The sequence below is a fragment of the Convolutriloba macropyga genome, chromosome 1, assembly GCF_964194025.1.
Source record: "Convolutriloba macropyga chromosome 1, txConMacr16.3, whole genome shotgun sequence".
NCBI classification, from domain to species: domain Eukaryota; kingdom Metazoa; phylum Xenacoelomorpha; order Acoela; family Convolutidae; genus Convolutriloba; species Convolutriloba macropyga.
The window spans coordinates 38,591,963-38,724,740 of NC_134468.1; the positions used below are offsets into that span (position 1 = coordinate 38,591,963).

Here is a 132,778-nt window from a genome sequence, read left to right on the forward strand (position 1 = left end):
ACAAATCTTAATAAAAAAGTCAAAATAGCTTAAGATAAAACTGAACCTAAACAAAAATAATTTGTAATTCGGCAGAAAAGATATGGGACAAGTCCATAATAAGGCTTTGTAGCAATTAGACAATAATGAACAAAAACAGTAAAATAGAAAAATTCTTTTTTTAAAAAGAAAACAATTAGTTTCAAAGTAATGAAAAAAATAGAAATCAAGTAAAATATCCGTAGTTTTATGACTACCAGTGTTTTTAAAGATGGGAATGAAGAACTCTCGGTATTCAGTTTTTATGCGGTTACAAAAAGAACAACGAATTGACAACAAACAAAAAATCAGTCATTTCCGCCAGAAAACGCTTTTGAAGCGGTGAAACCTTACTTTGGCCCTCAACACGTGTTCAATTGCACCTTCTTCGAACAGTGATAATGTATAATTTGACTCTTATTAACGATAACAAATAAACAGAAAGAGGCAAAATTGAATAAAACTTTTTTTCGAGAAAAAACACATTTTGAAAGATATGAAAGTCATTAATTTTGAAGTGAAATAATTAAATAGGTTCGTTTTTTTCAAAAGGAAGTCTTTGAGACCTGCAACTATTCACATTATATCTTACGTCTACAAAAAGGACGTAAAAAATGACAAAAATGAAAAATTTTCTTATTTGGCCTTTTTTGCCTTTTATTAACGAGACTAGGTAACAATTAGACAGTAAAAGGAACAAAATTGCGAATAAAAAATGTATCCTTTTTTTTCATTTTTTTTTGGAAAACAATTGTTTTTAAAGTCATAAAATTCATCAGATATCTGCTAATATCAGAACATGCGCCAATCTATTCTTCCATTAAAAGCCAATTAAACCAAGTCATTGTACAGGATATTTCATACGATTAAAAAAAAAAACAAAGTAAAGAAGACCAATAAAGACAAAATTAAAAATTTCAATTCAATTTTTCCAGAAACTATTGTCGATGTCGTTAATCATATTGTCGAAGCAGAGTTATCTTAGTTCAAACCTCGATAACTCCCTGTAAAAAACAAGAATCAAAAGAATCGTTTGAAATCCATACTCTACGCTGGACAAGCTTTCTAATAATACCAGTCTCAACTCTCTACGGTAAATATATCAGTAGGCCATAATCTTTGAACTTAAACCATTTGAGTAAATAGTTCCTCCCCCCTCAAGAAGGGTCGGAATAAAGAAGGAGATTAATTGAGAACAAAATTGCTCTGGGAAAAATGTAATGTTAAAATTAAATACCGCAAATGTGACCTGGTGACCATCCATTTGTTTTTTGCTATACTTAGATGCTTTGATGAGTGTTTGCTTGTTTTGTCAAATTCTGATGGATGCGGAGACAGAGTGTAATTTTTTGCGGGCCAATCTTCGGGGAAAGAATTGAACATGAGATTTGGAATAATATTTAAGCTTCTCATATGAACATAATTTTGTTCAGACTGGCCAGAAACGGCTGCCGTCAAGTCCGAATTTGCTAGTCTGAGTGGTATCAGTGGTCTTTACCACATTCGGCTGGGCTGTTGTGGCAAAAATTTGTTTGCATAGTTTGTGTGATCTTATTTGCATAGTTTGGTCTCTTACCAGAGAACAGTTCCGTTATGTCCTGACCGAGTTTGAGATCACCAAAGGTGAAGACGGTGGGTCTTCCGTGGAGTTTTGGCCATTCTTCGTTATTGGTTGCGCAGTAATAATAGATTTTAGGGTTTCTTAGTTAGTTTGTTATTAAAAGGCAAGGCGTGATATCCGGACTGTAATGTAACTAGACTCAGGCCATGCTGTTAACCCTGCTCCCACAGTGCTGTTCCATGGCATCGGAAAAATTGCCAATCAGAATATGGACAATAATGCAGACCCATTTCGACTTTCCTGAAATATTGTTTACCTCCTTTTCATGTCTTTATTTTGTAGTCATTTTTTAAAATAAATTTTACAATTTGGGCTATTTTTATGCAGAGTGGATGGAATTGATCAGTATCTAATTCGTTCAATTAAATCTTGGGGTCACGCGTGTTAGATTGTGATTGCAAGTGTTATCGTAGAAGAAGGATATACCAAGGATATTTGATTAGTCTCAGCACATTCTTCTCCACCATTTAGAGTATCAATTTTGAGTGAATATTATCTGGTTTTAGTTCTGAAGCTCTGCATTGCAGTACACAGATGTTCTCATAAATCACAGTGTGGAACAGATCATTGCTGAAGCAATCTAGATCGGTGAGAGATCATCTACTCTGATTGACCATATAATATGAACAGAAATATGTTTCTGAGAAGTGAAGTTATTCCAATTACTAAAACCGATCATTCGCTACATCCATCATCACGCCCTATGAAGTTTGCAACTACCAACACAGATTCCGAAAGCAACGGAGCAGTTTTCTCCTCAATGAAGCTGATCATGGCAGAACAAGATTTGATTGCGAAAAGCAGTTTTCTATTGTAGAGTTTAAGGATCCGCCGAATGCTGACAAAGAATCTCTCAATAAAGTTCTCCTGTCATCCAGAATTATACAACAATAAACACATTAGTTTCTCAAATGAGAAAATTACCCTGGTTTGATCAGGAAGTTCTTCGCCGAGCAATAGTAAAAAAAATAGTGAAATCAAAATGTCAAAAATACAATCAAATATCTTTCTGGAATTCAAAATTGCAGAAACTGGTCGACCAACTAATATTCAATAAACAATTATTACAAAAATCCTGTATACATTTTCCACAAAAGACGAAATCTTCAGAGACATCAACGAAATAACATTTAACCTGGTAGACAGCAAACAAGTTTCAATTCGATTAAAAGGTGGCGCTAATGTTTATGGAGGTTGGAGCGTAGCTGATTTGTTCAATGAGTATTTCACAACTATTGCTGGCAATAAACTGCAACAACCTAATCAAACTTGGAGAAAATTAAATTTTTCACAAAATACCTGATCAAATTTGGAGAAAATTAAATTTTTCACAAAATAGTCTCAACGTTTGGGATGAGCAAATATCGACCACTATCAATCTTGCCTGTTGTTAACAAAGTTTTCGAACGAGCTATTTACACCAAATTGTGCGGCTTTCTAAACTTAAGATTTAATGAAAAAGTATTTCGGCTTTTGAGCTAGGTGTAGTACGGTACTGGCAACTGCAGAGATAGTTGAAAAACTAGATTTAACATGCCAGCCGAACAGTTCGTGTATTTTTATTGACTTTAGTAAAGCATTCGATACTATTGATCATGATTTGAAATTGAGAAATTGAGAAAATAAAGCGTGAGAAGAGTCATTTTGAGTTGGTTTTGCAAGTAATTCGTGAACTGGCAACAGATTGTGTTCAACAATGAAGCGTTCTCAGACTTCAAAATAATTAGTAGCGGTGTGCCACAAGGGTCAATTCTCGACCCTCCATCTTTTCATTGTATATACGAGCAATTTTTTAATAGTTGCAAATTTTTTGACATGTATTTCTTTGCGGAAGATACAACACCTATGTTTTTGGAGAAACTCTGGATGAGAGATGCATTTGTTTTGACAACGTTTGAATGCAAAAATTGATCACTTGTAATTATCTATAATAGAATGTAAGGAAATCTGAACTGTTATGGCTTATTGAACCGCTGACAGATATCAGGCTTCGCAACGAAAGGTTGAAAAACTCAGATTCTGAGAAGAACTTAGGCATTCATTTAGACAGAAGCCTTTCTTTCGACAATCATGTTGATAAAAAAGTAAAACGTTTGTCAAAACATGTGTATGTTGTCGCAAGAATCCGGAAGTTCGTGAGTAGAAGAGTTCCCATCCTTCTTTTTAGCGTTCTCATATCAAACCGATAAATCCATATGGTCTTTCAATCTATAGATGACAACATTTTCTAAGTTATGTCGTATCTATTTGGTGCAGAGAAAACTGCTTAGATTGATTGACAATTTTTGCATATGGTATCAAAAACCATCAGATACTGGAACTATCGTAGCTGTGCAACCCTTAAACATAAAAAAAGCGTAATACAGGGAAAAATACACCGCTTGTTTCAAGCCACCAGCAATTGGGAAGCGTTCCATGACGCATTGACAAAAAAAGAAGTAATTTGTGAACGTAATCAATCTCCTAGGCATTGGGTAGGGAATATTGTCAAGGATACAATTAACCAGCAGTGAATGAATGAACAAAGAAATAGATATAATGCAGGTGTAGCAGTAAAACAGCATAAAATACTGAGAAACAACAATTTGCATTACAGTACATAGGCAACATCTCTGATGAATTTGTTAAGAAGCTGAACAAAATTCATCCTGTACAGGCAATTTTCACCCCACGGAAACTTAAGAGGCTTGGGTCTAGCTTTGATAAAGACCTCAAATCCCACTTAGTTTATGAACTTACTTTTAACGGATGCAAATCCATCCATGTAGGGCTGACACGCCGACATATTACCACAAGGGTTGCAGAGCATGCCAAGGCGGACTCACCGATGGGTATAAATCTAATTGAGTGCAACGGTGATAAAACAGCTTTCCAGAGGAAGACATTAGACCAGTGCCGCAACCAATCTTAGTTAATGACACTAGAAGCGCTCTATACAAGAAGACTGAAACCAGCCATCAACACGCGCGACGAATACCGAACACAAGAACTGACACTGGAAGCTTAGTTGGGCGAAAAAAATTTAAGGTAATTTATGCAGGTTTTTTAATGAAAAGTTGTTGTTATGCATCTGCTACATCAAATCGGAAACTTACGTTTACTCAGATGTAAAACTACGTAGATACAACTATAGATATGTAAAAATTCGTTTCCTTGATTGAGTGATTTTAGTGATCAGAATTTTTGTCCGGCTTTTCATTTTGAGCATTTTTTATTTTTATAACCTGACGATGACTCAGAGTTCGAAAACGTTCGTCAGAAAGTTTTAAATTGACTATCTTTTTTTAAAGCTTAAGTTGATATTTTTCAAAAAACAGAGAGAATGTATCTCCTGCCTTTTCTCAGATTCTACTATCTTAAGTGTATACGTTTCACATATTCTGGAACTATTTATTTTTTTTAAATCGGTCAGCGCTAAATTGCCTACTCGGTATCTGAACAGCCTTTATCAGCGAGACGTGAGAGATTGCCCTACTGCAAGGAGCGTCTCATCTGGCCTCTTCAAGAAGCCACGAGCCTTAGATAAGGCTACGTTGGCCTGAAAAGGCTGTTTTATATTGAATTACTTGATTGGTAATGCCTTCATTGTTGATTGTGTTAGGGGAGACGAAACATCATTAAAATTTTCGATAGATCATCTCACGGTTTTGCTAAAAATAAATAAAGATGCTTCATGATTATTATTATTATTGTTATTATTATTATTATTATTATTATTATTATTATTATTATTATTATTATTATTATTATTATTATAATTATTATTATTTTTATTATTATTATGATTATTATTTTTATTATTATTATTATTATTAATATGATTATTATGGCTTCCACAAATAATAATAACAATAATGCTCCCGCAAAATTTATATACATATAGACGAATCATACTAGTTTGTTTGTTAAATTTATTTCATTTGAGCACCAACATCTTTCGCAGAGATAGACAAATGTTATGGAACACAAATTCTCGATGCTGAAATGAATATTGAAACACTTTCACATCTAGTTTAAAATTCGATTTTAGAGTCCAACAGGTTGAAGGAATTTAAAATTTGATTCAATGATATTTGCTCTATATGTGGTTCAATAGAAAAAGTTTGACCGCTGAACTTTTTTAATTTCAGGCAGCACAAACCGCAAACTTGACCGTCTTTGCACAATATTAATATGCTCGCTGATGTTGTAAGCATAATAATTTTTCACAAATTTTGATAGCAAGAGATGATCTGTTAGCACAATGTAATATTTGAGAGGTAATAAATTCGGGGATCGTATTCATTTGCAATAAATAAGGTTTTGTAGGGTCCTTTTCAAATATTTTTCTCGAAATTTTTCTAAGAGCCGCATGTCAAATTTTGAAGGCATATAAAAATTTGATCCATAGGTTAAGACTGGAATAAGCTTATTTAGTTTTGCTGTAACCGTCAGGAGATATGATGTGTTTCTTTTAAATTGATGGAAGAATTTATTGGCTTTAGGAGTCCGCAACTCTACCAGCTCCTTCCAAGTGAGGCTGTTGTTCATAGTGATTCCAATGTTCTCCACAGTTCTCGATTGTTCTTGCAACCATTGATTTAACACCGGACTTAATCTTTACTTGATAGTGACATTTATGTACTGTCATTTCAATAAATTGAAGTTGATGTTTCCGTAACTCCAACGTAATATTGAATCTAGAACTTGTTTGACTCCGTGTGCTATTTCAAAATTTTCATTATATAATAATTTGAGATCGTCAGCAAAAAGAAAGACATTGGAGTGAAAACAATTTTAGGTAAGACATTGATAAAAATTGTACATTTTTTGTTAAACAAGGAAATCAATTAAATTATCAAATTGATCCTGCTCCGCGTTGAGCAGTTCTTCAATTGAATTGCCGTTTATTGAGGAATACCGCTGAAGCAAATTTGTTTTAAAATGACTTGATCTGGCGCTCTCTTAGTAAAACTCAGTTTTTCGAGCGCACATGAGTTCTCTGTATAAGTTTCCTTATTGCCTTCAGTTACAAATTTTTTCAGCTGCTCATTCATTTTGGAGCAATTAGCTAAGTTTTCTTTGACTAATTCATGTAGGGTTTCCTTGATGTCATCAGTGTTTCGCAGTTCGTTGCCTAGCTTACGTGTGGTTTTGAGTTGGGCTCTTAAATCACGGAAAAGGGAAATGACCCAATCTTTTTGCATTTTATGTAGATGTTTACTGACAGTGCTTACATCTTCTCCCATCAATTCATCAATCGTCGGATAATAGTCCTTTTATGTGATTCAAGTCTTTTTCTTGCAGCGTGATCTACGTTTGACATACAAATTTTCCTTGCCAGAAATCACGTGAGTATTTAGCTTAACGACAGAGATTTCCCTACAAGTAAAATAAGGTTGTTAAACGTTATGTCGATATGAATTAGAACGATGGAGCTTAATCTGTTTTAGGCGAGAAAGTATTCGGAAGGCGGGTAAAGGAGGTTGTTTTTCGCCAGGACCTACGAGACAACAAATTATCTACTTTAGGCGCGCTGAAAAACAAACAACTGTAAAGATTCCTCAGACACGAGACAACAAAGTATCTACCTCAGGCAATTTAGAAGAAAACAGTTTATATAAAACTTACGGTATCCATTCTCGTCGAGTTTTTCTTTACTCATTTTTTGTCGCCTTCTCTGTCTGATGCCCTTCTAATTCTTCTTCGATCTTTTTCGCTGAATGAGCTTCCGTAAGCTGTCACGGTGATCGTGCACTTGTTTGAGATCAGATTTCGTGCACTTGTTTGAGTTCGTGCACTTTGTTCTAGTTTGAATTCAGATTTCTTTGTAGAAGAAACCAATTTGTCAAATAAAAATTAATCTGATATTTTAAACAAACGTTTTCGAACTCTACGTTCTTCGTCAGCTTAAAACTGTTTCACAAATCGCCAGGTTAAAACTGTTTTTCTTTCTGTTTTTTTTATACTAGCCTTTTCTGTAACTATTATGGGGCTTCTAGCTTCTGTGTGACTATTGCCCAGAGGAGGTCCCTTTCTGGTGCTTTGGTATTTCTTTTAGAATATTCAAGGTAATATATATCAGCAGAATAAATATAATTTCTATTTGTTGGTTACTTGGGTGGTGTAACCAACGAATTTCAGAACGGCTGTCAGAAGAGTAAAGTGTTAAAATATAATACGCGAAGTGTGACCAAGTGACTACCTCTTCTCTAGATGAAGGTAAAATTATATTTGGTGAACAGAAAATTATTTCAAATATAAAGTCAAGTTTATTGCTGGCAATTATTGTTGAAATTATCGGGATCTCTAAAAACTTTTTGTCGTTTTTCCTGGCGTGTTTGTTTTCAACTGGTTCATCAGTGTTGCTAATTTATCTATACGTTGGTAACAGTAAAATTCTGCCGCACGCCGGGCCGGGCGTTCACCCGTTTACATTGATGATCTAGCCACCGCAGTAGATTGTTCTTCCTGTTTCGTTGTCGCGGAAATGCAGTTCTGAATATTTTTTGGTTTCGTTGGCTTACGGGCTGACTCTTATATTGCACTGGTAAAGATTGCAGAGGAGGAAGCGTCCGTTTGGTTTTTTATTTCGTTCGGTGGATCTTTTCCCTTTGTGCCCCCCCCCCCCCCAGCTTAGTGGGTGCATATTATTTGCACCTCACAGAAGCACGTGCCATATTTTCACATAATGATTTCCTGTGTAATGACACATGCTCTTTTAAGGGAGGGGTGGCATAACGTACTGGGGGGCACAAATGGAAAAGATCAATAATCTGCCTTTCAAAAATTATTCTGATACACGCTAATTTTACACGCTGAATTTTGTCAACCTCATCAACTAAATTGAAATTTGTTCGTTTTTCAAACAACGATCTTTTTTCTAATGTTTTTGATTTGGTGGAGTTCAATTTGAAGATTTGTTTTCACGACTCTTCGGTTCGCTTTCAGTATTCTGTCAGCTTTATCTTTAATGCAAAATATGAAATATTTGCTGGACAGTTTTGCGCTATTCATTTATAACATTTTTTCTATTTCAAATTTCTTCATATTTACTGTGACTTGTTTGTTTTTGAGTGATCCAATCTGCACTTTGTCAGAAATTAACTCCTTTGTTTAACGGTTTGGATCATTATACGCAAACTTTTGGATCATTATACGCGGAGAGCCGTACGCCGACACTATAAGCTACATCCGAACGAAAATCAGCTTCGCACTTCTGAGGAGCTGTGTTCTCTGCTTGAGGGGATGTCGTGCCCTCAAGCCTCGTGTTCTCAGTGAGACTTCGATTAGCGCCGTCGTGGAGGAGGGAAGGCTGCACTGAGTGTTTGGCTGCTTATCTTTATTCATTTGCTTATTCCTTGATGTTCCAATATCTTATGGCCGAGTTAAAGCAGGGGAGTCGCCAGTGCTCAACAATTTGAACATGAGTGTCGAATGTGGCACTATTTATGGACTACTGGGGCCGTCAGGATGTGGTAAAACGACTCTTTTGAAATGCATATTGGGAAATTTACGTCTTCACTCAGGAAAGATACTCGTATTTGGTGCTTCAACTCCAAGTTCAAACTACGATTTTGTAGCTGTACCTGGAAAAGATGTGGGATACATGCCTCAAGACATAGCCCTTCACCCTAATTTCAAAATTAGGGAAATATTTTATTTATACGCAAACTTACATTACCGATCCTCCTTGTTACAGTAAAGGTCTTTTTTGGAACATAATGCAGCTATGGAGTGTAGGGTACGTGACTCTGCTCGTCGTCACTGAAAACTTCTGGCGTTTATCGATAACAATGTCAGGGTTTCGTAATAAATCAGATGAAAGATAGTGACCTTGTTTAAATCACGTAGTTTTCAAATTTGAAATTGAAGATTCATGAAAGTTAACTTTTGGCTGTCTATGAGAACTTCTGGCAGTGCGGACTTTTGTCATTTTAAAACTTGCAGCTGCTGGTTTTATCTGTCAAATTGAATTTAAGCAATTATTTCGATAATTTTGGTAAAGCTTTTATTAATTGCTCTCAAACAAAGATTTTAGCAGTTATATTAGTCCTGCGGTCTTTTTAAATGCGATTTGCTGCTTGACTGATTTGTTGTCGGACGCTTTCAACTTTTCGTCATCAAAAACGGGATAAACAGGTAAAGCGCAGAGGACATTAAGTGGCTGAGAAGCTCTTAGAGCATTTCACCTTGCCAGTCTACGAATGCGATTCACCGAAAGTGTTTTGATGAGACAATTTTATGGTGTGAAGGGTGGTTATTGAGCTTAAGAGGTTGACCCCCCCCCCCCCCCCAACACGACACCCACCCGTAAATCTAGCATCCATAAGCCCCAACTGGTTACAACCGAAGCCAACATCCCGCTGTGTGAGAGCTCCGACGTTAGTTGGTTATGTCAGTAAGTTTCACACCACTAATCGAAGGTTTACTTAATTTGGGTAGCATTGGGTACATTGGGTATCTACATTGCAGAGATTTCTAGATAAGCTATGCTAAATGTAACACTTTTCTGTGTACGGCTACGTTTCAGTTGGTTATGAATACTGATGATATTCCACCGTCTATTGCCAAGCAGGTCTTGTGCAGGTTTGTATGTTCTTTTTTTTACTGTGCTACGTAGAAATTGCAATCCATGATTTGAAATAGCGGTGTTGGAGAAACTGATTGAGAGCTGTTAAGTGCTCGAAATCCGAAGTATTTAATTTAATTTTTAAATTAATTTTTTTTAAAACGGGAATATGGCTTATCTGTTTAGGTACAATGCCGATGGTGTATGCATGTATGGAGATTCGTGCTATTTCTCACATGATCGATCGACTTCAAAATATCACAATGTGTGCAATTTCTTCTTGAAAGGGTATTGTCGCTATGGTGAGAAATGTCGGTAAGTACTTCTTGAGCGATGTCGGTATCCTATCCATTCAGTAATGCTAAGAATGCTATTTATCTCGGACTCACCAATGTATAAAATTGGGATGCCTCTTGATGTCCAATAAAGTCATCTTGTTTCAAGTTTTTGAAAATTATTCAACTTTAAAACCTTGTAAAGTTGAATTTGAGATGTGGATTGGAAGGATGGAGATGGTCACAGATGCAACGCCTGTCAACCAGAAAAACCTGACCTGAGCTGTAAACGAGTAATGCCCCAGTTTTTTCGTTGCTTTCAAACAAAGTTCTCGGCGAGTCTTTTTACTACTCATAGGAATATTGGAGAAACGTCTTTTTAATTGCTCTCTCGACCGAAGTTTAAAGCAAGTATTGTAAACCTGTTTTGTTTTTTGCTTGACCGCTTTCACTTTTCGGATGACTTTTACGCTCTTTAAAACTTATTCCATTTTGTTTGATCTCAATTTCTCATTCACAATTTTAAGCAGTTGCTAAAAGTCAAATGAAAAGTGCGCCGAAAGTGGTATCCTTGTCTCACTTTTAATCTCAATAGTGGTATACAACCTGTAATGATATTTGAAGGCCCTCAGCGAACTTCTTAGTCCCCTCCTCCAGGCTACCTCACCATCCCCTACTCCTCCTCTCACCTGACTGAATAGATTAGTGCTCCCACTGTTGTTCGAGAGAAATTCGTTAGTCGGTTTTCCTTTGTTAATAAATTTTATTGGAGTGGTTATGAAGCAAGAAATGAATTGCGTGCACTTATATTTTATACAAAGAATTAGTTGAGTTATTCTGATTTTCTTGTCAAGTTGAGTCTTAGTGCTTTTTTTATTATTTAACTTTCATTTTATGGGTGGTTTAAGTAGGTAATGATCCATTGAAAGTGTACTTTTCTTGGCAGAACTCTATTTCATAGTTTTTTTTTACTACGATCCGGAAAACTCTAACTGAAAGATCAACAGTCTTGGGAGAAGTTCTAACATGGGAGTGAAATTTGAATATCATGTTCTTAATGGCAATTAATGAAAGAGAATTTTCACTAACAATAGACTCATTGAAAAACAAGTACAGCACTGACTATGTTGGATTATTTTTTTTGTACTTGAGAAATTGAAGAATGCCGTAGTTCCGACATTACTCTTTTAGTTAACAAATGTTTCGAAAACAGAGTTTTTGCCAAGTGCCTAATGAGAGCTATTATCAGGCCAATTCATAGGGCCCGACGTTGAATTTTATAGATAGACCTATTTAGTCTACTGCCAGCATTGAGTAAAGTTCTAGAAAAGTTTATCACAAATGTTTGACATCTTTCTGACATACTCTAAGTCAATTTCGTTTTTGGCAGAGAAAAGGAACTATTAAGCACTCCTAACTTTGAAAAGTATCCGAGAGTGTTTGGAAAGCAGTACCAAGGAGACTACGCCAATGTTTGTTGATGTAAAGAAAACTTTTGATGCATATTACTAGAGAAACTGAGTGTTTGACTTGAGAATATGTAGGAATGAGAGATCACATGGAGGAGCTTTTAAAATCTTATTTGACTGACAGGCAGAAATGGGTGAAGTCCAGAGATCTTTGCTCCATATTTCAGAAGCAGAATACGGTGCACCAAAAGGGTCATTGCTTGGGCCACTTTTCTTTTCCTGATTAACATTAAAGATATTAAGGAGTTCTGTGTTCACAGCACCTCAACGTATTAGGCCAATGACAACCTTCTAATACAGAAAGCAGGTAGAGTTATTGGCTTTTTGAATACTTCCCTTGATTCAACTGGAAACTACTTCGTTGACAAGAAATTGACACTCAACTGGGAAAAAAACAAATTTAAACCTGAAGTGGAGTGGACAAATCTCTCAACGTGAATTGTCAATCAGTGGCATTATTATAAATCAGGAGGAAATTGTAACATATCTTGGCGTTCAATAGACGAAAAATTGAATTACAATAATCATGTAAAAGTCCTTTATGAGGACTGTTTTGAGGACTGTTTTATTAACTCATATCTGTACTAACAACCGAGCAACTTCTGAGTTTTTCTGAAGCTATATTTCAAACTACGGTGTCTTAGTGTATGGTGCAGGCAGCAAAAATACACTAAAACGTCTAAAATCAAAAAGAAAGCAAATAAGCAGGATAATCCTCATGAAAAGAAATCAGAGTCTACATCGGTACTAAGGGAGGGAAAATCTGTCCCCTACAAACATTAATTATTTTATGTTTTCCATTTTTTTCATGTTTTATTTTTTTTATTTTTGCATCTAATCACAAAACAAATTGAAGTACTAAAAAATAATTTTTTTCGTTGAAATAGATTTTTTGATGGCCTGCCTTATAATGGAAAAAAGTGCAAACTATTCAGACAAAAAGAAAAAAATCGCGACATATAAAAGTAACCAACACGGTGAGTTGTGAACTGGTGTTGAAATTCGAAATCTACTAAACTTACTAAAATTCGAACCTGCCTTTCAGAAAGCAAAAACTTAAGCAAAACGATGTAAAATTTTCAAATGTTTGGATACTATTATTTTGTCTGTTACGAAGATATCTTCACTCTATTTTAGCGATCTACCATAATGTTTTCTCCCCCTTTTCACGCTTTAGTTGTCTCATAAACCTTCTGCTACTTGGCATCATTTGACTAGGATCGTAAGTACCTTGCAAGTGGGCTGTGTTTTGCTGTAGCTAGGTTAATTACGGTAATGATTATAGCCTACTTGGAAACTATTTATTATTGTTTTATCAATATTTGAGTCCTTTCCGGAGTTCTTCCGGCTATGTTCTTTTGCGATTTTTCAGGCTCCTGACTTTCGTCTGATAGTTTTTTTCGTTTGACCATTTGACTTTTTGTCCTCAAAAACGGTATGGACAGGTAAAAGACCCATATGGCAAGTCGCGGAGCAGTTTTTCTAGAGCCTTCCTAGTCTGTACAGTTAATCCCCACTAAAACAATAAGACATAAATTATGGCGTGAAGGGGTGTTCTTAGAGTTTAATACAAGTGAAATGTGAATCAATTTGCCTGACTTTGATTTTACTGTATGTTTACCGTATGTTTTACTGTTTAATAGCCGCCCTCATCTTCTCAGCCGGCTATTATAGCGCTCCTATTTTTTTTTTTTTACTTCGTCGAATAAAAAAATGTTTCGCTTTACCTCATTTTGCCGCCTTTTCAACATTTTGCGTGAAATCTTTTTGACTTCTCTAGGCTAGTTTCTCTCTTCTCTCATTCTGCTAAAAGTGAATTTGAACATCAGTTGCTCAGCAAAGCAATTCAAAATGAACAGAGTCAGTATAAAAATTGAAGTCAGAGAAACGGGATAAACCCATAAAGCCCAATTTTAGATGCCCGCTATTTGAACGTCGTTCCTATAAGTCTTAGTTACCACCTCTAATGCTTATTGGTGTTGATAGTAGCCCCTGTAGCCTCTCTCTAAGAAACAGAAGTATGTTCAACTACGAAATGCCATCAAAATAAATCGGACTTAAAAAATATTTTTGTACAAAAATCTTTTTTTTTCAATATATTCTGTTATTTCAATCCCAATCATGCTTATTGGAATCAACGGCGGCTATTTTCCGGCAATCTGCCGGGTATGTTTAGGTTCGACCACGTCAAAGCTTCCAAATTGATGCTCGAAATCAAGTCATGCTCTGCAATTGAAGAGGAACAGACAGTAACCAATTTCAGGGATCAGAAAGTGGAACATGAGAGACTTCAATCAAATAATATTCCCATTCCAGACGATAGGAGATTAGCGCCATCGTGTTCAAGGCCAGGAGCTCATTCATCTAGCAGAGCAACTTTATTAGATTACGATTCAAACACAAATTGTATTAGTTCGCCATCAAATTCGAATCAACTGACAGTGTTGGATACTCGATGGGCAGAGGCTCCAGTCTTTCACCCATCTGTACCGTACACGCCATCACAAGCTAGCAATTTTAGTTCATACTCTGATGCCGCCAGAACACACCTCGTAGATCCATTAGTTGCAACTGGGTATTCATTAGTAGATCCTGCAACCGCAAATTTCAATTTAGCTTATCAAAATGTACCTTTCCAGTTTTATTACGAGCAGACGAGTCAGCCGATTACCGGTTGCCATCCAGTAGAGCCTCTGCAAAAAATAGACCAACTCTGCCAGTTATTTTTGAGTGGTGGGTTGTGTCACTTGGGCGTGTCGTGTCCTTATGTGCATGGTGAACAATGTCCCATTTGTTGCTACTACGTTCTTCATCCAACTGACAAGGAGCAGCGAAAAAAGCACGAAATGGTTTGGAAGATAAAAAAATTCAATTTACGTTTTTTGCAAATCGGATGTAATTGGCGTCCATTGGAATCTGAACTTCTAGAACCTCTTATACTGTCTTTGGGTGGCTCATAATTAAATCGGCGAACTTACATTTTAGGCATGGCAGCTGTAAAACATGCTTTTAACTTCTGTGGTTTTTTTGTTCCGACCTTTAGGAATTATATGCTCAACTGGGATATTCTTGGTTCAGTCGTATTTAATCGATCGTAGACACTTGAGGTAGAAAGATATGAGTGGTATCATGAAAAAACCGGTCAAGGTTAGAGCATTTTAATTTATTTGTAGGGTTTTTGCTTTTAGTATTTTTCCAGTTCTCGAGGTTTAAAGATTGCAGCTATAGAGATCATTTGATTGATCAAATTTTTTACTTTGAGATTTCTAAATATGCCCAATTTAAGGATCTGATAAAACTGTCCACCATTGCTTCTATAGCAACCAGTTTTAGGGCTCATCTAGCATTTTTTTGGAAATTTTAGTCTGCGCCAAATCGTATTTTTGTCGACAAAAATGCCCCAAAGCTGCTGACAATTTTTTTTTCTGAGAAGGCTATGTTTCCTGTCACTATCCAGCTGATTGCGCTGGTTTTACAATTCTGGCGGATGTTTTTTTTTATAATTTAGTTTTTCGTAAAATTTTGTTAAATTAGCCACTTTTCGTTTTCAATAAATTTTCGGCAATATTTTCGCCAATTGAAGACTTAGTTTTTGATAATTTTCTGATGTTTGTGTCCTGGCCATGTTTAATTATGACGATTACTCAAGTAATTTGTCAATTATGAGACAAGATTTATTGAAATTAGCAGCAACCTTTCTTTAAAATGTAAATTTACGTAACCGAATATCAAATGCAGTATCTTCTCTGCAATTTTTAAATGAAAATGTAGGACGAAAAAGAGGAACCAGGTTGAACAAATCATTGCGTCTGCAACTTCTTTTGCAACTGTAGAGACAAAAGACAAAACTGTAGAGACAAAGTTAGGTCGACAAATTAGTTGCTTAGAATGCTGTACATCAAGCTATCAGACCACTTGTTTGTTTACCTCTTCGAACTGACGACTAATGCCAACAACAATTTTCTGTTATTTTTCACTAACTCTCGTAGACTAATTGTCTCATACGCTAAGCAGTTTTTTGAGTAGGAAGGCTTCTTTTCTCCTCTTTTTTATGGCGAACATTGGTTTTCAATACCTTAACACAAAAATACCTACAGCTTGGATACTGTAGTTTTTTTTTTAATTTCCCTTGTTTTCTGAAGCCTGAAGCTATTATTTGTCTTTTTGGCTATTACTGTTCAAAGATTCTGGTAGTCAGGGATTTTCAATTATTCTTATCAATTATTTGTATTTGTATTTCAATACTTGCCATGCAATGTTTTTTTTTATAGCTGCGAAGCTGTAAGCTGAGTGGAGCTATATTGCGGTGCTCTTGGTTTTTTTGTTTCGTCGTCTTACGCTTATTTTTGTTTTACATTTTGTTCTAGAACATTCTGTCGCTTCATGTTTTCAGTCAGTCTTTAACGCTTGATTTCTTGCTTATCGCGTGACCTAAATTGCTCGCATTCAGAATTTATGTCTGTTGCTGAAACAAAGTTGGTTGTAATACTTTAGAGCATAAGTGACTTGTAGCCTAGTGGTTAATGCAGACGGTTCTTGCGCCGGGGGTCGGTGGTTCGAACCCTGCGTCGCGATAGCTTTTTTCCAAATCTGTTTCTATCTGCATTTTACGGCACGCAAGTCTATTCTTTCATAGCTATTCCGGCAAACTGCCGGCTATGTTAATAACTTTGCTTGTATATCAAAGTGAATACATTGCTTTGGAGTTTTTTTTTCCATTGATTTAATTTTCTCTTACTGTAGTGGTCTTATTTTCCATTGTACTATTTCTCTTTGAAAATTGTGCCACGAAACTGAGTTTTACTGAATACAGAGATGTATGCAATGAAAATAGTAACTGGAAACGAAGAATTTGGTTTTCGGCTAGTTTAATGCTAAGTAAAAGTGCTCAGAATTTAAGATTTTCTGCCTCTTTTAAGGTATTATAAAAAGATCACAAATTTGTGTTGTAACAGTACTGTTTTTATTCAGTTTTGGATTTTTAAAACGTGCTTGAGGCTGTGTTTTAATTTAGCCGTTGTTTCGCTTACTTCGTTGAACGTTTGTTTTTATTTGAAAGTATTCATGGAGATGGGAATGTCTTTCGGTTTTCAAGACGTTGCTTTTCTACTTGCAGGTGGTTTTCAGAAATACCGTACTATACTTTCTAAGGTTTTTTATTGCATTGCTTGACAAAAAACGAAAGTAAGCAAAACCATAGAAAAATAACTTGAGTTCTTCGTACATTCGTCGTTCCTTTTTTCTGTTTTTGCCTCCAGGATTAACGAAAAATTTATTGTTGTGTGGTTGAGCTCTTGTTCTGTTGTTTATGGGTTCTACTTCTTGATTGATAAATGCGAAGTTAATTTGCATCATCTGCAATTGTGTCAAAATATTTGTTAATTTGATTTGCAGTATGTTGCCGTTTGAAAGACACGACCTACTTTTATGTTTTCTGTTTTTCTCCACAGATCAATTTGCTGTTCGTAAATTCAGAGCCACCGATGCCAAAAAGAGTAAAAGAAGAAATTGGATTCGTTTGCAGAATTTCTGGGGCTATTATTGGCCTTCTCTTGGTTTTTACAATTCAAAGAATTTGAATTGTATCCGGTCGCTGTCTTTTTTCAACATATATTCGCACATTTTCATGATTTTTCAAGTCAAATTGAAGAGAGAAATTCGAAAAAAGAGTGGTTTTGCAGTGTGAAATTTTGCACGGTGTCAAACAAATTTTTCACGGTGTCAAACCTCAATCCTAGGGCTAGTTGCTATGTTTTTTCCGTCTTCAAGGTTTTTGTTACAACCATATGTCACAATCACTATTTAGCTGAATTGAGTGCGTGACGTCATTTTTCACTCTTAGCGGAGCGAGTTTTTGTTAATTTGCTTATCAAGTTTTTGATCACACTTGACTTTCCTCACTCTCAAAAATGACATCTTCACTCTGAAATTTCTTTTTCCTCTGACATCCTCACTGACTTTTCTCAACTTTAATTCAAAGAGATATGGTGAAGTGAGTGTGTGGCTCTCTAATTGAAGGTTGTTTGAGAGCAGTGTATAGAAGCAGCGATAGGTTATACATTTCATAATCAAAATGTAACATCTTAGCATTCAATGAACCGAAATTTGTCTTAGTCTTTGTTTCCTACTCTTTTTAATGCTGCAGGTCTACGAAGCTATTCCGGCTGTTTTCTGATGATCTGTCAGCTATTTTTTTAATTGACGGAATTGTTTTTTTTCATCCTTTTTATGCTTCTGTTTTTTTGAGAAATTGTACACAAATTTGTAATCAGCTTTGCTTGCTGTAACTGTCCTATTTCTTAAATTTTTTATTCACTATTGATAGTCTCTTAGGGCTACGCGCAAGAACTTTTGTGTTGCTGTTAGATAGATTTTAATCTCCAATTTTTATGGTTCAAAACGATTTTTTGGAGTCAAGGCTTTATCTATCTTTTGTTCTTGCTCATTCGAGTCTCCTCGGTAGACTTCTCTTATAAATCGCAAGGTACATTTTTTAAGAAAAATGTACGACGTTCTCTTTTGAAGATTTTAATGTTGAAAGTTCTTTCGATTGAGATTCAAGAGTCCTGCAATGCCTTTTTAATTCTCCAGATTTGTTATTATGTGCCGTTATGCACTCAAACTGCTATTACGTGTGCTTTCATTTTTTCAAATTGTTTTTGCTGCCTGTTTTGCATTTTTTTCATCTTGCCATGCTCATAATTTCTCTCAGACGGAGGTCAAAAGGTTTACGCATTTTAGTGAATATAGTCATTGTCAAAAGAAATATGAAAACGCACCAAGAATTATAGCTGCAATTTATCAAAGATCCATTAAAAACCAATTAAAAGTAATAAATGTATTTGGCAGAAGCTTTTGGTCCTATAACTCTTGCACACTTTTTGTATGAGTACCGTCTATTTTATATGTTTTTTCGTTCACGCGCATAGTGTTTTGGTCAACCGCGATTTTTCCTGTCTTAAAATATTTCACCTAATTCAACTGAAAACTATTTAGGACACGCTTTCGAAACAATCATTTTCTATTACAACAAATTAGACACTTTTTTAATAAAAAATGTTCTCCAATAGCTATTATTTTTCTCATTGAAACCACATGTCTATGAAGCAAGTGTAGCTATATGGCAATCCGCCAGCTTGCCTCTTTTTGACACTTGAATTAGTTTTTCATTGAAGCATCGCGGTTTGCGGTGCTAATCATGGAATTGTTCCAAACCAGACGTCTGGTTCTTTATTGAACCAAGGTTCTGATTTGAATTAGTTGCTATGCTTCGCATTCAAACTGCGATTCGGCTCGTTTCAATAAAAAATATTTTGAAGTTCGAGGCATTTAGCAGTTTTGGGTAAACAACTTAATTACTGGCGTATATTTTGCTTTTTATGTTGTTCTGCTGGATCCGTTGACAATATCAAAGATTCTTTCAGCTTTTTGTTGCTTTTAAATGTATTGAACTTATTGAACAAAAATAGTAATCTACTTTTGATGAAATTTGTTTTTCATTTAGTCTTTTGATTTGGATAGACTGTAATATTTTTCTATCGCACATAAGCATTCACCCTTATACATTGTGCAAAAATTGTAACTGGCAAGTAAAGGTAACTGCTAGAGTGTAAAATAGTAAACTGCTACGAAAAAATGACCTGCAGCCTACCAATTTGAAAAAAAATTAAAATGCAACTTGGTTTATACGAGTGGTGTTTCAGTTAGACATATTTTTGGTAGTTCATTTTGGTTTTCTGTGCGCGGCTCTGAGAGTGCTTGAGCCGGCAACTTTGCTTTTCGATTCACTTGAAGAATCAGAAGTTGTTAACTTGGTGGCCACAATTGATATGGAATTGTCAGCTGAGACTTCTGAATTCTCTGGTGCCTGTACTGCGTCAAAGTGATCGGAGTGAGTGGTGGGAACCAGGTTTCTTGTGGCGTCAAAGTAATAATACTCCTGTGTACTTGAATCTGCTTCTGATATTTTCTCTGACTCTGAGGGACTGTATCTCGGAGGTGTGACATCCTCCAGAACATCTTCCATGTGCATATCCATTTGATCAACCATTTGGCTGTAGTCATCACTGTATAGTGTCAAACTCCTGAATTCATTCGAATATCTTTTGTATGCTCGTTTCATTCGCTGTGACTCGACAGGTTGCCGACTAAGCGTTGAAGACGGTAGCAACCCATTGTAAGAACCATCCATGATGCGTTTCTCATATTTGGTCAGCGCCCATCCGTAACCTGAAATGAATTCCCTTTCGAGATTTTTGGTTTCAATGAATTGGTCACAGCCATCCCGAATGTCTTTATCGCCTTGACTGAGGATCATTTTGTTTTTCTTTTTGCTGGCCTCGAAAGTTTTTTTGGCATGAGACATTTCAGACTGAGATACATTCTTTTTTAGACCTCCTCTGTTAGCTGCTACAAATGTCTTGTACTCATTTCGAAGCTCCTGCATCGTAGGAACCATTGCTTCTCGTCTGTTCTGAATGATCCAATCATGTTCCACCGCAGTTACATGATCATGAGGTCTGTATTCCGGTTCCCACTCGAGAACTTCCTTTAGAAATCGTCTCATTTCATTCGAGTAAGGTGGTCCCATACTGTCCGGAATTATTAGTTCTCGTCTTCCATCGTCTAATACTTCATATTCCGGATAACTTTGACCATCGTTCAAAATATTGTAAATGACGGCACCGGCCAGCCAGATTTCGCCTGAAATTAAAGAGTCTTCTTCAATGCCAACATCTCCAGAAGCGAGGCGATCAATTTCTGGTGCGCTAATCATAGGGTCGGTGATGTTTTTCCGGCATCTGATGAAACCAGTGTCGCTTTTCTTGCTTATATATGATGAGCCAACAAAGTCAGCGATCATAACATGGCCCTTGTCATTCAAATACAAGGTGTGTTCTGGATTTATTCTCTCAAAGTATATGCCGTTGTCTGAAGCTCTGCTCATACTGCGTAAGATCTGAGTAAACCATGTTGCCAGATTGCATTCCATTTTCTTCGTTGACCCATGGAATCCAGTTTTCCTTTGCAAAGCCATGTGGTCGTATAAAGACATGCCATGGGCATCGAGCAGTAGCATGATTGAAGCACCATCATCAATAACTCTATGAATTTTTGGCGATCCTTTAATGCTGAAGAAAATTTTCTCCGAGTACATTTCGCGCACTCGCTCTTGATGATCCTCAGGCCACGATTCATTATTGTAAACTTTAAGGAATTTCGGACTGCCGCCAATCTCAGATGCAACCTGAGCTTCGTAAAGGCTGAAAATGGAATTGTGTGCAACTCGACCCCCCACTATAATTCCATATTCCCTCTTGATTGTCGCAGCGAAAGAGCCCGACTTTGTACTCACACTTTGTTTGCTCGATTGTCGGAAATCTCTCCCTCCCGGATGTTTATTATCTTCCGAGCTCACATTTGGACTTCTCTGCATGATTTCCGGCAATGAAATTGATAAGTAATGCCTGAAAAATGTGTGAATGCTATGAATCGATTAAAAGTTTTCGAAAGCTTAGTTTGTTTTGAAGAAAGTGTGACTCCTGATTGTATGCTCAATCATGCAAGGGACCGACTAGAAGTCAAAAATCAAATATTTAAATGAGGCGTTGGATTTAGCACATAATTATACGAATGAGAGAAATGTGATACTGTGTTGATTTGAATAGGACATTTTCATCCATGTCATCAAAAGCTGCAATGTCTTGCCTTATTAGGAACGTTCTTATTTTGACTCAGAATTTAGCTGATTTGATGAGAACTGTTATAAGGAAAATGTGTCCTCTTCTTAAGAAGAGTTTTTAAAAAAAACAACAGTTTCTTCCCTGTTGCAATAATCCGTAATTTTATTTTACTAGTATTGGAACGGCAAATAGCATGCTTTCAACTTTTTTGTCACTATAGTAGTAAAACAGCTGACTGGACTGCGCCTTTTGGTTAGTAGAAAATAGCTATTGCTATGAAACCTGTTTTCTTTCAACAGGACTGTTTTCTGGCTGAGAAGGAGCACATAGAGCACTCATTCAAACTATCCTGCAGTGAGAGCAAAGTATGTGGCATTTGCATGGACGTGGTGTTCGACAAACCCTCGGGCGAGAGGATGTTCGGGATCCTGTCCGACTGCACCCACGTATTCTGTCTCTCTTGTCTCCGAGAGTGGAGGTGTCAGAAGAACTTTGACAAGGAGGTCAAAAGGTGAGTTACACATTAGAATTGATCACGTAGTTTAAAACATGGATGACGGGCATTGTTATTCGTGTTTGTCATCAAAGTAGGTGCAATAAATATTTGAGAATTTTAATCTACTTAACTTCAGAACGACCGATTCTCGCCTATTCATTTTGTTGTACACTATTTTCTATGGACCGATTGTGGGCTATTTGAAATAGCTACCCAATATTTTTGAGTCTGATATATCACACATTGTCAGCTTAGTGCTCTTCGCTCAATGCAATAGCTGAAACAAGAGGTATTAGACATAGTGCTTATTTTGCTACAGGTCGTGCCCAGAGTGCCGAGTGGTATCTCACCTGGTAATTCCAAGCAAATTCTGGGTTGAGGAGAAAGCAGAGAAGGATGAATTGCTCAAAAACTACAAGATGACTTTGAGGTGCGCTTTCAATTAAACTTTTTTTTTTAAAATATGTACATGCGTTGACTAATCACTGTTTAAACTTTTGAATATTTTTCAGCACAAAAGATTGCAAGTATTTCGACAAAGGCAACGGAGTTTGTCCCTTTGGAATCCATTGTTTCTACAAACATGCCAACTCCAAGGGCGAATTGGTCAAAAAGGAAAAACCGAGATACCAGACGAACTCGTCAGGCGAGACACGACTCATGGGCGCAACTAGACTGATCGACGCGTTGACCGAGCGGGAGTCTAGATCAGACGTAGACTTGATCGGAAATCTTTTCGAATTAAGCGTAGAGGATTTCTTTGTCGCTGCGGCAATATTGGGGTGGAGTGTTGATTCCGATGTTGACGACGACGACGAAGATGCTGACGACGAGGAGCCTCACTGGAGGAGTGATTCAGACGCTAGTGCTGAATGAAGATATCGTTCGGATGATTCGGGTGTTATTAACACCCACTTTGTTGGCGATGATGCATCCTAATTGTGCACGTCTTGTGATGATTTTTACAATCTCAGGATGATTTGTCAATCGGTGCCGCCATCCATTTCAAGTAGTAATATCGCAGGCTATCGCTTTCTGCATCTTTCAAGACTGGATTAGAAATTGACAATATTTACACAATAAACTATTACCCAAATTGTAGTGGTGTGTGTCAACATTAACCTTTTGTGCTTTGAAATTGGTTAACCTCAATATTATTGTGCAAGTGCGTATGAGTATTCATCTCGTAGTATTGGTTATCAACAGCTCCTTTTCTAACTCAAAGAGTTCAAATTTAGCTTGGCCTGGAATTTCGCGTATATCCTGTATCGGAGCCTCAATATTCATTCAACGTCTCTTCATGAAACTGTTTTTACGTGTGGTGTTGTTCTAAATATGAATTACGAATAATAATTAACAATTAGAATCTTCGTTTTATGTACGTTTATGGGGAAGCAAAACTAGCAACAGTTATAATTTAATATAATAATTTCCTCCTGCGTAATCGCAGCGGAACAGCATTAGGCCACAGCGGCCTGTTCTCAGCTGCCCTTTTTCTTATTATTCCCACATTTCAGACTTCTTTTTATGAGCATCATTGCTCTTTTTTGGTGACGATGGCCACTTTTTTGCGTCTGAAACTTTCACGTGGTACCATCATTGCAGCCAACATTGGTCAGGCTATGGTCAACCTGAAGCTATGGTTAAGTAAGCACTCATCCTTACACAGACAGCTTCACGGAGGCACTGGATTGAACTCTCGATCATTGGCGTGTGAATCACACACCTTACCTCTCGGTCATTGGCGTGTGAATCACACACATCAATAGCATTCGTTATGGCGGCTTGCATGAAAAAAGTTTCCCCTGAAATCGTTTTGCTGTTTTTGTTGGCCTGAAAGACGGAATGGGGCCAAGAATTTGTGTTCTGTTTTTAGTCAAAATATTTTTAGCTTTCAAATTCATTTTGGAAACCTTCAAATTTATTTGACGTTAAGAACTCTTAGGTATTGTTACGACCCCACCTTTGTGTCTTGATAGGGATTAACTATATGCTCAACTGGTTTGTTTTTGTTCAGTCACTTTTGACCGATCGATATATTTGTCGGAGAGAGTTATGAGTGGTGTCATTAGAAAGCCCGTCCAGCATTGAATATAATAAACGGTTTTTTGAATTTTTGGTTACTGTTGATTTATCGAGGCTCAAAGTTTTGTAAATATTTGTGATCGATACATTTATCGCAGGAAATTGTGAGTGGTATCATTAGAAGGCTCGTCAAGCGTAGAATGTGTAATTTAAAAAATTTTCAAAATTTTCGAGGATTTATAGAGGTTTAATTTTTGAACATTTGTTATCTGATGCAATTTCGTTTTCTTTTATCGTCAAGTTTTTTGGCCAAATAATGTATTACGCTAAAGTTTGTGTTAATGGACAGATAAACAACAGCAAGGCAAGTTTTGATCTCATCTTGGATTTTAACTATCAAAAGGATATGGATTGAATGGGGACCTTTTTTTTTACAATTTTGTTAGTCGCCAAGCTGTAAGCTGAGTGGCACTATAATGTGGTGCTCTTGGTTTTTAATTGCTTATTTTAGTACTTAAACGAATTTTGTAGCAATTATACTGAACGGCAAAAGTAAGTTAGCACTCCCTAGTTTTACGAATTAAAAATTCAGTTTTCGAAGTGATATTTTTCCTTGAAATATTACAACGTAAAATCGCTTTGGGAAACAACTTTAACGGCATTGATCCCCTGCACTGGCTCTCTCGTCTACTTATTAAATTTAGATAAAACGCTACGTTCACTTACCAGAAATCCCAAAGTAAAGTTGATGAGCTCATCCAAGTTTCACAGAAATATGAAAGTTGTCACAAGATCACAATTTATTCACATCTTTCGATGGTTTTAATCTTAAAAGTTTGACCCCTGTCATCCCGCCATCAGCAATCCCTCCACTCAACAATCCCATTGTCCTTTTGTCATTTGAACCCGCTCTCATCTAGCCTTCGCAACCGTACCCCCATCGCTTGACCCCCAACACGCACGCGCATCCTCTTTATGTTAGCATCACTAAGCGCCAGCTGGCAACTACCGATGGCAACAGCTCGCTTGTCGTTTGAGAGCAATTAGCTAGATTTAATGTTCTTTTTTCGTTTTACATTTGTTCACACAGCAAAGCTGAAGATGTCAAATTTTCTGAATGACTTCTTCCTCTCACTAACGGCATTTGCCCACCTGACGTCATTTAACTCTCTTTAGCAAATGTTTAGGTCATTTGCGTGATTTTAATCATACGTGAATTAGGTCATTCAATAAAAATGACTTTTGAACTTTAAAATTGTAAAGTTTATATTGAATTAATTTTAGTTCAGAGGAACTCATTTGTGTAATAAAGGTCACTAATCAAAAGGCTTCATGAATTTCAATTCAACAACCCTAATTAGTTTATCGCTCATTTGTTTGAAGTTTTTTGAGCGGCGTCCTTGAGTTTTGCAACCTGTATCTATCTATTGCAATCTCTATAATATGGGACGCAAGTCTTTTGTACTATTCAGGCAATCTGCCGGCTATGTTAGATTTTTCTTGTTTTTTTTCTATCAAATACAGATGAGTACGTTCTCATAATAGGATTATATTTTTGAAAGATCCCGTTTTGGTTTAAATGAGTCTCAATAAACGTTTATTATGTGTTCACGAAATTGCTCATGATTTTTGTGGCTTGGACTGTGTTTTTGTAATTTTCTGATGCGTTCTTAAGTTTTACCTGAATTTATTGTTTGATTTTGCAGTCTTTTGACATAGTCTCATTAAGCGAAGGTCCGACAGGTTTCTTAAAGCGGTTCATGTGAACCTATCTATTACTTTAAATTAATACATAAGTGTTCTTGTGACTTGTGTATTTGATTTAAAAAAACACTTTGAACTCTGACTTTGAAAAAATTTTGAACTCTGACAATTTGTTTTATTTGTCTCAGCTTGTAACATAGTCTCAATTATTGCAGGTCTGATCTTCTTTCTAGTAAAATAAGTCTATTCAGTTTTATGTTTTTCCCATTAGTTTTATGACTGATTCAACAGGTTTTCATTTTTGAGTTTTAGATATTTGCCAAAATTTCACGTAATTGTTATTCTTTTCTGAGGTTATATCGCAACATCAAATAAATTACAGGTCCCATTGAAGCTGAATGGGTGAACAAATGTACATAAAATGTTTTCAGTGAATATTATATGCTTTTTATGGCTCCGACCCTTTTTGTTTTTTGGTTTTTGCGTGTATTTGCTGTTTCTTTATTGTATTATGACATCTTACTATTAATGCGAGATCTCATTGGCTTTGCATGGAAGTAAAAGTGAATATAATAAATACATTCAGTTGATTTCTAGTGCTTTTCATGACTTTGGATTATTTTGTTTTAAAAATGTCAATTGGTCTTTGCCGTACTTTTGTTCTCCTATTCGTCAACTTGTAATTTAGTCGCATTATTTATTAGTCGTATCCTCTTTCTAAGTAATCAAAAACTAATGGGTTATTTTTAAAATTGATTTTTGACTTTGATGCTACAATTAAAAATTTCTATCAAATTTTTCAAGCAAATTTTTGTATATTTTTCCGTAACTCTTATTGTTCTTTTGTGTATTCTCGTCAGATTAACTCATTAATGAAATTTCTCATTGGAGCTCAATTCATGATGAATTGAGCTTACATTATGCGGAGTGAATTTCTAATGATTTTTATGGCAAAGCTGTTTTGCCACAACATTGACAGATCCCAGTGGCTTCATGTGGACGAATATGCTGAACAATTTAAAGCCTCCAGTTGATTGCTAGTACTTTCAATGACTTTAAGATTTTTTTGCAAGAATATATATATATATATATATATATATATATATATATTCATTACATATATATATATATATATATATATATATATATATATTCATTACATTAAGAAATTCGATAAGTGAAAGAATTCAAAATCCATTCAGTTGAAGAAGTGAGTGAACTAAGTTAGCAGTCAAGCGTGAAATATGTGAATTATATAAAGCAAAAAACGTGCTCAAAGGGTAAAGCGAAGTAAGAAAAAGGACAGCGCCTAAATAATAGCCGTTGAGAGGCTGAGGGCGGCTATAAAGCACTAAAGAGCCTTTATTAAATACGTGAAAGAGTTTAAAATCCATTCAGTTGAATCAGTGAGGGAAATAAGCAAGAAGTCAAGCGTGAAAATCGTGACTATGTAAAACGAACAACGTGATCAAAAGGTAAAGCGATTTAAAAAAAGAGAGCGCCTAAATATTAGCCGTTGAGAGGCTGAGGCGGGTATTAACCACTAAAGAGCTCTGTGGCGTTTCACCAGAGAGAGGATAGGTTCTATAGTTAGAACCATTCAAAAGCCGATGAAATAACAAAAGGGGCGAAGTCCAAATATATATATATATATATATATATATATAATATATATATATATGTATATATATATATATATATATATATATATATATTTTTGGACTTCGCCCCTTTTGTTATTTCATCGGCTTTTGAATGGTTCCAACTATAGAACCTATCCTCTCTCTGGTGAAATGCCACAGAGCTCTTAAGTGGTTAATAACCGCCTCAGCCTCTCAACGGCTAATATTTAGGCGCTCTCTTTTTTTGATTCGCTTTACCTTTTGATCACGTTGTTCGTTTTACATAGTCACGATTTTCACGCTTGACTTCTTACTTATTTCCCTCACTGTTTCAACTGAATGGATTTTAAACTCTTTCACGCATTCAATAAAGGCTCTTTAATGGTTTATAGCCGCCCTCAGCCTCTCAACGGCTATTATTTAGGCGCTGTCCTTTTTCTTACTTCGCTTTACCCTTTGTGCACGTTTTTTGTTTAACATAAGTCACAGATTTCACGCTTGACTGCTGACTTAGTTCACTCACTTCTTCAACTGAAGGGATTTTGAATTCTTTCACTTATCGAATTTCTTAATGTAATGAATACGGTCAATGTCAAAAGTGCAAAATCAAAAGAACGGGCTAAACCTATAAAGACCGGTCATTAAGTCATAGTGCATTAGGTTACCGAAGTTCATTAAAGCGATTGCCAGTTGGCATTAGATTTATGCTTAATAGCTTTGAATTTAGAAGCTGAATTAATTTTAGAATCTAACCGAATACGCAGAATTTACACACCATATAAGAACACTGTGACACTTTGAAAAATTCTGTCAATTTCTATCTCGTAATTTTTCTTTGTTTCAATACCAATGTGCGTCAAGAGGATCAACGGTGGCTATTTTCCGGTAGTTTTCCGGCTATGTTTTTCTGTTTTTAGTTTCGTGATTTTGATTCTGCAATTTGCATAAAAAATATTGTGATTTTTTTATGTTTGCCCATAATTCCCTTTTCTGTTGCTTTTTTTGGGGTCCTGCCACATCAACTCGCCAATGAAACGTCCTATTGGAGTTTGACGATGGAGACCAAAGTAAACATTGTTTTCTTCTCCTGTAGTTTTGTGTGAATATTGGAAGGTTTTCTATCCTTTTTTGATAGAAGACTATTAAGCCAAAAATGTGAATAATTGGGCTGGGTACATTGTGTGAATGCACCTTACCGAGCTTCCTTGTCCCTTTTTAAGCTTCCTATATAGATGCGGCTGCTAGATATCTTTTTCAAAGAGAAATATGAGAAATTTGGAATAACGGCCTACAAAATATGAATCGATTATGGGAAAAAACTTATTATTGGATTTCTGAGGAATAAGCCAGAAAACTTTTCTTTTTCTCGTCTGTTTAGAGCTTACGAAAGATAAAGGGTCTCGTGATAGTCATCCATAGTCAAATAAGAGGACTCTTGCGACTCGGTGCGTGGCACAAAATGTCGCAGCAAACATCTCAAGCTCGTGAAACGTTTTGAGGTCCTCTGAGAAATTGCGTTATTTTTTTGATTTTCAATACCTATAAAGAACTTGAGGGAATTTTTCGAAGGGGTTGTTCATTTGATTTGACGCTGGTGTGATCTGGGTACTGAGCTCGTGTAATGAGGGAGGGAACTATTTGCTAGCCTTGCTTTTCTGTTGTTTTATTTTGACCCCCGCGAAATATTGATCTGAAGACGACCTGAGTGCTAGCACCGGAAGTTTCTGTGTGTTAGAAGTTTTCTACAAAAGGAAATTGTGATTTTTTTCTGCTGTTGAGAAGATTTCAGGCTTTTAAAAAAGGTTTGCCTAAGTTTGACAAAAAATTACTAGCATGTGTTTCTATCTCTATTATCTAGCACGCGAGTCTATTTCGCAGCTATTCCGGCAATCTGCCGGCTATTTTAGATCTTTTCTTGTCTTCTTGTCAATTACAGATAAGTCCATTTTCATATTAAGGTTACAGAATTAGAGACAAACTACAGTTCTATAATGCTTTTGCCGTCTTTTTCGGTGTCAGTCAAGATAATTTTTTTGAGGATTATCTATGGTTTTTTTTGTAGAAATCGTTTGAAATGAACTGTTGATCTTTGTATCAGAAATGAACCCGAGGCTTTAAAATTTTGTTTGGATTCTCTTACTGCGCTTGAAATAATTCTATCTGAGGACTTTTATTTCTTCCTTAAATCTTCATAATAATAACTGCTTTCAAAAATGTCACAAAGCTAAAATAGTTCAAGCAGTTGCGCTAAGTCGAGGGGAACTTCTTCTACCATCAGAATGACTCTCGACATCTGAAAAGATGGTTTGACGGGAAGAAGTTAGCAAAAGAAAATTAACGCTCTATCCTTTTTTGTTTCCTAAAAATTTGCCTTTAATTGTGAATTGCCTTCTTATTTTGTTTGATATTTAGCCGCATAAAAAGTCGCTCTTTGCTGAAATTAGTAAGAACCACTTCCCAATTTGAATTTGATGTGGAGCTAAATTACCGAAAATGTTTTTAATTACTGAATATTCGCTGCACTTCTTAGTGAAAACTTCGCATGTATGAGTCAGGTCACAGTAATTTGATATCTGTTTTTTGATTTTCAAAAGTTACTTACTTTGCGAAAGCACAGGTGCGACAGTCTCCTTGATATAATCAACAACCGAATGAGTTTTGGCGAAGTTCAAAGGAGCTATTGTTGTTAATATTGACGTCCTTAAGCAATGTTTCCTTGTGATAAATGATAAAATTTTGTTGTTTCAAAATGAACTAGTCATTTAGAAATATAGAAAACATCGATTAAAATACCTGGTTTTATTGAATTGAAAATTTTGAGATGACTGTCAAACAGCAAAGTAAAAAGTTCTTATTCTGTATCCAAATGGAAAGTTTTTTGAAAAATTGGAGGTAGATTTTTTTGAAAAGATGAGATAGTTGAAAAGATTTCAACTTAATATTTTCTCTAGATTTTCTTAAAAATCATTTTTGAATATCCTTCAATTCAAATTTTCGAAAAGTTTGAAAGTCCAGTAAAGCTACAAGTTTTGATACACTTGAAGAAATTCTTGAATTATCTTTGACTCCTCCGATTTTTTTTGCTTTGTGAAATTAATTACTATATCTGCAAGGAGTTGTGGCTTGAAGCTGTGTTTTAAGTTGAGTAATTCTGAGAAGTAAAATAAGTTAATTTCTCAGTTGATGCCTTCTTTCATACTGTCACATAACTTTAGGTATCACTTTGTTGTCTCTTTTTTATTATAGTTTTCTCGTTATTGGAATTAATTTTAAAGGAATCTGGTGGGCATATTTTTTAATATTAACTATGCCCACGAGAATTTGATTGAAGCAGCAAATGATATAATGTTCACAATTCAGTTAAGTATTTATATTTGCTTGTATGCTTGAGATATATAAAAGACATCAAATTGAGTTCATCTTTTTGGCTGAAATGAAATGTGTTTCGTGTACCAAATTGCAAAAAAAGTTGACAGTTTCAGTTCAATTAAAATCCTAGCGAACTGGAGAAAATGATGTTTTAAAGTGGAGCAATACAGAGAAATCACAAGATAATGTTTTAAAATATTTTTTTTATTTTATCATATTGGGTGGTGCTGTACAGTTCCACTCAATTTGAACTTTTAATCAACTATAAAGAGACCTAATTTTGTTCGGTAAGATTATTTCACGAATTCCGCAACTTCTGTTTTTAGAAACACTTTCCAAAGATTACATTTTGGGCTGTAATTGCCGTGTGAACGTATTTACTAAAATCGAAACTATATGAGCGAAACGTCGTTAGTTCTTTAGACCATTGTTATACACGCTTTTGCCTAACTTTAGCTCAAATTAAAAATCTTAAGTGAGCACGTAAAGAGAAAAGAGTAAATTTAAATTTTTCTGCACTTTTTGTGTCTGTCAAATTTTTCAAGAATTAATTTTGGAAGGTAATTTTTATCCCTATAAATGCTTATTAAGTAAAATATATATTTTCTTCATCGAGTTATCGTTTCAGAGAACTAATAAGAACAATTGTATATTTTCTCCCTTGTTTTTCTCCCTTGTTGAATTTTCCCATATAATAGTGATTTTGAAAACTTTTTGAGATATGTTAAATGACTTATTAACTTTTTTTAAAAAAAGAAGACATACCTTATCGGCCCAATTTTGATCGTAAATTTAAAAAATTGAATGAATGATTGAAACGCGGCTACTAAATTGCCTTAATTTAGTGATTGTCCTGGTAAACTAGAAATTTCCGTCTCTAGATATCCTTTTCATGTTTTCCTTAAAATTTTTTACTTAATCAATTTTTGCTTTGCAGTTTCTCGATTTTGCTTTTGCATAGTGCAATTGACAGCTTGTGCTTTTTTATCAACATCTGTCTTTTGCTGATAATGGGAGAACATAAATTCTAAGTCATGCAGTTGAGTTGCTTTGATTATTTGGAGAGGTTTTTATCGCTAGAGTCAAAGTGTTTCAGGAAATATAAATATACCTTATGCTTTAGGAGTTAAGGTTGTAAAAAAGAGTTTTATGTTCAGCGTTTGAGCTGACTCAAATCGTAGGAAGCCATTTCAATTCGTTTTGGATTGTTTCGAGCTTTTGTTATGTAACACTTTCTTCAAAGGAATCGAAAATTACAGTAATATTGGACCTAATAATTTTGTTACGAGATTTCACTGTTTTGAAGGCATTATGGACCAACGTACGTGTTTTGTGATTATGAAGTTTTCTGCTTCAATGAGCTATCACGTTTATTGTTTACTTCTAAAAGTCTCTAAAAGGCAAACAGTATCTTGACAAAAATGTTCGTTTATCTTTACTACAATTATATTTTAAGTAAAGCTCTTTTTAAAATTGCAAAACAATCTGGTTTGTAAAAAGTTGTGTATTGGTTTGTTTTGTTGAAATGAACTGGATTTTAGCGAGACTGTCGTCTTTCATTCAGCTTCTTTAACAGATCTCAAGTTTTTGCGAATTTCGTAAGTTTGAAGCAAATGTTGGAAGTTCTGGTGTCTTTAAAGAAAGAAAGAATTAATTTCTCCAATGAAAAATATACAAATTACTGCTTAATATGTTGCATTGGAGAGGACAGACAACGGGGCTATAGACGCCCACTTTTCATTCTAACCCCGAGTTGAGTATAAATGAAACAACAATTAATATAATTCGAAAAGAAAAAATTATACAAATTAACACTTTGAGAGATAGGCAATGTGTCACAAAAATTCAAATCTTGCGAGTTCGTGATTGCAAACTAAAAATGAACACTTCAACATATGGCAAAAATTAGCAATTTCGCCGGACATCTTCGCTTCAACGTCTACCGGAATAATTTCTAGGCTTTTCAATTTATGTTATAACTTTGTTGCACGAAATTTGATTGAACAGCGCTTTTTTTGCATAAAGGTTGTTTGAGTAACTTTATTACCGATCCCCTAGTATCCCTTTCTATGGTATAGGGTACTAACAAGTCATTACAAAATTACAAAATATGGAGTGCTTCCGTAATATGTCCTCACATGAATCGGCTCTTTTATGAAATAAATGAACTTCAAATTTTTTTTCTGTAAAAGATAAATAGGCAGAAGCAAAGAGTAACTACAGCAGCCATAGACTAGGACTCCATTTTGAACAATAGGCCTAACGTTTGATTCGTAATACTGTATCAATAGCTTCCTAGGCACAAAATTCCTCAGTCTTGCAATACTGCATTGCTTACTTAACTTCCTTTTAACTTCTTCACTCCAAAAGAAAGCTTGGAATCAACAAGTATTCCTAGATACTTACAAACTGGTTCCTACTTTATTTCCCTCGAGTTAAAACAGAAACTGTCTGACGCATTAGCTGCTAAAGCGACACCCATCTGTACCTTTTTATCTAATTAGAGCACTAATTTGTTTGAATTGAGCCACTTGCTAATATTCTTTAATTCTTTTTCAATTTTAATTACCTGCAAAACCTCAATTGACAAAATAAGAAAAAGAACTCTATTATTTGGTGCATATTCTCTTTTGCACTGTTTCTAATTCATCATAACCATTTATAGTATCAGCTGGACTTCACGTAGCATTTCCGCTGTGAGAAGTTGCCTTGTGCAACATCAGTAATTTTGCGAACTTCCATTTTTTTTCTGGTGAAGTAGTTTTATTTCACCCAGGGTTTTTTAAATTTTTATCCATTGAAATCACGTTTTTCAACATTTCATTTAAATGTTCTCAATCTTTGATATTTAGCCATTTGAGCTTAAATTAAATTTAGAATTCCAGATGACATCAACTTCAAAAGAAATCACATACAGGCACAATATGTCAGCTAAGGACCAGCAACATACATTTGTCCTTCTAGTTTGGCCCTTCTCAAACAATAGTAACTTCATGATACAAAAATATTTTATATTTATCTAAAAAGCGAAAAGGGCAGGATGCGAAATTTCAAAAGCTGAAATTAAATAAGCTGGAATTATCAAATTATCAACAGAACTAATACACGTAGAATACCAAATAAAAATAAACTGCGAAAAAATCGGAGTTTTCAGCATCTTTTATACTGTAGTTCCTTAAATACGCTGTTGACGTGATTCGTTGAATATTTTCAATTTCTCATATATTTTGGCAATAGATTACTAAGTTGGCTTACGTCTGGCTTCCTTAATAAAAGTTAGCAGAAGCGTATTCGTTTTTTTACTAATCTCTGAATGTACGACACCAAAAGCCATGTTCTTGTGTATATGTTATTAAAGAAATCTGTTTTGTTCACCGATTCATGGGAGTTTCTTCAGACTCGCGATTATTTGTGAACTCATGGACTGCTTTATTTCTTCAGTTAATCCGAGCGTTTGCTTTTAAAAGCCTTTTCCGGTCCAAGGAGTCAGAATTTAATCGGCGAAGGGTGAAATTCATTAGTTTGTTATAGGTTATAAAAATAGCCTTATAAGGATAGCTCGAGTAGGCGATGTTTGCCAATTTCATATTTTTGACACTGCTCTGGATTTTGTTCGATGTTCCGAGTTCCACCACAGCTAGAATTTCGTTTTAAGGTAGGTTTACAAACTTTTCGCAGTTCAGTGTGGCTCAAAATTTGCACAAGTATCTGCTCAATTTCATTTGTTCAGACCTTATTTAACTGTACTGGATGTAGCTCGAAGACTTGAATTGTGTAAAATTTATGTAAAAACACAATGTTACCTTGATCTATGTAACTATTCACCCCAAGATTAAGGAATTGCGTTTGAGAAACAAAAATACTTCAATGCTTTTGAGTTATCTCTACAAAATAAAAGCCGAGACAAATAAATGTTCACGCTTTGTTCATCTTTCACCGGTTACTACCGGTTTTTGAACGGTTAGTAATAAAGAAAGATTTAGTTTCGCCAAGTTAAAGAGTAGCCAGTAAATACTGCATTTGAGGGGACGGAAAAGATTTTCAGTCAGCTCTCGAGTCACTCTTTTACCGATTTACCGGGTCCAGAAAGGAAGCATGGTAATGAGCAGTCTGATATTCTGACGTGCTCAATTATCAAAAGGTGCACTGAAATCGGTGTCCTAATATGTCCTTTAAACATTTATGTTTATTCTAAAGGCATGTTTGCTTTAACTTTTTGGTTATATTATTAATTTACATGTTTGGAGATTTTAAAAAATAATTATATATAGTCATCTCTCAAATACAACTTTAGTACCAGTATTCATTTCGGGGGGCCTTGAATAATTGCGAAAGTAACCACATTCTAGTGTGTGATGTGGTTCGCAGGACGTTAATTCTCCAACATAGTTTGAATATTTTATTCTGTTGGTTGTTATGATTTGCATCTGCGCATGAAATAAGGACTCGGAAATTTTAAGTATGAAAAAATGAGTATTTTTTGCTTAAGAAAATTGCTGTTGATCTAAAACGAATTTCTTGTCAGAAGCAGAATTTTATTGAACGCGACAGTTAGTATATAGAATTCTATTATTCATTGCTCTTGTAAACAACAGCAACATGTAATCCAAAATTTTCTTAATTTCTGTCAAATGAAATTTATAGCAACTATATTAGTCATGTGGTCCTTTTAAGCGATTTTTCGTTTTACAGATTATTCGTCGGACCCTTTTAACTTTTCTTCCCCAAAGGTGGGATAAACAGGTACCCCCGTCAACCCTCCTCTGGGTGATTTGTACCCCATCGCTTGTACCCCATCGCATAAACTATGTTTTCATTAAAGAGCTGAACATCTAAAGGAAACCATGATTACCTCTTGAAAAAAATTGAAACTTAGCTCAAAAGATAAACTCAGCTCTATGAAAAGTCACTGGTCAGAAACTTCTACATGCTAAATTTGCGTCCCGTTTTATCTTGGTGAGACTTTGCTCAGTTTTTCCACAAAGGCTATTAGTTAGCTGGGCGCCGAAGGTTGGAATGTCGTCAAAAACTCATCTTCTTGTAAGGGTCAAAGCAAGCAATGTTTGTTTATACGAACTGCGAACAGTTTTCGCTTTGCTTGAAATGTATTAGCTTCCTGAATTTCGAACTACTGCTCGAAAAATTAAGCTTATAATGTTTTACAAGACTAATTCGTTGAAGCCTGAGCATGTAATACAAGTTTGAAGGAAAACAATTATTGTCATCTCTTATTTACGAGCTAAGGAGGGGAACTCTGTAGACTGAATAAGAAAATGACGCCCTCATAGCGGATAAAGTCGAAGTTTTCATTTTAAAGTCAGTTAGTTTTTTCAATAATTTAAATGAGTTGTTAACGTTGTTTGAAATAGCGGGTGTGCGTGCAAAAGGTTGACATAAATATTGTTTGGTTGGGCAATTGTTTCAAAGGACAACTTCCCTTGACTTACGTGCCCGTAAAGTTTTTAATTCAAAAATATTTTAACGAAGTCGTTGTCCGTGGTTTAACAATTACCTCAAGAATTTGGAATAAAAGAGACTGCGTTGCACAAAAACTTCTTATTGTTTATTAGCTTCCGTCAGCCTCTCAACGATCTATTTTTTAGGCGCTCTTTAAAATTTTAAGTATTTGGATCGAACTGGTGTGCTGTCTTTTTTTAAGTTCTCAATTTTTCGACTTATTCACGTCAATGAGAAGTTAAATTGGTGTTGTGATTTCAGACACGCTGAACTAGTAAAAGGAGTGAAAATATAGTAGGTGTGATGCCTGATTTTTTTTTCAAATTACCTTTAAATTGGAGTGAGAAATTTGTGTTTGAAATAGGTTTCTGTTTTTCAGAGGGAATTTATTTTTCACGTGCGTCAATTTGTCTTGTTTTGAGCGTTTCTTCTCTTGAGTGCTTTTAAAATTATACTATGCGTTTGTAATTGAGCCTATTTGCAATTGCTTGATTTCATTATTGTGCAGCTGCAGCTTTTTATGACTTTAACTTAGTTTGTAATCATAAAACATTGGTGAATATTTGAATTTTCATCCTTTTAAAATATTACTCATGTTCTATCACTAAGTATTATGAATAACAGGTTTTCAATTTATTTTTGCGCATATAGGGTCATAAGTTTTTTTTCAGTCCTTAGGTATTTCACTTCTTTGGATTGTAATTGCAGACAAGTCCTGCTTTGTTCTTTTTAATTCGTTTAACATTTGATCACGTTTTTCGTTTCATATAAGTCATGCTTTTGACGTTTGACTCCTGATTTACCTCACTGTCTGCTTCAACTGAATGATTTTAAATTCCTTCACGCATTGAATTACGCGAGGTAGTGAATATGGTCATTTTCAAGAGAAAGAAATGGAAAGAACTGGTATAAAACCGATAAAGCCCTGTCATTAAGTTTTAGTGCATTAGGTTATCAAAGTTCACTACAGCGATTGCTAGCTGACATTAGTGTTACGCTTACTAGTTTTCAGTGTAGAAGCTGAATAAATTATATTTTTAAAATCTACCTGAAACTGGCCACCAAATAAGAACAATTTTTGACACTTAAAAACGGTCAATTTCTATTTCCTTTTGTGCTGTCAACGGCGTTTCCCGTCAAATTGCTGACAGTTTTAATGATTCACTTGAATTGCGAATTTTTGTGGATTTAGGAAATTCATTCAGTGGAATTGGCAGAAGATTACGAAAAGGCTTTGATATCATCAGTCGAAATGAAGTTGATCCTAAAATTTTTCACAATCTACACACAAGTTACATCCTTATTTTCAGCTTAAAATACAGTTAACCAGCTATGAAACTAGACTGGTATACAATTTGTCTACTTTTTATTGAAAACCTACTTTTCTGCATTGGCTCTAATACTTCAGGTTATTTCAAAATGAAAGATTTTTTTTCCGCTGTATTGAAGTTTGATATTAATAACCGTCGAAAAATATCGAATCGTTCGTACGTAAATAAGACAATTGAAAAAGTGACATACAGTTAGTACTTCAAACCTAACTAAGAAGTTTCAATGCTCCTTCAAAATAGCAAGGTTTGTTCTGCTCCAAAAACTAAATGAACAGTTGAACTTCTTTACAATATCGAGGTGTTGAACTACTCATGGGTCTTTCAGTTTCTATTATGCTATCATTAGTGTTGATACAATTGCCAGAACCCACTCGTTAGCTCTAACTCCAAGGACATCTTTTTACTCTGATTCTGTTTTAGGGAAAAGTGTTTTAACCTTCGTTTACTTATAGAGCGTGCCTCGTGTTCCTACTTAGGCGATGTAAGTAGCCTCCTAACCATTTGGGGTATCTCAAGCCAATTGTTGTTACATGACAGCAGGTGCCTCCGTTTTGGTTTTCGAAAGTAGTGATCAAACTTGTAAAAAGTTCCAATTTTGGCACTACTTTGTAGGATGCTTTTTACCACTTTCAATGTATATGAAACACCCACACGTTCTCCCATAAGTTGTGATAATATCGGTGCTGTTTTCCTTGAACCAATTTCATTAAGTTTATTGTACAGTTTAGGATGACACAATTTGTAAATTTCTAATTTTCTGAAAGTGCAAGTGTGCTCGTTTGGCAGCCTCTTCTCCATTGTTGTTCGCAGTGCTGGAGAAATTGTTTGTTTCATTTAATTTTTGTCCATGCACCTAATGTACTGTTAATGTGAGTTCGAGCCTTTCGCAACTAGGCTAATTTGATATTTCTTTGCACACCATTTTGCAACCCTTTTCAGGGAATTTAAATTTCCTACAAGAAGACAGTATACTTGCCAAATTTGTTTTAGACAAAGCATAATACCTCGCCATTGAGTTTTGATTGATTTTAAGTACATCACCGTTTTTCATAAAAATTTAAAATATTTAATATATTTTTTCCGCCTAAAAATGTGTCTTTGTTTCGGCTCTAGGGCTTTACTTTACTGGCTCATTAATAACACAATACTAGGGGGGAAATGTATTGTTTAGTGAAAAAAAATTCAACGTGCACAGGACATGGAAAATAAGAATATATAGGGAGACATTCGTTTGTAAGAGTTCACTCCTGGAGATATCATTTCACTGTTCGGAAATTTAAACTGATTATAAAAGAATCGCTGATGAACCGGAAATAAGCTGTCATGAAGAAAAACTTGATTTTTTTTCAACAGAACTACCAAGTTGTTTAAATTCTACAGCAGCGAGAGATGAAATTTTGTACCAAAATTAAACAGAATTGTGCATTTCCCTAAGTAGTTTTTTGAGTGAGGCTAAATCGAAAAATTGTAAAAAAAAAATTTTTCATCATAAAGCTTTGTATAATTTAATTCCTCGTACATAGTTTAACTTCTGTCTTAGTGATTACTTTCGAATGAAGTTGGAGCCGTTATTGTCGAGTGTATCTTTTGTATGTTCTATAATTGTTGTTTTTGTTCTAGAATGTTTTTTGCCCTAGCTCAACCTTTTTTGTGCTCGCTATTTAGCTAGTTTGGGAAATTGGCAAAATGCGAGGGCATTAAAACTATGTAGCTGTGTTAGCTTTTTTGGACCCTGAGTTGATCACTGCGGATTTTTCCAACTTTTACCAATTGGTGAGCTTTGGGATCTCGCCAAATGCAACGATCAAAAACCGATAAATTGAACTTTTGATCATTTTTTCTATATCGAGAAAAGATATCTGTTAGCCAGCGTTGTCTGAAGCAAAAATGCTCTCAATGCTTATTTTCTCACCAGGTCGCTCAAACAATTGGACAGTTATTGTAATTTACGATGTAGCTCAGATTAGTTGTTTCAAATAAAAGTGGTATTAGGTTTTAAGGGTGTTATAGAGAAGGGTTTTGCCATATAATGTGTCTGTTTGGCTCAGAAGATTGAGTTCAGCTGCCTCTTAATTTTTAATTTTCTCGAAAAAGAAATGTACAATGATTGATCAAGTTTCTTAATATGGTTTTAACTCGATTGTTTTCTCTATTAATTGATGCTATTTGATATCAAATGTTTTCATCTGCGTAACGATAAATCCAAAATTATGAGTGATTTTTTCGCGATTCGTTTGGTTTTTATTATTTTGGGAGTTTTAGGCTGAGAAAGGTTTCACATAGCATATTCTAATGAGGATGTTTTGGTCTTGGATAGTCTTAGCGTCTCTTTTTGGCTTCTTATTGTGACACGCTTTTCATATTATAAGTTACATACTGGTATTTATTTGAAATGCGCGTTTGTTGAATTCTTTTGATAGAAATTCCGCATTAAAATCATAAATTGACAATTGCAGATTCATTTTTTAATGCCAAATCTTTTCAGAGGCGGATGGATTCCAAATTGGCGCCTCCAAAATATCAACGGTTGTTGAGCCACAACTCCAAGCGGCGTCTTCAGTATCAACTGAGTGAAGCCATCACTCCTTTTGTCAGCTCAACATTCATCGACTTCGAAGATGAGCGCGAGTATCTGGTCAAGAAAATATTCCCACAGTTGAACTTATTATGTGTAGAGAAAGGGTCAAGGTTTGAGCCCCTTGATCTGAGATGGGGAATAAGTGAGGCACAAAGGGAAAAGGGACACTTGATACAGAGCTGTCTTGATTACGTGAGGCATTGTAGTCCCTACTTCATCTGCCTATTGGGCGAGAGATATGGCTCCCATAGAGATCCTAAAAGTGATTTGTTGCCTAGAAGGTGAGCATTTATTGACCTAGATTTTGGAATTCAGCATTTTTGTCCTAAGATAGGATAGCTAGATCAGTTGAAACTGTGAAACTTCATCTTGAGAGTGTTATGATTATTTTGAATTAACAGAACTTGCAGATCTTTGTAAAAATCAATTATGCTTTAACTCAAGTTTTTCCTTCTCTTATTTGATATCTATGAGTAGTTTTCAATGTAATATCTGTATACTTTTTCTACGGAGACCTCTTGATCAACTTAAGGTTTTATAGTATGTAGCGAAATAAATTGAGTTGCCCTCAAGCAACATTTGTAGCAGTTATTTTAGTCATGTTGATATTTGCGCAAGTTTTCGCAACAATTTTTGGTCCGAAGATAATTGTCTTTTTTGTCTTGAGAAATCTGATTAAATAGTAGAGTCCGAGACTATTAACTTCCGAGGAGACAGCTCCATATTAATAATTGCTCTCAAACGAAGCTTGTAGCAATTATATTAGTCATGTCGGCCTTTTTCGATTTTTCGCTTGGACGATTTTTTGTCTGACGCATTTAACTTTTCGTCCTCAAAAACGGGATAAACAGGTAGCACCCAGCGGGCATTAAGCTCTCTTAAAGCCTTTCAGCTCACTAGTCTCCAAGTAAGCGATTCACCGAAACTTGGAGACTTACACTTATGATGTGAAGGGTGAACCCCACACACACAACCCCCACCCCCCCCCCCCAACATCAGCCCCCCTCTCACTTCACCACCAATTCGCACCCCTGCACATCTTTCCGGCCGTAAGAGACCCATGCAGCCAAAAACCGCTGTTTGACCAAAAAATTCGAAAAAAATCAATTTGCTTTTTTGTTCTCAAAATTTTGTTGAAAATCTTTTTAATCCGTCTCTCTGTTGTCTGCTGATTAAAAATTAATGTTAGAATCAATATTTTTCTGTATAAAATTTTGGGTAAACGTTTTTTGAGTAAAGAAGAGACTTCGGTCAATTTAGAGCTCTCAAAATAGCAAAAATCAACTTTGAATATATTAAACTAAAAGCAGAGTTGTTTTTGCAAATATTTCTTGTTTTATTAGGACTAACTATTTCAGTTTTTTTTTCAAAATCGCGGAGACATATGAAAAACGGTTTCATGGAATGAAGAACTAATCAACCAAAATCATTAGTGAAAAGTAAGAAATCAAATTCTTTCTATACCCTATTTTGTCAGAGCTGATCGTTCGGACTAGCCTGCTCCACTACAACGGAATTCAGAAGTGTTTAAGAGTTAGTGAGTTTATGGATCACCAGCTTAAAAAACTTAATACAAATGTTCTTTTTTGAAATTTAGAAGAGCTTTTATGGACAGCCCTTAATTTCCCCTTTCATTTTAGACACAAGTAGCCGCAGAAAGCAACGTTAAATTAAATATAATTACATATGTGCTACAATTTGTGGTTTTAAACGTTTAAAACCGAAATTGTGTTTATTTAATTTAGATTGTAGCACATTTACTTAAGAAACGAATAAGCCCATGATGCTCATGAAACATCGAAAATCACAAAAAACTTTCGGAAAGCTTCCATAAAGGTTCATTTCAAATTTTAGTGTCAATTTTACAATCATAGATTAAAATTGCCTCAATAAGTCCATGCCTATTTGTTTCCGATAAAACAAACAAGATTTAAACTAAGAGTGGCAAACCATGTTTAAAAGTCAAAAAGGAAATTGAATTTTTTTTGATTCGGAGATTTTGTTTGTGTTTGTGTGTGTGAGTGCAAGTATGTTGGTTTACGTATGCGTGTTTTGGTGTATACCGTGTGTAGTTTGCGTGTTTGAGAGAGATAAAGGAGAGTTAGTATGAGAGAGATATTTCCTTCAAATGTTGGACACAATTAGAAGGCAGAATGCAAAAACTGTCAAAGCATTAAAAAATTGGAAAAATTACCGTGTTTCAAATCCGGGCTTTTTAATAAGTTCCAAATCAAAATTGTGTTTTTAAATCTAGCTGTTAATTCATCTGCGAGATCTTTAAGAACTAATTGTTCTATTACGTTCATGAAATATCCAAATTTACAGACAGAAGTTTTTTGGAAAACTTCAAAAAGTTTTGTTTCAAAGTTTAGTGCCAAAATTGTGAGTGCTGATACCTTTGCATCAAAAAGTCCACACCTAGTCAGTTAGAAAAACAAAGATGACCTAAATAAACTATGACGAACCTTGAGTAGAAAGCAGTCGCCCAAAGATAATTTTTTGGTGCTGTGGTTTGTATGTGTTTGTTTGTTTGTGTAATGTTTTTGGTGTGTGTGTGTGCTTGTATGGTTGTCTTTGTCTTTCAAATTGTATACACTTATCGTTCTAAAATATGTTTGAGTTTTCGCTTTTGTCGGCCGAAAAAAGTTGGAATGTTTTTGATTCAAACAGTACAAGTAGTTTTCTCCAATGCAAATAAGTTGCTTTCGGGTACTCCCAACGGTTTCTCTGATAGAAATTAATGGTTGTTTTTGCAAACTTGAGAGGTATATTGGAGCATACTGTGCTTCGTACAGACTTGCACGAACCATTTTTTAAATATTGTTATAGTCTTCAAAGCGTCTCCGAGACTCTGCTTTTAATGTTTTTTAGCTAAGGTTTATCGATTGGGAAGTTTTCACCTTTTTGGACATCGAGCATTTTTCTGTAGGATAACGAGTGCTCTCTCATAAAGTTCGAAGCAAATGTTCCAGTCGTGTGGTTTTATGAAAGAGTTTTGCTGGACCGCGTTAACTCCACCATTCATTAAATCTTTCTTGACGTCCAGCTTTTCGCATGATATAAATTGTTCTCTCATTCAAAATTTTATGCAGCTGTACTGCTAAAACTGTGACTGTGTACTACCAAGAGCCAGATAAAAAATTGTAAAAATTGGTTTCATTTCTTCAAATCCTACTGATGTCATTTTATAGTGTCTTTTCCGCCTGCTTCTGATGATTAATTTGAACATGAGTCTAATATTCCTGCTCTTAAATCTCAGCAAGAGCAATGATTAATCGGAATGAAGAAGTTATGCATCAAAGTTGCACCGGTACTGTGGGAAATTTATAATTTCAAATGTCCAGATCGCAATTTTGCATTCGATTACATCATTGTTTTGAATTGTCTGCTTTTATGAGCAATATCAATTTCTTTATAGGTTTTTTAAACTGCAGTGAATGTGAATTTTTATATTGAGGTGAAAGGGGCATTTCTGGGATTTTTCATTCATCTTTTCATTTTTCCGCTTATTGTTAAGGCATCTGGCCTAAATTTTCTGATTTTTCCGCTTATTTTTAGTTTTTAAGGCATCTGGCTAAAATTTTCTGATTTTTTAAAAACAAATTAGTGAAGGTGGGAACATTTTTGGTTAATTTCTGCCTACGCACAGGACTTCATTCGGTTTATATTATTGAGAATTCTGTGTGCAATTTTTAATTGCTCTTGAACGAAGTTCGTAGCAATTATTGTAAACGTGATGGTCTTTTTTATGCAAAATGTTCGCTTGACCGTTTTGACTTTTCGAGTGACTTTTACGCCCTCTACTTTTTGCGTTTCGCGTGATCTAAAATTGTCTCTGTAATCTCATTTCAAGCAGCTGATCTCAATTGGCGGCAATTTAATACTAAAAGTCAACTGAAAAGTGCGCCGAAACTGGTGCCATTTTTCACTTTAAATCTTAATAGTGTTATATGTTAACCTCTAATGTGGTTATTTGAAGCCCACTATTGAACTTCTTAGTCCCATTTAGGCTCCCCCTCCCTCCCCGACTGAAGCAGTCTGCAATTGATTAGAGCTCCCACTAGTCGTTCGAGAGCTATTCTTCCGACGTCTAGTCGGTTATGTTTGTTTTTTTTTAAAAAACAAGTATTATAGTTTTAACGTTTGTCTGGTTAACAAGTATCTATTGTTTTAGTCTTGAAGACTTGGAGGCAGAGCCGCATTGGCTAGACAAGAATTTGGTAGTTGCAGCAGTGACGGGTAATTACAGCTTCATTCTCAACAACACTGACAACCACTTTGCCAGCATAACGGAACTCGAGATCACGTATAGGCTCACCCTTCAAAACCCTGAGAAGATGTTTTTCTATCTGCGAACTCCTATTGACTTCGACAAGTTTAATGACAGCGAAAGAGACGAGAAGAAAAAGGTATGGTGGTATTGCTGTATGAAAAGTAATTAAAAATAACTTTTTTGTAACAAAATTTTTTAGTATATCGTCAATTGTGATACATTTGTCATTTGTCCATTGGAAATGCTCCTCGGATCATTATTGGTCAACTGATCTCACGTTAAACGCCAAATCGTTTTCTAAATGAATAAATAGAATAATACCAACAACAGGGCTCACTTGGTACTGTGCATAGCACAGAAAGTTCCAACATTCACCTTGGATATGTTTGAGCAAACAGTCTGGAACAGCGCTGAAAACGTGTCAGGAAATCCAGATTGCAGAAAACTCGTGGTTTGCAGCTCCTATGTTAATGGAAACAACAATTGTTGAAAAAATCGAATGGATTTTTTAATAAATTGGTTGTCTTCTTTTTTCAGGCAAAATTACTCTTTAATGGACGACGACTTTTAAGAACTAAGTCAATCAACTTAGTTGATTCCATAGAGGTGAACGATAATTTTCTCTTTCGTAGCATATTTTTTACAGTAAATTTCCTGTTCTATACTAGCTTCCAATCCTCGAATTATTGAATACAAACAAAATGTTTTTAAAACAATTTTTGGTCAGCAAATTACGATAAAAAAATTACAAAAATGTAGCGAAACAATAAAAAAAAGTTTTCTCATATGTCTTAGAAATAAATGATTTTAGAATTAAAAGATTTTTCGAATGCTTTTTAATGTCTCCGATTTTATTAATTAATCCAAACTTTGAAGAGCAAATAACGATCAGAAAGCCAGGTAGTTTTCAATTTATTCGGAAGAGACGAGACTAAGAAGGAAACTGCTTGCTTATTTATCAATTATGTGAACTTCCGCGTATTTTATTAATAGCCGCCCTCATCTTCTCAGCCGGCTATTATAGCGCTCATATTTTTTTTTACAATTCAAAGAATTTGAATTGTATTAGGGCGCTGTCTTTTTTTAACGATCTGTTCACACATTTTCATGATTTTTGAAGTCAAATTGGAGTAGATTTTGGTCACGCCGAAACAAGTGGAGCGAAAAGGCGAGTGGTTTTGCGGCGTGAAATATTTTCATTCCAAATTTAAAGTAGAGTGAGAAAACGATGTTTGAACAAAAGTTCGCTTTCTCACTAGTGGGTTTTTGTTCACACGCGGCAATTTCACTTTGATTTTCTGGTTTTTTTTCGATTTTTTGGATCTGATTTTTTTCTAAATGGTTTTCCCAATCCATTCATAGTTCGTTCTAGGTCTCTCTTTCTGTTTTGTCAATGAAAATTCTTTGAATTGTGCGTCAGGACTTGTCCTGCTATGTTTTTTTTACTTCGTTGAATAAAAAAATGTTTCGCTTTACCTCATTTTGCCGCTTTTTCAACATTTTGCGTGAAATCTTTTTGACTTCTCTAGGCTAGTTTCTCTCTTCTCTCATTCTGCTGAAAGTGATTTTGATCATCAGTTGCTCAGCAACGCAATTCAAAATGAACAGAGTCTGTATAAAAAAATTGAAGTAAGAAATAGAAACGGGATAAACGCATAAAGCCCAATTTTAGATGCCCGCTATTTGAACGTCGTTCCTATAAGTCTTAGTTACCATCTCTAATGCTTATTGGTATTGATAGTAGCCCCTGTAGCCTCTCTCTAAGAAACAGAAGTACGTTATGTTCAACTACGAAATGCCATCAAAATAAATCGGACTTAAAAAATGTTTTTGTACAAAAATCTTTTTTTTCAATATCTTCTATTCTTTCAATCCCAATCATGCTTATTGGAATCAACGGCGGCTATTTTCCGGCAATCTGCCGGGTATGTTTATCTCTTTCTAATCTTAATATTAGAACCCATTTAGTTTATTTACTGACAAACTTGGTTTTATTCCGTTTTTAATTGCTCTCAAACGAAGTTTGTATCAATTATATTAGTCCGGTTGGTCTTTTTTATGCGATTTTTCGCTGGACCGATTTTCCGTCTGACCCATTTGACTTTTCGTCCATAAAAATCGGATAATTAGATAGTGCCCAGCGGGCATTAAGTTTCATTAGAAAACCGTAGCCGCGTTTAGTAGTCCTTTAAGTGCTTAGTGTGGTGAAGCTACTGGGAGGGCCGTATCTGAAGGTTAAAAGGTCATTAGGAGTTTTTGAGCCCAATTTTTTGTGTTTTCGTCATTTTTCGAAATTTTTATTGGACCAGTCTAAAATTGAGTCTGGTTAAAGTTGATAAAGGCATTTTGGAAAACAAGTACTTTTTATGACTTTTTTGAAAACTTGCAATTATTTTGGTAATTGTCATTATTCTGGTTTTTAAGCCTCAGCAGCCAAAAAATCTCCCTGAGGGTCTCTTAATAAGTTACTGAAAAATTTTTCTTGGCCATGGCATAGTTCTCAACTTTTTCGAAGTTTTTGTTGTTTTTTAGGTTTCTCCAGACTCAAGCGCCAAGGAACATGCTCTAGGGTTTGAAAATAGGTTACTGCTTTGGTTGAAATACTAGAAGATATTACGTGCTTCGCAACATTGATTGAAATGTGACTGAAGATCTCAATATGTAGCTACGTATTTTATTGACTCTGACTTTGTCTCTCCGTCATTTTTCAAAAAAGGGGGCATTCATCCAAAGGGCACATTGTGTGAACTACTAAACACCTATAATGCAGCAAAAATTATTTTAAAAGGTTTTTCCTTTTGTGGTTGTTTTTGTTCATTTTGATCGATATATTTTTTTGACTATGGAAGTTAAGTAACTGCTGTGAAAACATTGATAATCAGATTATTTGCTTTTTCAATTCTTAGGTTTACAACGCAGGCCTTGTCCGCTATGGTTTTTGTTTTCGTCGGCTGACTATCAGTTTTTGCATTATATTTCACGCTGCAGACCCCCGAAAAGAACTAATTTTCTTTATATTTTCAAGTTTGTTGAAAACTGTGACGCTGGTAGTCAATTGTACCACTCGTTAGCAATGGATTACTTCATTGAGTGATAATGCAGTTATCACTGCATTGAGTGATATTTTTACTTTAAGATCTTATTTTGTCTTCAGTAAAACACAGATGCTAATTCAAGGTTTCAATTTTCAACTGCAATTGACCTTGAGCACGTAAAAGGTACTTGCCTGGGTAAAAAACGAAAACAAAAACCATAGCGGACAAGGCCTGAGTTATAAACCTAAGAATTGAAAAAGCAAATAATCTGATTATCAATGTTTTCACAGCAGTTACTTAAATTCCATAGTCAATAAAATATATCAATCAAATTGAAAAAAAAAACAACCACAGAAGGAAAAACCTTTTTAAGTAATTTTTACTGTATTATATGTGTTTAGTAGTTCACACGATGTGCCCTTTGGATGAATGCCCCTTTTTTGAAAAATGACGGAGAGACAAAGTCGGAGTCAATAAAATACGTAGCTACATATTAAGATCTTCAGTCACATACCAATCAATGTAATATCTTCTAGTTTTTCAACCAAGCGAGAAGGTATTTCAACCACGCTCTGCTTCACAGCTATAAAAAAGGTTATAAAGGCTATAAAAGTAGGTTTTGCATAACAAATAAAATTTTCACAACTTTGCACCAGCAGAGTGCAATTCGACAAAACCATCTTGATTTTGAAAAAAAAATGAATTGTAGTTATCTTTTTAATAGCCGCGAAGCGATAGCTGAGGCTATTATTGGCCTTCTCTTTTTTTTAGTTATTTCGTCGTCATGATTTTTGTCAATTTGCCAGCTATGTTTTCTGTTTGTCTCTTTTTTTATTACATTGTTCTAGTATATTCTTCATATTAATAGCCCCCCTCCCCCTCCAAGCAGTATCATCGTCGGTGTCAGTAAAAAAATTTTTGCGAATTCAGAAAAGTGGAATTTCTATAGAAAATGAAATGTCATTGAAATCTACGTTTTATATGGTACCACTTCCTTTCTATCTACACAAAAGTTTCCGATTTGGTCTGACGAAAATAACGCATATTCCTCCGCCAGCCCCACGTAAATATTCTCCTTTTCTAAAGAAATGTTGGAGCAATAAGACCCTCCTATTATCTCTAATTTGTGCCAAAATGAATGTATTTATTCATTTTAGAAGTTTGGAAGTGAATCGGAGTACGCAGCAACTCGCTTGAAGAATTTGAAGCGCAAGATACGGAGCTACGTACCACTGTCTCAAATTAGAGAGTACACGACAGTTGAGGAGCTCGGCAAATTGGTATTCGATGATTGGTCGGAGTTGATCGCCAACGAGTTCTTCGATATATCCACGTCTCTCAGAGGTAACAATAACTAATTGGATTTATGCATTCCCACTTTTGAATCATAAAAAATTTAAATAGCTGTCTGTAAATTGTTTTTGTGGAGATTGATGGCTAATTGTTTGGAATTGTTATCAAATGATTTTTCTTACATTTACATCAAAACTCATTTAAGCGTGGAGTATTTGTGCTATCACAACACCACTTAAGACGTTTTTCGTTGGTTGTTTAAGTAATTTGGGATCGAAGAGTGAATAAATAACTCTTAGTAGTTAACTTGAGTGAATGAAATCAATTTCAAATTTATTAGTATCAATTTTTAAAAGCCGCCGTCAGCCATTCAACGGCTATTATTTTGGCGCTGGTTTTTTTACAATTCAAAGAATTTGAGTTATATTGAGACGCTGTCTTTTTTACGACTCGAAAATGAGTATTGATGGAGCGTCTCTTTTTTATCAGTAATGTTGTTGGAGTGTATTTAAAACAGGAGGTAAAATTTTTTTGGGCAAATTCCTGAAGAGCAGAGGGAGGAGAGAAGGGTTTTCTGTTCATGTCGTATTTTGAGAGAGAGGGAGAAAAGTAGACGTAAAAAACTTTTCGCTGTGCGAGCTAATTTTTTGATCACATGCGGAATTTCCAAAGCCGTTTTTTTGTGCAATTTAGGGTGCTGAATTGGTTCAGTTAAAGGTCTGCTTTGTGTAACCAATTTGTTAATTTTGCTTTTGAAAAGCGCTTTTTTTGTAACCAATTTATTAATATCCGCATCAGCTATTCAGCCGGCTATGATAGCGCTCCTATTTTACAATTCAAAGAATTTGAACTGTATTGGGGCGCTGTGTTTTTTTAAGATGTGTTCACACATTTTTCGATGACTTTGATCTTTTAAAACGGGATAAACAGGTAAAGCCAAGCGGGTATTTAATTTCATTGGAGGCCCAAAGTAGGCGTTAGTAGTCTTTTAATTGCTTAGAGTGGTGCAGCTGCTGGGATGGCCTTAATTTAAGGTTAAAAGGTCATTTTTAGGAGTGTTTGGGCCCTAAATGGTGCATTTTTTCATGTTTTCAAGGCAAACTTACTTGTTATGGCCATTTTAATAGCTATATGTTTCGGTTCTACTAACACAAACCAGCAAATTATTCTAATATTTGCTATTTTCAAGTTTTTTTGAAAGCTTTTGTCATTTTTTGAGTTTTTCTGGACTCAGGGGGCCAGGGAATCTACTTCAAGGTTTGATAATAGGGCACTGCTTACTTGCTATTAACAATCGAATGGTTTTCAACTTTTTAATGTCTCATTTGCATTTGATTTTTAGCATTTTTTTGATAAAATCTGCAATTTTTTTAAGTTGTCCTAAAATTTATCAATTTTTGATATTTGTCCACTCTCAAGTGCCAGAAAAACTATTCTACGGTCTGATTAAAGGTTACTGCATGATTGTTGGTGTCAAGGCACTTATTTTCAACAATTTAACATTTCAAATTTTTGGAATTTTTTCATAAAATTTGCAATTTTTTTGAAAACTCTCGTCTTTTATTCAGTTTTTCTTGCCTCAGTAGCCAGGTAGCCTCCTCCAGGATTTGATAGTATGTTATTATTTAGTTACTAGGATGCAATGGGGTGGTTTTCAACATTTAAATAGAACGAATTTCTCTTTTTTGAAATTGGTTGTTTTTTGTAGAACTTATTGCCTATCCATGGTTTTGAGACAATGAGTTTTTTAGGGATTGAAATTAGGTTCCAGGGTAGCCTCTAGAGACACAGAATTGATTCTGAAGATAATAATATTTCGATTTTCAGCAACATTTCATTAAAACTTGAAATTGGCTTCATTTAAAAATTTTTTTCTGTCTATTTCTGAGTTAATCGATCTTCAAGGGCCAACGATTTTTTTTCAAGTCTTGCAGATAATCTTGGACCGATTTCAGAGGAAAAAATTGGTTTTGAACAATTTTTTGAATTAAGCATTTTTATTGGGATCTAATTTTGCTTCGGTGTAAAAGCTTCAAGGGTTTTAGCAATGAGTAAAACTTTTGTTTAGTTTGTTTGATTGTTTTAGTTTCTCTAAATTATGAGATGATTTTGTTTGTGTTTTTGCTGGCGTTGTTCAATTGAATGCTGCTGGTCAGGTAGAGTACTTCTAAGTTTTTTGTTCATTTCTTTGGATTGTATTTCAGGACCTGTCCTGTTATGTTTTTTTTTTACTTCGTCGAATAAAAAATTTTCGCTTTACCTTAGTTCACAGCTTGTTCAACATTTCGCGTGAAATCTTTTTTGGCTTTTCTAGTCTAGTTTCAGTCTTCTCTCGTTCTGCTAAAAATTTTTTTTAGACAGCAGTTGCTCAGAAGAGCAATTTAAGATGAACAGAATTAGTATCAGAAAACGAAATCAGAAATAGAAGCGGGATAAACCCATAAAGGCCAATTTTAGATGCCCGTTACTCGTACTTTGTTCTTAGTTGCCATTTCTAATGTTTATTGTTATTGATACTAGCCCGTGTGTTGTCTGAATACGAAGAAGGAGTATGTTTAGCTCCTAAATGGGGATCAATATAGTTCGCACTTTGAAATTGTTTGTACAAAATTTTTTTTTCAAGTTTTTTCTCTTCTTTCAATCCTAATCTTGGTCATGGGAATCAACGGCTGCTATTTTCCGGCAATCAGTCGGGTATGTTTAATAGTGATTTTGTGAGGTGCTTTTGAATAGTGCTTTTGCAATGCTTTTGCATCTGAAACAAATAATTTTTCTTGAGCTATGTTTACCATGTTGGACGCTTTTTTTAGTATTCTTCAAATTATTCCTTAAATCTATTCTTCAAATTATTAGAGAACTTGGGGGAATTATGTGGTTCAAATTATTGGTTTTGGTTGCCTGTCGATATAATTGGCATTGATTTTGAGTTTTGCTTAAAGATAATTGAGTAATTTTTAAACAAATTCTAGCCGATTTTCGTCTGTTTTTTCAGATTTTAACAATTTCGTTTGATTTTAAGCTTCTCGCTATAGTTTTCTTGTCTACTCTTTAGTTGAAAATTATTATGGGTCTTCTTTAAAGCGGTTCCCTGGAAAGCTAGACAGGGCACTTTTCACTGAACTAATTAATACAAATTTTGCTGTTGTTTTTGTTGTTTAATGTGTTGTTGCCTGGTGTTGGGTTCATAATTGTCTGAGCATAATCAGTAATAGTTTTTTGAAAACAATGGCTAGGGGGTAGTAGCATTTTTAAGTAATTTTGTTCAAGAAAATTGTAGAGAATTTTTTTGACGTTGTCCCCTCGGCCAGGTTTTCTCAATATTAGGAAATTTTTTATGAGAAGCATTATCAGTTTTCGTTGTCAAATATTTCTTCAGTGTTGGTCTGATTAGTTTGATTAATAAGGAAGTTATTTATGTCTGCTACTGTGGCCTTTTTGCTACTTCGAGGCGTTTTCGGAGTTCTTCCGATGATGTTTTTAGGATCTGCTTTTGACACTTTTTTTTTTTACTTTTTCACTATCTTTTTTACTTTTTCTGTTTCGATCCCGATGTGCGTCAAGCGGGACAACGGCGGCTATTTTTTGGCAATTTGCCGGCTATATTTTCTATTTTGTTCAATTCAATTCAATTTTAAAGTAGAGTAAGAAAAGGGTATTTGAACAAGTCTTTTAATAGGTATTTTATTTAGTGGTAACTTTTCACATTCGGCAAATCGACTTTTTTTGTTTGAGTTTTTTTGGCAAGTGTTTTTCGAAGTCGTTTCCAAGTTATTTCAGCGTCATGTTTTTTCAATGAAAATTCTGTGAATTGTTTTAGGACTGGTCCTGCGAATTTAATTCGCTTTACCTTTTGATCAAGTTTCTCGTTTCACATAAGTCACAAATTTGACTTTGACTTATCTCAACGTTTCAAGTGAATTGATTTTAAATTCGTTCACGTATTCAATTACCTAATGTATTGAAAATGGTCTGTCGAAAGAGCAAAATCGAAAGAAACAAGATTAACCGATGAAACCCGGTCATTAAGCCATAGTGCATTTGGTTATCAATTTTCGTTAAAGTGTTTGCTAGCTGTCATTCGTATTCAGCTTAATAGCCTTCAGTTTACAAGCTGAGTTAAGTATAGTTTTAGAATCTAACTGAATTTGCACACCAAATCAGATTATCTTTTGACACTTTTTTTTTTACTTTTTCACTATCTTTTTTTTACTTTTTCTGTTTCGATCCCGATGTGCGTCAAGCGGGACAACAGCGGCTATTTTCTGGCAATTTGCCGGCTATATTTTCTATTTTGTTCAATTCAATTCAATTCTAAAGTGGAGTGAGAAAAGGGTATTTGAACAAGTCTTTTAATAGGTATTTTATTTAGTGGTAACTTTTCACATTCGGCAAATCGACTTTTTTTGTTTGAGTTTTTTTGGCAAGTGTTTTTCGAAGTCGTTTCCAAGTTATTTCAGCGTCATGTTTTTTCAATGAAAATTCTGTGAATTGTTTTAGGACTGGTCCTGCGAATTTAATTCGCTTTACCTTTTGATCAAGTTTCTCGTTTCACATAAGTCACAAATTTGACTTTGACTTATCTCAACGTTTCAAGTGAATTGATTTTAAATTCGTTCACGTATTCAATTACCTAATGTATTGAAAATGGTCTGTCGAAAGAGCAAAATCGAAAGAAACAAGATTAACCGATGAAACCCGGTCATTAAGCCATAGTGCATTTGGTTATCAATTTTCGTTAAAGTGTTTGCTAGCTGTCATTCGTATTCAGCTTAATAGCCTTCAGTTTACAAGCTGAGTTAAGTATAGTTTTAGAATCTAACTGAATTTGCACACCAAATCAGATTATCTTTTGACACTTTTTTTTACTTTTTCACTATCTTTTTTTTACTTTTTCTGTTTCGATCCCGATGTGCGTCAAGCGGGACAACAGCGGCTATTTTCTGGCAATTTGCCGGCTATATTTTCTATTTTGTTCAATTCAATTCAATTCTAAAGTGGAGTAAGAAAAGGGTATTTGAACAAGTCTTTTAATAGGTATTTTATTTAGTGATAACTTTTTTCACATTCGGCAAGTCGACTTTTTTTTCTATTTGAATTTTTCGGCAAGTGTTTTTCAAAGTCGTTTCAAAATTATTTCAGCGTCTTGTTTTTTCAATGAAAATTCTGTGAATTGTTTTAGGACTGGTCCTGCGAATTTAATTCGCTTTACCTTTTGATAAAGTTTTTCGTTTCACATAAGTCACAAGTTTGACTTTTGACTTATCTCAATGTTTCAAGTGAATCGATTTTAAATTCCTTCACGTATTCAATTACCTAATGTATTGAAAATGGTCAGTCAAAAGAGTAAAATTGAAAGAAACAAGATTAACCGATGAAACCCGGTCATTAAGCCATAGTGCATTTGGTTATCAATTTTTGTTAAAGTGGTTGCTAGCTGTCATTCGTATTCAGCTTAATAGCCTTCAGTTTACAAGCTGAGTTAAGTATAGTTTTAGAATCTAACTGAATTTGCACACAAAATCAGATTATCTTTTGACACTTTTTTTTTACTTTTTCACTATCTTTTTTACTTTTTCTGTTTCGATCCCGATGTGCGTCAAGCGGGACAACAGAGGCTATTTTCTGGCAATTTGCCGGCCATATTTTCTATTTTGTTCAATTCAATTCAATTCTAAAGTGGAGTAAGAAAAGGGTATTTGAACAAGTCTTTTAATAGGTATTTTATTTAGTGATAACTTTTTTCACATTCGGCAAGTCGACTTTTCTTTCTATTTGAATTTTTTGGCAAGTGTTTTTCAAAGTCGTTTCAAAATTACTTCAGCGTCATGTTTTTTCAATGAAAATTCTGTGAATTGTTTTAGGACTGGTCCTGCGAATTTAGTTCGCTTTACCTTTTGATCAAGTTTTTCGTTTCACATAAGTCGCAAATTTGACTTTTGACTTATCTCAATGTTTCAAGTGAATCGATTTGAAATTCCTTCACGTATTCAGTTACCTAATGTATTGAAAGTGGTCAGTCAAAAGAGTAAAATCGAAAGAAACAAGATTAACCGATGAAACCCGGTCATTAAGCCATAGTGCATTTGGTTATCAATTTTCGTTAAAGTGGTTGCTAGCTGTCATTCGTGTTCAGCTTAATAGCCTTCAGTTTACAAGCTGAGTTAAGTATAGTTTTAGAATCTAACTGAATTTGCACACCAAATCAGATTATCTTTTGACACTTTTTTTTACTTTTTCACTATCTTTTTTACTTTTTCTGTTTCGATCCCCATGTGCGTCAAGCGGGACAACAGCGGCTATTTTCTGGCAATTTGCCGGCTATATTTTCTATTTTGTTCAATTCATTTCAATTCTAAAGTGGAGTAGGAAAAGGGTATTTGAACAAGTCTTTTAATAGGTATTTTATTTAGTGGTAACTTTTTTCACATTCGGCTAGTCGACTTTTTTCTGTTTGAATTTTTTGGCAAGTGTTTTTCGAAGTCTTTTCCAAGTTATTTCAGCGTCATGTTTTTTCAATGAAAATTCTGTGAATTGTTTTAGGACTGGTCCTGCAAATTTAGTTCGCTTTACCTTTTGATCAAGTTTTTCGTTTCACATAAGTCGCAAATTTGACTTTTGACTTATCTCAATGTTTCAAGTGAATCGATTTTAAATTCGTTCACGTATTCAATTACCTAATGTATTGAAAATGGTCTGTCAAAAGAGTAAAATCGAAAGAAACAAGATTAACCGATGAAACCCGGTCATTAAGCCATAGTGCATTTGGTTATCAATTTTCGTTAAAGTGTTTGCTAGCTGTCATTCGTATTCAGCTTAATAGCCTTCAGTTTACAAGCTGAGTTAAGTATAGTTTTAGAATCTAACTGAATTTGCACACCAAATCAGATTATCTTTTGACACTTTTTTTTACTTTTTCACTATCTTTTTTACTTTTTCTGTTTCGATCCCGATGTGCGTCAAGCGGGACAACAGCGGCTATTTTCTGGCAATTTGCCGGCTATATTTTCTATTTTGTTCAATTCATTTCAATTCTAAAGTGGAGTAGGAAAAGGGTATTTGAACAAGTCTTTTAATAGGTATTTTATTTAGTGGTAACTTTTTTCACATTCGGCTAGTCGACTTTTTTCTGTTTGAATTTTTTGGCAAGTGTTTTTCGAAGTCGTTTCCAAGTTATTTCAGCGTCATGTTTTTTCAATGAAAATTCTGTGAATTGTTTTAGGACTGGTCCTGCGAATTTAGTTCGCTTTACCTTTTGATCAAGTTTTTCGTTTCACATAAGTCGCAAATTTGACTTTTGACTTATCTCGATGTTTCAAGTGAATCGATTTTAAATTCCTTCACGTATTCAGTTACCTAATGTATTGAACGTGGTCTGTCAAAAGAGTAAAATCGAAAAAAACAAGATTAACCGATGAAACCCGGTCATTAAGCCATAGTGCATTTGGTTATCAATTTTCGGTAAAGTGTTTGCTAGCTGTCATTCGTATTCAGCTTAATAGCCTTCAGTTTACAAGCTGAGTTAAGTATAGTTTTAGAATCTAACTGAATTTGCACACCAAATCAGATTATCTTTTGACACTTTTTTTTACTTTTTCACAATCTTTTTTACTTTTTCTGTTTCGATCCCGATGTGCGTCAAGCGGGACAACAGCGGCTATTTTCTGGCAATTTGCCGGCCATATTTTCTATTTTGTTCAATTCAATTCAATTCTAAAGTGGAGTAAGAAAAGGGTATTTGAACAAGTCTTTTAATAGGTATTTTATTTAGTGATAACTTTTTTCACATTCGGCAAGTCGACTTTTCTTTCTATTTGAATTTTTTGGTAAGTGTTTTTCAAAGTCGTTTCAAAATTATTTCAGCGTCTTGTTTTTTCAATGAAAATTCTGTGAATTGTTTTAGGACTGGTCCTGCGAATTTAGTTCGCTTTACCTTTTGATCAAGTTTTTCGTTTCACATAAGTCGCAAATTTGACTTTTGACTTATCTCAATGTTTCAAGTGAATCGATTTGAAATTCCTTCACGTATTCAGTTACCTAATGTATTGAAAGTGGTCTGTCAAAAGAGTAAAATCGAAAGAAACAAGATTAACCGATGAAACCCGGTCATTAAGCCATAGTGCATTTGGTTATCAATTTTCGTTAAAGTGTTTGCTAGCTGTCATTCGTATTCAGCTTAATAGCCTTCAGTTTACAAGCTGAGTTAAGTATAGTTTTAGAATCTAACTGAATTTGCACACCAAATCAGATTATCTTTTGACACTTTTTTTTTACTTTTTCACTATCTTTTTTACTTTTTCTGTTTCGATCCCGATGTGCGTCAAGCGGGACAACAGCGGCTATTTTCTGGCAATTTGCCGGCCATATTTTCTATTTTGTTCAATTCATTTCAATTCTAAAGTGGAGTAGGAAAAGGGTATTTGAACAAGTCTTTTAATAGGTATTTTATTTAGTGGTAACTTTTTTCACATTCGGCTAGTCGACTCTTTTCTGTTTGAATTTTTTGGCAAGTGTTTTTCGAAGTCGTTTCCAAGTTATTTCAGCGTCATGTTTTTTCAATGAAAATTCTGTGAATTGTTTTAGGACTGGTCCTGCGAATTTAGTTCGCTTTACCTTTTGATCAAGTTTTTCGTTTCACATAAGTCGCAAATTTGACTTTTGACTTATCTCAATGTTTCAAGTGAATCGATTTTAAATTCGTTCACGTATTCAATTACCTAATGTATTGAAAATGGTCTGTCAAAAGAGTAAAATCGAAAGAAACAAGATTAACCGATGAAACCCGGTCATTAAGCCATAGTGCATTTGGTTATCAATTTTCGTTAAAGTGTTTGCTAGCTGTCATTCGTATTCAGCTTAATAGCCTTCAGTTTACAAGCTGAGTTAAGTATAGTTTTAGAATCTAACTGAATTTGCACACCAAATCAGATTATCTTTTGACACTTTTTTTTACTTTTTCACTATCTTTTTTACTTTTTCTGTTTCGATCCCGATGTGCGTCAAGCGGGGCAACAGCGGCTATTTTCTGGCAATTTGCCGGCTATATTTTCTATTTTGTTCAATTCATTTCAATTCTAAAGTGGAGTAGGAAAAGGGTATTTGAACAAGTCTTTTAATAGGTATTTTATTTAGTGGTAACTTTTTTCACATTCGGCTAGTCGACTTTTTTCTGTTTGAATTTTTTGGCAAGTGTTTTTCGAAGTCGTTTCCAAGTTATTTCAGCGTCATGTTTTTTCAATGAAAATTCTGTGAATTGTTTTAGGACTGGTCCTGCGAATTTAGTTCGCTTTACCTTTTGATCAAGTTTTTCGTTTCACATAAGTCGCAAATTTGACTTTTGACTTATCTCGATGTTTCAAGTGAATCGATTTTAAATTCCTTCACGTATTCAGTTACCTAATGTATTGAACGTGGTCTGTCAAAAGAGTAAAATCGAAAGAAACAAGATTAACCGATGAAACCCGGTCATTAAGCCATAGTGCATTTGGTTATCAATTTTCGTTAAAGTGTTTGCTAGCTGTCATTCGTATTCAGCTTAATAGCCTTCAGTTTACAAGCTGAGTTAAGTATAGTTTTAGAATCTAACTGAATTTGCACACCAAATCAGATTATCTTTTGACACTTTTTTTTTACTTTTTCACTATCTTTTTTACTTTTTCTGTTTCGATCCCGATGTGCGTCAAGCGGGACAACAGCGGCTATTTTCTGGCAATTTGCCGGCCATATTTTCTATTTTGTTCAATTCAATTCAATTCTAAAGTGGAGTAAGAGAAGGGTATTTGAACAAGTCTTTTAATAGGTATTTTATTTAGTGATAACTTTTTTCACATTCGGCAAGTCGACTTTTCTTCCTATTTGAATTTTTTGGCAAGTGTTTTTCAAAGTCGTTTCAAAATTATTTCAGCGTCTTGTTTTTTCAATGAAAATTCTGTGAATTGTTTTAGGACTGGTCCTGCGAATTTAGTTCGCTTTACCTTTTGATCAAGTTTTTCGTTTCACATAAGTCGCAAATTTGACTTTTGACTTATCTCAATGTTTCAAGTGAATCGATTTTAAATTCCTTCACGTATTCAGTTACCTAATGTATTGAAAGTGGTCAGTCAAAAGAGTAAAATCGAAAGAAACAAGATTAACCGATGAAACCCGGTCATTAAGCCATAGTGCATTTGGTTATCAATTTTCGTTAAAGTGTTTGCTAGCTGTCATTCGTGTTCAGCTTAATAGCCTTCAGTTTACAAGCTGATTTAAGTATAGTTTTAGAATCTAACCGAATTTGCACACCAAATCAGATTATCTTTTGACACTTTTTTTCACTTTTTCACTATTTTTTTTTACTTTTTCTGTTTCGATCCCGATGTGCGTCAAGCGGGACAACAGCGGCTATTTTCTGGCAATTTGCCGGCTATATTTTCTATTTTGTTCAATTCAATTCAATTCTAAAGTGGAGTAAGAAAAGGGTATTTGAACAAGTCTTTTAATAGGTATTTTAGTGGTAACTTTTTTCACATTCGGCCAGTCGACTTTTTTCTGTTTGAATTTTTTGGCAAGTGTTTTTCGAAGTCGTTTCCAAGTTATTTCAGCGTTATGTTTTTTCAATGAAAATTCTGTGAATTGTTTTAGGACTGGTCCTGCGAATTTAATTCGCTTTACCTTTTGATCAAGTTTTTCGTTTCACATAAGTCACAAATTTGACTTTTGACTTTTCTCAACGTTTCAAGTGAATCGATTTTAAATTCGTTCACGTATTCAATTACCTAATGTATTGAAAATTGTCTGTCAAAAGAGTAAAATCGAAAGAAACAAGATTAACCGATGAAACCCGGTCATTAAGCCATAGTGCATTTGGTTATCAATTTTCGTTAAAGTGTTTGCTAGCTGTCATTCGTATTCAGCTTAATAGCCTTCAGTTTACAAGCTGAGTTAAGTATAGTTTTAGAATCTAACTGAATTTGCACACCAAATCAGATTATCTTTTGACACTTTTTTTTTTTACTTTTTCACTATCTTTTTTACTTTTTCTGTTTCGATCCCGATGTGCGTCAAGCGGGACAACAGCGGCTATTTTCTGGCAATTTGCCGGCTATATTTTCTATTTTGTTCAATTCAATTCAATTCTAAAGTGGAGTAAGAAAAGGGTATTTGAACAAGTCTTTTAATAGGTATTTTATTTAGTGATAACTTTTTTCACATTCGGCAAGTCGACTTTTTTTTCTATTTGAATTTTTTGGCAAGTGTTTTTCAAAGTCGTTTCAAAATTATTTCAGCGTCTTGTTTTTTTCAATGAAAATTCTGTGAATTGTTTTAGGACTGGTCCTGCGAATTTAATTCGCTTTACCTTTTGATAAAGTTTTTCGTTTCACATAAGTCACAAATTTGACTTTTGACTTATCTCGATGTTTCAAGTGAATCGATTTTAAATTCCTTCACGTATTCAATTACCTAATGTATTGAAAATGGTCAGTCAAAAGAGTAAAATTGAAAGAAACAAGATTAACCGATGAAACCCGGTCATTAAGCCATAGTGCATTTGGTTATCAATTTTCGTTAAAGTGGTTGCTAGCTGTCATTCGTATTCAGCTTAATAGCCTTCAGTTTACAAGCTGAGTTAAGTATAGTTTTAGAATCTAACTGAATTTGCACACCAAATCAGATTATCTTTTGACACTTTTTTTTTTACTTTTTCACTATCTTTTTTTTCTGTTTTGATCCCGATGTGCGTCAAGCGGGACAACAGCGGCTATTTTCTGGCAATTTGCCGGCTATATTTTCTATTTTGTTCAATTCATTTCAATTCTAAAGTGGAGTAAGAAAAGGGTATTTGAACAAGTCTTTTAATGGGTATTTTATTTAGTGATAACTTTTTTCACATTCGGCAAGTCGACTTTTTTTTCTATTTGAATTTTTTGGCAAGTGTTTTTCAAAGTCGTTTCAAAATTATTTCAGCGTCTTGTTTTTTCAATGAAAATTCTGTGAATTGTTTAAGGACTGGTCCTGCGAATTTAGTTCGCTTGACCTTTTGATCAAGTTTTTCGTTTCACATAAGTCGCAAATTTGACTTTTGACTTATCTCAATGTTTCAGGTGAATCGATTTTAAATTCCTTCACGTATTCAGTTACCTAATGTATTGAAAGTGGTCAGTCAAAAGAGTAAAATCGAAAGAAACAAGATTAACCGATGAAACCCGGTCATTAAGCCATAGTGCATTTGGTTATCAATTTTCGTTAAAGTGGTTGCTAGCTGTCATTCATTCGTGTTCAGCTTAATAGCCTTCAGTTTACAAGCTGAGTTAAGTATAGTTTCAGAATCTAACTGAATTTGCACACCAAATCAGATTATCTTTTGACACTTTTTTTTACTTCTTCACTTTTTTTTTCCTTTTTCTGTTTCGATCCCGATGTGCGTCAAGCGGGACAACGGCGGCAATTTTCTGGCAATTTGCCGGCTATATTTTCTATTTTGTTCAATTCAATTCAATTCTAAAGTGGAGTAAGAAAAGGGTATTTGAACAAGTCTTTTAATAGGTATTTTATTTAGTGATAACTTTTTTTCACATTCGGCAAGTCGACTTTCTTTTCTATTTGAGTTTTTTGGCAAGTGTTTTTCAAAGTCGTTTCAAAATTATTTCACTGTCTTGTTTTTTCAATGAAAATTCTGTGAATTGTTTTAAGACTGGTCCTGCGAATTTAATTCGCTTTACCTTTTGATAAAGTTTTTCGTTTCACATAAGTCACAAATTTGACTTTTGACTTATCTCAATGTTTCAAGTGAATCGATTTTAAATTCCTTCACGTATTCAATTACCTAATGTATTGAAAATGGTCAGTCAAAAGAGTAAAATTGAAAGAAACAAGATTAACCGATGAAACCCGGTCATTAAGCCATAGTGCATTTGGTTATCAATTTTCGTTAAAGTGGTTGCTAGCTGTCATTCGTATTCAGCTTAACAGCCTTCAGTTTACAAGCTGAGTTAAGTATAGTTTTAGAATCTAACTGAATTTGCACACCAAATCAGATTATCTTTTGACACTTTTTTTTTACTTTTTCACTATCTTTTTTACTTTTTCTGTTTCGATCCCGATGTGCGTCAAGCGGGACAACAGCGGCTATTTTCTGGCAATTTGCCGGCTATATTTTCTGTTTTGTTCAATTCAATTCAATTCTAAAGTGGAGTAAGAAAAGGGTATTTGAACAAGTCTTTTAATAGGTATTTTATTTAGTGATAACTTTTTTCACATTCGGCAAGTCGACTTTTTTTTCTATTTGAATTTTTTGGCAAGTGTTTTTCAAAGTCGTTTCAAAATTATTTCAGCGTCTTGTTTTTTCAATGAAAATTCTGTGAATTGTTTTAGGACTGGTCCTGCGAATTTAGTTCGCTTTACCTTTTGATCAAGTTTTTCGTTTCACATAAGTCGCAAATTTGACTTTTGACTTATCTCAATGTTTCAAGTGAATCGATTTGAAATTCCTTCACGTATTCAGTTACCTAATGTATTGAAAGTGGTCTGTCAAAAGAGTAAAATCGAAAGAAACAAGATTAACCGATGAAACCCGGTCATTAAGCCATAGTGCATTTGGTTATTAATTTTCGTTAAAGTGGTTGCTAGCTGTCATTCGTGTTCAGCTTAATAGCCTTCAGTTTACAAGCTGAGTTAAGTATAGTTTTAGAATCTAACCGAATTTGCACACCAAATCAGATTATCTTTTGACACTTTTCTTTACTTTTTCAGTATCTTTTTTACTTTTTCTGTTTCGATTCCGATGTGCGTCAAGCGGGACAACGGCGGCTATTTGCTGGCAATTTGCCGGCTATATTTTCTATTTCGTTCAATTCAATTCAATTCTATAAAGGAGTAAGAAAAGGGTATTTGAACAAGTCTTTTAATAGGTATTTTTTAGGGGTAACTTTTTTCACATTCGGGAAGTCGACTTTTTTTCTGTTTGAATTTTTTGGCAAGTGTTTTTCAAAGTCGTTTCCAAGTTATTTCAGCGTCTTGTTTTTTCAATGAAAATTCTGTGAATTGTTTTAGGACTGGTCCTGCGAATTTAATTTGCTTTACCTTTTGATAAAATTTTTCGTTTCACATAAGTCACAAATTTGACTTTTGACTTATCTCAATGTTTCAAGTGAATCGATTTTAAATTCCTTCACTTATTCAATTACCTAATGTATTGAAAATGGTCAGTCAAAAGAGTAAAATTGAAAGAAACAAGATTAACCGATGAAACCCGGTCATTAAGCCATAGTGCATTTGGTTATCAATTTTCGTTAAAGTGGTTGCTAGCTGTCATTCGTATTCAGCTTAATAGCCTTTAGTTTACAAGCTGAGTTAAGTATAGTTTTAGAATCTAACTGAATTTGCACACAAAATCAGATTATCTTTTGACAATTTTTTTTTACTTTTTCACTATCTTTTTTACTTTTTCTGTTTCGATCCCGATGTGCGTCAAGCGGGACAACAGCGGCTATTTTCTGGCAATTTGCCGGCTATATTTTCTATTTTGTTCAATTCAATTCAATTCTAAAGTGGAGTAAGAAAAGGGTATTTGAACAAGTCTTTTAATAGGTATTTTATTTAGTGATAACTTTTTTCACATTCGGCAAGTCAATTTTTTTTCTATTTGAATTTTTTGGCAAGTGTTTTTCAAAGTCGTTTCAAAATTATTTCAGCGTCTTGTTTTTTCAATGAAAATTCTGTGAATTGTTTTAGGACTGGTCCTGCGAATTTAGTTCGCTTTACCTTTTGATCAAGTTTTTCGTTTCACATAAGTCGCAAATTTGACTTTTGACTTATCTCAATGTTTCAAGTGAATCGATTTTAAATTCCTTCACGTATTCAGTTACCTAATGTATTGAAAGTGGTCAGTCAAAAGAGTAAAATCGAAAGAAACAAGATTAACCGATGAAACCCGGTCATTAAGCCATAGTGCATTTGGTTATCAATTTTCGTTAAAGTGGTTGCTAGCTGTCATTCGTGTTCAGCTTAATAGCCTTCAGTTTACAAGCTGAGTTAAGTATAGTTTTAGAATCTAACCGAATTTGCACACCAAATCAGATTATCTTTTGACACTTTTCTTTACTTTTTCACTATCTTTTTTACTTTTTCTGTTTCGATTCCGATGTGCGTCAAGCGGGACAACGGCGGCTATTTTCTGGCAATTTGCCGGCTATATTTTCTATTTCGTTCAATTCAATTCAATTCTATAAAGGAGTAAGAAAAGGGTATTTGAACAAGTCTTTTAATAGGTATTTTATTTAGTGATAACTTTTTTCACATTCGGCAAGTCAATTTTTTTTTCTATTTGAATTTTTTGGCAAGTGTTTTTCAAAGTCGTTTCAAAATTATTTCAGCGTCTTGTTTATTCAATGAAAATTCTGTGAATTGTTTTAGGACTGGTCCTGCGAATTTAGTTCGCTTTACCTTTTGATCAAGTTTTTCGTTTCACATAAGTCGCAAATTTGACTTTTGACTTATCTCAATGTTTCAAGTGAATCGATTTTAAATTCCTTCACGTATTCAGTTACCTAATGTATTGAAAGTGGTCAGTCAAAAGAGTAAAATCGAAAGAAACAAGATTAACCGATGAAACCCGGTCATTAAGCCATAGTGCATTTGGTTATCAATTTTCGTTAAAGTGGTTGCTAGCTGTCATTCGTGTTCAGCTTAATAGCCTTCAGTTTACAAGCTGAGTTAAGTATAGTTTTAGAATCTAACCGAATTTGCACACCAAATCAGATTATCTTTTGACACTTTTCTTTACTTTTTCACTATCTTTTTTACTTTTTCTGTTTCGATTCCGATGTGCGTCAAGCGGGACAACGGCGGCTATTTTCTGGCAATTTGCCGGCTATATTTTCTATTTCGTTCAATTCAATTCAATTCTATAAAGGAGTAAGAAAAGGGTATTTGAACAAGTCTTTTAATAGGTATTTTATTTAGTGATAACTTTTTTCACATTCGGCAAGTCGACTTTTTTTTCTATTTGAATTTTTTGGCAAGTGTTTTTCAAAGTCGTTTCAAAATTATTTCAGCGTCTTGTTTTTTCAATGAAACTTCTGTGAATTGTTTTAGGACTGGTCCTGCGAATTTAGTTCGCTTTACCTTTTGATCAAGTTTTTCGTTTCACATAAGTCGCAAATTTGACTTTTGACTTATCTCAATGTTTCAACAAGTGAATCGATTTTAAATTCCTTCACGTATTCAGTTACCTAATGTATTGAAAGTGGTCAGTCAAAAGAGTAAATACGAAAGAAACAGGATTAACCGATGAAACCCGGTCATTAAGCCGTAGTGCATTTGGTTATCATTGTTCGTTAAAGTGGTTGCTAGCTGTCATTCGTGTTCAGCTTAATAGCCTTCAGTTTACAAGCTGAGTTAAGTATAGTTTTAGAATCTAACCGAATTCGCACACCAAATCAGATTATCTTTTGACACTTTTTTTTTTACTTTTTCACTATCTTTTTTACTTTTTCTGTTTCGATCCCGATGTGCGTCAAGCGGGACAACGGCGGCTATTTTCTGGCAATTTGCCGGCTATATTTTCTATTTCGTTCAATTCAATTCAATTCTATAAAGGAGTAAGAAAAGGGTATTTGAACAAGTCTTTAAATAGGTATTTTATTTAGTGATAACTTTTTTCACATTCGGCAAGTCGACTTTTTTTTCTATTTGAATTTTTTGGCAAGTGTTTTTCAAAGTCGTTTCAAAATTATTTCAGCGTCTTGTTTTTTCAATGAAACTTCTGTGAATTGTTTTAGGACTGGTCCTGCGAATTTAGTTGGCTTTACCTTTTGATCAAGTTTTTCGTTTCACATAAGTCGCAAATTTGACTTTTGACTTATCTCAATGTTTCAACAAGTGAATCGATTTTAAATTCCTTCACGTATTCAGTTACCTAATGTATTGAAAGTGGTCAGTCAAAAGAGTAAAATCGAAAGAAAGAAGATTAACCGATGAAACCCGGTCATTAAGCCATAGTGCATTTCGTTATCAATTTTCGTTAAAGTGGTTGCTAGCTGTCATTCGTGTTCAGCTTAATAGCCTTCAGTTTACAAGCTGAGTTAAGTATAGTTTTAGAATCTAACTGAATTTGCACACCAAATCAGATTATCTTTTGACACTTTTTTTTTTAAATTTTTAACTTATCTTTTTTACTTTTTCTGTTTCGATCCCGATGTGCGTCAAGCGGGACAACAGCGGCTATTTTCTGGCAATTTGCCGGCTATATTTTCTATTTTGTTCAATTCAATTCTAAAGTGGAGTAAGAAAAGGGTATTTGAACAAGTGTTTTAATAGGTATTTTATTTAGTGGTAACTTTTTTCATATTCGGGAAGTCGACTTTTTTTCTATTTGATTTTTTTGGCAAGTGTTTTTCGAAGTCGTTTCCAAGTTATTTCAGCGTCTTGTTTTTTCAATGAAAATTCTCTGAATTGTTTTAGGACTGATCCTGCGAATTTAATTCGCTTTACCTTTTGATCAAATTTTTCGTTTCACATAAGTCACAAATTTGACTTCTGACTTACCTCAATGTTTCAAGTGAATCGATTTTAAATTCCTTCACGTATTCAATTACCTAATGTATTGAAAATGGTCACAGTCAACAGAGTAAAATCGAAAAAAACAAGAGTAACCGATGAAACCCGGTCATTAAGCCATAGTGCATTTGGTTATCAAATTTCGTTAAAGTGGTTGCTAGCTGTCATTCGTATTCGGCTTAATAGCCTTCAGTTTACAAGCTGATTTAAGTATAGTTTTAGAATCTAACCGAATTTGCACACCAAATCAGATTATCTTTTGACACTTTTTTTCACTTTTTCACTATTTTTTTTTTACTTTTTCTGTTTCGATCCCGATGTGCGTCAAGCGGGACAACAGCGGCTATTTTCTGGCAATTTGCCGGCTATATTTTCTATTTTGTTCAATTCAATTCAATTCTAAAGTGGAGTAAGAAAAGGGTATTTGAACAAGTCTTTTAATAGGTATTTTAGTGATAACTTTTTTCACATTCGGCAAGTCGACTTTTTTTCTATTTGAATTTTTTGGCAAGTGTTTTTCAAAGTCGTTTCAAAATTATTTCAGCGTCTTGTTTTTTCAATGAAAATTCTGTGAATTGTTTTAGGACTGGTCCTGCGAATTTAGTTCGCTTTACCTTTTGATCAAGTTTTTCGTTTCACATAAGTCGCAAATTTGACTTTTGAATTATCTCAATGTTTCAAGTGAATCGATTTTAAATTCCTTCGCATATTCAGTTACCTAATGTATTGAAAGTGGTCAGTCAAAAGAGTAAAATCGAAAGAAACAAGATTAACCGATGAAACCCGGTCATTAAGCCATAGTGCATTTAGTTATCAATTTTCGTTAAAGTGGTTGCTAGCTGTCATTCGTGTTCAGCTTAATAGCCTTCAGTTTACAAGCTGATTTAAGTATAGTTTTAGAATCTAACCGAATTTGCACACCAAATCAGATTATCTTTTGACACTTTTTTTCACTTTTTCACTATTTTTTTTTACTTTTTCTGTTTCGATCCCGATGTGCGTCAAGCAGGACAACGGCGGCTATTTTCTGACAATTTGCCGGCTATGTTTTCTATTTTGTTCAATTCAATTCAATTCTAAAGTGGAGTAAGAGCAGGGTATTTGAACAAGTTTTTAAATAGGTATTTTATTTAGTGGTAACTTTTTTCACATTCGGCAAGTCGACTTTTTTCTGTTTGAATTTTTTGGCAAGTGTTTTTCGAAGTCGTTTCCAAGTTATTTCAGCGTCTTGTTTTTTCAATGAAAATTCTGTGAATTGTTTTAGGACTGGTCCTGCGAATTTAGTTCGCTTTACCTTTTGATCAAGTTTTTCGTTTCACATAAGTCGCAAATTTGACTTTTGACTTATCTCAATGTTTCAAGTGAATCGATTTTAAATTCCTTCACGTATTCAATTACCTAATGTATTGAAAATGGTCACAGTCAAAAGAGTAAAATCGAAAGAAACAACAGTAACCGATGAAACCCGGTCATTAAGCCATAGTGCATTTGGTTATCAAATTTCGTTAAAGTGGTTGCTAGCTGTCATTCGTATTCAGCTTAATAGCCTTCAGTTTACAAGCTGGGTTAAGTATAGTTTTAGAGTCTAGCCGAATTTGCACACCAAATCAGATTATCTTTTGACACTTTTTTTTCCTTTTTCACAATCTTTTTTACTTTTTCTGTTTCGATCCCGATGTGCGTCAAGCGGGACAACGGCGGCTATTTTCTGACAATTTGCCGGCTATGTTTTCTATTTTGTTCAATTCAATTCAATTCTAAAGTGGAGTAAGAGCAGGGTATTTGAACAAGTTTTTAAATAGGCATTTTATTTAGTGGTAACTTTTTTCACATTCGGCAAGTCGACTTTTTTCTGTTTGTATTTTTTGCCAAGTGTTTTTCGAAGTCGTTTCCAAGTTATTTCAGCGTCTTGTTTTTTCAATGAAAATTCTGTGAATTGTTTTAGGACTGGTCCTGCGAATTTAATTCGCTTTACCTTTTGATCAAGTTTTTCGTTTCACATAAGTCGCAAATTTGACTTTTGACTTATCTCAATGTTTCAAGTGAATCGATTTTAAATTCCTTCACGTATTCAGTTACCTAATGTATTGAAAGTGGTCAGTCAAAAGAGTAAAATCGAAAGAAACAAGATTAACCGATGAAACCCGGTCATTAAGCCATAGTGCATTTGGTTATCAATTTTCGTTAAAGTGGTTGCTAGCTGTCATTCGTGTTCAGCTTAATAGCCTTCAGTTTACAAGCTGATTTAAGTATAGTTTTAGAATCTAACCGAATTTGCACACCAAATCAGATTATCTTTTGACACTTTTTTTCACTTTTTCACTATTTTTTTTACTTTTTCTGTTTCGATCCCGATGTGCGTCAAGCAGGACAACGGCGGCTATTTTCTGACAATTTGCCGGCTATGTTTTCTATTTTGTTCAATTCAATTCCTTTCTAAAGTGGAGTATGAGCAGGGTATTTGAACAAGTTTTTAAATAGGTATTTTATTTAGTGGTAACTTTTTTCACATTCGGCAAGTCGACTTTTTTCTGTTTGAATTTTTTGGCAAGTGTTTTTCGAAGTCGTTTCCAAGTTATTTCAGCGTCTTGTTTTTTCAATGAAAATTCTGTGAATTGTTTTAGGACTGGTCCTGCGAATTTAATTCGCTTTACCTTTTGATCAAGTTTTTCGTTTCACATAAGTCACAAATTTGACTTTGACTAATCTCAATGTTTCAAGTGAATCGATTTTAAATTCCTTCACGTATTCAATTACCTAATGTATTGAAAATGGTCACAGTCAAAAGAGTAAAATCGAAAGAAACAACAGTAACCGATGAAACCCGGTCATTAAGCCATAGTGCATTTGGTTATCAAATTTCGTTAAAGTGGTTGCTAGCTGTCATTCGTATTCAGCTTAATAGCCTTCAGTTTACAAGCTGAGTTAAGTATAGTTTTAGAGTCTAGCCGAATTTGCACACCAAATCAGATTATCTTTTGACACTTTTTTTTACTTTTTCACTGTCTTGTTTACTTTTTCTGTTTCGATCCCGATGTGCGTCAAGCGGGACAACAGCGGCTATTTTCTGGCAATTTGCCGGCTATATTTTCTATTTTGTTCAATTCAATTCAATTCTAAAGTGGAGTAAGAGCAGTGTATTTGAACAAGTTTTTATATAGGTATTTTATTTAGTGGTAACTTTTTTCATATTCGGGAAGTCGACTTTTTTTTCTATTTGATTTTTTTGGCAAGTGTTTTTCGAAGTCGTTTCCAAGTTATTTCAGCGTCTTGTTTTTTCAATGAAAATTCTCTGAATTGTTTTAGGACTGATCCTGCGAATTTAATTCGCTTTACCTTTTGATCAAGTTTTTCCTTTCACATAAGTCACAAATTTGACTTCTGACTTACCTCAATGTTTCAAGTGAATCGATTTTAAATTCCTTCACGTATTCAATTACCTAATGTATTGAAAATGGTCACAGTCAAAAGAGTAAAATCGAAAGAAACAAGAGTAACCGATGAAACCCGGTCATTAAGCCATAGTGCATTTGATTATCAAATTTCGTTAAAGTGGTTGCTAGCTGTCATTCGTATTCGGCTTAATAGCCTTCAGTTTACAAGCTGATTTAAGTATAGTTTTAGAATCTAACCGAATTTGCACACCAAATCAGATTATCTTTTGACACTTTTTTTTACTTTTTCACTGTCTTGTTTACTTTTTCTGTTTCGATCCCGATGTGCGTCAAGCGGGACAACAGCGGCTATTTTCTGGCAATTTGCCGGCTATATTTTCTATTTTGTTCAATTCAATTCAATTCTAAAGTGGAGTAAGAGCAGTGTATTTGAACAAGTTTTTAAATAGGTATTTTATTTAGTGGTAACTTTTTTCATATTCGGGAAGTCGACTTTTTTTTCTATTTGATTTTTTTGGCAAGTGTTTTTCGAAGTCGTTTCCAAGTTATTTCAGCGTCTTGTTTTTTCAATGAAAATTCTGTGAATTGTTTTAGGACTGGTCCTGCGAATTTAATTCGCTTTACCTTTTGATTAAGTTTTTCGTTTCACATAAGTCACAAATTTGACTTTTGACTAATCTCAATGTTTCAAGTGAATCGATTTTAAATTCCTTCACGTATTCAATTACCTAATGTATTGAAAATGGTCACAGTCAAAAGAGTAAAATCGAAAGAAACAACAGTAACCGATGAAACCCGGTCATTAAGCCATAGTGCATTTGGTTATCAAATTTCGTTAAAGTGGTTGCTAGCTGTCATTCGTATTCAGCTTAATAGCCTTCAGTTTACAAGCTGAGTTAAGTATAGTTTTAGAGTCTAGCCGAATTTGCACACCAAATCAGATTATCTTTTGACACTTTTTTTTACTTTTTCACTGTCTTGTTTACTTTTTCTGTTTCGATCCCGATGTGCGTCAAGCGGGACAACAGCGGCTATTTTCTGGCAATTTGCCGGCTATATTTTCTATTTTGTTCAATTCAATTCAATTCTAAAGTGGAGTAAGAGCAGTGTATTTGAACAAGTTTTTAAATAGGTATTTTATTTAGTGGTAACTTTTTTCATATTCGGGAAGTCGACTTTTTTTTCTATTTGATTTTTTTGGCAAGTGTTTTTCGAAGTCGTTTCCAAGTTATTTCAGCGTCTTGTTTTTTCAATGAAAATTCTCTGAATTGTTTTAGGACTGATCCTGCGAATTTAATTCGCTTTACCTTTTGATCAAGTTTTTCCTTTCACATAAGTCACAAATTTGACTTCTGACTTACCTCAATGTTTCAAGTGAATCGATTTTAAATTCCTTCACGTATTCAATTACCTAATGTATTGAAAATGGTCACAGTCAAAAGAGTAAAATCGAAAGAAACAAGAGTAACCGATGAAACCCGGTCATTAAGCCATAGTGCATTTGATTATCAAATTTCGTTAAAGTGGTTGCTAGCTGTCATTCGTATTCGGCTTAATAGCCTTCAGTTTACAAGCTGATTTAAGTATAGTTTTAGAATCTAACCGAATTTGCACACCAAATCAGATTATCTTTTGACACTTTTTTTCACTTTTTCACTATTTTTTTTACTTTTTCTGTTTCGATCCCGATGTCCGTCAAGCAGGACAACGGCGGCTATTTTCTGACAATTTGCCGGCTATGTTTTCTATTTTGTTCAATTCAATTCAATTCTAAAGTGGAGTAAGAGCAGGGTATTTGAACAAGTTTTTTAATAGGTATTTTATTTAGTGGTAACTTTTTTCACATTCGGCAAGTCGACTTTTTTCTGTTTGAATTTTTTGGCAAGTGTTTTTCGAAGACGTTTCCAAGTTATTTCAGCGTCTTGTTTTTTCAATGAAAATTCTGTGAATTGTTTTAGGACTGGTCCTGCGAATTTAATTCGCCTTACCTTTTGATCAAATTTTTCGTTTCACATAAGTCACAAATTTGACTTTTGACTAATCTCAATGTTTCAAGTGAATCGATTTTAAATTCCTTCACGTATTCAATTACCTAATGTATTGAAAATGGTCACAGTCAAAAGAGTAAAATCGAAAGAAACAACAGTAACCGATGAAACCCGGTCATTAAGCCATAGTGCATTTGGTTGTCAAATTTCGTTAAAGTGGTTGCTAGCTGTCATTCGTATTCAGCTTAATAGCCTTCAGTTTACAAGCTGAGTTAAGTATAGTTTTAGAATCTAACCGAATTCGCACACCAAATCAGATTATCTTTTGACACTTTTTTATTTACTTTTTCACTATCTTTTTTACTTTTTCTGTTTCGATCCCGATGTGCGTCAAGCGGGACAACGGCGGCTATTTTCTGACAATTTGCCGGCTATGTTTTCTATTTTGTTCAATTCAATTCTAAAGTGGAGTAAGAGCAGGGTATTTGAACAAGTTTTTTAATAGGTATTTTATTTAGTGGTAACTTTTTTCACATTCGGCAAGTCGACTTTTTTCTGTTTGAATTTTTTGGCAAGTGTTTTTCGAAGTCGTTTCCAAGTTATTTAAGCGTCTTGTTTTTTCAATGAAAATTCTGTGAATTGTTTTAGGACTGGTCCTGCGAATTTAATTCGCTTTACCTTTTGATTAAGTTTTTCGTTTCAAATAAGTCACAAATTTGACTTTTGACTAATCTCAATGTTTCAAGTGAATCGATTTTAAATTCCTTCACGTATTCAATTACCTAATGTATTGAAAATGGTCACAGTCAAAAGAGTAAAATCGAAAGAAACAACAGTAACCGATGAAACCCGGTCATTAAGCCATAGTGCATTTGGTTATCAAATTTCGTTAAAGTGGTTGCTAGCTGTCATTCGTATTCAGCTTAATAGCCTTCAGTTTACAAGCTGAGTTAAGTATAGTTTTAGAGTCTAGCCGAATTTGCACACCAAATCAGATTATCTTTTGACACTTTTTTTTTTACTTCTTCACTATCTTTTTTACTTTTTCTGTTTCGATCCCGATGTGCGTCAAGCAGGACAACGGCGGCTATTTTCTGACAATTTGCCGGCTATGTTTTCTATTTTGTTCAATTCAATTCAATTCTAAAGTGGAGTAAGAGCAGGGTATTTGAACAAGTTTTTTAATAGGTATTTTATTTAGTGGTAACTTTTTTCACATTCGGCAAGTCGACGTTTTTCTGTTTGAATTTTTTGGCAAGTGTTTTTCGAAGTCGTTTCCAAGTTATTTCACGTCTTGTTTTTTCAATGAAAATTCTGTGAATTGTTTTAGGACTGATCCTGCGAATTTAATTCGCTTTACCTTTTGATCAAGTTTTTCGTTTCACATAAGTCACAAATTTGACTTCTGACTTACCTCAATGTTTCTAGTGAATCGATTTTCAATTCCTTCACGTATTCAATTACCTAATGTATTGAAAATTGTCACAGTCAAAAGAGCAAAATTGAAAGAAAGAATAACCGATGAAACCCGGTCATTAAGCCATAGTGCATTTGGTTATCAATGTTCGTTAAAGTGGTTGCTAGCTGTCATTCGTGTTCAGCTTAATAGCTTTCAGTTTACAAGCTGAGTTAAGTATAGTTTTAGAATCTAACCGAATTCGCACACCAAATCAGATTATCTTTTGACTCTTTTTTTTTTACTTTTTACTATCTTTTTTACTTTTTCTGTTTCGATCCCGATGTGCGTCAAGCGGGACAACGGCGGCTATTTTCTGGCTATTTGCCAGCTATATTTTCTATTTTGTTCAATTCAATTCAGTTCTAAAGTGGAGTAAGAAAAGGGTATTTGAACAAGTGTTTTAATGGATATTTTATTTAGTGGTAACTTTTTTCATATTCGGGAAGTCGACTTTTTTTCTATTTGATTTTTTTGTCAAGTGTTTTTCGAAGTCGTTTCCAAGTTATCTCAGCGTCTTGTTTTTTCAATGAAAATTCTGTGAATTGTTTTAGGACTGGTCCTGCGAATTTAATTCGCTTTACCTTTTGATCAAGTTTTTCGTTTCACATAAGTCACAAATTTGACTTTTGACTAATCTCAATGTTTCAAGTGAATCGATTTTAAATTCCTTCACGTATTCAATTATCTAATGTATTGAAAATGGTCAGTCAAAAGAGTAAATACGAAAGAAACAGGATTAACCGATGAAACCCGGTCATTAAGCCGTAGTGCATTTGGTTATCAATGTTCGTTAAAGTGGTTGCTAGCTGTCATTCGTGTTCAGCTTAATAGCCTTCAGTTTACAAGCTGAGTTAAGTATAGTTTTAGAATCTAACCGAATTCGCACACCAAATCAGATTATCTTTTGACACTTTTTTTTACTTTTTCACTATCTTTTTTACTTTTTCTGTTTCGATCCCGATGTGCGTCAAGCGGGACAACGGCGGCTATTTTCTGGCAATTTGCCGGCTATATTTTCTATTTTGTTCAATTCAATTCAATTCTAAAGTGGAGTAAGAAAAGGGTATTTGAACAAGTGTTTTAATGGATATTTTTCGGGAAGTCGACTTTTTTTTCTATTTAATTTTTTTGTCAAGTGTCTTTCGAAGTCGTTTCCAAGTTATTTCAGCGTCTTGTTTTTTCAATGAAAATTCTGTGAATTGTTTTAGGACTGGTCCTGCGAATTTAATTCGCTTTACCTTTTGATCAAGTTTTACGTTTCACATAAGTCAAAAATTTGACTTCTGACTTACCTCAATGTTTCAAGTGAATCGATTTTAAAGTCCTTCACGTATTCAATTACCTAATGTATTGAAAATGGTCACAGTCAAAAGAGTAAAATCGAGAGAAACAAGAGTAAACGATGAATCCCGGTCATTAAGCCATAGTGCATTTGCTTATCAAATTCCGTTAAAGTGGTTGCTAGCTGTCATTCGTATTCAGCTTAATAGCCTTCAGTTTACAAGCTGAGTTAAGTATAGTTTTAGAATCTAGCCGAATTTTCACACCAAATCAGATTATCTTTTGACACTTTTTTTTACTTCTTCACTATCTTTTTTACTTTTTCTGTTTCGATCCCGATGTGCGTCAAGCGGGACAACGGCGGCTGTTTTCTGGCATTTTGCCGGCTATATTTTTTATTTTGTTCAATTCAATTCACTTCTAAAGTGGAGTAAGAAAAGGGTATTTGAACAAGTCTTTTAATAGTTATTTTATTTAGTGGTAACTTTTTTCACATTCGGCAAGCCGACTTTTTTTTCTATTTGAATTTTTTGGCGAGTGTTTTTTGAAGTCGTTTCCAAGTTTTTTTCAGCGTCTTGTTTTTTCAATGAAAATTCTGTGAATTGTTTTTGGACTGGTCCTGCGAATTTAATTCGCTTTACTTTTTGATCAAGTTTTTCGTTTCACTTAAGTCACAAATTTGACTTCTGACTTACCTCAAAGTGTATTAAAAATTGTCACAGTCAAAAGAGCAAAATTGAAAGAAACAATATTAACCGATGAAACCCGGTCATTAAGCCATAGTGCATTTGGTTATCAAACTTAGTTGATGTGGTTGCTAGCTGTCAATCGTATTCAGCTTAATAGCCTTCAGAAGCTGAGTTAGGTGTAGTTTTAGAGTCTAACCGAATTTGATTATCACCAAATCAGATTATCTTTTGACAGTTTGTTTTACTTTTTCACTATCTTTTTAATTGCTCTTGAACGAATTTCATAGCAATTATTGTGAACGCGTGTGTCTTTTTACGACTCGAAGAGGTGTATTGAGATTCTACAATTCAAAGAACTACAGGGTTTTTTTTAGCAGAAAGCAAGTTTGTTCATGACTTGAATTTTGACTTCTTTTTGTTCGAGCATTTACCTCCGTTTTTGATTGTTGACTTCTGTTTTCGAACATTGGACTTTAACAATAGCTTCGTTTGTAATGTATAGTAATTAGGAACTGCTGGTAATGTTCAAGGTGAAGAGGTCATTTTGAGTTTTTTGTTCCTATATAAATCACCCCTAATTATCTAAACTACACCGCACAACCCCCCCACCCCCACCACATATCTACCACCCCCCCCCCACCACATATCTACCACCCCCCCCCCCCCACCAACGCCCCTACCCCCCCCCCCAACTACCCCAGCACTACCCACCTCCCCAACCTATCTACCTACCTACCCCTCCCCCCCCCCCACCTACCCACCCCCGTCCGCCCCAACTTACCCCCCCCCCACATACCCCTACACCCCAAACTACCCCCTCCCTTCACCTAACTACCCCCTCCCTTCACCTAACTACCCCCCCCCCCCAAATACCCCAGCACTACCCACCTCCCCAACCTATTACCCGCCCACCCCACCTAGCTCCCCCCGCACCTAAAAAATTGTCGGCATTTTTAAAACACTTTAATGTGGTTTGTTGGGCTACTTTTGTTTTTCTCTTGTCTATTTGATGTTCTGATTTCGGTAAGGTTAGGTTAGAGATTATAATGCACGACGATTCGAGTCGTTTCCGGTATTCTACCGGCTATGTTTTTTTATGCAAAATTTTCGCTTGACAATTTTGACTTTTCGAGTGACTTTTACGCCCTTGACTTTTTGCGTTTCGAGTGATCTAAAATTCTCTCTCAATCACAATTTCAAGCAGCTGAACTCAATTGGTGGCAAATTAATACTAAAAGTCAATTGAAAAGTGCGCCTAAATTGGTGGCCATTTTTTACTTTAAATCTTAATAGTGGTATATATTAACTCTAATGTGGTTATTTGAAGCCCACTATTGAACTTCTTAGTCCCATTTAGGCTCCCTCTCCCTCCCCCCTCCCCGACTGAAGCAGGCTGCAATTCATTAGAGCTCCCTCTAGTCGTTCGAGAGCAATTCTTCCGACGTTTAGTCGGTTATATTTGACTTTTTCTGTTTCGATCCCGATGTGCGTCAAGCGGAACAACGGCGGTTATTTTCCGGCAATTTGCCGGCTATATTTTCTACTTTCTTGATGATTAAAGGTCCGAAGTTCTCACGCACTAGGGTGTTTTGATAGCAACATATTACAACACATTGGGATGTGTAATGGTTAGCTATGTTTTGGTCATATGTAAACTTTTTGCTTGACGGTTCAGGCGTCGCCATGGAGATGTACCAAGAGTGGCAGGCACATGCTGCTTATCAGCAGACACTTGGAGATGAGGCGAGATACTACACCACTCTGAACTCTATGCTGGGATTCGAGATTGACAAGATTATCGATGATCTATACTTCAGAGTGGGCCAAGGATTCCCTCCCGAGGAGTCACTTGAAGTGTGAGTGTGTTTTTAATAATACCGAATTTCATTGTATTGCAGTTTTGAGCTCTCCTAAAGGACAATGCGGAATATAATCTGTTACGACTTTTGTTAGTTAGGCAGTCGTACTTAAGCAGTAGTAGTCAGTAAAGTGTTAACTGAACTATAATTCCATCATTGAATCACTAGTCTTTCTTTTCTATTGGATTGTTAGAATATTCTGATGCACTAGAAACTTTTTTAAACCGAGGTCCGAATTTATCGCGGGTTGAAAATGATAGTTGCAGAAGTTTTTCGTTATATCCTTGCATGACCTGTTACTGTAGTTTTAATTAATAGCCGCAAAGCGATAGAGGCCATTATTGGGGACATCGTGGTTTTTTATAATCCAAGAAATGGATTGTATTTGTGCTCTGGCTTTTTTTAATCCAAAGAATTTGGATTGCATTGGTGCGCTGTGTTTTTTTTAAGATGTTTTCGCTCTTTTTTCAATGACTTTGATCTTTAAAAAAGGGATAAACAGGTAAAGCCCAGCGGGCATAAAGTTTCATAGTGGGCTTTAGTAGTTCTTCAAGTGCTTAGAGTGTTGCAGCTGCTGGGATGACCCTAATTTGGTAATTGTCAATAGAATAGAATTGTTTCCATCAATTTAACATTTCGCATTTTAGAAATTTTTAGCATTTTTTTTCAAGTTTTTTTGAAATCATTTGCCTTTAATTCAGCTGTTATTGCCTCAGTAGCCACGTAACATCCTCCAGGGTTTGACAGTAAGTTAATACATGTTTGCTAGGGGCAATGGAATGGTATTTTTCTGAAATTTATTGTCTTTTGATCTTTGTCAGCCCATGATTTTTTAAGGCTTGGAATTGGGTCAATGGATAGCCTCTACAGACACAGAAATTGTTCTGAAGATAATAATATCACGATTTTTAGCAACATCTCATTGAAATTTGCAACTGATTTCAATTTTTTGAGTTTTTCCGTCATTTTCTTTGTCAATCGATCTTCAAGGGCCAATGAATTTTTTTCTGGTCTTGCAGATATAATACTGGACCGATTTCCGAGAAAAATATGTTTTTGAGCTTATTTTTGAATTAGGTTTATTTAAAGGGATCAAATTTTGCCTTCGGGGTAAAAGCTTCAAGAATTTTAGCAATGAGTATACTTTTGTTTAATTTGTTTTATTGTTTGTTTCTCAACTTTTGAGATGATTTTGTTTGTGTTTTGGCTGGCATTGTGCAATTGATCTGCTGGTCAGGTAGAGTACTTCAAAGTTTTTCGTTCATTTTTTTAATTGTATTTCAGGACTAGTCCGATGTATTATTGTGAGATGTTTTCACACCGTTTTTCACTTTGAGTTTTCAAAACTGGAAAAACAGGTAAAGCTCAGCGGGCATCAAGTTTCATTAGAGGATCTTAGCAGCGTTTAGTAGTCCTTCATGTGTTTTGAGTGGTGAAGCTACTGGGAAGGCCTTTTCAAGGTTTGAATGTCATTTTTAGGAGTTTTGAGCCCAAAATATTGCAATTTTTTGCGTTTTTTTGTCTTTTTTCCATTTTTTTGTTGCACCAGCCTTAAATTGAGGTTTTTTTTAAAATTGAAGTGGTCTTCTGCAAGAAATAATTACTTTTTATGACCATTTTAAGTGCTATATCTTTTTGTACTCGAAACAAACACGCAAATTTTTACTAAGTTTACAATTTTTTCAATTTTTTTAACAAAAATTGTTGTCATTTTTTGAGTTTTTAGGTGTTCAAATTTTGATAGTAGGTTATTGCCTAGTTTTTAGTGGTAGTGGAATGTTTTTTAACATTTTAACATCACGAGTTTTAGCATTTTTTTAATAAAATTTTAGCAAATTTTTTCAAATTTTTTGTCATCTATTGTCATTATCCAAGTTTTTCTAGCCTCAGGAGCCGTGAAAACTTGTTTAGGGTTTGATCATTGTTTACTGAAAATTTTTCATTGGACATGGAACGGTTTTGAACATTTTAATATCACAAATTTTTGCTTTTAATAAAGCTTGCAATATTTGTAAGTTTGTGAATATTTTTGTCATTTTTGGTTTCTCCAACCTTAAGGTCCAAGGAACCTCCTCTAGGGTTTGCATAGACTTTTGGGTTATTGCATAGCCTATCGTTGCAATGAAATACTTTTCATTTTTTACTCAAATTTTAGCAATTTTTTTGAATAAACGTTGCAATTTTTTCAAGTTTTTTTTAGAAATGTTTCAACAGCGAGTTTTTCAGGCTTCATGGGGGTGCCCAGAAATCTTGTTTATTTACCCGAGTTTCCTAAATGTTTTGATAATTTTTTAATCTTTTTTCAATGTTTCTGAAATTTAGTCATGTTCCAAATTTATTGATCTTTACGAGCCAGTGATACTACTCAGTTTGAAATAGAGATACTGTATAGTCCCTGGAGACAATGAAATGATTCTGAAGACACTAATATTATGAATATTAGAAAGATTTTGTTAAAATTTGCAATCGTTTTTCCTTGATTTTTTTGTTTTCTTAATTAAGCGATCTTTACTGGCCAATGAAAATTTTTCAGAACTTGCATATGGTTTAAATGGCAAAACTCCGTAGACAAAAAATTGAATCTGAACATTTTATTTCGGCAAAATTTAGAAACTTGAAGTTTTGCACTTTTCAGTTTTTTTGAAGCTTTTGTCGTATTTCTTGGGTTTATCTAACTGGATAATAAGACTCTTTCAAGTCTTGTGTTTGAGTTAATGAGTATATTGGATTGTATCATAATTGGCCTTCACGGTAAAAGCTTCATGAGTTTTAAGATTGATTTTTTTGTTCTGTTTGTTTGATGATTTTAGTTTCTCAACTTTTGAAATTGTCTTTTTGGCTGGGATTGTTCAAATGATCTGCTCGTCATGTACATTAGTTCTCAGTTTTTAATTTAATTGTTTTGATTGTGTTTAAGGACTTTCCTGATATGTTTTTTTTAAATTCGTCGTTCGTCTCCATCAATGATTCTTGCGACCATTGACATTTTCAATTTCAGTGACTTCAGTTTGCGTTAATATTTGTGTGCACTGTTAAAATTTGTGTGCGTGACCTCATTTGTCGACTTAGCTCATTTAAGAAATTACTCTTGAACTTTCTTTTATGAACTTTAAATTTTATGAAGCTTTAAGAGTTAAAGATCAATAGTGTGCATCTTAGTAGTGCCAAACTTATATGCCCTAATTCTTGAGGATCAGAGTCTTGAGTTTTTGATTTCGAATATTAATTTTTAAAAAGTTCTATTAGGGCTGTATTCACATCAAGCGTATGTGTGTAAAAATGATAGTCCGAATCTAACCCAAAAAGTCTAGTGGTCTGTTAAAGAACTGATGGTCAATCTGTCTACCTTGTTTTTTTTTCAATTCCATGGAAGGCCACAAGCGTCTATCGCGGCTATTTTCCGGCAACCTGCCGGGTAGGTTTCGCCTGCTTGAGGTCAGATTTGTTTAGGTACAAAGATTGTCTGAGTCTTTTGAACAAGACAACCTTGTCTAACTACAAGCAGGAGAGGGGAGCCGTACTGGCTGTCAGGGGCTCCAGGGGAAGTGGGAAGTCTGCGTTCCTCGCTTACCTGTCCAAAAAGAGATCGGATCTACCGAAGACTCCCTTTTGTGCAGGAGTTAAGGTCATTTTTACCTATTTGTACTGGGTAGAGTTCATATGTGATTTTTTCAATCTCTGCATTTCATTCAAATGGAGGTTTACGCCTAAATGCTTGAAAATGATTTAGATCAAAGAATTGTGGCTCAAGTCAAACGCCTTCTTTAGATCAGAGCGCTCAAAAATGAACGTAATAAGAATATATGCACGAGAACTTGAGTTAAGGCATGGGAACTTGGTTAAAATGCTGAAATCGAAATTTTGTTGGCTTTCAGGTGTTCTTCCACTTTGTCGGGTGCAACAGTCAGAGTGAAGACTTAGCCAACTTCATGACTCGCTACATTGATGAGATGACGGAATACTTCTTAGGTTTGTAAAGTTTTTGCTTAGCTTTTAAGATTCCGAGGCTATCCGACTGCACGGGTTTCACGAGCTTGATTTGAACTTCCTCTTGAGAACATATGGATCATATTTTAAGAAAAATTAATCGACTTTTGAGATCTTGTCGATAAAATTGTCTCATGGAGCAACAATTAACGAGGCGTTAAGAGAGATATTGCTAACAGTTCTTGGTATTGCTGATCAAATAGCATTTCAGAATCGACACCAACAAGAGACGAGAACAGATGTCTAATAGACTCTTTTCATGCTGCAATGTGTTTTGGCCCCTCTGTCATTTTCCTAGATGGTATGGACCAATTTGCATCATCACCTCACTTCGTCCTCAAAGAGGTCAGTTTTACTCTTTCAGAACGACGATAGTTAAAAGGTACGGAAATAGATCAGAGATACGGAAATGATTTAATTATGAAAATTTAACAGGGGACACCCGGGTTTGAACCGAGGACCTCTCGATCTGCAGTCGAATGCTCTACCACTGAGCTATATCCCCGTGCATTATTGCTTTAACGCGTGAGCTCTAAAACGTTAAACCGACACATTGAGGGAGGTTAATGACTTAAAAGTCTCAAAATCAAAAAAATTGATTGGTGGGATTCCAACCAGTTTCAAAAGATTGTCAGGAAGGAGTAGTTACCACCGGGCTATATGTGTATAATAGCACCCTTTCCCAGAAAACGGATTCAGTGTCTTTCGGTAATAGCCTCCCTCATCTTCTCAGCCGGCTATTATAGTGCTCCTATTTTTTTTTACAATTGAAAGAATTTGAATTGTATTGAGGCGCTGTCTTTTTTTAAGATCTGTTCTCACATTTTCTTGATTTTTGAAGTCAAATTGGAGTAGTGATTTTGGTCACGCCGAAACAGGAAATGCAGCGAAAAAGCAAGTGCTTTTGCTGCGTGAATGTTTTTTGTTCTAATTAATAGCCGCCTTCATCTTCTCAGCCTGCTATTATAGCGCTCCTATGAAGTGGAGCGAAAAAGCGAGTGGTTTTGCGGCGTGAAATTTTTTCTCTCTAATTTTAAAGTAGAGTGAGAAAATTGTGTTTGAACAAAAATTCGTTTTCTTGCTAGTGGTTTTTTGTTCACATGCGGCAATTTTACTTTGATTTTTACTTTTTTTTTCAATTTTTCGGATCGGATTTTTTGCTAAATGTTTTCCCAATCCATTCAAAGTTCATTCTAGGCCTAATTTTTTGTTAGAATCAAATGTACATTTCTCGCTTAGTGATTCTAGTTCTCGGTAGAGGCATTTTAACATTGATTTTCTGTTTTTCTGTTTATTTTTTGTTTTTTTTTATCTGATTTTGTCTACATTTTGCGTGAAATCTTTTTGACATCTCTAGGCTAGTTTCTCTCTTCTCTTATTCTGCTAAAAGTGATTTTGAACATAAGGTGATTAGCAAAGCAATTCAAAATGAACAGAGTCAGTATGAAAAATTGAAGTCAGAAAGATGCTTATTGGTGTTGATAGTAGCCCCTGTAGCCTCTCTCTAAGAAACAGAAGTATGTTCAACTACGAAATGCCATCAAAATAAATCGGAATTAAAATATGTTTTTGTACAAAAATCTTTTTTTCTTCAATGTCTTCTATTCTTTCAATCCCTATCATGCTTATTGGAATCAACGGCGACTATATTCCGGCAATCTGCCGGGCATGTTTGTATGTGCTGCTTGTGCTTTGGCGTACGGGTGCGGTGCGGTTGTGTGGGTGGAGACGACAAAAAAGAGGAGACGAGAAAGATAAATTCATTTGTGTTCTATGCAGCAGTTCTTTTATTCTGTTTTAATTGATCTGGAACGATAACGCTTATGGCTCGCCGGTCCGCATGGCCGTTATCTTTCTTGAATCTTCATGTTAGCTTCAAGTTTCAATTCGTTTGGTTGCAATTTCTCAAGTTTCACATTGAAGCCAGAACATTGTTTCCGGTTCTACAACATTTCATCAACACTAGCAGGTCCGTAAAGGCTACCTGAATGCATGTTATCTTGAATTTTTAACAATCGATATTCGGATTGAAAACTGATTCGTGATAACTGGTAGAAATGCGATCGCTTCAATGAATTTTTTGCAAAACTACTTTGGATACACCGAAAAAATGAAGAGAGCCAAATATGTCAAAGAAACGTTTTATGCGAGTTCAGAGTAATAGGCGATCTCACAGAGCATTAAAGAATCAGCACAGATAAAATGAGGTATAAAGAGGGAGAGAAATAGATTGAGAGCAGCAGAAATAAATGAGTCGGAGAGCAAATAGATTTAAAAATACGAAAAAACCCAAAAGACAGAGAACAAAAGTAAGTTGAAAGAAGAGAAGGAAAACTGAAAAAAAAAACGAATCCGGGGGCCAACGGGAGCGAAAAGCGGGAAGTAACGAGAAAAAGACAAGGAAAAAAATCAAAACTGATGAGAGAGGAAGGAACAGAAAGAATACAATGCAACAGAAACCATATCATCAGGAACCCACCGTACGAAAAATGATAGTAAACATAAAAATGAATCAAAAAAGACAAATAAAGAGAAAAGAAGAAGTTAGTAAACATCCGAGAAAAGAAAGAGAGAGAGAGAGAGAGAAAGGACGAAAAAGGAAAGTGAACGCGAGAAAGAACGCAAAAAAATGGAAAGCGTTAGAATGAAAAATGGGACCGCAAAAAAAGAAGCTAAAATCATGAAAGAAAGAGAAAGTACAGGAACACCGAGATAGTGAGCGAGCAAGCGCAAAAAGCAAAGGCAAAAAGGTGAGAGTAAAAAGAAAGTATCAGTTAGAGAAAACACTTGAAGAGCTGATAAAATGGAAGATCGCACGACAGAAAAATAAAGATGCAGAAAGAAACTGAAGAGAGGGAGAGATATAACAGTTCAAAAGACTAGAGAAAACAGATCCTGGATGAGAAAACGAATTCCGGTTCTCATAAAAAGGATGAATGAGCTAATGAGAACACGATGTATGTACCCAGACGAGGAATATGCTGATAAAAAGGAATCGTTGGCAAGCTTTTGCGAATGCGTTTGAGAAGCCCACAGACACAAAACTGAGTTAAAGAGCTGGCTAATGGCATCAATAAAATTTTCCTCGAAAAATTAAAGAAGGAAAATTTCGAAAGAAATTAAAGAAAAAATTAAAGAAGGAAGAATTCAGCAAACAAAATTTGTGAAGTGTAAAAGACCCAAACGGTGCCGATGTCAAAGCCAAATTTAGATGCCAAAAATTATATATGACAAAACTGAGGTCTTGAAATAAATACAAATTTTTTAGCGCTCAGCAGAGGACTTTTTCATATTTTTTCATAGGCTGTTACTGAAAAATGTATTGCATACAAAACATAATTGGTATATAATTTTGCTTTTTATGTTTTGTATGCAATTTTTTTTTCAGTGACAGCCTATTCAAAAGTCCTCTGCTGAGCGTCAAAAGGTTGGCATATATTTCATATTTCAAGACCTCAATTTTGTCATATCTGATTTTTTGGCACCTAACTTTGGTTTTGGCATCGGCACCTTTTGGGTCTTCTACACTTCACAAATTTTGTGTGCTAAATTCTTCTGTCCTGAAAAACTTCCGTACAGTAAAACTTTTACAAAACAATTATCCGTCATCTACCTTTTAATCTTTGACGTTTTCGGTGAGTGACTTTTCCTTCACAAATTTTCGAGACAATTTTGTTCATTAACAACAATTGTTTGACAATATTTTACGAATAACAATGTTTTTTTTCGGCCATAAACCCTCTTTGTCTTGACGCAATTTCGATCATTGACTTTTTATGTATCAAAAGTTTTTGGTCACAGACCCTTTTCTGAACAACTAATCGGCCATTGATTTTTTCGACACCATGGTTGTTGTCTGTTGAAACACCGATTACTGTCTTTTTTCTTTAACAAAGAGATTTTGGCAACAAGATTTTTCGCAAAGCATTTTTCGGTAGATTACTTAACCCCTTAGCAACATTTTGGGTCAATGAACTTTTGGCAACACTTTTCGGCCAATGACCTTTTTGTAACTTTTTCCGGTCAGTGGCTTTTTAGGAACATAAATCGGTCAATGACCTTAAAGCACACTTTTTCGGTCGTTAACCGCAAATAAGCAACTGCTTAACCGTGCTTTTCGTTAGTACTGTTAAAACACGCTGCTCAGCGATGCCTCAAACATGCCGCTTTACGTGTTCACGCGATTAATATATAGATGGCTTTTCGTTGCAACTTTTGTGTAAAGAAATCATCTTACAAGAAGAGTTAAGGCACAATAAACAGAAATATTAGGCTTTCGCATTAGCAAACGCAGTTCGAAGAAATTATTGTAATTGTGTGTCTTTTTTATGCAACATTATTTCCTGACAGTTCTGACTTTTCCTGTGATTTTAACGCCCCTGACTTTGTTCGTTTTGCGTCATCTAAATTATTCTCTCATTCACTTTTTCAAGCGCCTTAACTCAAGCGGCGGCAAAATATCTATCGATCTATTATATTAATTGTAAGTCACACTTGACCGCGATTGTCAACAGTGCTCCCATCTTCACATTTATGCGTTTTGAGATCCACTATGCTGTCATGTTGCGGCTCCTATTCTGCACATCTTCTGCGCTCATTGAACATGCGGCATAGCAAAAACACGCGAGCCAATGAAGTCCGTGGCCAAAGTTGCTGATCTATTTTAATTCAGAATATCAATTGAATAAAGCGGCGAAATTGGTTTCGAGATGTTACTATTTGTTTATCAATTTTTACTGTATATCTCTCGTTATTGATTCTAACTCGAATACTATGACATCAGGTTCGAGTTCCTAATCTTTACATGTTTTAGGAGGACAGCTTAAATATGGAGCTTAGCGTATTACATGCGTTTTGAGACGCCCTATAGCTTGTTTAAGCTCCCAACATTTGCATGTTTTAGCTCTCCTAAAATATGAACCAAATACATGCAAGCCAAAAGAGTTGTTGACCGACAATTTGCCGATGCCCTTAGGGCGATAGACAGTAACTACAACAATCGGTAGCAGAAAGGCTAAGACCTATGGCTCTTAAGCAAGGGGGAGGGGATCGAGCCTGGGAAGGGGCGGAACGAGAAGCATAATTTCTTCTGTCAAAAACTCTGGCCGATGTTTTATTTTTCTTCGGTTCCTTATTTTTTTCCTATTCTTAATAGCGATGAATGTTTTCGAGCACGCCGGGTTGATGGCCAATATAGCTATTATATTCTTGGCGCCAAAAATGGGTAATTGCTTTTTTTCATCCACTCCTCTCTCTCTCTGTCAGTCCGTCTGTTTCCTTCTCTTTTTTCATTTGCTTCCTTCGCTCTTGTTCTTTCACCTTTTGGTTTTTATAATTTTCCGTGCTTTCTTTCCTTCCTTCATCAGATCCTTTACTTAACTTTTTTTCACTGTTTTCTTTTGCACTTTATCTCATTTTTTTGCTCTTTATTTCTACCCCTTTCCTTCTTTTCCATCACCCATGCTGTCTTTGAAGTTATTTTTTATCTTTCTTTGACTCTTTCTCTTTCTTGCGTCCTATCATGCACTCTTTCTTTCATTTTTCGTTTCACGCTTTTTCTTGCTTTAACTCTTTCTTCGAATCTTTCTTTCTTCACCATTTTGGAACTCTCACTTTCAACGTTGTGCTCTACATTTTTTATCACTTTCTTTCATCAACTCTTTTTCTTTTTTGCTCTGCTTTTCCTTGCTCTCTCCTTAATTCCTTTTTGATTTTTCCCTCTCTCTTATTTAACTATTTCTTTTAACCATTCTTTTGGTCACTCCTTTTTTCTGTCACTTTCTCTTACGTTCGTCATTTCTTCCTCCATTTCTTGTTTTCTCTTCAATTGTTTCTATAATTTTTTCTGTTGTCCTTTCTTTCCTTTTTTTGTCCTTTCTTCTCCTCAATTCTGTTTTTTTTTTTAAAATTTTTCTTTTCTCTTATTGTTTCTTGTTTTTGTGCTTTCCTGCTCCAAGTTTCTCTTTTTTTAACTATCTTTTACTCAACTTGCGTACGCTTTTTTTCTCCCATTTCTATCTTTCTCTGTAATGGGTTTAATCTTTCTTTGTGATATCATATTTCTCTCCTTCTTTTTTCGTTATTTCCTTTCATTTCTTTTTCTCGATTTATCTTGTTTACTCACTCCCTGTCTTTCTTTCTTTCCTCTTTATTGCCCTGTTTTTCACTTGATTTTGCTTTCAGTCTCGCATTTTCTCTATTTCTAACTATTGGTCTCTTTCGTTCTTTTTCTATCTGCTTGTCTTTTTAACTTTCATTTTATCTGATGCAATCCGCCCCTTGAACTTTTTCTACTTTTTGTTTTTTTCCTATTCTTATTTGCTTTCTTTATCTCTGTTGATCTTTTTTCTTTTCTGTTCTCGTTTTTCTCCTTTCCCATTTTTTTCACATTTTGTTTCCATTTTCCTCATTTTTTAACCTGTTCTTTCAATCTTTCGCATACTTTTTGTTTCGATCCCATTTCTCTCTGTCAATGTCTTTTTCACTTTCGTTTACTCTTACTTCCTTTTTTGTTTTTTTTTTGGTCTCGCACTCTTTTTTCAACTTCTCCTCCGTTCACTCTTTCAGTTGTTTTTCCACTGCTTTTTTCACTGTCTCTTTGATTCATTGTTTCTCTTTCTTTTGATTTTTTCTCTTTTCTTTATTTTTCGTTTCCTCTATTCTCCTTGGTGTTATTTGACTCTTCTTTTCATTTTTCAATCCTTCTTTCCTTAACTCTTTCTCTCTCGCTTCTTGTGTTGTTTCTCTTTGTATCAGTTTTTGTTTCATCCGTTCTTGCTTTCCTTTTCTTTTCCGTTTTCCTTGTATTCTTTTTCTCTTTTTTGTTTTCCTTCCGTTTCTTTTGTTCCTTCTACATTCCATATTTGTTCTTTTCAGTTTTTTCTCTGACTACCTCTCCGCCAATCTTAATTTTTTCGTTCCCTCTCTGACTTCTGCTCTCACCTTCACATTCTGTCATATTCTTTTTCCTATTCTGTTTTTCAAACTGCTTTTCTCTCTTTTTAGTGTTCTCCTTTTCCTTCTTTGTTTAAATCTTTCTTTTTTGTCGTAATTTGTTTTTATTATTTGTGCTTTCTTTGTCTCTTTCTTTTTTTTCGAGCGTTTTTCGTTCATTTTTCCCTTTCGGTTTTTTTTTCGCTGTCTTTCGTTCTCTTTCTGTCTACTCAGCTACTCTTCTCTTAATCTTACTTTTCGTCTTTCTTTTGTTTTTTTTTCAGTCTCCCTTCACGTTTGTCCCTGTTTTTCTTACTCGTTTCGCCTATCTTTTTCCGCTTCTTTTTCCTCTTGTTTTCCCTCCTTTTTTGTTTTTTCCGCTCCTTTCACGCATTTTAAATATTGTTTCTTTCCCTTTCTATAATTTTTTCTCACAATTTCTTTCAGTTTTTTCACAAACTTTATCTTTGTTTCTTTTAATGGCACTTTCATTCCTCCTTTTCTTTTCTTTTCTTATCGAATTTTTAAAATGTTAAGTTCCTTCACTCCTTTTTTGAATCTTTTTTACTCTCTGTGTGTTTCAGTCTTCCTTCTTTTTAAAATTTTATTTTCCTTTTTCGTTCTTTATTTTGCTTAATTTCTTTTTCAGTTTTTTTCATTTCTTCCAGTTTTTGTTCTTCAATATCTTAGCTTCTTACTTTCTTTCACTCTTTTCTGACTTTTGCTTAAATTTAATCGTTCATACTTGTGATCCGTCAACTTTCATTCACTCGCCTTCTTTATCTCGCTAATTCTTCAGCGTTTTTCTTTTTCTGCTTTCTTTGTGCACTACTAGTGCTTTTTTCAAACCTTTTTTTTCTGTTTATTCTCGATCTCTCTTTAACTCGTTTTTTATTTCTTTACTTCTTTTTCGCATTCTTCTCATTCCTTTCCCTTATTTATCTCCTCTTCCGTGCCATTCTTTTGCTCTTTCTTTCTTTCGCTCCCTTTTGCGTCCATCTTTCTTCCTTTTTTCCATCTTCCTGTCTGTCTTTCTTTCTTGCTTTCTTTTTGTCTATGCGTCTTTATTTGCAATTTTCCACAAAGATTGCAAAAAACCTTTTTTTACAACTCTCGTTGCTTCCTTTCTTTCTTGGTTCATCTTTCGTTTTTTATCCCTTCTCTTTTTCCCTTCTCCTCTTTGCTTTTCTTCTTTCTTGTGCTCCTTTGATTACTTATCCTTTTGATTCCTTTAATTCTTTATCTTTCTTTCTGTCTTCTATTTTTGTTGTTGCTTTTCTTCACGTTTTTAGTCTTCCAATTTTTTATTCTTTTCTTTCTGGTTTCTTTTTCTCGTTCTTTCTTTTTGTGTTTCTTGTTTATGGCTCATACTTTCTCTGTGTGATATCTTTTTTCTTTATCCTCTTTTTTGTTCTCGTTTCCACCATTTCTTTCTTATTCTATTCAATCTTCCGCTATCTATATTTCCAATTGTCCTTTAACTCTCTCTCTCTCTCTCTCTCTCTCTCTCTCTCTCTCTCTCTCTCCCCCTCTCTCCCTCTCTCTTGGCATTTCGTTTTGTTGAATTTTACTCTATTTTTGTGTGTTTTTTTGTTTTTCTCTGTCCCTTTCTTTGTTTCTTCTTTTTTGTTTTTATTTTTGTATTGTTTTTTGTTTGGCTTTGTTTTTTCTTTTTGGTTTCTCTCATTTTCTCTCCTGTTTTTACTTTCGTTTCTTCTCTTCACTTTCTGTTTCGTCGTTCTTTTGTCTCGCGTTCGTTCTTGCATCTTTTTTCTTTTTATATCTTTGTTTTTGCTTATTTTTGTTTTCCGTTCTTTCACGATGTTTTTCTACTTGTTTTCCTCTCAAGTATTGTGTCTATCCAAGTATCTTGACTCATTTTTCTTCGTCTTTTTCTTTTTTCATTTCTTTCTTTCCTTTCCTTTTTCTTTCTTCTGTCGTTTTATCTCTTTCCTATCTTCCTGATCTCGTTTCTTTCACTTTCTTTTCGTTTCCGTTCATTTTTATTTTTTTATCTTTTTCTTTGATTTGGTCAAAAAAAGTGGTGCTGTCTGAAAGGTAAATTCTTTCTGATTGTTATCTAACTCTTTGGTGAGCAATTTATAGACTACCAAGTCAAGATTCAGGTCACCTTCCGTTCTTTCGAAGGACATTGCGTGCAAAGCTCTTGCGGGCTTGCTCGTTAAGTTTTAGAGTTTTGTTTAACCTTTTGTATTAAATTGCTGCCAATTGAGTTAAACTGTTTGAAATATTGAATGAGTGAAATTTAGAGCACGCAAAACGCACCATCTGAAGGGCATAAAAATCACTCGAATAGCCAAAATGGTCAAGTGAAACTTTTGCATAAAAAGACACACACGTATACGATAATCGCTTAACCTATTATCATTGCACAATCCTAATAGTTACTACGTGAATTGAAGGCCCCTACTAAACTTCTTAGTCCCCTCAGGCTACGCCTCTCCCAACCAACTGAAACAGGCTGCAATTGATTAGAGCTGGCACTGGTCGTTCGAGAGCACTTCTTCCGACGCTAGTCGGTCATGTTTGGTCTTTTCTTCATCGTTTTGTTTTTCAATGCTGTTTTTTTTATCGGATGGTTTCTAGAAAATCCGATCTGACTGGGTTTTTGCTCATTACAAAGTTTATCAAATTTTTCAGTGCTGCTTGTATTTCTATGGATTTTTTTTTGTTTTACCTACTTGTCTGATTGTTTTTTATTCGTATAACCATCTGAATTTTGTCCTCAAAAACGGAATAATTAACTAATGGAGCGTCTTAAGTCCCTGATCAGTTCTCTTAGATCCTTACGCCTTCCCTCTCTAGGAGTGCGATTCACCGAAACTTGCGAGACGTAGAATGAAGAGGGTGCTTAGAGTTTGACAGCGCCCTCTCTCCCCTTTCTTTCTCTCACACACTTACACACACACACACTCTCTCTCTCTGTCTCTCCTTTTCTTTCTCACACGCTCTCTCTCTCTCTCTCTCTCTCTCTCTCTCTCTCTCTCTCTTTCTTTCTCTTTCTTTCTTTCTTTTTCTACACCAACTCCGCCTTCCGCGTGACCCTCTTCACCACAAATAACCATACCCCTCTGCAAACTCCACCCCGTCCCGCTTCAACCCTTCTCAATGAAGCCCACTTATGCACCCCTTTCTATTCTTTCCCTCTCATTGAAGCTAAAGCTAGCCACTATTGAGGACGAGAACCGCTCGTCAGTCGTTTGAGAGCAAGTTGTCCAATGTTTGTCATTTGAGCTTTATCGTTTTTATAGAACTGAATTTTCATGGCACTAATTGCATTATGTTGAGTCTGGGTTTCATTTTCACTGGAGTTTTTTAGTCTTGTAACCTAAAAAACTTAAATCAATTTTAAGTTTGCTTTGTTGAGCTAGTTTGCCGTAACTTTCGAGTGCATTCTCTTCCATTCACTTTCACTATGCATTTTTCGTTGACATGTGCCAAAAAAGAAAAAAAATTGCCCGGCAAGTTTGACTTTTTGAGTGCTTGTAAGTCCTTGACTTTTTGAGTTTTGCATGATCTAAATTTCTCTCTCATTCGCAGTTTCGAGCAGTTGAACATAATTGACGCCAGTTACTACTTAACCTTACTGCTTAAGGTTAGCTGAACAGTGCGCCTAAATTGGTTTCAATTTTGTTTTAATCTCATCTACTAAATGGTAGTCTGGATTCTTTGTTCTGTTGTTTTTGATCCTCCTGAATGTTCATCGGAGAAAAACATGGATTGTTTTATTCGAAAGCCCCTGTAGACTAGATTTTTTCCATAGTTTTGTGAATTTTGTTTTTCTTGTGAAGATATAATGTTTTGAAATATGCTTCTCTCCGAAAAATAATTTCAATAGAAACGATATTCATTTGATGGCGCAATTTTCAAATCATTATACGTGGAAATACTTACAGAATAGAAAATGTGCTCAAATGTTTGATCAAATTTTGTTTTTGCTGAGAGGATTGAAAAAATGGTAAATTTTTCCTAATTATACAGGGAATTATAGAGCGTCAAATGAAACCAGGTCTCTTAATTTTGTTATTATAGGACCAGTTCTTCAAACAGAAAATGTCTTGGCTGAAGAGATGCAAAACATGAGAATTTCGAAGCTTTTTCAACTTGAATATCTACTTCCATTCCTTCGATAACTTAAAAATATCAGGAAGCCGCGAGAGAATTAAAAAGATCAATTGAATGACACCTAAACGAGATTAGATAACGTAGATACATTAAATCTGAAGAATTTAGATTTTAAAAAAGCTTTGTTGAAAGTTTTTTTTTGAAAAGACTAAGAAAACGTACAGAAGTTCATGGAGGTTCTGATTTGACTTAAGGAGGTTCTGATTTGACTTTTACTTTGAAAATTATTCATCGTTGCAAATCGTTTTAACTTGCTTTTCAAACTATTTTTTAATTAACATCATTTCATTAAATTCGATAAGTTGTGTAGATTTATTTCAGTTTTTATGCTTTTATTTCAGACTTTATTGGTGATTGGAAAAGTATTTTATTCGTTGAACTCACAGAAACATCTTAATTTTTAAGAGACTAGTTTTTAAATTCCCGTCAAGTGTTCTTATTCGCAATTTGAGTGATCAAAACAGCATCTTCATGATTATTTGGGATATTATTGTTTGTTATAGCTGCGAAGCTGTAAGGTGAATGGAGCTATTTTGCGGTGCTCTTGGTTTTTTTACGACTCGAAGACGAGTATTGGTTTTCTTAAGGTTTTTTTTTTTACTGGAAGTACTATTCTTTCAGACGCTGTTTTGACCGAAAAGCGAAAGTGAGAAAAGTTGCCATGTGAACTAATTTTTTCTGAGCGAGAGAAATTTCTTGATCATGCGCTGCGTTTTTTGAATGACTTTTTAACTTTGAAGAGTAGTTTTTGACTGAATGGCACATATAGATAACCGTTTTTAGCCGGTGTTTCATTTAAGTGGTCCAGTTTTTTGCTTGTAATTTGGTTTTTTCGGAAAATAATTTTTTGATGCTATATTGAAATGTAAACCTAGGAAATTGATGCCACAGTGTTTTGCAGAGCCTGAAAATGCGTTTCAAGTTCACAATTCGTACATTTTTCTTGATTTTTTAGTTATTTTTTGCCTTTTTTTCGATTAATTTCTTCATATTTTGGATCTTTCAGCCGTCTTTTTGTCAAAAATCACGTAATATGACAAATTCCTTTGATTTTATACTCAACGCCTCTTTCTACCTCGATGTAATTTTGTTTTATAAAATTGTACATATGTTAATCCGATTTTGGTAATTTTTTTCCATTTTTTGTCAATTTTTTTTTTGGTTTAAATTACTAGAAATAATCTTTTTGTGCTACATGAGGGATTTTTTCTCGTTTCAATAAAAATTCAATCTTTTTTAACGTTAAGTTTTTGAAAAACAGTTCAAAAAATTCCGTCTTAAATATTTTTTGACCAATTTTTTTGCAGAATGCTTCAATATTTCGTATGTTTGAATTCTGCTTTTTCTTTTTTTGTTCTGTTCAGGAGGATGGACCCTTGTCTCGGATGACTTGTTGTCTTTTCTATATCTCGAATGATAACAATGAATTGTATTCGTTTTTCTTGATCTTTTTAATTTGATTTTTAACTTTCAAAAATCAAGAATTAGTCTTGGTTACGGTGTTATTTTTATTGTGTCCACATTCTTTTTCATCCTTCATTGTTCTTCACATTCTTGTTTGCATCATTCTAGCTTTGTCCTCGCACCTACAGTTATATTGGTTATTTTGATTTTTCCAGTTGTTAAAAAATGATTTCACTTTTTCTTAGATTTTTGTCATTTCCTTGGTTTGCAATTGATTTCATTCCAAATAAGCAGTTTTGAGAGTTTGCTAGAAAGGCTTTTCCAAAACATCACTTTATTACTGTTTTCTGCTATTTTCTTCATGCGGTAGTATTGTTTTAAAATTATTCTTTGCCTTTGAATATTATTCTGTTACTTAGGTCTTTTCTATTAATTCATTTTTGAATTAGTATGAAATCATGTTGTCTAACATATATACAACAAGGAAGAAGTATGTGTTGTTTTTGTTTTAAATGCAGTGATTAAAAATATAGTTGTAGTTGTTTTCTGATTCTTAAATTTGAGCATTCTTTTTTGAAAAATTTTACTTAGTTTCTAAGATTATTATCTGCCCTTTGCTTTCGCGATCTTTTTGAGTGTAGAATCTTAAATTATTTAGGGGCAATTGATAGCCCTGTCAGCTTTTTCAGACTATCAGTATATTAACAATCCTAATTATTTCGGGTTTTAACGTTACCAAACGTTTTTAATAATATGAAATTTTGCTGCATTTCGTTTCTCTCGGTGACAGTTAATTTTCGCCAATTTCTAGATCAGACCTGGGGAGGTAATGAGTTAATGGTTTAATAGAAAAGGTTATGACTTGAGCTGCAATTACGGCTTTTTTGTGAAGTTTTGACGCTTCGAGTCGCTTCCGGAATTCTTCCGGTTGTTTTTTTGTTTAGTCGTCTGATGCTCTTTTTCGTTTTACATTTGTTCACACAGCAAAGCTGAAAAAGTCAAATTTTCTGAATGACTACTTCCTCCCGCTAACGGCGTTTGCGTGCGTGACGGAATTTCTCACTCTCTCTGCAAAACTTTTTTACGTGATTAGATTTTGATCATAAGTGACTTACCCATTCAATAAAATGACTTTTGCACTTCAAAACTTAAGTTCATTCTGAATTAATATAAGGTCAAAGGAACTCATGTGTAATGAAGGTCCCTAGTGAAAAGGCTTCTGCGCAATGACTGGATTTTCTAATTTGTTTTTCCAATCCCTTCATAGTTCATTATAGGCCTAGTTTTTTGTTTGAACCAAACTTCTCTTTCTCGCTAGTGGTTGTTTGTTCTCATGCGGCATTTTGACATTGATTTTCAGTTTTTTTCATGTTTTCAGATTTTCAAATTTTTTGATCTGATTTTTTTTGGAAATGGTTTTCCCAATTCACTCATAGTCAGTTCTAGGTCTAATTTTTGTTTAGTCAAAGAAAATTTTTTAAATTGTACGGCAGGACTTGTCCTGCTATGTTTTTTAATTCACTTTAGCTTTTGATCACGTTTATCGTTTTACATAAGTCACGATTTTCACGTTTGACTTCTGACTTACCTCACTCACTTTTTCAACTATATGGATTTTAATTTCTTTCACGCATTGAATTACGCAATGTAGTGAACATGGTCAATGTCAAAAGAGCAAAATCAAAAGATACGAGTTAAACCGATAAAGCCCGGTCATTAAGTCATAGTGCATTTGGTTATCAAAGTTCATTAAAGCGATTGCTTGCTGATATTAGTACTAAGCTTAATACCATTCAGTTTAGAAGCTGAAGTAAGTATAGGTTTAGAATCTAACTGAAACTGCATACTGAGTTAGAACAATTTTTCAAACTCGGGAAAAAATTTTTGTCAATTTCTATCTCTTTTTTTTTTTCTGTTTCAATCCTGATGTGCGTCTAGCGCGTCAACTGCGGTTATTTTCCGGCAATCTATGTTTATATTAGTACGGCATTTGTTGCTGTATCGGTAGCAACTATTCAAGAAGCTCGTCCTCGTCTCGGATAAGATTGAACAGTTAAACGAAAAACTACTATTATTCAGTTTCTTTCCCCTTTGAAGGGAGAGCGCAAGGTCTCAGCATTTACTCCTTTTCATAATTTTGAATGAATGAAAAAATTTTTTCAACTTCCAAGTCCTGTGAATTTTACTTCACTCTGGCACCCATCATTGTTGAATGCTTAATCACAGGTGAAGGATTGTCACTGGTTGCCGGAGTTGTTGCCTCCCGGATGCCTTTTAATCCTCTCCACAACACCACATGATCATTCTCACAGAGCGCTTTCATCCAACAGAAGTGACGTCACATTTTTCGACCTAGTCACCCCTGACACTTTGGACCACAAAAATCAGGTCTGTATCCTTGGTTGATTATCATTGCTCGATGGCAGTGCTTAATACGTTGAAACGATAAATTGTCGGAGTGAATAGAAATGAATTACCTCTTTTTGTATGATTAAATCGAGGGATATGGTCAGATACAAAACAAGGATGATCGTCTGTTGTTTTAAAGGGGATCATAATTAACGTGAGAATTTTTTGTTGAAGATTTTGTCGTGTCACTTTGGACCCAGGAAGAAGTTGGAGGAACGTCAAAAACAGCAGATCATCAAATGTGAACTGAGTAACAGTCCTGTTTTCCTCGCCGCATTGGCTAGAGAACTGCAATTATGTGGTATGCTATCAATTGTATTGATCTGTCTTATTGGTGCACGGAGTAGAAAAATAAACATTACTTTGTTCAAAGGAGTCCTGAGGGCTTCTTTTTATTTTAAGAAGTGCATTACCATATGCGGATAATACAACAATGGAGGAAAGCTTGTCAGTAATAAAAAAGTATGACATTTTTGACGGAATGTCTTGACGGAATTATGGAGAGGCCGACCCCAAAGAGAGCAAAATATTTGTTGTCCAAATGAGACGGCAGAAATTATAAGTTGATGTAACATCAGAAGCACCCTTTGCTATTAGGTGGCTACATGTCAGTTGATCGACAAGTGGAACAATACGTGGCCTGTAGCAATCTTCGTACTCTGTGGCATCTGGTGATATTGAGGTGGGCGAATGACTACGGTTGGTGCCCTGCCACACAGTCAGCGATCAAAAAGCCCGCGGACGGCAAAGAAGGTAGCCTAATACACCATAATTATACTGAACCAAAATAAACAGATAATCACCACGTTAATAGAATTCTACTAGATCATGGCGCAAATTTTAAATTTTGCATCCTGCGGATTTTTGACTTGAGGATTTTTCTCGGCTATGATGAATTTACTGTGAATTTATTTATGTAGAAAAGTGGACGACAAAGAACAATTGGATCATTGACATTCTTCGGCTGCTCTGTGTGTCTCGCAATGGGCTATCTCAGGAAGACCTGATCCAATGTCTGAAGTCACTTGGCTACAGAGGAGACAGCCACTCTGTCGGCACTTTCGACTTCATGCAGTTTAGAGCGTGTTCACAGCAGGCTGTCCTGTGTCGGAGGAACGGCCTCTTGTACATTAAGCATACTCTCGTCAAGGAGACCGTCTTCTACTTCTTTCTGAGTTAGTAGGATTTTGAAGATTTGATTTAGTGTTGCGCTATTTTTTGCTCGGAACATGAAAAAAAAATCATCTTAGCCCTCTAAATTCATTCTGAGTAGTGTTTCTTTCTGATGATGTTTAGAAGGTCATAGTTTTTAAAAGCCGCGAAGCGATAGCTGGGGCTATTATTGGCCTTCTCTTGGTTTTTAATAGACGCCCTCATCTTCTCAGTCGGCTATTATAGCGCTCCTATTTTTAGGACTCGAAGAGGAGTATTGGAGAAGTCCTTTTTTTTAATCAATTTTATTGGAGTGATTTTTGAAGCGGGAAATGAAACGCGTGAAAAAATTTGGAGTGATTTTGGCGCTGAACAAAAGTGAAGAGCGGAGCGAAAAGAGAGTGGTTTTTGTTCATACCGCTGTTTTTGAGAGAGCGAGAAATTGATGTGTGAAAAAATTCTCTAAGCGAGCGAATTTTTTTTGTTCACGTGCGGCATTTTAAAGCAGTTTTTTTCAATTATTTTGGTTAAGAGGTTTGGTTATGATTTTGTTTTTTTTTTATTGGCTGGTTTTGGTAGTGGTTTGAAGGTTTCTGGAAATTCATATGAATTTTATGATAATTCGGAGGTTTTTAATGTATTTTGCTGATTTTCGGGCTAATTTTTGCGTTTTTTTGACGATTATTTTGTTTTACTGGCTCAAATGGGTATTGAAGAAACCCCTTCTACTTGAGCAATTTTATGATAACAATTGGTTACAGTTTTGTGGGTAAGAATCATTTTTTTTGTTGAGAAATATGACAAAAAAATTGCGAAAATTGGAACTATTTTTCTTAATTTTTTGCAGTTTTTCGTTTTTCTGTTTTTAGCTAAGTTTCTTTGCGTATTATGACTTGCCTATTGTTTTGCGAGCATCTGGATACCCTATTGACCGAAAGGAATGTTTTTCGGATATATATGTTTTAATTTAGTAACTTTTTCCAGTTTTTCAGTGAAAGTTGTTAAGAGCTACTTTTTTTTTATAATTTTAGCCTAAGGTATTTTTCAAAATTCACATAATTGAAACTTTTGTAAGTACTAGTTGTTTTGATGAAGTTATTTTGGCAGAGATAGTTTTTTCGGGATCTCAATTTATAACAAAATTTGATCCTATTTTTTATCATATTTTAACAGATTTGATTTTATCGTTACATGATTTTACTTTTTTTGTTTCATGACTTTGTTTCAAGATAATCAAAAATTAGTGAGGGCACGTTTTGTTTGATGAGTAGTTGGATGGCGTTTAAATGGATTTTCACTTCGAGTCGTTTCCGGAATTCTTCCGGCTATGTTTTTTTTTTACTTCGTCAAACTTTTTTTCGCTTTACCATTTTGCCGCTTTTTCGATATTTTGCGTGAAATCTTTTTGACTTCTCTAGGCTAGTTTCTCTCTTCTTTCATTCTGCTAAAAGTGATTTTGAAAATCAGTTGCTCAGGAAAGCAATTCAAAATGAACAGAGTCACTATGAAAAATTGAAGTCAGAAATAGAAACGGGATAAAACCATAAAGCCCAATTTTAGATGCCAGCTATTTGAACGTCGTTACTAAAGTCCTAAATACCATCTCTGGTGCTTATTGGTATTGATAGTAGCCCCTGTAGCCTCTCTCTAAGAAACAGAAGTATGTTCAATTACGAAATGCCATCAAAATAAATCGGACTTAAATTTTTTTGTACAAAAATCTTTTTTTTTTTCAATATCTTCTATTTGTTCAATCCCAATCATGCTTATTGGAATCAACGGCGGCTATTTTCCGGCAATCTGCCGGGTATGTTTTACAATCCAGGAATTGGGTTGTATCGGTGCTGTCTTTTTTGTAAGATGTTTTCACACATTTTTCCATGACTTTGAGCTTCCAAAACGGGATAAACAGGTAAAGCTCGGCGGGCATTAATTGCTAGAGGACCTGATCTAGCTTTAGTAGACTTTATATGCTTAATGTGCTGAAACTGCTGTAAGTTTTCAGTCTCGTATTTGAGTTAACTAATAACTTTTACTGAATCACGTATATTTTTAAGGATATGGACATTCCAAATTTTATCAACATTTCAAATAGTTGTTTCTAATTGTTTCAAGCCTTTTCAAAAGTTTGTTCTTTTCTAAGTTTTTATAGTACCGGGGTCACCAAAACGTTTAAAACTTAAAACTATGGTTATGAATACATGTTAGCAATACATAATCTAAGATTTTTAGCATCTTTTTGTAATTTTGAATTAATTTTCTGGGTTTTGTCTGCCCTCTCTTTGGCTGGTATATAACCCAAATTTTTATTAAACCGCGAAGTTATTCGCATTTTGTATTTTTTGGCAAGAAATAACCGGTTTTGATGAAATTAGTGTCTTTGAACGTAACTATTAATTTATTTCCAATTTAAATGTAATTTTTGTTTGCTTTTTAACTGCTTTAGCGGCGAAAGCGGCCACTTAATCAGTAGCCAATCTTGCTACTGGGCGCTCGATTGATTTTAAACAAAGCTGAAAGGGCTCCGAGGACAATAAAACTCATGATTGTTTGAGATTTTGTTTAAAAAAACTTGCTTTAAAAATGCACTGTGGTTTTTGCATCTGTTTGTTGCTTGTGTCCGGAAAGATATGTGTGAAATGCCAATGTGGTTTGATTGATTATCGGATCTCGTTACCTGAACAACCAGAGTATCTACAATTCATGTTCTGCTTTTATAATTCTCAATTAACGTTAAAAAAAATTTTTGGCTTGTGTTATCGAGTTTTTCTGTTTGGAAAACTCGAAAACCTCTCAATTGACTAACAGAAAAATTCGATAACACAAGCCAAACATTCTTTTAACGTTAATTGAGAATTATGAAAGCAGAATTTGAATTGTAGATACTCTGGTTGTTCAGGTAACGAGAACCGATAATCAATCAGACATTGCCATTTCACAGATATCTATCCGGACAGAAGCAAGAAACAGACGCAAAAACCAGTGAATTTTTAAAGCAAAATTTTTTTAACAAAATGTCTAACATTCTGAGTGTTGTTGAGTGGTTTTCGAGTTTTCCATTCAATTCTCTGGATTGTAATTCAGGGACTTTTCCTGCTTTGTTTTTTTTCTTCAAGATTTTTTAACGACCATATGACGTCACAATCACTTAAATTTGCGTTTTGTTTATTCGTTCATGCAGTTTAAACTGTATTGCGTGAGTGACGTCTTTTTTCATTCTTAGCGTAGAGTTTTTTTGTTAGCATGGTAACGTTTTTGGTCACAAGTGACTTACCTCACTCAAAATTGACTTCCTCACTCTGAAATTGAAGGAATTTATGCCAAGTCTCTGTGTGTCAGTCCAATTGAAGATGGTTAAAGAGCAGCTAATAGAAGCAGCAATACGTTGTTCAATTTCTCATATTACATCTCAGCATTCAGTGAAACAAAGAAATGTCTTTTGGTGTTTTTTTACTATCTTTGTGATACTGTAGATCTACAAAGCTAGTGCGGCTGTTTTTGGCAATCTGCCAGCTATGTTTAGAATTTTCGCAGATGAAGATTTAATCAATTCGCATTCACGGCTTCGACGGGTAGAAGATTTGTAAATTTTCGACTTTTTGAATTTTTATTACGGGAAAATGTAATGGCCTGAATGGATTGAGTTATATTGTGTGTTCAGCATGAACGATTTACTTAATTAAGTTGAGGAAAGGGAAAACTTTTCTTGACTCTTCTGATTTCTATTGAAGGTTCTGCAAATTTCATCGATGATTCACTTAAAATGGAGGAATTAATAAGGCCCTGCACAACAGTTGAACTCTTTATATATGCTAAGCTGTATGCTGAGCGTAGCTATGTTGCGGTGTTCGTGTTTTTATTTTACAATTCAAAGAATGAAAGAATTGTATTTGTGTTCTGTCTTTTTCTTGTCAATTAAAAGTTAAATTGGAGTGGTAATTTAGGATGAGCGAAAATCGAGTAGTTGTAAGCCGTGACAAGTGCTTTTTAAAGTGACGTGACAGAATGAGGTTCAAACAGATTTTCGGGTTTTGAGGGCAATTTGAGTTCCGTTTTTCGTTTCATTTTCTGTGCGAATATTTTTAAAAGGCAATACTAATGTTCTATTAATGCATTGTTGCACTTGTTTAAACCCATCAAAAGGCAACTTATTGTTTTCAAAAACTGACGATATTTGTCTTCAATAAATAAGTCATTTTTTGTTTTGCCTGTTTTTCTCGATCTGTCTGTTGTTTTGGTAATTAGTGTCATCAATTATAAGTTCCAGTTGCTCTTTTGGTGCATATTTAAATTAATTAACTGATTTTAGTTGAAATTAACGGTTTGAACAAGGTTGACACTAAATGTTTTCGAAAAAATATTAGCGATTTTTTTGATATTTTTATCTCTTGTAATTCTTTTTTTGTTTATTTTCATTCAATTAATAATAGCCGCCGTCGGCCTCTCTGCGGCTATCTTTTAGGCGCTCTCTTTTTTAAAATTCGCTTTACCTTTTGATCGTTTTTCGTTTTACATAAGTCACGATTTTCCCGCTTGACTTCTGACTTACTTCAATCACCATTTCAACTGAATAGAACTTAATTTAAATTCTTTCAATTAAGCAATGTAGGGAGTACGGTCAAAGTCAAAACAGCGAAATCAAAAGAATTTGGATAAAAAGTCGTACTGCATTAGTATTATCAAAGTTCTTTAAAGCGATTGCTAGCTGGCATTAGTATTATGCTTAATAGCGTTCAGTTTAACAGCTGAATTAAGTTTAATTTTAGAATCTAACCGAATTTGCACACCCAATAAAAAAATCGAAAAAGATGGGAAAAATTCTGTCAATTTCTATCTCTTATTATACTATATATTTTTTTCTGTTTCAATCCCAATGTGCGTCAAGCGGGTCAATGCCGCTAATTTCCGGCTTTTTGTCCACTATGTTTCTCATTATGGACAGCTCTAAGTGGCTCTCTTATGATTCCCCTTTTGATCAATTTAAATTTTTTTTATATCAAAGAGTTTGTGCTACTTTGACACCTTGTTTTCAAAAAGTATTAGTTTTTTCGGATTTTCCCTTTTTGTGTAGTTTTTTTCTGTTTTCAATTATTCTCATTATTGATGGGTTTCATTGGATTTTTAAAGACATCTGTTTTTTGAATTCAAAGCTGTAGGTTTTGACAATTTTGACACTTGTTTTAGGAGCGTTTTGTAATATTTTTTGTCCTATCGGCTAGTCTCATTAATGAAAGGGGCTCACTTGCTCTCCTTTTAGGCATAATTGTATCTATTTAACTGTTGGCGTTTATTGCCAATAATTCAATTGGCTTTGACATCATTTGCTTTGAACAGGTTTTGAACTTTGAATGTTGCTTTTTGCTGCGTGATGCCCCAACTGTTTTGATTAGAGTTGATATATTATTAATAGCCGCGTCATCAATTCTAGGCGGCTATTATAGCGCTCCTAAATATATTTTTTTACTTCGTCTAACAGATTTTTGTTTCGTCTTACCGTGACTTCTTGGAATTGACTTTTTCAACGACTTACCTCACTCAAAAAATGACTTCTGAGCTCACTTATGAAACTTTAAATTTTATGAACATTTACTTATTAAAGGTCAATTGTGTGCATCTAAGTAGTGCCAAACATATGCCCTAATTCTTGGTTATTAAAGTCTTGAGTTTTTGATTTCGAATATTAATTTTGGGGGATCTTTTCCGTTTGTCCCCCCCCCCAAAATATTGCACGTGCATGACTGGTGGTCGATCTGTCTATTTTATTTCTATAGTTGTTTCAATTCATGTAACGCCACAATCGTCCATCGCGGCTATTTTCCGGCAATCTGCCGGCTATGTTTTCTATTGACTTTTGTAATTTATAATTCTGTTGACTTAAGAATTCGAGTTTTAGTTGCGTGTTTGATTGAATTTGATGCCACCATTTCTCAATGAGATCCGTAAAAATCTTTTAGACAAATACTTTTTCCTTTTTATAGCTGCGAAGCTGTAAGCTGAGCGTAGCTATATTGCGGTGATCTTGGTTTTTTTTTTGTTTCGTCGTCTGACGCTCTTTTTTCGTTTTACATTTGTTCACACAGCAAAGCTGAAAAAGTCAAATTTTCTGAATGACTTCTTCCTCTCACTAACGACATTTGCGCGCGTGACGTCATTTCTCACTCGCTTTAGCGAAAGTTTTTAGGTTATTTGCGTGATTAGATTTTGATCATACGTGACTTACCTCACTCAATAAAATGACTTTTGCACTTTAAAACTTAAGTTTAATTTGAATTTGTTTAAGGTCAAAGGAACTCATATGTACAGTAAAGGTCCCTAATAAGAGGCTTCTGCGGGATGAATTTTAACAAGTTTTATTAATTTATCGCTGAATGTTTTTTTAGCCTAGTTTTTTGAGCGGCGTCGATTTTTTTTTTCAATTTAGATCTGTATCTGTTTCTATCTCTATTATATGGCACGCAGGTCTATTCTTTCGCAGCTATTCCGGCAATCTGCTGGCTATGTTATTTTGTCTGCAGTGGTTTTCTATCACTACTACTACATATTTTTGACCACTACATTTTGTGTGAAATTTTTTTTTTGTGGTTGACGTTGTTCTGAATAATGACTTTGTTAAAACTATTTTTCTAAAAGAAGTGAAAGAAGTTTGCTTTTTTTTCACTTTTTTAGTGTTAGGTTAATTTTCATGGACCGCTTAGTATTTGTTTTTTTTGGAGGCTATTCTTTTAAGGAAGCTGATATTTTTGCCTTCAGATGGGTCAATTCTGTTCTTCAGGACTGGGCTTGTTATGCTTTTTTGATTAGTCGTCTGACGCTCTTTTCGTTTTACATTTGTTTACACTGCAAAGCTGAAAAATTGAAATATTCTGATTGACCTACTCCTCTCAATTTTGCGCGCGCGGCGGCATTTCTCACTCTCTCTTGCAAAAGCTCACTTACCTCACTCATTAAGACGACTTTTGCACTGAATTACTTTAATAAATTAGTTTAAGATCAAAGGAACTCTTATCTGTAATAAATATCCCGAATAAAACGGCTTCTGTGGAGGGAATTTTAGGATGCCTTATTAATTTATCGCTGAATTTTTTTTAAAATAGCTTTTTAATTGGCGTCGATAACTTTTTTCGACTTATATCGGCCTCTGTTTCTATCTGTATTATACGGCGGGCAAGTCAATTTCGCAGCTATTTCGGCAGTCATCAAGTTTCTGAAACTTTATTCAAATTTTGTCTACAAAGCTCCGATGTTCCTTCAACGAATTTGGGCCGGGGTGTTAAGACGTATATAAAGACTTAGTGCGTTAAGTTATGAAAGTTCTTTTGCGTATACTGCTAACTGCTATTAGTATAAAGCTGATAACCCTCCATTGTAGAGGCCCAGGTCACCATATTTAATGAATCTTATGAAACTCCGGGCTACATTAAAAGCTTTCCGACGCTTCGAAAAATGTAATTTTCCTTTAATCTGCAGGCTATGTTTCAAAGTTTTCTCAAAAGATGTAAATCTTCAATTTCAAAATATTTTAAATTACTTTAAATACAAAACTATTTACAAGCAAGCTGCAAACTATTTAAAGTTTAGTCAAGTCATTGACTAATGGAGTAGGGGCCCAACATTTACCCCATTTCTACATTTTCCCGCATAATCATTTACGCTCAGTCGTCTTCAAATATCTTAAAACCAAGGTTGTTGATAATTTTTCTCGTCAAAAAAGTGGGAGTCATCGTTATAGTGTTGGAGATATCAGCTGAAAGGTCGGAATTTATCCACTGTTCGTTAACGTAAATTTCTTACCGTAAATTTTACACCAAATACTCTTGTATTGTCTTCAAATAAGCAGTTAGCAATTTTGTCCGTAAAAAAATAGTGTCTGTAAAAAAATAATGTTTGTTTTAAATTACCGCCGTCAGCCTCTCAACGCCTATTATTTAGGGGCTCTCCTTTTTTTCAATTCGCTTTACCTTTTAATCACGTTTTTCGTTCTACATAAGTCACGACTTTCACGTTTGATTTCTGACTTACCTCACTCACTGTTTCAACTGAATGGATTTTAAATTCTTCCACGTATTGAATTACGCAATGTAGTGAATACTTTCAAAGTCAAAAGTGCAAAATCAAAAGATCAAAAGAAACAAGATAAACATATAAAGACCGGACATTAAGTCATAGTGCATTAATTTATCAAAGTTGATTAAAGCGATTGCTAATTGGTGTTAGTATTATGCTAGCTGGCGTTAGTAATAGCGTTCAGTTTAGAAGCTGAATTAAGTGTAATCTTAGAATCTTACGAAATATGCAAAATTTGCGCACCAAATAAAAAACGGGAATATGCGTATCTCTTTCTGTATTAGTTTTTTTAGCTGATCTTTTTCCGTGAACAAGAAATCTTTGCAAAAATCAAAGATGAATTTTTAAATTGAATTTTGTTAGAGGAATTGCTATTGGGAATGGTTACGACGTCTCTGTTAGTCCTGCTTTTTAAAGTGGCAATCTCTCTCTAACAGTACAACAATTACACGTTGATAATCCAGCAACCTATCAGCTATATTCTCGAATTTCTAAATTTTGAAAGCGTCGCAGTAAAAAAATTATAGATGGATTATTTTGTTCAATTTTGGCTGTTTCATTTTACTTGAGTTTGCTATGAATTTAATGTTGTAGATGGAGTGTGTCCTGAGATGACTAATGTGTCGGTCAATTCACTATCATCGCAGAGAGGCGCAGGAAAGTGGGTCAGTTCCAGACTGCAGTTCCAGAACGTAATTGTGGACCACTTGCTGGCCCAATCAGATCAGTTGTGGAAAGAGAAGCCATATCTACTTGAAGAGCTTCTTTGGCAACTGAGGAACACTGGAAATCTCTCTAAACTGGTCAAAGTCCTCACAAATCCAGAGTTAGTTGAGTTCTGCTTTCTCTTTTAGATGAGTTGTCTTTCAGAGATTTGATCATTGAATAAGCGGAACGTAAACTCTTCTAAAATACGTATTTATTGTTCCGACCCCACGTAGTAGGTGCAACCATATGCTCAACTTTTTTGTTCAGTGAATTTTGACCGATCGATATATTTGAAGTAGAGATATGAGTGATATCGTTATAGAATTGTATAGTTGTAGAATTGTAAATCAAAAAGAATTATTCAAAATTCGTTTTTTTTTCAAGGAGTTATCCAGTTTTGAAGCTTTCGTGAACATTCGCCATTTTACTGTAACTTTTTCAATTAGCGTAATTTTTGACCAATTTTAGATATTTTTGCCGAAGTATGTTAATATTGGCGACCTTATCATTTTTTTGTAGCCGTTTGACCCAATATCGATTTTTTATTAGTCTCATTATGGTTTTTTACTACCAAAAGAATTTGGTTTATATTGACAAACAATCTTTTTAAGAGCTTCACACTTTTGCTACTTTTGAACATGAATGAGATGTCACATTAATGTCAGCTCCCTGATGAAACAAGTAAATCTTTATGTGGTTTTAGTTTTCATATGTGGTTTTAGTAGTCACATTAATGTCAGCTCCCTGATGAAACAAGTAAATCTTTATGTGGTTTTAGTTTTCAAGTAAATCTTTATGTGGTTTTAGTTTTCATTAGTTTTCATTTAGAATTTGGTTTACATTGACAAACAATCTTTTTAAGAGCTTCACATTTTTGCTACTTTTGAACATGAATGAGATGTCACATTAATGTCAGCTCCCTGATGAAACAAGTAAATCTTTATGTGGTTTTAGTTTTCATTAAAAATATTTGACTTAGATTTGAGATTTTAAAAAACAGTGATCTTCTGATATTAGTCCGTATTCGTTTTTTGCTTTCTTCATAATAGCTGCAAAGCGATAGCTCAGGCTATTGACGTCCTTTTGGGTTTTTAATAACCGCGTCAGCAATTCCAGGCGGCTGTTATTGCGGTCCCATTTTTTAAACTTCGTCTAACAGATTTTTGTTTTGTCTTACCCTGACTTCTTGGAATTGACTTTTTCAATGACTTCAGTGACTTCTACTGCTTTGCAGCTACAATTTGTGTTCTGACTTCTTCTGCTTTGCTAAAATTTGTCATTTCTGCTTTTAGCTCAATTGCTTGACGTACAATAATGACTTCTGACATCACCTAATGAACTTTAATTTTTATGAGCATTTACTAGTTAAAGATCAAAAGTGTGCATCCAAGTAGTGCCAAATGTATATGCCCTAATTCTTGAGTATTAGAGTCTGGTCAATCTGTTTATCTTATTTCTTTAGTTGTTTCAACTCATGGAAGGCCACAAGCGTCTGTTTTGCTATTTTCCAGCAATCTGCCGGCTATGTTTTGTTTCTTTGTCAAGATTTGATTACGCCCATATGAAGCACAATCACTTCAAATCTGCTTTTTGTTCATTTGTTCTTGCAGTTTTAACTTAAGTGCGTACGTGACGTCATTTCTCACTCTTAGTGGAGAGAGTTTTTGTTCATTCGCGTGATTAAGTTTTTGGTCACACCTCACTCTGAAAATGACTACCTTACTGAAATTAACTTTTCTTTACTTTAATTAAAAGAGATAAGGTCAAGTGTGTGCAGTTCACTCTAATTGAAGTGTATTTGAAGACTTCAATAAGTTAAACAGATTCTTAATCAAAACATAGCATCTCAGCGTTTAATAAAACGAAGTTTCTGTTTGGGTATGTTTCTTTAATTAGCTTTTTAAGACTGCAGATCTACGAAGCTATTGCAGCTATTTGCTGGCAATCTGCTAGCTATGTTTTTCATTTGGTTCAATTTTGTTCTTTTGACTTTCTTATTTTGCAACATGACAACTTCTTTGTTTAATAAGTTCTTTCGATATGTAGATGGTTATCTTGACGAAAATCTTGACCAATCTGTCAGCTATGTTTTCTTATTCTCCGTAATAACAGTTCCCGTCACATTTCGAATGCAGTATTAGTGGCGTATGTTTTTAGAGCTCCGTATGCGAAAAATTAGGCCCTTTAGTTATTTTTTCAGTAATTAGGCCGTTTAGTAATTAAGCCGTTTCTAGTATTTTTTAAATTTTGCGTTAGTTTCTTTGTATTCACTTAACGTTTGTTTTGCACTGTGTTGCTAATTGCAATTAAGAATATATGTTGTATGTTTGCAGTGTTCAATAACTGAAAAGTTTGACGTTCTTACTGATTATAAACTGCGATTATCTCCGTTAATATGATGTCAGTTATTTTCAGCTTTTTGTCCTTTTTGTCTTGCTGGTTTTTCTCAAATTGATTTTTTTGTCGATGAATAGTTTGAAATTGTTTAACATAGTCTGCTTTATTTGGGTAACGTTAAAATTATATTGCAAAAAAATCGTCCTGATTGGTTTGTCTCTTTGCATTCAATTTTGTCTCTGTTTTGTTCAATATTAAGGGCTGACGTTGCCGTAAAAATGCTGACAGTTTGGTTATTGGCTTTTCTTTCCTTTGGTCTTGAATTTGGGACCTTTGCTCGTATATTTTTCAATCTGTTGCCGTCCTCGATTTTAGTTCGACCATTGGATCATGCAGCAAGAAGTCAAAGGGATTCTTTCGCTGAACACTCTGGTGCTGAATTTGTGCTCATTTTATGCCGCATTATGTGTGTTTTTTGGTCAATCAATTAATAATTTGTTTGAATTCAGCAAATAAGTCATATCTGAGAATGCAAAATCTCAAATAAAATAGGAGTTGACAATAATTATAAAGCGTAGTTTATTGAGAGCCTTAGTGTAAGAAGTTTAGTTTGAAAACTGAAGTGAAATTGAGTTCAGAATTTTTCCTGTTTTCGTTTGACAATTTTATGTGTTTACTTGACCAGATCGTTGTTTTTTTCTGCTTTGTTTTTTGATGTTAATTTCTTCTTTTCAACTAATTGTGAAATTTGTTACGGAGTTCAATGTTCGTTCATTCGTATAAAAGAAAATTACGAAACATGATCAAAGCACTCGTATCTTCAAGGCATTAATATGTGCCAAAGCCAAGAATGTGGACGAGTGGGGTCGCAACATTATGTGCAACCGCACATTACCGAGCTTCTTTTTTTAATTGCTCTCAAACGAAGTTTGTAGCAATTATATTAGTCCTGTCGGTCTTTTTTTTATGCGATTTTTCGCTTGACCAATTTTTCGTCTGACGCTTTTGACTTTTCGTCCTCAAAAACGGGATAAACAGGTAGCGCCCAGCGGGCATTAAGTGCTCTTAGAGCCTTTTAGCTCTGTTTCAGCTCAAACAGTTTTGGAGTCTTATACTTATGGTGTGAACAGCGGTTCTTAGAGGTTGAAGACCCCCCCCCCCCCCCAACTGCTGACCCCCCTCTATTGCCCCCCCACCGCCCTGTTGCCCCCACCCCCACCCGACTGTCGCCACCCCCATCGGCACCCCCGTGCACCCTCCCCCCCACCCGTGGCTAGCTACTGACGAACAACCGCTAGCTAAAGACGCAAATTTATACTAATTTTCACAATTTTTTTCAAGATTTTTGAAAATTTTTGTCAGTTTTTTAAGTTTTTTCAGCCCTAGGAGCCCTAGGCGTCAAGGAATCCACTCTAGGATTTGATAATAGGTTATTGAATAGTTTCTATTGGTAATAGAATGGTTTCAACATTTCAACACTGCGAATTTTTTGCATTTTTTTGATAAATTTTGCAAATTTTTTCAATGTTTTTTAAAGTTTTTGTCGTTTTTTAGGTTTATCCAGCCTCAAGAGACAAGGAACTTCCTCGAGGGTTTAATGATAGGTTACTATGTAGTTTCTAGAAGTAATGGAATCATTTTCAAGATTTAAACATCACGAATTTTAGCATTTTTTTTTTGACAAAAATTGCTATTTTTAAAATTTTTTGACATATATTTTTATTATTCAAGATTTTCAGCCTCAGGGTTCAGACAACCTCCTGAAGGGTTTGATAATACGTTGCTGCATAGTTTCTAGTGGTAATAGAATGTTTTTCAACATTTGAACATCACGATTTTTAGCAATTGTTGGATAAAACTTTAATTTTTTTTTCAAATTTTTCAAAATTTGTCATTATCTAAGTTCTTCCAGCCCCAAAAAACCTCGTATAGGCTTTGATAATAGGTTACTGAACAATTTTTATTGCTTTTTTGAAATTTTGTCATTTTATTTGCAGTTTTTGAGTTCTTTTTTGAATTTAACGATTAATACTGGCCAACGAAGCTTTTTAAGTCTTGCAGATGGGTTACATGACAAAAATCCAGAGGCAAAAAATGTTCTTTGAACATTTTCGGCACTGCGAAATGTGGAAAGTTTTCTTCTGAATTTTGCACTTTCAGTTTTTTATATGATTTAGTTACTAACAAGGCTAGAATCTCATGAAAAAAATTTCTAGCTCTCTCTGTGTGTGTGTGTGTGTGTGTTGGTTGGCGTTTCTTTCCTTCTTTTTCTCGCTCACGTTTTACCTCGCACTCTCTCTCTCTCTCTCTCTCTCCTTAACTCTTTTGTTGACTTCAGCGGCTGTTATGTGGCGTGATAATATCGTCTATTACCCTAGCCTCACGCCTCTTCAATCAAGCGAAAGCTAACCTCACTAAACTGTGGCTAGTTGCTGACAACCGCCCGCCGGTCGTTTGAGAGCAATTCGCCCGACGTTAGTCGGTTATGTCCTTTTTTTGCTTTTCTGTTCCTGGATGTATTGCTCCGGTAATCGTCAGTCCATGACCATCTGATGCAAATAATGAAGCCCTATGTTGCACTCTGATGCACTATGTATTAAATGCATCCTGTTATTTCGACAGACTTGAAGTATAATGACCAGGAGTGAATAAATTTCGCAGCTTGATAATAGAATTGGCGACATGACTTCATTTTAGAATTTTCACTGTGATCATGACGAGCGTGGACAAAATTGGTGCGCATTTACTCGATGATGTTCGCAACTACTGGAATAAAGCTTTGACTCCCACTTACGATCCGGGCAGAATTTTTCTCGAAATGGTGCACAATATGGAAATGCAATACTTGGGAGAGTCATCAGAAACGCCAACTCAGGTCACCAGTGAAATTGGAGGAACAGTGGTAAACTATGATGAACAGGCGGAAAACCAGGAGTCATGCGTCGAGGAGACTATTCACCCAACATATGGTAGTGGGTTACTTAATCGGATGTTTCAGAAATTGTAAACATTAATGATATTTCGTCTTTTGTTTCAGTCAGTGGAAGCCTGGAGTCTAGCCCCGACAAGCGGCCCAAACCAGGTATTGTGTACAATCTTATTAATAAATGGTCGAAGTGTCTTCTGTCCCGATAGACGCTGCTACATTAAAGTAGAGATGTCTTAAGTCTTTGATTTCTAACAATAAGAAATAAGGGTCAAGAAGATATGGGATTGAACTGGAGTGTAGAACTTCAGAACCGTTTCTGTCATTTTAGATCACTTAGAAATGAAAGACAGCTCAGGTGGTATAGTGATAAACGTCGAAAACACAGCAGATTCATCAAATCAAGAGACAGCGGAAACAAGTTCGACAACTAAAGCTGTTCGTCATCCATCTAATTTCGAGAAACTGTCCGGTATTTTAACAAATGCTGCAAAATTCCTACAGTTGCTCCAAAAGCACGCTGAAGCGGAGTCGATATACAAATTGGCTCTGAAACATCAGAGTTCCTTCACTGAATACAGCGCCGAAGAGCATAGTCAGTTAAAGTATATCCAGTGTGTGTTGGCCATTGGAATTGCGTGTGCGAGGCAGAACGAGCCGAGCAAGCTGAAGGAGGCGGCTGATTGGCTCAGACAGGCATTGGAGACTGTGCAGTTATTGCTGATGGTCTGTATTGGAGAGACTATCGGGCCCGTGCTCCAGGAGTACCAGGGTATGTCGAGTTGTACCCGAGTATTCTTAGTTTTTTACACCCCAATATGTCTTCGGTTTCAACTTTTGATAAGTATGTTATCCTGATAATGGAAGTAGCTCATTAATTTCACGAAGAAAACTCATTTCACGAATTAGCTTATTAATAGCCGTCCTCATCTTCTCAGCCGGCTATTATAGCGCTCCTATTTTTAATTGCTCTTGAACGAAGTTCATAGCAATTATTGTAAACGTGTGTGTCTTTTTTTATGCAAAATTTTCGCTTGACGGTTTTGACTTTTCGAGTGACTTTTACGCCCTTGACTTTTTGCATTTCGCGTGATCTAAAATTCTCTCTCAATCACAATTTCAAGCAGCTGAACTCAATTGGCGGCAATTTAATACTAAAAGTCAAATAAAAAGTGCGCCGAAACTGGTGTCATTTTTTTTACTTTAAATCTTAATAGTGGTATATGTTAACCTCTAATATGGTTATTTGAAGCCCACTATAGAACTTCTGGATCTTTTCCGTTTGTGCCCCCCCCAGCTTAGTGGGCGCATATTATTTGCACCCCCCAGACGCACGTGCAATATTTTTACATAGTGATTTACTATGTAATGGCACGTGCTCTGTAACTGGGGGGCACAAACGGAAAAGATCCGAACTTCTTAGTCCCATTTAGGCTACCCCCCCCCCCCGACTGAAGCAGGCTGCAATTGATTAGAGCTCCCACTAGTCGTTCAAGAGCAATTCTTCCGACGTTTAGTCGGTTATGTTTTATAGCTGCGAAGCTGTAAGCTGAGCGAAGCTATATTGCGGTGCTCTTGGTTTTTACGACTCGAAGAGGAATATTGGTTTTCTTAATTTTTTTTTTTTTTACCGGAAGTACTATTCGTTCAGACGATGTTTTGACCTAAAAGCGAAAGCGAGTAAAATTGCAGTGTGAACTAATTTTTTCTGAGCGAGAGAAGTTTTTTGATCATGCGCGGCGTTTAGTGAATGACTTTTTGACATTGAAAAGTAGTTTTTTTACTGAATGGCACATATAGATAACCGTTTTTAGCCGTTTTTTCGTCTAATTGGCCTAGTTTTTTTGCTTGTTATTTGGTTTTTTGTAGAAATAATTTTTAATCGATGCTATGATGAAATGTAAACCCCGGAAATTGATAGCACAGTATTTTGCATAGCCTGAAATTGCGTTTCAATTGCGAAATTGGCTTATATTTCTTGATTTTTTAGTTAATTTTTGGCTTTTTTTCTATTAATTTCTTCATTTTTGGATCTTTTAGCTGTTTTTTGTCAAAAATCAGTTAATATGGCAACTTCCGTTTGATAATTTATATACTCAATGCCTCTTTCTACCTCGATGTAATTTTGTTTCATAAAATTGTACATTTGCTAATCCGATTTTCGTAGATTTTTGCCAATTTTTTTCAGTTTTTTGATTGTATTTTGCTTTTAATTACTGGAAATAGTATTTTGGGGAACATGAGGGACTTTAATTTCATTTCAAGAAAAATTCAATCATTTTTTGGTGTTAAGTTTTTGAAAAAACAGATAAATTTTTTTCATAAATGCAGTCTTAAATATTTTTTGACCACTTTTGCAAAATGTTTCATTGTTTCGTATGCCTGAATTCTGCTTTTTCTTGTTTTATTCTGTTCAGGAAGTTGGACTTTTGTCTCGAATGACTCGTTGTCTTTTCTATGTCTCGAATGCTGATCAATGAAATGTACTCGTTTTTCTTGTTTTTTTTAAATTTGATTTTTTACTTTCAAAAATCAAGAGTTGGTCTTTTTGTTACGGTGTTCCTAACATTGTGTCCATATTCTTCACATTCTCGTTTGTATCATTCTAGTTTTGTCCTGGCACCTACTTTTATATTCGTTATATTGCTTTTTTCAGTTGTTAAAAAATTGAATGAAATCAGCTTTTTCTTAGATCTTGGTTTCTTCGGTTTGCAATTGATTTAATTCAAAATAAGGCAGTACTGGGAGTTTGCTAGAAAGTCTTTTCCAACATTTCTACTTATTTTTATTCGTTGCAATTTTCTTCCGGGCTTGGTATTGTTTTAGACGATATTTTGTCTTTGAATATTATTCTGTTGCTTTTGTTTTTCTATGATTAATTTAATTTTTGAATTAGTATGAAATCATGTTGTCTAGCATATATACAACAAGGAAGACTCATGTATTATTTTTGCCGTAATTAGAAATCTAATTGTAGTGGTTCTCTGATTCTTAAGATTGAACACTCTTTTTTGAATAATTTTGAATTTCCTGTCTTTCTTGAAAAGATTTTATCTGCCGTTTGCTTTCGCGATCTTTTTGAGATTAGAATCATTATTTATCTGAGGGCATTTGATCGCCCTGTCAGTTTTGTCAGGCTATCAGTTTTTTTACCATCCTAAACATTTCAGACTTTTATAACGTTACCAAACGTTTTCATTAATAAAGTTTTGCTGCATTTTCTTTCTCTTGGTGACAGTGGTTTAAGTTTCACCGATGTTTAGATCAGACCCGGGGAGGTAATGAGTTAATGGTGTAATACAAAAGGTAATGGCTTCAACTTTTTGTGAAGTTTTGGTGCTTCGAGTTGCTTCCGGAATTCTTCCGGCTGTTTTTTTGTTTCGTCGTCTGACGCTCTTTTTTCGTTTTACATTTGTTCACACAGCAAAGCTGAAAAAGTCAAATTTTCTGAATGACTTCTTCCTCTCACTAACGGCATTTGCGCGCGTGACGTCATTTCTCACTCGCTTTAGCAAAAGTTTTTAGGTTATTTGCGTGATTAGATTTTGATCATACGTGACTTACCTCTCATTAAAATGACTTTTGCACTTTAAAACTTAAGTTTAATTTGAATTTGTTTAAGGTCAAACGAACTCATATGTACAGTATAGGTCCCTAATAAGAGGCTTCTGCGGAATGAATTTTAACAAGCTTTATTAATAGCCGCACAGCGATAGCTGGGGCTATTATTGGCCTTCTCTTGGTTTTTTTTTATTTCGTCATGATTTTTGTTACGACCTTATGACGTCACAGCCACTTTTTGTTCATTCGTCCATGCAATTTTAACTGAATTGCATGTGTGACGTCATTTTTCGCTCTTAGTGGAGCGAGTTTTTTTTGTTCATGCGCGTGATTAAATTTTTGGTCACACTTGACTTACCCCACTCTCAAAAATGACTTCCTCACTTTGAAATTGACTTTTATTTACTTTAATTCAAAGAGATAAGGTCAAATGGGTGTGTATCACTCTAAATGAAGGTTATTTGAGATAGAGGCTAATATCTGCTAATAGAGGCAGCAATAACTTATACAGATTTTTAATCAAAATATAACAGATCAGCCTTCAATGAAAAGACGAATTTTTTTGGTCTGTCTTTTTTACTGTTTTTTTAGACTGCCGATCTACGAATCTATTGCGGCTATTTTCTGGCAATCTGCCAGCTATGTTTAATTTATTGCTGAATGTTTTTCAACTAGTTTTTTTGAGCGGCGTCAATTTTTTTTTTCAATTTAGATCTTTATCTGTTTCTATCTCTATTATATGGCACGCAGGTCTATTCTTTCGCAGCTATTCCGGCAATCTGCCGGCTATGTTTTTACAATTCAAAGAATTTTGAATTGTATAGGGGCGCTGTGTTTTTTTAAATTCATGCTTTTCATGACGCTTTTCATGATGTTCACACATTTTCATGATTTTTGAAGTCAAATTGGAGAAGTGATTTTGGTCACGATGAAACAGGAAATGCAGCGAAAAATCGAGTGCTTTTGCTGCGTGAATATTTTCCCTTCTAATTTTCAAGTAGAGTGAGAAAACGGTGTTTGAACAAAAAAATCGCTTTCTCGCTAGTGGTTTTTTGTGCACATTGATTTTTACTGTTTTTTTTCGATTTTTTGAATCGGATTTTTTTCTAAATGGTTTTCCCAATCCGTTCGTAGTCCATTCTAGGCCTAGTTTTTTGTTTGAACCAATTTTCTATTTCTCGCTAGTGCTTTTTTGTTCACATGCGGCATTTTGACATTGATTTTCTGTTTTTTTTTAATTTATCTGATTTTTATAGAAATGGTTTTCTCAATTAACTCATAGTCCATTCTAGGTCTAGTTGTTTGTTTGTTTAGTCAATGAAAATTCTTTGAATTGTACGTCAGGGCTTGTCCTACTGTGTTTTTAATTGCTCTCAAACGAAGTTTGTAGCAATCATATTAGTGCTGACGGTCTTTTTTATGCGATTTTTCGCTTGACCAATTTTTCGTCTGACGCTTTTGACTTTTTGTCCTCAAAAACGGGATAAACAGGTTGCGCCCAGCGGGCATTAAGTGCGCTTAGAGCTTTCCAGCTCTGTTTCAGCTCAAACTGTTCTGGAGACTTATAATAGCTGCGAAGCTGTAAGCTGAGCGTAGCTATATTGCGGTGCTCTTGGTTTTTTACAATTCAAAGAATTTGAATTGTATTGGGGCGCTGTCTTTTTTAAGATCTGTTCACACATTTTCATGATTTTTGAAGTCAAATTGGAGTAGTGATTTTGGTCACGCTGAAACAGGAAATGGAGCGAAAAAGCGAGTGCTCTTTGCTGCCGGAATATTTTCCGTTCTAATTTTCAAGTAGAGTGGGAAAACGGTGTTTGAACAAACAAATCGCTTTCTCGCTACTGGTTTTTTGTTAACATTGATTTTTACTGTTTTTTCCATTTTTTCGATCGGATTTTTTTCTAAACGGTTTTCCCAATCCGTTCGTAATCCATTGTAGGCCTAGTGTTTTGTTTGAACCAAATTTCCATTTCTCGCTAGTGCTTTTTTGTTCACATGCGGCATTTTGACATTGATTTCTGTTTTTTTTTAATTTATCTGATTTTAGAAATGGTTTTCCCAATTAACTCATAGACCGTTCTAGGTCTAGTTGTTTGTTTGTTTAGTCAATGAAAATTCTTTGAATTGTACGTCAGGGCTTGTCCTGCTATGTTTTTATTTGCTATCAAACGATGTTTGTAGCAATTATATTAGTCCTGTCGGTCTTTTTTTATGCGGTTTTTCGCCTGACGCTTTTGACTTTGCGTCCTCAAAAACGTGATAAACAGGTTGCGCTCAGCGGGCATAAAGTGCGCTTAGAGCTTTTCAGCTCTGTTTCAGCTCAAACTGTTCTGGAGACTTATAATAGCTGCGAAGCTGTAAGCTGAGCGTAGCTATATTGTGGTGCTCTTGGTTTTTTTAATTCAAAGAATTTGAATTGTATTGGGGCGCTGTCTTTTTTAAGATCTGTTCACACATTTTCATGATTTTTGAAGTCAAATTGGAGTAATGATTTTGGTCACGCCGAAACAGGAAATGGAGCGAAAAAGCGAGTGCTCTTTGCTGCGGGAATATTTTCCGTTCTAATTTTCAAGTAGAGTGGGAAAACGGTGTTTGAACAAACAAATCGCTTTCTCGCTAGTGGTTTTTTGTTATCATTGATTTTTACTGTTTTTTCCAGTTTTTGAATCGGATTTTTTTTCTAAACGGTTTTCCCAATCCGGTCGTAGTCCATTGTAGGCCTAGTTTTTTGTTTGAACCGAATGTCCTTTTCTAGCTAGTGCTTTTTTGTTCACATGCGGCATTTTGACATTGATTTCTTTTTTTTTTAATTTATCTGATTTTTATAGAAATGGTTTTCCCAATCAACTCATAGTCCGTTCTAGGTCTAGTTGTTTGTTTGTTTAGTCAATGAAAATTCTTTGAATTGTACGTCAGGGCTTGTCCTGCTATGTTTTTAATTGCTATCAAACGAAGTTTGTAGCAATTATATTAGTCCTGTCGGTCTTTTTTTTAATGCGGTTTTTCGCCTGACGCTTTTGACTTAGCGTCCTCAAAAACGGGATAAACATGTTGTGCCCAGCGGGCATTAAGTGCTCTTAGAGCTTTTCAGTTCTGTTTCAGCTCAAACTGTTTTGAAGACTTATACTTATGTTGTGAAGGGCGGTTCTTAGAGGCTGAGACATCTCCCCCCTGTTGACCCCCACCCCCACTTTTGCCTCGACCCCCCACCGCGCGGTTGCCCCCCAACGCAGTGTTGCCCCCCATCAGCCCTCGGTGCACCCCTCCCCCCGTGGTTAGCTACTGACGAAGCCAACTGCTCGCCGGTTGTTTAAAAGCAATTCGCCCGCCGTTAGTCGGTTATGTTTTTTAACTTCGTCGAACAAAAAAATGTTTTGCTTCACCTCATTTTGCCGCTTTTTCAACATTTTGCGTGAAATCTTGACTTCTCTAGGCTAGTTTCCCTCTTCTCTCATTCTGCTAAAAGTGAATTTGAACATCAGTTGCTCAGCAAAGCAATTCAAAATGAACAGATTCAGTAACCATAAAGCCCAATTTTAGATGCCCGCTATTTGAACGTCATTCCTATAAGTCTTAGTTACCATCTCTAATGCTTATTGGTATTAATAGTAGCCCCTCTAGCCTCTCTCTAAGAAACAGAAGTATGTTCAACTCAAATGCCATCAAATTAAATCGGACTTAAAAAATGTTTATGTGCAAAAAGCTTTTTTTTTTCAATATCTTCTATTCTTTCAATCTCAATCATGCTTATTGGAATCAACGGCGGCTATTTTCCGGGAATCTGCCGGGTATGTTTTAGTTTTAGGAATTACGGCGAATTTCTCAAAATCTTCACTATTGATTTACTGAAACTTCGATATGACGCTTTATATGACTTAACTAGCTTGCTCAGAGTTGAACTAAATTAATCATTGTTACTTTGAAACCATCGCGTCTGCTTTAAACTGCAAGTACTGTACTGCATCTTTAAGTTTTGACGCCCATTGTATTCAAAAACAGCTATTAACCTGATCTATGTCAACTTTGAGTTTGCTAATATTTATTAGCTTTTTATAGGTAAGATTACAGTGGAGCTGATTGGAATATCAATCAAGCAAGGGAACCTGGATGCTGCTAAGTCTCTTCTGGACAGCATTGAGAGTGAGGGTGTCTTGAAGGACACAGAGAGCACTTTTCTCAAAAAGTCGTTCTATAAAGCTGTCATATAGTGAGTAACTGTTGTTGAAATTCATCTCACTACGCTCCAATTGTATGAACGCTAAGGCATCATTGCATGCCATTCCATGAGACACATTTAACATCTGTGGGGTAATATCAACTGACAATATTACGATCGAACACCTTTTTGCTTCCTTGAAAAGGTAGCTGAAAGATTTCTCTTTTCAGCCATAAGAGATACATGTTTGACGAAAGCGGGCATGAATTCGAAGAAGTATTGCGTATGTACACGAACAGATACGGCCCCAATCATGAGAATTTAGCAGATGTTCTGATTGCGTTCGCCAATCTGTTGGCGGATAAGCAGAACTTCGATGGCTTCAACTACTTCACAGCTGAGGATTACTATCAGAGGGCACTGAAGCTAAAAGAAAGACACATGGGAGAGAACCACCTGGAAGTTGCCGAAGTCAAGGAGTTATTGGGTTAGTAGAGATGTTGCCAGGCTAATTTAAATTCCGAAATAGGGTATCTGAGCATGAGTGCTTAATTTTTAATAGCTCTCAAGCGAAGTTTGCAACAGTATCTTATCTTAGTACTGTTGGTCCTTCTTATTAGTAGCCGCAAAGCGATAGCTGGGGCTATTATTGGACTTCTTTTGGTTTTTAAAATAAAAAGAATTTGAATTGTATTGGAGCGCTGTATTGCAACACGAAGCTATACATTTAATCTGCTTACTTGAAGAGCTCGGTCAGGTTGTGCAGCGGCCATTAGTTATAAGCGTTGACAACCAAGCTTGTATTGCGCTAAGCAAACACTCAATGCACCATAATCATACCAAGCACTATGCTCTCAAAATACATTATCTACAAGATATATGTGAAAAAGGAAAGATTCCGCTTAGGTGCTTGTCCACTGACAATATGTCAGCAGATTTGCTGACTAAGGCTTTAGGCAAGCTAAACACCCGCAGATTTGCAGATGATATTATGAACGGCAAAATTAAACGGGGGAGTTTTGAACCAAATTCATCATTTAATTATAACTTTGAGTGATTAATTGCTCTCTAACGAAGTTTGTAGCAATTATATTAGTCCTGCCGGTCTTTTTTATGCGATTTTTCGCTGGACCGATTTTTCGTCTGACGCTTTTGACTGTTTGTCCGCAAAAATGGGATAAACAGGTAGCGCCAAATGGGATAAACAGGTGGCGACCAGCGGGCATTAATTGCTCTTAGAGCCTTTCAGCTCTGTTTGAGCTCAAACTGTTCTGGAGACTTAAGGGCGGTTCTTAGAGGTTGAAGACCCCTCCACTGTTGACCCCCCCGTTTATTGCCCCCACCCCCCGCGCGCTGCTACCCCCACCCCACTGTTTCCCACCCCCATCAGCCATCGGTGCAACCCCTACCCCCCCCCCCCCCCACCGTTTCTAGCTACTGACCCACAACCGCTAGCTAAAAACACGCAAATTTATGCTGTTTTGAACAATTTTTTTCGAGCTTTTTGAAAATTTGAAATTTTTTTATTTTTATTAGCCCTAGGTGTCAAGGAAACGCCTCTATATTAATAGGTTACTGCATAGTTTCTAGTGGTAATGGGATGGTTTAAACATTTCAACATCACGAATTTTGGCATTTTTTTGACAAAAGGTGCAATTTTCAATTTTTTTGACATTTATTTTTCCTTATTCAGGTCCTTCCATACCCAGGGTTCAAAAAGCGTCCAAGGGGTTTGATAATAAGTAACTGATATTTTTTGGCCATGGAATAGTTTTTCAACTTTTTAATGTCACAGTTCTTGATTTTTTCTTACAAAACTTGCTTTATTTCAAGTTGAAAATTTTTCAGCCTCAAGAGCCAAGGAACCTCCACCAGGGTTTGAAAATAGGTTTCTGTTTAATTTCTTAATGTAATGGAATGTCTCGTAAGATTTTAACATTTTTATTGGCCATGGATTAATTTTTTAACTTTTTAATATCACAAGTTTTTGCAATCTTTTTTTTAAATAAAACTTGCAATTTAAGTTTTTTGAAATTTTTTGTCATTTTTTAGGTTTATCAAGAGCCACGGAACTTCTTTTAGGGTTTGATAATATCTTACTGCATAGTTTCTGGATGTAATGATATCGTGATCAATAATCAGGCTTGAAACAGTGATACTGAATAGTCTCTTGAGACAATGAAATGGTTCTTAAGATATTAATATCTTGATTTTTTAAGAAGATGTTAAATAATGCAGTTGTTTTCAAAATTTTAGATATTTTGTCCTTTTTTGAGTTTAACAATCATTACTGGCCAACGAAATTTTTTAAGTCTTGCAGATGGGTTACTTGACAGAACTCTAGAGATAAAAAAAGGTTTTGAACATTTTTTTCACTGCGAAATCTGGAAACTTTTCTTTTCATTTTTGCACTTCATTTAATTGATCGATTTGACTTAATACTGACAAGGCTAGAAAACTAGAAGTTGCAGAGTGCAATCTCATCATGGAAAATATTCCTAACCCTCTTTCTCTCGCTGTCGGTTGGGGTTTCTTTCCTCGTCCACGTTTTATCTCTCTCTCTCTCTCTCTCTCTCTCTCTCTCTCTCTCTTTTGTTGATGTTGCATTTCAGCTGCTGTTATGTGGCGCCATTTCATCATCTCTGATCCTCATTAACAACGAGTTATAGTAGAAATGTTTTTTTCTTAAATGAATTAACAGGCACTTTTTAGGAAATCATTGTTAATTGCTCTCAAAAGCAATTTGTAGCAAATATATTAATCCTGTTTGTCTCTTCTATGCAATTTTTTGCTGGGCCGATTTTTCGTCTGACCCATTTGACTTTCGTCTTCAGAAACGGGATAAAGAGGTAGCGCCCAGTTTACATAAAGTTCTCTTAGAGCCATTCAGCTCACTAGTCTTCAAGTATGCGATTAACTGAAGCTGTTTTGGAGACTTATACTCATAGTGTGAAGGGTGGTTCTTACAAATTGATCCCACACTCCCACCCCCCAATTGCCCTCTCATCAGTCCCCACAATCCACTTTTGCTCCCCCGCTGCGCTCACCTTATGTCCTTTCAATTAATCTAAATCTAGCCTCAATAAACCGTGGCTAGCTACTGACAAGTCCAACCGCTCGACGGTCGTTTGAGAGCAAGTCGCCAGACATTAGTGGGTTATGCTATTATTTATTAACCTTTATCTCTGATTTGTTCTTTGCCAACAAGTTTTGAGGTAATTTTGTGCGGTAAAGTGTATACCTACACAGTTTGCTTACATTGTTGATACATAACAAATGGAAACCTCATCAATATAAGTTGCTGATCAGAAACCAAAACGCTGTCATTGAATGTTGCACTTCGCTAGTATTTGGGACCATAACCCTTGACAAAACCGATTGAGCCGGTTCATTTAATTGTAGAGTCCTAATTCAGGATTTTATGTTTTTTTACTGTGAATGCTGAATTCAGCAAAAATATGTAATCCCAATGAAACGTCTCTCCAAATTAGAAGACTCGTGAAACTTCTGAACATATGCTTTCATTTAATGAATCTTTTTCGTGCTTCATTCCGGGTGGAATTGCGTTTTTTTTTTGTTTTTCATCCTAATTCTTTGATGGTATTGGTGCTCTGTTTTTTGTAAGATAATTTCACACATTTGTCCATGACTTTGATCTTTCAATATGGAATAAACAGGTAAGGCCCAGTCAGCATTAATTTTCATTAGAGGCCCATAGCTGGTATTAGTAGTCTTTCATGTGCATGTGCTAAGAGAGGTGCAGTTGCTAACGTGGCCCTAATTCAAGGGTAAATAGTCATTTTCTGAACGTTTTGAGCCCAAAATTGTGCAATTTTTTCACTTTTGTTTTATTGAGCTTTTTGTTTGACCAGTCTTAAATTGACGTTCTTCAAAGTTTATAAAGCTATTTTGCAAGACATTTTTATTTCGTATGAACTTGGTTATATGTATTGATACTGCAAACACTAACACAGAAAATGATACTAATTTTTGAATTTTTTCTGTTTTTGTATTTTTTTTCTGAGTTTTTCAGCCTCAGGGGCAGGGAACCTCCTGTACAGTTTGATAATAATTTACTTCATAGAATGTAGTGGTCGAAGGAATGGTTTTAAGATTTTAATACGACAATTTTTAGCAATTTTTCGATAAAATTCTTTTTTTTCAAATTTTCCAAAAATTGTTATCGTGTTCCGAGTTTCTCGATCTTTATAGGCCAGTGCAGCTTTTTTAGGCGTGAAATTGGGTTACTGGATTGTGTTTGAAGACATTGAAATGGTTCTGGATATATAATAATATAACCAATTTTAGCAGCATTTCAATAAAGTTTGCATTGAAAATTTTTGTCATTTTTTGTTTGTCGATCTTAAGGACGTTGAATTTTTTTTTTCATAGCCGCCGTAAGCCTCTCAACAGTTATTATATAGATGCTCTCCTTTTTTTAAAATTCGCTTTACCTTTTGATCACATCTTTCGTTTTACTTAAGTCACGACTTTCATATTTGACTTCTGACTTACTTCACTCACTGTTTCAACTGAATGGATTTTACATTCTTTCACGCATTCAATTACGCAATGTGAATACTGTTAAAGTCAGAAGATCATAATCAAAAAAGAAGGGATAAATCTATTAAATCCGGTCAGTTTTGCTAGCTGACATTGGTATTAAGCTTGTTAGCTTTCAGTTTAGAAGCTGAATTAAGTATGGTTTTAGAATCAAACAAACTGCACGCCAAATTAGAACAATTTTTGACACTGGAAAAACAACAAAAAAGCAGTCAATTTGTCTTTACTTTTTTTTTCTGTTTCAATTCCGATGCTCATCAAGCGATTCAACGGCGGCTTTTTTCCTGCAATCTGCCGGCTATATTTAGGTTATGCAGATGCTTTATTAAATTTATGGTTTTGAGCATATCGCAGTGCAAAATTTGGCATTTTTGATATATTTTTTAAACGTTTCTTATGTTTCATGAGTTTTTTAGTTTTTAGTGACGAATAAAACCTTTTCAAGGCCTGTGAATGGGTTAATGGGTATTATAATATGGATCAAATTTGACTTTCAGTCATCAGATTGTTAGCAATGATTATTTTTGTCGGATTATTTTAGTTTCTCAACTTCCGGTTAATCTGCTGGTCAGATACAGTAAATATAAGCTTTTCATTCTTTTCTTTCGATTTCTTTTAACGACTTGTCCGGCTATGCTTTTTTACTTCATTGGACATCGGACAAAAATTTATTTTGCTTCTTAGTTCAAGGCTTGTTCATCACTTTGCATGAAGTCTTTTTCACTTTTAGGCTATTTTGAATCTTTGCTCAGTCTACTCAATGTTTCTTAACAGCAGTTGCTAAGCAAAGCAATCTAATGTGAACAGAATCAGTCTGAAAAACTTTAGAGATAAACCCTTTATGCCAAATTTTAGAAGCCCCCTACTTGAACTTTGTTCTTAAAAGTCTTCGTTACCATCTCTATTGCTTATTGGTTTTGATACTAAACCTGCATTTCTGCATTATGGAACAGGAGGATATCTAACTACGAGTTGATTTAGATGTTCTTCGCACTTTAAAATGTTTTTGTACATCAATCAATTTTTCCACTTCTTCTGTTCTGTCAATCTTAATTGCGGTAATGGAAATCAATGGCAACTATTTTCCGTGAATCTGCCGGGTACGTTTATGTTTTAATTTTTATTTATAGCGGCGAAGCTGAGAAGAGCTATATAGCGCTAAACTATAAAGTTTAGTTTAAAAGTTTAGTTTGAATAGTTGAAGGTCAAAGGAACACATATTTGTAATAAAGGTCAAAAAAAGGCTTCTGCGGAATGAATTTGAAAGCTTTATCTTTTATTAAGATTTTTGAGTGGCGTCGATAACTTTTTTCAACTTGAGTCTTTATGATTCTATCTCAATCACGCCAAGTCATCTAATTAGCAGTTATACGACACGCAATTCTATTTCATTAGCAGCTATTCCGGCAATCTGCTGGCTATGTTTTGATGTTTTAATAATTCCTCTCGAACTAAGGTTGTGAAGCAAGTATTGTTAACTTGTTCGTCTTTTATGCAAATTTTTTTATTGACCATTTTTGCGCTTTTGATGCAGAATTTTCTTTGACTTCTTTAGTGTCTTTTTCACTGTCTTCATTTTTGGTAGTCTAATTGCTCTCATTCTCATCTAAAGTGCGTAGCTAAAATTGAATGTGAGCAAGATGAAATCAAAGGCACTGTAGTTGAGTGGTAAAGATGTCAGACTGCCAGATGCCAGACTAGGAGATCAGAAGTTCGAACCCCCTGTTGAGACGTTTTTTGCACCCGTAAAACATTTTGAAGCTACCCCCTCTAAATTGCATTGTACCCGCCTGTCGTTCAAGAGCAATTCTTCTGACGGTTTTTGGTTTTGTTTTTGCATGGTTTCGTTTTTTTTTTTGGAACATTACATCTCTCGAAATTATTGCATCTCGTTTGTTGTGCTTTTTAATTGCTCTCAAACGAAGTTTGTAGCAATTATATTGGTCCTGTCGGTCTTTTTTATGCGATTTTTCGCTTGACTGATTTTTTGTCTGACGCTTTTGACTTTTCGTCCTCAAAAACGGGATAAACAGGTAGCGCCCAGCGGGCATTAAGTGCTCTTAGAGCCTTTCAGCTCTGTTTCAGCTCAAAGTGTTTTGGAGACTTATACGTATGTTGTGACGGGCAATTCTTAGAGGTTGACGACACCCCCTCTGTTGACCCCCCCCTATTGCCCCCATCCCACTGTTGCCCACCCCCTCCCCATCAGATCTCCGGTGTACCCCACCCCCCCCCCCCCCCGGCCTCCTGTGGCTACTGACGAACAACCGATCGCAATTTTCACAAATTTTTTCAAGTTTTTGAAAATTTGTGTATTTTTTTCAGCCCTAAGTGTCAAGAGATCTCCTCTAGGGTTTTATATTAGCTTACTGCATAGTTTCTAGTGGTAGTGGAATGGTTTCAACATTTTAACATTACGATTTTTAGCCTTTTTTGACAAAACGTGCAAATTTTTCCAATTTTTTTACATTATTTTTTTTTTACTTCTTTCTGGACGCAGGGGCCAGAAAACGTCCTTTAGGATTTGATAATAAGTTACTGAAACAATTTTTTGCCATCGAATAGCTTTCAATTTTTTAATATGACAATTTTTCTCATTTTTTTAAAGTAAAACTTGCATTTTTTCAAATTTTTGTTGGTTTTTAGGTTTCTCCAGCCTCAAGACTCGAGAAACTTCCTCTAGGGTTGAAAAGTAGGTTTTGTATAATTTCTAAAAGTAATGAAATGTTTTTCCAGATTTCAACACCACGAATTTTAGCTTTTTTCTGATAAAACCTGCAATTTTAAAATTTTTTTAACAGTTATTGTCAGTTTATTTGTCATTATTGTCATTTATTCAGGTTTTTCAACCTAACAGAAAATCTTCGTTAGGGTTTGATAATAAGTTACTGAAAAATGTTTGTTGGCTATGGATTAGTTACTAGTTTTATCAGAAATTATAGCAGTGTTTTTGCAACCTCTAATTTTTGAATTTTTTTTCATTTTCTTGGTTTCGCCAACCTCAACAGCCACATGACCTCCTCTAGAGTTTGAGCTTAGGATACTGCATAGATTTTGGTTGTAATGGAATTTTTTTTCAAGATTTTAAGATCAGCAATTTTTAACTATTTGCAATTTTTTTTAAGTTTTTTGAATCTTAAGACTTTTTTTGTCATTTTCTCCGTCACCATATAAGCTTTTCATTCTTTTCTTTCGATTTCTTTTAACGACTTGTCCGGCTATGCTTTTTTACTTCATTGGACATCGGACAAAAATTTATTTTGCTTCTTAGTTCAAGGCTTGTTCATCACTTTGCATGAAGTCTTTTTCACTTTTAGGCTATTTTGAATCTTTGCTCAGTCTTCTCAATGTTTCTTAACAGCAGTTGCTAAGCAAAGCAATCTAATGTGAACAGAATCAGTCTGAAAAACTTTAGAGATAAACCCTTTATGCCAAATTTTAGAAGCCCCCCACTTGAACTTTGTTCTTAAAAGTCTTCGTTACCATCTCTATTGCTTATTGGTTTTAGAATCAAACAAACTGCACGCCAAATTAGAACAATTTTTGACACTGGAAAAACAACAAAAAAGCAGTCAATTTGTCTTTACTTTTTTTTCTGTTTCAATTCCGATGCTCATCAAGCGATTCAACGGCGGCTTTCTTCCTGCAATCTGCCGGCTATATTTAGGTTATGCAGATGCTTTATTAAATTTATGGTTTTGAGCATATCGCAGTGCAAAATTTGGCATTTTTGATATATTTTTTAAACGTTTCTTATGTTTCATGAGTTTTTTAGTTTTTAGTGACGAATAAAACCTTTTCAAGGCCTGTGAATGGGTTAATGGGTATTATAATATGGATCAAATTTGACTTTCAGTCATCAGATTGTTAGCAATGATTATTTTTGTCGGATTATTTTAGTTTCTCAACTTCCGGTTAATCTGCTGGTCAGATACAGTAAATATAAGCTTTTCATTCTTTTCTTTCGATTTCTTTTAACGACTTGTCCGGCTATGCTTTTTTACTTCATTGGACATCGGACAAAAATTTATTTTGCTTCTTAGTTCAAGGCTTGTTCATCACTTTGCATGAAGTCTTTTTCACTTTTAGGCTATTTTGAATCTTTGCTCAGTCTACTCAATGTTTCTTAACAGCAGTTGCTAAGCAAAGCAATCTAATGTGAACAGAATCAGTCTGAAAAACTTTAGAGATAAACCCTTTATGCCAAATTTTAGAAGCCCCCTACTTGAACTTTGTTCTTAAAAGTCTTCGTTACCATCTCTATTGCTTATTGGTTTTGATACTAAACCTGCATTTCTGCATTATGGAACAGGAGGATATCTAACTACGAGTTGATTTAGATGTTCTTCGCACTTTAAAATGTTTTTGTACATCAATCAATTTTTCCACTTCTTCTGTTCTGTCAATCTTAATTGCGGTAATGGAAATCAATGGCAACTATTTTCCGTGAATCTGCCGGGTACGTTTATGTTTTAATTTTTATTTATAGCGGCGAAGCTGAGAGGAGCTATATAGCGCTAAACTATAAAGTTTAGTTTAAAAGTTTAGTTTGAATAGTTGAAGGTCAAAGGAACACATATTTGTAATAAAGGTCAAAAAAAGGCTTCTGCGGAATGAATTTGAAAGCTTTATCTTTTATTAAGATTTTTGAGTGGCGTCGATAACTTTTTTCAACTTGAGTCTTTATGATTCTATCTCAATCACGCCAAGTCATCTAATTAGCAGTTATACGACACGCAATTCTATTTCATTAGCAGCTATTCCGGCAATCTGCTGGCTATGTTTTGATGTTTTAATAATTCCTCTCGAACGAAGGTTGTGAAGCAAGTATTGTTAACTTGTTCGTCTTTTATGCAAATTTTTCTATTGACCATTTTTGCGCTTTTGATGCAGAATTTTCTTTGACTTCTTTAGTGTCTTTTTCACTGTCTTCATTTTTGAGTAGTCTAATTGCTCTCATTCTCATCTAAAGTGCGTAGCTAAAATTGAATGTGAGCAAGATGAAATCAAGGGCACTGTAGTTGAGTGGTAAAGATGTCAGACTGCCAGATGCCAGACTAGGAGATCAGAAGTTCGAACCCCCTGTTGAGACGTTTTTTGCACCCGTAAAACATTTTGAAGCTACCCCCTCTAAATTGCATTGTACCCGCCTGTCGTTCAAGAGCAATTCTTCTGACGGTTTTTGGTTTTGTTTTTGCATGGTTTCGTTTTTTTTTTTGGAACATTACATCTCTCGAAATTATTGCATCTCGTTTGTTGTGCTTTTTAATTGCTCTCAAACGAAGTTTGTAGCAATTATATTGGTCCTGTCGGTCTTTTTTATGCGATTTTTCGCTTAACTGATTTTTTGTCTGACGCTTTTGACTTTTCGTCCTCAAAAACGGGATAAACAGGTAGCGCCCAGCGGGCATTAAGTGCTCTTAGAGCCTTTCAGCTCTGTTTCAGCTCAAAGTGTTTTGGAGACTTATACTTATGTTGTGACGGGCAATTCTTAGAGGTTGACGACACCCCCTCTGTTGACCCCCCCCCCTATTGCCCCCATCCCACTGTTGCCCACCCCCTCCCCATCAGATCTCCGGTGTACCCCACCCCCCCCCCCCCCCCGGCCTCCTGTGGCTACTGACGAACAACCGATCGCAATTTTCACAAATTTTTTCAAGTTTTTGAAAATTTGTGTATTTTTTTCAGCCCTAAGTGTCAAGAGATCTCCTCTAGGGTTTTATATTAGCTTACTGCATAGTTTCTAGTGGTAGTGGAATGGTTTCAACATTTTAACATTACGATTTTTAGCCTTTTTTGACAAAACGTGCAAATTTTTCCAATTTTTTTACATTATTTTTTTTTGACTTCTTTCTGGACGCAGGGGCCAGAAAACGTCCTTTAGGATTTGATAATAAGTTACTGAAACAATTTTTTGCCATCGAATAGCTTTCAGTTTTTTAATATGACAATTTTTCTCATTTTTTTAAAGTAAAACTTGCATTTTTTCAATTTTTTGTTGGTTTTTAGGTTTCTCCAGCCTCAAGACTCGAGAAACTTCCTCTAGGGTTGAAAAGTAGGTTTTGTATAATTTCTAAAAGTAATGAAATGTTTTTCCAGATTTCAACACCACGAATTTTAGCTTTTTTCTGATAAAACCTGCAATTTTTAAATTTTTTTAACAGTTATTGTCAGTTTATTTGTCATTATTGTCATTTATTCAGGTTTTTCAACCTAACAGAAAATCTTCGTTAGGGTTTGATAATAAGTTACTGAAAAATGTTTGTTGGCTATGGATTAGTTACTAGTTTTATCAGAAATTATAGCAGTGTTTTTGCAACCTCTAATTTTTGAATTTTTTTTCATTTTCTTGGTTTCGCCAACCTCAACAGCCACATGACCTCCTCTAGAGTTTGAGCTTAGGATACTGCATAGATTTTGGTTGTAATGGAATTTTTTTCAAGATTTTAAGATCAGCAATTTTTAACTATTTGCAATTTTTTTTAAGTTTTTTGAATCTTAAGACTTTTTTTGTCATTTTCTCCGTCACCATATAAGCTTTTCATTCTTTTCTTTCGATTTCTTTTAACGACTTGTCCGGCTATGCTTTTTTACTTCATTGGACATCGGACAAAAATTTATTTTGCTTCTTAGTTCAAGGCTTGTTCATCACTTTGCATGAAGTCTTTTTCACTTTTAGGCTATTTTGAATCTTTGCTCAGTCTTCTCAATGTTTCTTAACAGCAGTTGCTAAGCAAAGCAATCTAATGTGAACAGAATCAGTCTGAAAAACTTTAGAGATAAACCCTTTATGCCAAATTTTAGAAGCCCCCCACTTGAACTTTGTTCTTAAAAGTCTTCGTTACCATCTCTATTGCTTATTGGTTTTGATACTAAACCTGCATTTCTGCATTATGGAACAGGAGGATATCTAACTACGAGTTGATTTAGATGTTCTTCGCACTTTAAAATGTTTTTGTACATCAATCAATTTTTCCACTTCTTCTGTTCTGTCAATCTTAATTGCGGTAATGGAAATCAATGGCAACTATTTTCCATGAATCTGCCGGGTACGTTTATGTTTTAATTTTTATTTATAGCGGCGAAGCTGAGAGGAGCTATATAGCGCTAAACTATAAAGTTTAGTTTAAAAGTTTAGTTTGAATAGTTGAAGGTCAAAGGAACACATATTTGTAATAAAGGTCAAAAAAAGGCTTCTGCGGAATGAATTTGAAAGCTTTATCATTTATTAAGATTTTTGAGTGGCGTCGATAACTTTTTTCAACTTGAGTCTTTATGATTCTATCTCAATCACGCCAAGTCATCTAATTAGCAGTTATACGACACGCAATTCTATTTCATTAGCAGCTATTCCGGCAATCTGCTGGCTATGTTTTGATGTTTTAATAATTCCTCTCGAACGAAGGTTGTGAAGCAAGTATTGTTAACTTGTTCGTCTTTTATGCAAATTTTTTTATTGACCATTTTTGCGCTTTTGATGCAGAATTTTCTTTGACTTCTTTAGTGTCTTTTTCACTGTCTTCATTTTTGAGTAGTCTAATTGCTCTCATTCTCATCTAAAGTGCGTAGCTAAAATTGAATGTGAGCAAGATGAAATCAAAGGCACTGTAGTTGAGTGGTAAAGATGTCAGACTGCCAGATGCCAGACTAGGAGATCAGAAGTTCGAACCCCCTGTTGAGACGTTTTTTGCACCCGTAAAACATTTTGAAGCTACCCCCTCTAAATTGCATTGTACCCGCCTGTCGTTCAAGAGCAATTCTTCTGACGGTTTTTGGTTTTGTTTTTGCATGGTTTCGTTTTTTTTGGAACATTACATCTCTCGAAATTATTGCATCTCGTTTGTTGTGCTTTTTAATTGCTCTCAAACGAAGTTTGTAGCAATTATATTGGTCCTGTCGGTCTTTTTTATGCGATTTTTCGCTTGACTGATTTTTTGTCTGACGCTTTTGACTTTTCGTCCTCAAAAACGGGATAAACAGGTAGCGCCCAGCGGGCATTAAGTGCTCTTAGAGCCTTTCAGCTCTGTTTCAGCTCAAAGTGTTTTGGAGACTTATACTTATGTTGTGACGGGCAATTCTTAGAGGTTGACGACACCCCCTCTGTTGACCCCCCCCCCTATTGCCCCCATCCCACTGTTGCCCACCCCCTCCCCATCAGATCTCCGGTGTACCCCCCCCCCGGCCTCCTGTGGCTACTGACGAACAACCGATCGCAATTTTCACAAATTTTTTCAAGTATTTGAAAATTTGTGTATTTTTTTCAGCCCTAAGTGTCAAGAGATCTCCTCTAGGGTTTTATATTAGCTTACTGCATAGTTTCTAGTGGTAGTGGAATGGTTTCAACATTTTAACATTACGATTTTTAGCCTTTTTTGACAAAACGTGCAAATTTTTCCAATTTTTTTACATTATTTTTTTGACTTCTTTCTGGACGCAGGGGCCAGAAAACGTCCTTTAGGATTTGATAATAAGTTACTGAAACAATTTTTTGCCATCGAATAGCTTTCAATTTTTTAATATGACAATTTTTCTCATTTTTTTAAAGTAAAACTTGCATTTTTTCAAATTTTTGTTGGTTTTTAGGTTTCTCCAGCCTCAAGACTCGAGAAACTTCCTCTAGGGTTGAAAAGTAGGTTTTGTATAATTTCTAAAAGTAATGAAATGTTTTTCCAGATTTCAACACCACGAATTTTAGCTTTTTTCTGATAAAACCTGCAATTTTTAAATTTTTTTAACAGTTATTGTCAGTTTATTTGTCATTATTGTCATTTATTCAGGTTTTTCAACCTAACAGAAAATCTTCGTTAGGGTTTGATAATAAGTTACTGAAAAATGTTTGTTGGCTATGGATTAGTTACTAGTTTTATCAGAAATTATAGCAGTGTTTTTGCAACCTCTAATTTTTGAATTTTTTTTCATTTTCTTGGTTTCGCCAACCTCAACAGCCACATGACCTCCTCTAGAGTTTGAGCTTAGGATACTGCATAGATTTTGGTTGTAATGGAATTTTTTTCAAGATTTTAAGATCAGCAATTTTTAACTATTTGCAATTTTTTTTAAGTTTTTTGAATCTTAAGACTTTTTTTGTCATTTTCTCCGTCACCATATAAGCTTTTCATTCTTTTCTTTCGATTTCTTTTAACGACTTGTCCGGCTATGCTTTTTTACTTCATTGGACATCGGACAAAAATTTATTTTGCTTCTTAGTTCAAGGCTTGTTCATCACTTTGCATGAAGTCTTTTTCACTTTTAGGCTATTTTGAATCTTTGCTCAGTCTACTCAATGTTTCTTAACAGCAGTTGCTAAGCAAAGCAATCTAATGTGAACAGAATCAGTCTGAAAAACTTTAGAGATAAACCCTTTATGCCAAATTTTAGAAGCCCCCTACTTGAACTTTGTTCTTAAAAGTCTTCGTTACCATCTCT

At 34.9% G+C, this 132,778-nt stretch overlaps 3 protein-coding genes and 1 non-coding gene across 4 annotated transcripts; 2 read left to right on the top strand and 2 right to left on the bottom strand.

The window, feature by feature from the left end:
- Positions 1-10,125: 10,125 nt before the first annotated feature.
- On the top strand, positions 10,126-23,483 carry LOC142338636 (E3 ubiquitin-protein ligase makorin-2-like). Its single transcript, XM_075388484.1, has 6 exons — positions 10,126-10,207; positions 10,377-10,505; positions 14,111-14,783; positions 21,917-22,128; positions 22,433-22,543; positions 22,626-23,483. The coding sequence occupies exons 1-6, from the start codon at positions 10,158-10,160 to the stop codon at positions 22,987-22,989; spliced, it is 1,539 nt and encodes a 512-aa protein (XP_075244599.1). The 5' UTR covers positions 10,126-10,157; the 3' UTR covers positions 22,990-23,483.
- Positions 19,558-21,518, bottom strand: LOC142338629 (uncharacterized). The gene has a single exon (XM_075388472.1). The coding sequence runs from the start codon at positions 21,368-21,370 to the stop codon at positions 19,658-19,660; it is 1,713 nt and encodes a 570-aa protein (XP_075244587.1). The 5' UTR covers positions 21,371-21,518; the 3' UTR covers positions 19,558-19,657.
- Positions 23,484-40,110: 16,627 nt separating the features above from the next.
- On the top strand, positions 40,111-119,281 carry LOC142340261 (tetratricopeptide repeat protein 41-like). Its single transcript, XM_075390860.1, has 17 exons — positions 40,111-40,480; positions 44,374-44,608; positions 48,665-48,851; positions 76,820-77,000; positions 80,454-80,628; positions 80,879-80,972; positions 81,202-81,335; positions 95,700-95,861; positions 96,057-96,183; positions 96,480-96,635; positions 96,803-97,057; positions 105,693-105,924; positions 110,841-111,112; positions 111,181-111,225; positions 111,401-111,841; positions 118,690-118,840; positions 119,020-119,281. Exons 1-17 carry the CDS (start codon positions 40,113-40,115, stop codon positions 119,279-119,281), a joined length of 3,477 nt encoding a protein of 1,158 aa, XP_075246975.1. The 5' UTR covers positions 40,111-40,112.
- Trnac-gca (transfer RNA cysteine (anticodon GCA)) lies at positions 81,424-81,495 on the bottom strand. The gene has a single exon. It is a non-coding gene; the product is annotated as a tRNA-Cys (tRNA).
- Positions 119,282-132,778: the final 13,497 nt, after the last annotated feature.

What these genes read in the sequence shown, in the direction of transcription:
- LOC142340261 (XM_075390860.1), top strand. Translation starts at nt 40,113, where the DNA reads ATGGATTCCAAATTGGCGCCTCCAAAATATCAACGGTTGTTGAGCCAC. An exon ending in CCTTTTGTGCAGGAGTTAAG is followed by an intron (nt 80,629 to 80,878) that starts GTCATTTTTACC and finishes GTTGGCTTTCAG; the next exon opens with GTGTTCTTCCACTTTGTCGG. An exon ending in GATGACGGAATACTTCTTAG is followed by an intron (nt 80,973 to 81,201) that starts GTTTGTAAAGTT and finishes ATAGCATTTCAG; the next exon opens with AATCGACACCAACAAGAGAC.
- LOC142338629 (XM_075388472.1), bottom strand. Translation starts at nt 21,370, where the DNA reads ATGCAGAGAAGTCCAAATGTGAGCTCGGAAGATAATAAACATCCGGGA.
- LOC142338636 (XM_075388484.1), top strand. Translation starts at nt 10,158, where the DNA reads ATGAATACTGATGATATTCCACCGTCTATTGCCAAGCAGGTCTTGTGC. An exon ending in AGCGAAAAAAGCACGAAATG is followed by an intron (nt 14,784 to 21,916) that starts GTTTGGAAGATA and finishes TTCTTTCAACAG; the next exon opens with GACTGTTTTCTGGCTGAGAA. An exon ending in TTTGACAAGGAGGTCAAAAG is followed by an intron (nt 22,129 to 22,432) that starts GTGAGTTACACA and finishes ATTTTGCTACAG; the next exon opens with GTCGTGCCCAGAGTGCCGAG.